Below are 141,725 nucleotides of genomic sequence, written 5' to 3' on the forward strand. Positions count from 1 at the left end.
ACTGGGACAGTGTCCTGGTGGAAGCCCAGACCATAACACTGTCGTGAAGTGATTATTTGAGGCCTTTCTCATCTGATATAATGGTTCATATCCACAGTATCCCCTATTCCACTTAACAGGATGTGTTTGACAGAGGTGTAAAGTCATTAAAAAAACAGTTGTACATGACATTACCAATATCATAAATATAGCAGAAATCAAAATATATACTGCTAACTTAACAACCTTATAGGGTCTATTTTGTGGCTGTTCAGGAGTTTTCCATCATATTAAATAATTTTCATCAGGAGATCAGAATTTGCTGTTTTTTTTGAGAAATGTAAATTTGTTTTTGGCTTTAAAAAAATGTAACTCTTAGAGACACTTTGCTAGCATTACATCATGGCATGTTTGTTCTTTGACATTTAACATTAGTTTATTTAGCTAGCAGTGCAGTCAAATGTGTGTGTGTGTGTGTGTGTGTGTCTCTAAATTTTTGCCTTGGGCCCCAACAAACACTAGAATCGCTGTTCTCCTGAAATGATGCTAAATTAAGAATCTGAAACTTTAAAGGCTTTTTATTTTTCATCCAGCAGATGTCGCCCTTGAGCACCAGCATGAAACCAAAACAACTCGCGCTGCATTGTTGTGTTAGCATGCTAATGCTAGCGATCTTTATTATGCTGGTATCTTCACACTGCATGTAAATTTACCTGAAATGAGCGTGATCTAGAAACACAGTTAAGCAGTGAGTACAGTATGTTATTCTTCTTTTCTCTAGTCCCTCAATTAAACAACTTTTATACACGAGGGGAGGAGTCAGCCGGCCGTCCCGACGATGTAAACAAACTGAAGATAGGACTCTGAAAACTCTGAAAACATCACAGACAGTGGGACTCGGGTGTTACACCCATTGTAGACAGTCATGACTCACAGAGTTATTTTCAGAGGAGATACTTGATTTATATTTAAGTGTGAAAAATCACATATAAAGACTTTAAATCAACAATATGTAACTTTCCCATCTTATAAACGTGTTTTTTCAAAGTGGATCTTATAGTACAACAACTTTCAACAGGCAGAACAGCTTCTCTCTCATGTCCATTCATCGCGCTGATAGCACTTTTAAAGTTTGACAGCGGGCCACAGGTACGAAGAGGGTACGTCTTCACAGCTGTCGCCAGTTTGCCCATATGGATACTGTTTGAATCCACTGCTGAGGCTTAGAGGAAGAGAACGGTGATGGATGAAGCTAAGAGGAACTGTTTTACGACAGTGCAGTTGCACTCATAGACCTTCGGGTGGCGCCAAAACGCACCAAATCAAATTCCTCCACATTGTTGCTTTAGAATACTGATTTATTTGAGATAAAGCTCTCAGGTTTTTTTTTTATTAACTACCCCTGACAGTAAGGTTATAGACGTTACTGTCTGAGCTTTGTTTGTGGAAACTACAGATTTGTTGTTTGCACCTTTTTGTTCACTTTCTTCTCGACCATCTTTGTGTCAGTGCCTTTAATAACCGTTAAAAAGATGAACAACAACACACCCGTCACTGGTTGATTTATTATTAAGATTTTTTTATTAGAATATTAATACATGTGTCTTTGTAAGAGCTTCAAAGTACAAAATACATTTCATCTGTGCTATTAGTTTGATTGTCTTCATTGTTGATGTTAATCTACTGCATTAGTGTCCACACCGCTGTTTGGATGCTGTGGACTCCTGAAGTGCAACTGAGTTTGACTCCATGACAGACGGTATAAAAAAGATTTGTTTTTTTAAAAAGGCTCAAATACACTAGTGGGGGGGGAGGGGGGATTTAAAGTGTGAACATTATAATACGGGTCTCAAAATGTGAATTTATAACACAGTTTTTAAAATTGTTATTCAAAACAATGAACCGAAAGAAAACTGATGAAAACATTTTTATAATGAAAACAAGTTCAAAGGTCCCTGAAAAAGTATCAAAGTAAAAAGTGAAACATGCTCCCTCGAATACATCAGAAACTGATATTATTCAGACTCTGTCCCTTTAAATGTCCGTCTCTTTGAAGATTTCAAAAACAATTCAGTCAAGCAAAATGAACAAGTGTCATCTTTTAGATCCACACGTACACCGTCAAACGCAGCAGTTCATCACGGAGGGATTTAAATCACATTCCTAAATCTTGTTTAAAAAAAAGAAGCAACTGTGCTCATGCTGGGTGTCTGTTATTGTCAACATTTTTGTACAACGTTGTCATTTTCAATCTGTTTTAATCGCACTTGGGTGAAATTGGGTGAAAAAAAGATCTGAATCTAGATCTACGAGACAAGACACAAACACACCGAGGCTATCCTGAGCTCAGAACAAGAAGCTACTTTACAAATGGAGTCCAAACAGCAAAGTAGCTCGATGGAGAGTAATCTGGACATGCCGTGAAGTCAATGAAATCCTCTACAGAAGCTGCTCCTGCAGTCAGAGGAGGCGTGCTCTGGTTCAGCTTCAAATCACTTCAACTAGACTTTCAGAAAAACATCTTTAAATCCAAACTGAAACAGGTTCAACCTGCAAGTATTCAGGGTTTTAAAATGAAACGAAGAGTAAGTCTTTAGATTTTACAAATGTTTCTTATTGTCAACAGATTGCATAAAGAGACCAGCAATGTTTTCCCCTGCTGCTTTTCAGACTGAGACGAGCCTGCCATAGATATGTTGCTACTTGTGTTTTTCAAATGAAATACAGAATACAAAAACACAATGCTTAGGATGGTTTTTAAAAATAAAGGTGTCATCATTCAGTTTGTCCAGCTCGGCCAAATTTAGTCGACTCTTTGCAAAACTATCTGCACAGAAAAACTCTGTCGCTTTAAGAGCAAATATTCATTTTATTGGACGGCTTATTGGTAATCTTGGGAAAGCTAAACCTCTAAAAACTGACATCAGTTTTGTGTCAGATTGCACATGATGGCACAGGAGTTTTCTTGAATATCTCCAAAATGCACAACCACACCTACTGCTGTTAACACCCACTGGAAACGCACATCTGTATCATCCATCTACAGCTGGAATAGATCCTAAGAAACAGACTGTGACAGACCAGAATCCTGCAGTTAGAGGAAACAATGCCTTTTGTTTTCAAATGATTCTGCTGAAGCAAAATGTGACAGCGAGGCAGAATGATTGAAGACATTTCATTAAGAACTGGGTGACAGAGAAACATGTTGATGGTTTTGGTATTGTTGACAATAGAGACATTTATAAACCTTTTTATAAAACCTATAAGCCCGATCTAATATTAAATAACGGCCTGCAATCGTAAACTGAACGAGCTGTTCCTGTTTAAAAAAACTGCATGTTTGTATCAAACTTCCTATTTTTGATTCCCATGTGACAGAACTGGCCGCGTGCCATGAGCTCCTCTAGGAGGCATTAAGTGAGCCGTCTTTGTAGCACTTCAGCAGAAAACAACAGCCTTAAACCAGTGACTGTACAGCAGCTCTAACACACTATCAACATTTATTCCTTCTGGTGTGACACTAAAAAAGATCCTTCATACTTTGCAGGAAGAACAGCATTACATTTTTTTGGAAAAGAGCTCCTTTCAGCGGATCAACAACAAGCTGTGTAATCTTGAATAATCCGTCACGCCTGCAGTGAGAGTGCAGAAAGGGGAAGCCCAGAGGTCTATTGAAATACGTTTCCTGTTTCTGTTTGCTGCCTCCATTAAGCGAGTTTAACTTCCTTTTCTGAGGCTTATGAAGCACGAGACGTTTTTTTTACACTTAAGTACAAGATTGGTTTGAGAAAAAAAATCTAATCTTATTTTGTTCTAAATCTAAAAATAAAGTTATGGCGAAAAAAATCCAAACCACAGAAGACACTTTGGCAGGTGAGCTGGCGCTGGTGTTTATGTGCGTTATTGTTTCCTTGATGCCAAGAGTGACAATGGAAGGTGATTTGGCAGGTGTGAGGGTTGCACGGTGACGAGTGGACGTTTGATCTGAGAGGCGGGTTTAAGTGTGAAACCTGTACAGTGAGTGTGTGTGAGTGTGTGAGTGTGTGTGAGTCTGAGTGTGTGTGTGAGTGTGTGTGTGTGTGTGTGTGTGTGTGAGTCTGAGTGTGTGTGTGTGTGTGTGAGTCTGTGTGAGTCTGTGTGTGAGTCTGTGTGTGTGTGTGTGTGTGAGTCTGTGTGTGTGTAAGTGAGTGTGTGAGTCTGTGTGTGTGTGTGTGTGTGAGTGTGTGTGTGTGTGAGTGTGTGTGTGAGTGTGTGAGTCTGTGTGTGAGTGTGTGAGTCTGTGTGTGTGAGTGTGTGAGTCTGTGTGTGTGAGTGTGTGAGTCTGTGTGTGTGTGTGTGAGTGTGTGTGTGTGTGAGTGTGTGTGTGAGTGTGTGAGTCTGTGTGTGTGAGTGTGTGAGTCTGTGTGTGTGAGTGTGTGAGTCTGTGTGTGTGTGTGTGTGTGTGAGTGTGTGAGTCTGTGTGTGTGAGTGTGTGAGTCTGTGTGTGTGAGTATGTGAGTCTGTGTGTGTGAGTGTGTGTGTGTGTGAGTGTGTGTGTGTGTGAGTGTGTGTGTGTGTGAGTGTGTGTGTGAGTCTGCAAGCAGCATGATCAACGAGTTAGGAGTTTGTTACTGTCTTTGAAAATTCAGCTGATAAGTGAGCTATATAAAATAAAGTATAGATTGATGATAGTAGAGCAGATGTGAAGCATTACATGAACATGATAAATGAAAGGTTTGGACCATGCTGCAGGCAGAGTGTGTGCTCGCTGTGTGCAGAGGAGTTAACGTGCGTTTTGTGCTTTTGGATTTTTGCTCTGCTCGTGCATCCTTTCTCCTCCTACTTGAGAGCTTTAGCGACAGAGGAGTAGGCCATGTGGATCTCCTCGTCGACCGGGCAGGTGGAGGAGAACTCCTCCCTGGCGTACGCTGCGTTCAGGTACCTCCACAGGTTCGACAGAAGCTCAGGGATCTGGAAGTTACGGTACTTTAAACACACCACCTGGAGTAAAGAAAAAAAAAAAGGGAGAGACACGACGAGCCTTCAGCTGCAGGGCCGATAAAAACCTGGATTTGTAATCTTTTTTTTGTAGCCGCACAGCTTGAAACAGAAGATTACCTTCATGATGTGGAGCTTAGGCAGCAAGTTGCAGTCAGCCAGAGTGAGGTCTTGGCCGTCCAGGAAGGGGCGGGACGAGGAAGTGACATCATCAGCGCTATTCTCGTCGATCTCGTCAGGAAGTGGGGAGCCGAGGTAGTCGTCGAGCTTCTTCAGAGCCTTCAGCAGGCCTTTCTCGAGATCTGAGCACGCAAAGAGAATCTCAAAAGACTGTTTGTGATCGAAGCTTATCGGAGAGTTTAATTCTCCTGAAAGAAAATGTAAATCTGAATCTGGAGTCAGACTGTTGCCGGTTTTTTTGTGTTATTTTGCCTTTTTAAGAAATAACAGTTTTCACCCAGCAACAGTGACATTACCAATCAGATCACTGTAAACTGAGCAGCAGGTGACCTGAAAATCTCAGGCCATGATGTCATTAACACAGCATCCCTGCTGGTGTTTTGTCCTTCAGAGAAACACAGAGGGGATCTCTGCTGTACTTCAGGGACAAATACTACTAAAAGTTTCAAATAAAGGGTTTTATCAGAACATTAAAGAAACAGGATTTTGAATTACTAGATCCACGTACTTTCATGGGTTTGAGGGTTTGAGTTCTTGACGTAAGCGGAGAATTTAGAGAACACGTCCATGCCTGCCGTGTTGGACTCTGGGTTACGAGCGGCCAAACGGGGATACCTGAACAAACAGACACACCAAAGGAAATAAGAACTTTAAAAGTGACAAAAAAACACATAAAAGTAAAGCAAAAACATAAAGGCTGCTGTTTACAACATGTGTCGATTAAACGTCCAATAAATTCCATGATTAATCCGTTAAAAGTCTGATCTAAAAAAAAAAGCAGAGAATAGTGAAAACTAGCTGATAAAATCTGCTTAAAGGCTTTATATGTGATTTTTGGATCCAGCAGATGTCGCCCTTGAGCACCAGCATGAAACCAAAACAACTTGCGCTGCATTGTTGTGTTAGCATGCTAATGCTAGCGATCTTTATTATGCTGGTATCTTCACACTGCATGTAAATTTACCTGAAATGAGCGTGATCTAGAAACACAGTTAAGCAGTGAGTACAGTATGTTATTCTTCTTTTCTCTAGTCCCTCAATTAAACAACTTTTATACACGAGGGGAGGAGTCAGCCGGCCGTCCTGGCGATGTAAACAAACTGAAGATAGGACTCTGAAAACTCTGAAAACATCACAGACAGTGGGACTCGAGTGTTACACCCATTGTAGACAGTCATGACTCACAGAGTTATTTTCAGAGGAGAGACTTGATTTATATATTTAAGTGTGAAAAATCACACAGAAAGACTTTAAGTCAAAGCAAAGAATGCATACCTGTACTGTCCGAAAAAAAACCCTCTCATAAAAGTTTAACTTTTCATCACATGAGGCAGAGGAAAATCTCACAACTGAGACACTTAAATCTAAAAAATGCTCTGCTCTTCAATTGGAAAAAATGAAAGGCTATATCAAATTTGCCCATGATTCCCTTTCTGTATATTTAACTATCAGTTCCAGCTCTTAACCAGTAAAAACAATGAGTTTGTAAAACAGATGTGGAGACAACCTTGGAGGGCTGAGGTTTTCCTCCAGGAACTCCTCAATCTTGTTGGTGTCTGTTTTCACCTCGCTGCCGTACAACAGGAAGGGCGGCTGGGCACCCGGAGCCAGGTCCTTCAAGATGTCCGGTTTCCTGATGGTGGGTGGAAATTAAAATACATTTAAAACAAAACGGGTCAGGCAGAAGAAGCAGACGGTTTAAACAGCAGGAGGAAGAAAAAAAAGGGGGTTGAAAAGAAAATACAACAACTAACCACAGGATATTACTCATATCTGCAGCTAGCAGCACTGCCAGAGAGGCTTTACTGAAATGTTCCTTTACTGCACAGTTCAGAGGTTTGTTCTTATTCTGCTTTTGTGCGAACAGAAACCTGCAGCACACGTGTGTCATGATCTCACCTCTTCATATCCACCGTGGTCACGTCGAAGGTCACTCCCTTCAGCCACAGCACCATGAAGAGACGCTGGGAGAACGGACAGTTGCCGATGCTCTGACCATCGCTGCCCGCCTGGGACACACACACACACACACACACACACACACACACACACACACCACACACACACACACACACACACACACACACACCACACACACCACACACACCACACACACGAGTTCATTCTTTACATGTTTGTTGCTCACATCACATGCAATGTATTTAATTAGAGACAAAGTAAATAAGGGGGAATATGTTATACACATTGCTGATATTTTGCAGCTTTCCGTTGAGTTTTTGATGATCTCTGTTTCACTGTACAGTACAAGTTAATTTTCTCGAACATTCCTGTTTAAAAAAAACTCCCTTTTGCACTATTTAAGACGAGAGGAAATATGAAGTCAGGCTCTGCAACATGTTGCATTGAAGGCAGCGAGCAGCGTTGAACTGCTAGTCTAACAACGATGATTTTAAATATGTAAAATAAATCCTTTTTTAGTAATAAATAAAATAAAAATGCTGAATGTGAGGTTATGAAATGGAACAAAATGTCTGACAGACGTTTGCACATTTGAAAGAATAGGCAAGTCAGCTTAAAAACGCACTACCGCTACACACCCAGCATCAACCTTTGACTCATAGGAACCTCTTGCAGAGCACCAGCTTGTTGACAGACAAAGACAGTAAAAGATGAATGAACTACAAGTGGTTCAACAAAAATCATTCTCAGCCAAGACGTCAAATTGAAGCTTTAGTCAACCCGACACGTCTGCAGCACATCTCCAAATAGAAATATTTAACAGATCATTTTTAAAAATAGAAATCTGAGATGATGTGATCGTCAATATTCATTAAATGAATCTGCGACTATTCAAATAATCAGTTCATAGCTGCTCAAATGCAACCATTCCATAACAACACATCTGTACCTTACAGCTGTTTCCATCATGAAGAAATCTGTCAAATAGTTTTTACCATCACAATATATAGAAAAAAATGTTTGAAATGTTAAAAATCGCAGCTTCTAATGAAACACTCAACATCTATAAAAGTCGTGGTTTGTCTTTTTAACAGTCCAAAACAAAAACTTCAACTAATGGAGCGGGCAAACTCGTCAAAACTTTTGGAAAGAATGAGACATCACTTTTTTTTTTCTTTTTTTTTTACATTTTCTTACATTTCATAAGCCAACAGTTAGAAGATTTGAAAGAGAGCTAAAAAAAACTAGCTTAGTTTCAGCTTCTGTATTTCTTTGTTAAAGGAGTATCTCTATTTCTGGGCTGTTGGTTTGGACAAACAAGGGATTTAAAGACTTAACACACATGTGCCTTAAACAGGTCTTAATCAATTAATGCAGAACATTTCCTGCAGCTAACTCTTATAGTTACCAACAATACTTAGCTGCAGCCATGGAAGCCATTTTTCATACTTGCATTCAAGTGCAGGCTAACTCAGGAAATGATCATACAGCTTTAAAATGTTCCCTGTGTGTGCAGGAAGCCATACTTCATGTTCAGTCAGCCTATAGGCTTCATCTGTGTGTGGCATGAGCAGGCCACAGTATAAACTTGACCGCTTCTTACTTTCCGTTACTAATGTGAAACTATACTTATGTGTCCTGCTAATGACTAGTTTCAAGTGTCACTGAAGAGGCTCACTAGGAACCAGGATTCAGAAAAGTCACAATTGCATCTTTCAGTCGTGAAAAAGAAGAAAAAAAAGAGTGGAGGGTGGCGCACATGTTCATACAGAGGAATCATTATGGAGACTTTAAGAGCATGAAGGAGGCACAGAAAGACATAATGGTTATATTAGAGCATGTTTGGCTCAAAGTAAATGGGATTAGTCTGCCTGGCCAACATACTAAATATAGATTAAAGACGCCTGTCCGTGCATTTAATTAGATTAGTCTTACTGTCATTTATGAGGCAGGTTAGTGACACAGACTGACAATAATACTATTAACACAAATGCTAAAAAGTCATTTTAAACAAACTTTAAGTCCCAAAATACGAGCAGTCCAAGATATGTTATTACGACACAACATTGCTAAAAGTGATACAAATGTAACACAGGTTAAACACACGTAATAAAGTAATGTCCCATCGCGTCGCCATGACAGCGTCACTTTATGGGTGTGATGGATTACTTGGCTTACCTTCACAAAAAGTTCAACTTTGGGCTGATTCGGGTCGCTCATCTTCACCTGTTGATGATGAGATCTAATCAAAGTGAACAGACAAAAGGTGTAATCAGGGTGAAGCTGAAGAAAAAGTTAAAAATCTGCATTTCTAAAGCGAGAAAACGACTTCGAAACTCGGGGAGCCAAGCCCATCTTCCGCTACACAAAAAGACAAATTAAAGATTGTAGCAGCGACCCAAGCGATGAAAACCTCAAACAGATCAAACACTATCGGCTTAAAAGCTCAAATAATTCATTTAACTGGCAGTTTTTAAAGTCAGCAGAGCTTTTACCTCGCAGTAGAGAGAGTTGTAGCTGACGCTGTGAAGCTGCCTGTTGCTCGTTTTCTCCTCCCAGGTCCGCTGCTGCATCACCCGCACGGCTCCTCCATTTCCTGGTGCTGCGTGACGAGCTGAGCTCTCAGACGTACGGCTTTGAAGTCGATGCAGGCCGGGGTGACATGAAGGGTGAGGGGGGTGGAGGAGGGAGGGTGTGGATGTGAGTTAAAAGTATAATGGTTTTCTAAAAGACAAACCTCTTTTGTACGACGGAGGATTAGGGCCACGTTAAAAAAATAAATAAATAAAATCGTAAATTTACGACTTTATTCTCGTAAATGTACGACTTTAATCTTGTAAATGTACGACTTTATTCTCTTAAATGTACGACTTTAATCTCGTAAATGTACGACTTTATTCTCGTAAATGTACGACTTTAATCTCGTAAATTTACGACTTTAATCTTGTAAATGTACAACTTTATTCTCTTAAATTTACGACTTTATTCTCTTAAATGTACGACTTTATTCTCGTAAATGTACGACTTTAATCTCGTAAATTTACGACTTTATTCTCTTAAATGTACGACTTTATTCTTGCAAATTTACGACTTTATTCTCTTAAATGTACGACTTTATTCTCTTAAATGTACGACTTTAATCTCGTAAATTTACGACTTTATTCTCTTAAATGTACGACTTTATTCTCGTAAATGTACGACTTTAATCTCGTAAATTTACGACTTTAATCTTGTACATGTACAGCTTTATTCTCTTAAATTTACGACTTTATTCTCTTAAATGTACGACTTTATTCTCGCAAATTTACGACTTTATTCTCTTAAATGTACGACTTTATTCTCTTAAATGTACGACTTTATTCTCGTAAATGTACGACTTTAATCTCGTAAATTTACAACTTTATTCTCCTAAATGTACGACTTTAACCCTTTAAATTTACGACTTTAATCTTGTAAATGTACGACTTTATTCTCGTAAATGTACGACTTTAATCTCGTAAATGTACGACTTTATTCTCTTAAATGTACGACTTTATTCTCTTAAATTTACGACTTTATTCTTGTAAATGTACCACTTTAATCTTGTAAATGTACGACTTTATTCTCATAAATTTACGACTTTAATCTCGTAAATGTACGACTTTATTCTCGTAAATTTACGACTTTAATCTCAAATTTAAAAAAAAACTTGGCCCTAATCCTCCATCGTACTTTTGCCAAGTCCATGCAGAAGTTATTATTGTATGGAAGCCCAAATCCTCCAGTAAAAGATGAACATAACGACTTAACATAAATAGGCATAAACTCTGAGGAGTCATAAATAGGCTATATGGTTCAATAAATATATAAACTCACCAGTATGTGCTAGAAGGTCGACAATGTGAGGTATAAAGTTGTTATGAACCATGACATGAAAAGTTTAAATTATTGTAAAAAAAAGTAATTTTTATGAGACACGTTGTCAAAATAGTGAGAAAACAATTCACGATTATGATAGAGAATGTTAACATTTTGCAATAAAAGCAACACATATGACGACCACATAGTGAGATACGAGGTCACTACTTTAAGAAATAAAATAAGAATGATGAAATAATGTTAAATAATGATGTCACATCTTTTTATCATTTAGGTAAAAAGTCATTAACATTTTATAGAAAGTTTAATATAAGAGATATAACATGGAAAAAAAACTGATGTTATTTTGAAATTATTGCAACAACAAAAAAATAATACATTGTTTAGGTCTAATGTCAAAGGACTAATGTTGGTTATAAGATTTAAAAAGTTAAATTACGAGATAAAAACGTAATCGGAAAATGTAAAGTTATCTCGTAGCCTATTTCTTTAATTTAATCTTATTATTTTGACAAAGATGTGGATATTTTTTATTGTGGAAGTATTTTTATAGTGAGAATTAAATTGTCTGTCCTTTAAATGATCAGATATTATATATATATATATATATATATATATATATATATATATATATATTTACATTTTGTTGGTTTAATTCAGAAATAACAGCTATGCCTATCTTGTATTTCAACCTCCAGACATTTCCTTATACTCTTATGAGAGGAATTGGGTGATGCTTCACCTCATCTTTGTTGCACTCCTGGAAAGTCATCAAAATAGATTAATATTTTTTCATGATTCCTTACAGAACAGCACAGAATGTTCTGCTGTATACTAAATTGCCAGTAGAGGGGGGTATTGAGCTGTACTTTGCAAATTCATTACTTTATAAAGTCTGGTCCTAAAATCTGGAAAGAGTAATCAGAAAGTCCTGGCAGATTGTCAGTCAGAATTAAACACTGACAGTGGACAGAGACACATTTGGAATAGAGATCGTTTATGAATTCACATGGGAAAGTTTGATCATTTATTTGTCAGTTTAACACAAGAGAGAGATGTTACACATGTAATTCCAATGAACGATTTTATGTTGGGACAATGGCAATTAAAAACATCTCACATATGGGTCTTTATTTGGAATAATATATTAAACTTACAACACAAAAACAATACAAATAGACCCAATACATTTTTTCAATTCTTTGGAGGTTTTATTTTCACACCAATACAGACAAGACAAAGAGCAGAAGACCAAGCTGCCTAAAACAAGCCAAAATGTCTTTTTTAAAATTATTTTTCATCTGTTTTCATTACAAAAAACAATCTTTCACACGTATATTTGACCTGGTTGAGTTCTTAGATTATAAATTAAAAAGATATATGAGAAGGGGGTAACATACAATACGCTCGTCTCACCCTCTCATCTTTTTTGTTTTTGTTGATATTATGAGCATTATGGCAAAAATATGCTAAATATAGAGGGACATATTTTTACACTACATTTAAAAACCAGGCTATATACACAGAGGGCAATATTACATTTTTATTTAATTGAGAACATGGTATAATTTAGTGGTTCTCATCTGGTGGGTCGGGACCCAAAAGTGGGTCACAGCGCCATATTTAGTCAGTCGCAAATGTGTGCCCATGGAAAAATAATTGTGTCAACAAATCTACAAAGTTCTTTATAAACCTGTCTCATGTTTTCTACCATCTGAGGTCCATACTGCACAATTTTTCATTTAATAAATTTAATTAGTAAAAAGAAAATTAAGATTTGGGTTCCAGTTTCTCTTGAAGGTGTTGGTGGTGGGTCCTGATGCTACACCAGTTGAGAACCACTGATATAAATCAGTGTGCTCTATTTGGCAGAGAGCCGATCCTTTTTTTCATTTTTGTATTCAGCCTGTTATTACGCGTGTGAAACACTAGAGGGCGTCCTCAGTCTCTCTCATGTCTCACAGGTGGGGTGGTGACACAGGTTCAATCTGATCATCAGGTTGTTTGTGGAGACAACAATGGAGCACTGATGACTCTGTTTGGTAAGTGTTGACAACATGTCACAGCAGAGATCCTCCTGACAAACCAAGCCCTGCTTATTAAATGCTAATAAACCTGTTTTTATTTTGTCACTCAGGAGGCTGAATGGAGTCAATGTTTCCTTAAAGACAGGGTGGATGTTTGTTTTCACACCACTTGACCCTCCATCACTCAGTTTAACACCAGGACACTTTGTTTTGTGGGATTTGATCAATATTTGTTGCGTTTTGTCAAACTTAATAAAGCTAATTATCTAAGGGTTTGTTCTTCCTTATAAAAGACAAACTAGCTCTTTCCATTTAACAAGTAAAATATTAGGGAATTAAAAAAAAATAGAAAAACTGAAAAAGGAACAAATCAGAGTGGAGACATTTTGAATTCTCTCCAGATTTATTTATTTTTACTTCATGGTCTTAAAGTGTTCACCTTTTAATGGAGTCAAGAAAGTTGAAACAAACAACAGTCTCTCAATGTTGATGAAGAATTTAGAAAATGATTTATAGAAAATGAAAAGAGATGAAAGAAAAAGTGCACAATTATTGTTTTCACTTAACAATCAAAAACTTCAATTACAGTTTCACTGTTTACTGAAGTCCAATTATTTTTTTTTTAAAGTCTATATGACTTCTAGCAACCGAGACAAGCTTGTAAAACTACAGATCCCATATGCCCCACAGAGAGGACAGCATAGCAGCACAGAGGGCCACGGTCAGAGGGAGCTGGAGAGAACCGGCTGCGTTACACAGATCTGTTGTGCAACACTGGAAACTGGTGGTGTAACCAGCTCCCAGGATGCTGCCGGTCAGCGTCTTGCCGCACAGGTCCGAGTCCAGACAGCCGCGGATTTGCAGAGTGAGTGACCCTGTAGCATTGAACTCTGGGAGGACATGGGTGAAAAAAGCATGTAAGAAACTTGCTATGCATGCATGGCACATTTCACACAAACATCATTTCAACAGAAGATCAAAAGCAAACATGCAAACATTAAACCAACCAGACAAAGATCAGTTCAAAAAACAAATATTACAACTTCAGTATCATGTGTAATAAACAACCCCGTACTAATCATGACCGCAAACACATATTACACACTTTAAGGCTTTATATGTGATTTTTCACACTTAAATGTAGAAATCAAGTAAATAACTCTGTGAGTCATGACTGTCTACAATGGGAGTAACACCCGAGTCCCACTGTCTGTGATGTTTTCAGAGTTTTCAGAGTCCTATCTTCAGTTTGTTTACATCGCTGGGACGGCCGGCTGACTCCTCCCCTCGTGTATAAAAGTTGTTTAATTGAGGGACTAGAGAAAAGAAGAATAACATACTGTACTCACTGCTTAACTGTGTTTCTAGATCACGCTCATTTCAGGTAAATGTACATGCAGTGTGAAGTTGCACAGTGTAATCCCAAATGAGCACCAGTGATTTTTGATAGTAACGTATTCAAAGTGTTGTGTTGATTTTCTTTAGTTCTTTTGATCTCTTACTCATTCTATATGTGTAAATCGATTTCTGGCCGTCGTACAGAAGGTTGAGTGTTGAGTGTTTTTCTTACGTGCTTCTCCACGGTGGCAGCTCTCAGTGGCATTATTACATGTGACGTCGCTCCCAAACAAACAAGACCCAAATATACCGAGGCGGCACTGTCGACACTGCAGACTCTGTGCTGCTCCAAAGAAAAAGAAAACAGATACTCATCTTATTGGAAGGACAGTTACAGTAACTTACTCAACAACATAGTTTGGATGTTTCTCAACAATCTCTTTGTTCCATCTTCAATAAGTCAAGAAGCAAAGATGAAGATAAATCAAAAGTTTTATTTCCATTCTTACGCAAGAGTGGTATCGATCTTCTCATCTCACTTTAAGATAGTAAATGTGTTTTCTGGTCAAATGCTTCTTTTTTTAATTTAGTTTTTGATCTTGTCATAATTACACACATTACATTAAAAACAGACAATGTATTCTAAAAAGTGAAGGTGCACAATTTAAACAAAGGAAGTGCAGGTAAGTTGTGTAAAATAACTCAAATCAAAATCCTAAGTGAAAAAAAGTAAAAAAAACAAAAAAGGGTCCCATTCATGAAAGGACAAAGAAAAGTGCTGCAATTGAATTCTTTTCATATCATTGAAATTTAGCAGGGGCAGAGAGTTAGTCCCTGTATTGTGTAATTACAGGAACATGGAGGGGGGTTTGTGGTTAGTTGTAAACTGATCAGTTTTATATTATTGTTGGTAACTCTGATTTATCACAGGCTGGCTGGATTTTCTTTAAACAGTCAAATACAGATTTTATTTTAATTTATATGAGGAAGCATCTTTATTGTTATTATTTTTTGTAAATTGTTGTTTGGTAAAGAAACCAAACTCACTACCTCTAAAATTATATAGAATGAATCAAACTGAAGTACATTTATTTAACCTAATGTCACACTGAATTCTCTGGCAGCTTTAGACTTTCTCTTCATTTGTCTGAGCATCATTCGACAGCACATGTTAGAACATTAAATGGAAAAATGCTCCAATTTCAGCTTTAGACGGTTTTTTGTTGTTGTTGCATTTTGCAACCTTATTTTCTGGAAGTCTTATTAGCCCGGTGCAGCCTTGGTCTGAAGGCTGTTTGGTCATGAGCCTGAAGATTTCTGCCTTTTAATAAGACAGTTTTTTTCTTACCACTGTAACTTTTGCTGCTTTGCTAAAGTGCTCATGATGGATAGGCCGGATCTTTGTAATATAGCAATAAGTAAGGTCTTTTACCTGCTCTTTGTAATATTAATAAACAAAGAGTAAGTTTTTTTACCTGCTTTTTTATAAAGTGTCTCGAGATAACACTTGTTATGAGTTGACGCTATACAAATAAAGATAGATAGATAGATTGATTGATTGATTATTATTCCAACATGTTTTTCTGTTTACTTGTAGTTTCACTGCTACGCACTTTGTGACTCAAAAAGTCGACCTCTAAATGATCTTCTATTTGTTTTTAAACCAAGAGGCAATGTGAGTTTTTCAAACTGGCTTGATTTGTGTGCCTGAAGAAAAAAGATCTGAGAAAAGTTGACTTCTCCTCTTATCATGTGTCTGATCATTAATCATTAATTAAATGTTTTGGTTTGTACTAGTTGACGTTGTTTCCTCCTCTCTAGATCCTTGCTTGTGTTGTTCTTGCTCTCTGTCTTGTCACTTTGGATAAAAGTGTCTGCTGAGTGAATTGTAGAATTATATTTCCTGTTTGTGTTTACATGGTTTACGCTTTGTTTTATTGTTTTATTGTCGGCAAGTTAACGTCTATAATATACATGTTTAAAGTCATTTTAAATAGGTAACAAGCTACACTCTGAATACTTTATTTTAGTCTTTTATTGTGTCATAGTCTGGACATATTGTTCATTTCAGTTCACTTTCTATGTGCAACAATTATAGTAGTGGATCATATACCTGTACTAGACTCAATGTCATTAAGCTGCAGTGAAGTTAAACCACCTGAGACTTCATCAAAAACAACAATTAATATCTCCACCAGCAATCTTATTCTTTGTTTGTCAGGCGACTCAGTCCTGAACATTTTGTTTGCCTCGAGTAATAAGCTTGTTGTATCAGGAAGAAAGTTAGCAGACATTTTCTTGTGATTTCACAACTCCTCCAATTACAGTGTTCGATGACAGACAGACATGCAAATCAGACCTACCAGGGTCACAATTAAGGACATTTTAAATCAACAATAACAAGAATTATAGAGAATAGAAATAAAGAAACAGTTTCTTGTTTTCAGTGTTTGACGTCTAATTCTCTTATTTCCTCCTTGAAATTTGTCGAAGTAATTTTCTAATTACCTGCAGGGACGAGCGCACACAGGACAATCACTGCCTTCCAAAAGTTAGTCATCCTTCTTGACGTTTTTTTTTTAACGGATTCTTCTTGTAAAAGAAATGCCCTTTAAGGTTTAAAATACCTGCCTCAGACGAGCGAACCTTCTAAGTAAGCAGAGACAAAGAGACAAGATTTCAGGCTTGACCCTAATCAAGAAGCAATGTGAAAGAATGAGGTTCATCAGGTTTTGTGTGCTTCTAGTTTGAAGAGGAAGAAGAAGTTACTGCAAATCCACTTCACCCAAACATTCACAGCCTGGAGGAAAATAACAGCTTTTACGTTTTAGCATGTTCATTTTTTATTCTTTGATCATTTCACTGAGTTTTTATACATTTTATATCGTCTATAACAAATACATTTAAAGGCAGAGAAGCTACAACATTCTGAGTTTAATTATATAGGAAGACACAGTTCATCATGTTCTTTAATAGTTGCATTCCAACACAACACCCAGTGATTAATCTTTTGTTGTCTTTTTAAAGACTTTGGGCGCCCCAGATGGCCACGAGGGCCGCGCCCACAGCAGCAGTGACAGGCAGCTGCACAGATGTGGCTCCGTTACAGCAGTCAGTCATGCAGCAGGTCCTGGTCACCGTGTAGCCGGCGGTCAGGAGAGTCCCCGTTTCAGTTTGGTTGCAGAGAGTTGAGTTCAGACAGCCTTGAGTCTCCCAGCTCAGCAGACTACTGATGTTAAAGGCTGGAGGAGGGGGGGCGAGGGGATAAAGAGCTTTGGTTAGCCGTTTTATTATAGGGTTAGGGTTAGGGAAAACAAAAAGCAGAGATAACTTTGTCTGTGACCCGGTGAGTCATTAGTGGAGGATGTATTCAGATCCTGTACCAAGCTAAAAGTAGAAACACCTAACAGTCCTACATTCAAAATATCACTCAAAAAGAAAATCCTTTAAGTATCAAATTGACCAAGTTTGTTCAAATTCTGACATTATTGTCAGTGTTGAAATATTCAGCTCATACTAAACAACAACTGTCAGCAAAAAGCTTTTTAAATATCATTAAATGTGTATGTGTGTGTGTTTTAAGACGCCACAATATAAAAAAATGTTTGAAATGTTTGATCTGAAATGTATTATTAGATAGATAGATACGTTATTGATCCAGAGGGAAATTCAAAGCATCCAGTAGCAGGTTACAAAGACATGACATGAAACATTTGTTACAAATTAAACCACAAAACCGACGCCCCCCCTCCTATACATATATATTAACCTGAAGAAAAGATTTAAAGAATACCCCGAGATGAATCAAACTTAAAGTGTGCAATTAAAAATAGACTTATACAAGAAATGTACATAACCTGTGCAGGGATAAAAATATATGTGACATTTAAACAAGAACCTAAAAACAGTTGAGGAAAGAAATCTGTAATTAGACCTGAATATAAAACATAAGAATATAAAAAGTGTTGACCTCCTGAAGTTGAGTTGTTTATATATGTACAGCAATGTTTAAAAAGCAGATTTATCAAAAACAGACATTAAATAACAGGCAGTGCAAACATTAAATTAAAGGTGTGATGTAAGTAATGGAGGTGATCATTAAAGTGTCCAACTAGAGGCTGACTCTTGGGACAGCTGTGCATTTAGTCCATTTTATATCAGTTCTTTATGTGTTTTATGTAAAATATTAAAGTAACTTTATATGTAAATAGTCAAATGTAGAAACTTCAGAATGACCTACTTTTCATCGTTAACACCAAGTGTACTGTTTGTTTTATGTCCTGGCTGACTCAGTGTTTGCTTTGGGCATGGCATGTATTGTGTTCACAACACAAACAAGTCAATGGCAGAAGGGACAGAGTGTTTAAGCACATCGTCCTGACTAACTGACAAACACAAACACTTTAATGACTGAACGTGGTCTTTCATGTTATAACACTAAAATTCATTGTTAGCTCTCATCATGACAACAACCCATAAACCCAGGACATTCCTGTGAAGACAACTTGACCCCGAGCGTGAACAGTTCAAGGCTCAGGAGTTGTTAAAGAGACTGTCTGACCTTTTACACTGAAGGTTAGGTCGTTTTCTTTTTCTTCTGTTTGACACTTAAGTATTTGGTACTACTTTTATGTCTGTATGGTAACCATGACGCCCAGAGGCCACTACTAATCAACAGTCTATGTTATCGACAGGCAAGGCATGCAATTGGTTCACGCTCCAGCTCCATGCTGCAGGGGGCCCCAAAGAGCTGAAAAACTTTAATCCGCTGCAGAGAATCAAAATGTGAAACGTTTGCAATGACAGAAAAGTCCCGCCTTACAGAACTCACTCCTGATGCACTGCTAATCAAAACTTGCATTATTCCTGTAATAACCTTTGTTTGTTAATGAAACTAAATTAAGGAAAATGAAGAGGACTAATCTGTCTGGGAGTAAAAAAGAAAAAAAGGGGGATAAGAGGCGGAGGAAAAAGACAGCATTAACATCTACATAACAACAAGTCAACTTGTATGAATACAAATCTGAAAATTTAAGACATTTTTAAAAAAACGTCAATGACTCAATCGTAGATTAATCTTTACATAGTTTTTTTTTTTGGGGGGGGGAATTTATATTTAGGCTACTTATTGGTTTATGTAGGCCAGGGATGGGCAACTTTGGTCACGGCAAGGGCCACATTCAATTAATTCTCCCTGCCAAAGGGCCAAATTGTAACAATAAATTTGGCCCTTAAAAACAATAAATTATGAATCAATTATAAAAAAAATCAATTATGTCTCAAATTTAACTCAACATATACCAGTGATCAAATATTATTATGGACATATTTCTGGTTTTCATGATTTGATGGCAGATTTTGTCACATTTTCTTCATGTTTCCAATTCATTGATATGTAAAAATTGACCTGAGGGCCACATTGAGGGTTGATGGGGGCCGCATGTGGCCCACCCCTGATGTAGGCTATTTATTCATTTATTGGATCTTGATAAGGAAGGTATTTTATAAAGCCCGCACATTAATCTGCACTGTCAGGTTATTCAGCTTCAGCAGCATCAAATAGTCTGTTGTATTAAATCTGTTCCTCTGGTTAACATTGTTACAACATCCACACACAAACATCTAGCCTCACTCCTCACATTCATTTTCTGAAGAACTGAGAATGACCTGTAAAGGAGATGATCTGTCAAGTGTTACTCACCCAGTCTTCCGGAGTAGCAGCTGGTCTGAGACTCACTGCAGGTCTTAGTGGATGGAAACAGACATTTACCCACAATGTTCATTCTGCAGGTGTTACAGATCAGAGACTCACCTGGGAGGAAACAGTGACACTTTATACATCAGTGATATTTTAAGTGTACTCTAATTTGAATATTTCACCCCTTCACCTTGCTGTCACAATGCCTTCTTTGCATTAAACATGTTTATAAAGTCAACAAGAAAAAAACATTAAATAGCCACAACAAAATTCACTTTAAACATTTAGTGTTAAACTGTTTGTCAGATTGTTTTAACCTCTAAAAGAACATTTAAGGTGCGCCAGTAGCCTTGTGGTTAGTGCGTGCACCCTACAGACAGAGGAGTACTCCAAGCGGACGGCCTATAGGTTCAAATCCGACCTGCGGCTCCTTTCCTGCATGTCATCCCCCACTCTCTCTCTTTCCCTATTTCTGACTCTTTCCACTGTCCTATCTCTACAATAAAGACACAAAAAGCCCAAAAAGAAATCTCTAAAACAAAAGACAATTGAGGATACAAGTTTTAAGGAATTTAACCAAATGTTCCTGTTCATAAATATATATATATATATATCTGCTAAAGAATTTGCTGTTTGTTGCTCTTACCTGTAACAAACATTGCCGTCAATGTTGCACAGATCCAGATGAACTTTTTCATCTTGTTTCTTTGCAGATTCAGAAATTTTCAGCAAAGTTAAGAGGATGGGAATGAAAAAACAGCTGGTGGAAGAGACTGTCAGTAATCCAACATTACACAAGCATCTGCAGTGAAATCAGCTCCTGCTTTTATAGGCTACATGGTTTGGCGTCAGGGCATTGAATCATTCATGGAAAACACAGAGAATAGAACAATGTTGATATTGATATTTGATTAACCCTTTATGCTGAACCCTATTTCAAAGAGCAAACCAAACAGCGGTTTGTTTGACATCAGTAAAGTCTAAAGCCCTACAAAAACATTTAAATGATGCTTGAAAACATGACTCATTCCTGTGTGTGTTTACATTTGTGTTTGAACCTTTGTGATGTATTGTTAACACACATAATTATCAAAAGACTTCAGCCCAAAGTCACATGACAAAAAAAAAAGAAAATATTAGAGCAATGAGCAGACACTCCTTTTACTTTCAAGCAGTGGATAGAATAACATATAATCATGTAGGATTTATTTTGCATCTTAGGAAGTAAAACTAAATGATATAAACTACAAATATTTGTGCACAAGATAAGAAAGAAGAAGAATGAGAAGTAAGCTAAAGGACTCGACTGTGAATGAATAGTTCAGAGTGTTTTATAGGTATAACAGGAGAGGGCTCAACTGTGGGGGGAAACATTTTAAATATCTGACTCCATTAAGTTCCACCTTTATCAAGGTTTGTTTCATAACGTCTCAACGTGTAATCCAATGTGTTTAAATACAGAAAGTATTTCTTTGAGGCAAGCTAAAGGCCACATAACCGCACACCATTTTTTTTTCTCTGAAGATAGTTTTGGTTGTTCTTGCTCAAGTCTTCATGGATCTGGTGTTTTTCCTTTTTCCTTTAATTATTGTGAAAAAAAGGTGAAACCGTTACAAGTGACATAGAGAGGCTAAAGATATATGTGCAGGGATCAAACAAATTGAGAAAAACATAATAAAACAAAAAGACTTGGGTTGGTACCCTGAAGGGTCGTCGGTTCGAGTCCTGCTGCGGAACAAATATCAAAGTCGTTCTGGTAGCTGGAGAGGTGCCAGGTCAATTCCCAAGTACTGCTGATGTGCCCTTTAGCAACCCACAACAGCTGGTGTGCTCCATGTGTAGCAGCCCCACTCTGACATCTCTCCACCTATGCCCACAGGTCCTGATTGTACACTGATTGTACATGTGTGTATTTCATGTGTGTGAGAAGCATGGCTCTCAATAACAGAGTGTACACCAGAATGTGCCTGAGGGATTCATGAAATAAAAGAAGAATGAGAGGGTGGTGTAGTGATGGATATTTATGGATAGGTGTGTGTGCATGTAGTTCAGTGGAAGGTGTGCGTCTTTGTTAGTGTGTTGTCTGTGCAGACATGAGGTAGAATCATGGGGAATGTTTATTGTGGTTGGTGCGCAGGCAGAGAGAAAAGAAGGCTGTCATTGATTTGAGAAGTTTTTCTTACATTACTAACCCCAGCAATATTTGGTTTATGGTTCTCAAAGCATCGAAAAATAAGATTTAAGAAGATACACCCTCAAATATGACTGTATGATTTTTAAAATCGTATCAGCTTGTTTGTATCCTGACTAAATACCAGAGAAGAATGTATATTTGTTTTTGCTGATCATTTAGTGAGCTGACCTTAAAACCAAAAAAATGTGATTTTCTGCCTTTCATCAGGCTGGTTTCTTGAGTCCTTGAGTCTGAACTTTGGAGTTTTTACCAAACAACAAGCCACATTTTATGTCCTTCTTTGCAAATATTACAGTAAAAAATTTGATTTTAAACTGACAATGTACTTTATATACCTAGTGGATATTGTCACGACATCTTTTTGTTTCATGTCATTATAGATTGTGTCGGTCAAGGTTTTTGTTGTTACTTTATGCTCAATATTTTGACCCTTTTTTTCCCTCTTTTTGCAGAAATCTAACAAATTAGCAAGTTTTATTTGATGAAAACAACATAATTGTTCTTACATGCAGATGTTGAATGAATATCATTTTAAAGTTTGTGTTTAGCCTTTGTCACATACTTTGCTCAAAGTAAGTGACAAAGAAGGGTATCACACATGAAAAATCATAAAAAAATCACAATTATGTAAATCTGTCAAATTAGTGAAGAAAGCAATGTATGGATGAGTTTAGTGTTGGGAAGTGCAAACAAAAAAGGAGAGACACAAGTTAGAGTGGAAGCCACTTAAATAAGGTGAGTCCTGATGGACTCAGGTGTAATGGCCTTCCTGACTCCGCCTACTGTCTGCCCAGCCAGGAAGCCAAAGAAACCTGCAGACAGAAGGCAGGGCGTCACACCTTTTGTCTTGCATTGTAACCACAGTATCTGTTGCTCTCCTGAGTCCTGTGTCCTGTAAACTGCACTGACAGGCTTTGACAGTGATGTGGTTTCAGGAGTGACAAGTTTGGCAACCATTCACCTGTTGAGCTTTACTAACAGGTACAAGTTAAACTGTTATACTGTTATGTCAGAGCAACACATTCATTTAAGGGGAAAAACAGGATTTATTATGATCTAAGGTGAACTAACGAATATAATAAGTCAAAGTTTGCACATTTATACTAATCGATTTCTCTTTGTTGCTGCAGCTGAGTAACTTTAGTCTGTGTGTAATCTTCCTCATATGTGAATATTGTTGGTTAGATATGACGATGGGCTGACAGCAGACTCTGTGATGATTATTATGGTTATATGAATCTAACTCCACCCCTTTTATGTGAATGTGTTCTTGGAACCTATTGGTTTACTTATCAGGTCGATAACCAGCTTCATGTGTCCGTTAAGCATGATCTCTTATGTCAGAGTTAGTGAAGATAAACCCAAAGATAGCCTGGGTATGTTGCATGATGTTTAATTAAAAGAGACAAGCACGAGCAACTGATATTCTTCAAAAAAACCTTTATTTTCACATCATTGTATTGTCTCGTGATTCACATAGTAAAGTAAAAGGATAAATAAATTGTGATAACAAAAAACAAAGCAAAACAACGACTGGAAGATTTATGAACTCAATGTTTCCCTGAAACATGTCATTGATCTACTCCCAGGATCTGCACACCTTAATTTTGGGTTTGATATAATTTGTCATAGTTACACTGAGTGATCTGACTTGTGAAAAATAAAGAGTGTCATAGCACATGAGGATACAACTTAACCCATATGATCTAAAAGGGTTTCCTTTGGATTGTGCTTCTGATCTCATTTAAACCTCGTTTGGTGGTTTTTGGTACGAATCGGTTTCTGGAGCGACTGGCAGTATTGAGGTATTTTACAGCATGCTTCCCATCACGGAGGCCAACATAGCTGCACCAATGGCGGCGGTGAAGGTCATCTTGGTGGATGGAGCGCCGCTGACCTGGGTTGGGTTGCAGTTGTCTGTTGAGCAGCAGTCAAGTTTAACCTCGTAGGTCACAGGCAGGAAGGATAAGGTGTTGTTGGTTGTTGTGTTGCAGCCAGCAGGCTCCCTGCAGCCCTGAGTGTTGAAGCCCACAGTGCTTGAAACTGATGGGAACGCTGAGGAGATAAAAAAAAAAATGTGTTAGAAGGGGGAGGTAACTTTGTATATTTCATATTATAAATGTAAAGCAGCATACAGGTAAACTACATCGTGCTGGACTGGATCGTGGTCTGTTCTTGTTGTTCTGTGTGTGATTTTGTCTCTGTGTCACAGGAAGTGATTTGAATCCAATCATGCCTGTGCTGTGGTGTAATGTTTGGATGGAAGAGGTGTGAGGAGATGACTTACATGCTTTCCCAGTGAAGCAGACGCTGGTATTGGTGGAACAGGTTTCCTGTGATAAGCCAACGCAGAAGCCAAGCAGACCATAGCTGCATTGGTTGCAGCTCAGGGAATCCACTGAAACAAACACAAAGGAAACACAAACATTAAAATGAATGATTAAGAAAATAAATGTTTTTTCTGTCTCCATTCTCTTGCCGAGTTCTGAGTTCTAAATGTTCATATCATTGCAGAGTTAATGTTTTTGAACTATCTTTGTTGATGAGGTTTTTTTTTCTTGTACATTGTGACTAATGAACATCAAATCAATAAATAAAATAAGAAAAACCTTTACGTCGAGTATATTGAACTTTCATAGTATTTGACAAATGTTTGGCAGGCTCCATTACTCCAGTTATTTAAAGCTCTCTAATATGACTTTTGATGAAAACACTTCTGAACTCTTTATATTGGCATTGATGTATCTGTAAAAGTCTTTTGTTGACCTTTCATCATGACCTATTGTCAGCTCTTTAAATTCTCAGCGAACATTCTTCTAGGGGAGTCTTAGTGCCACCACACCTTGAGCCAAACAAAAGTCGTAAGGCCCCACCCAAGATTGCTACACAATCAAACTCTGAGTAACATTTCAAGAAGCCATCCTGTTACTTTTAACGTTTTGAAATCTCAAATCGAGAGCAAACCATCCGGTATTAGAGGAGGCATATCAGTAGAGATATAAACAAGCTGTCTTAAGTTGCTCAAAGTTAAAGTTTCACCTGTCAGAGCTTGAGATATCTGCGTCTTAGACTTTTTACCATCACCCCTAAGTTAAGGAGTGTCTGTTGTGGGGCTCAGAGTGTTGATGAAATTGAGAGAAATCTATCTTTCTGCTGTCAGATATAACACAACTACTTTGTTCCAATCAAGTATTCCCCCTGAGAATTGCAAATAACAGTTTCCGGTGAGCAGCAATGATATTGAGGTTATTTTTAGGGGGCACAATCAAAATCTGTACATTTTAGTATCAAATGTCTCTGAATTTTGGCATACACATCTGAAACCATCAGGTTTGCTGGATATCATCAAAGATGCTCATTATTCAATAAATCAAGGCAATGGCATCATTTTGATTTGTCAGCACAAAAAAAGAAATTCACCTGAGATATGTAGCTTTATATCAAATTTCAATTTCAATTTCAATCAATTTAAGCATTTCCCACCTTAAAAACAAATCAAGATTCATCTTCAAAAGAGGAAACTTTATAGAGTGTACTTTTCATATTAAATACATTTTAACAATTCTTTAATAAAAAGCCAATCGTTTGCCCGTTTTTGTGCTCAATTTTTTGCCTTTTAAAAGTTATACATCTTAAATCCCTGATTAATCATCCAGTTTGTTGTTTCTCTTACCCAGCATAAAAGATGCAACTGCGACAAGGACTCCAATTAGGATCTTTCCCATTTTGATGTGTCGGTTTGGTTCCTGGCTTTTCGGCTTAGAGAAAAAGATCCTGTGATGGGATACTGTGTGAAGTGAGACTGAGGAGCCTGCTTGGTGGGGCCTGAGATTTATACCTGGAGACAGGTGATGGGAGGGTGTGAAAAAGGCGGGGGGTTCAAGTCTTCTGTCTTCAACTTCACCTTGGGGGAAGTGTCACTGAGAGCAGAAAATGGGGTAGGGCTTAATTGAAAACCAAGTGTTGTACAAACTGACCCCACCTGTCGGGCAAGTCACAGAATGAGTCATTCATGTGTGACCGAATCACAAGGTTTAAACATTTGCACAATAAAGAAGAGCTCAGTCACATAAAAACACTTCAGTTAGTTTAAAAATACACATTAAAATAATTTCTAAGACCAAAACTTGATAATTTCTAGTCTTTTTCATTTATTACAGCAATAAAAAACAAGAATAATTTAGTAAGTTATTATGTATAAAATGGAAGGGCACCAAATGTTCCTATTTCCCTGAGCTTTACAATAAGGGAGTCTACATACGCCATTAACATCTTCTTGTATGTTTGTATCTGTCATCAGGATTCAAATTATTATTATTCCTAATACATTTTGTCTCACATTTTCTATCTTACATATGATTTATATGATGACAATCAGAGTCAACCCGTTGTTTTTAACAATATTGTCACCTATGACATTGTTTCTGTTTCATTCTAAAAAATTAAAGCATTGTCTTGACATCAGTTGTAAAATATTAATGAACTAAAAAAACAGTACTGATATATATAACCTTGAGTTCTTAGAAATTAAATATACTTCATATAGTCTATTTGTATATCGGCTATACAGCCTGTTGTAGTTTTTTATGTTTTATGTGTTTCAGTCATATAAAGATGGTGTGTAGTCACCATATCTCCTGCTTTTAAGAAGAACCCTAGATACTCCAGAGGATACACTGGATGAAGGGATAGTTTTTATAATACCCTAAGACACTTTTATCCAAAGCAACGTACATCAGAGAGTAAGTAAAACAAAAGCAAGGATCTAGAGAGGAGGAAAACGATGTCAGTATGTGCAAATGAACAGTTTTAAGTCTGATCGGACACTAATGCTGACAGGCAGTGCACAGAGGCAAAGCACAACATTGACAGCTGTTCTTGGGAGCTCAATCAATATAGAAACCATCTTAAAATCATGGTTATCAAACAAAAACCATCGTCATTACCATCATCATCAATAATAATTAGGTTGTGTTGTCTTTGGTTGTGGTGTCTTGATTTGGTTTTGTTGTCTTTGGTTGTATTGTCTTGATTTGGTTGTCTTGATTTGGTTGTGTTGTCTTAATTTGGTTGTGGTGTCTTTGGTTGTGTTGTCTTGATTTGGTTATGTTGTCTTTGGTTGTGTTGTCTTGATTTGGTTGTCTTGATTTGGTTGTGTTGTCTTGATTTGGTTGTCTTGATTTGGTTGTGTTGTCTTTGGTTGTGATGTCTTGATTTGGTTGTGTTGTCGTTGGTTGTGATGTCTTGATTTGGTTGTCTTGATTTGGTTGTGTTGTCTTTGGTTGTGTTGTCTTGATTTGGTTGTGTTGTCTTTGGTTGTGTTGTCTTGATTTGGTTGTGTTGTCTTTGGTTGTGTTGTCTTAATTTGGTTGTGGTGTCTTTGGTTGTGTTGTCTTGATTTGGTTACGTTGTCTTTGGTTGTGTTGTCTTGATTTGGTTGTCTTGATTTGGTGGTGTTGTCTTTGGTTGTGATGTCTTGATTTGGTTGTGTTGTCGTTGGTTGTGATGTCTTTATTTGGTTGTCTTGATTTGGTTGTGTTGTCGTTGGTTGTGTTGTCTTGATTTGGTTGTGATGTCTTGATTTGGTTGTCTTGATTTGGTTGTGTTGTCTTTGGTTGTGATGTCTTGATTTGGTTGTGTTGTCTTTGGTTGTGATGTCTTGATTTGGTTGTGATGTCTTAATTTGGTTGTCTTGATTTGGTTGTGTTGTCTTTGGTTGTGTTGTCTTGATTTGGTTGTGTTGTCTTTGGTTGTGGTGTCTTGATTTGGTTGTGATGTCTTGATTTGGTTGTCTTGATTTGGTTGTGTTGTCTTTGGTTGTGTTGTCTTGATTTGGTTGTGTTGTCTTTGGTTGTGGTGTCTTGATTTGGTTGTCTTGATTTGGTTGTGTTGTCTTTGGTTGTGGTGTTTTTGATTTAGTTGTGTTGTCTTTGGTTGTGGTGTCTTGATTTGGTTGTGTTGTCTTTGGTTATGGTGTCTTGATTTGGTTGTGGTGTCTTTGGTTGTGTTGTCTTGATTTAGTTGTCTTGATTTGGTTGTGGTGTCTTGATTTGGTTGTGGTGTCTTTGGTTGTGTTGTCTTGATTCGGTTGTCTTGATTTGGTTATGGTGTCTTGATTTGGTCATGTTGTCTTTGGTTGTGGTGTCTTGATTTGGTTGTGGTGTCTTTGGTTGTGTTGTCTTGATTTAGTTGTCTTGATTTGGTTATGGTGTCTTGATTTGGTTGTGGTGTCTTTGGTTGTGGTGTCTTGATTCGGTTGTCTTGATTTGGTTATGGTGTCTTGATTTGGTCATGTTGTCTTTGGTTGTGGTGTCTTGATTTGGTTGTCTTGATTTGGTTGTGGTGTCTTTGGTTGTGTTGTCTTGATTTGGTTGTCTTGATTTGGTTGTGTTGTCTTGATTTGGTTGTGTTGTCTTTGGTTGTGGTGTCTTGATTTGGTTGTCTTGATTTGGTTGTGTTGTCTTTGGTTGTGGTGTTTTTGATTTAGTTGTGTTGTCTTTGGTTGTGGTGTCTTGATTTGGTTGTGTTGTCTTTGGTTATGGTGTCTTGATTTGGTTGTGGTGTCTTTGGTTGTGTTGTCTTGATTTAGTTGTCTTGATTTGGTTGTGGTGTCTTGATTTGTTGTGGTGTCTTTGGTTGTGTTGTCTTGATTCGGTTGTCTTGATTTGGTTATGGTGTCTTGATTTGGTCATGTTGTCTTTGGTTGTGGTGTCTTGATTTGGTTGTGGTGTCTTTGGTTGTGTTGTCTTGATTTAGTTGTCTTGATTTGGTTATGGTGTCTTGATTTGGTTGTGGTGTCTTTGGTTGTGGTGTCTTGATTCGGTTGTCTTGATTTGGTTATGGTGTCTTGATTTGGTCATGTTGTCTTTGGTTGTGGTGTCTTGATTTGGTTGTCTTGATTTGGTTGTGGTGTCTTTGGTTGTGTTGTCTTGATTTGGTTGTCTTGATTTGGTTGTGTTGTCTTGATTTGGTTGTGTTGTCGTTGGTTGTGATGTCTTGATTTGGTTGTCTTGATTTGGTTGTGTTGTCTTTGGTTGTGATGTCTTGATTTGGTTGTGATGTCTTAATTTGGTTGTGATGTCTTAATTTGGTTGTCTTGATTTGGTTGTGTTGTCTTTGGTTGTGTTGTCTTAATTTGGTTGTGTTGTCTTTGGTTGTGTTGTCTTGATTTGGTTGTGTTGTCTTTGGTTGTGTTGTCTTAATTTGGTTGTGGTGTCTTTGGTTGTGTTGTCTTGATTTGGTTGTGTTGTCTTTGGTTGTGTTGTCTTGATTTGGTTGTGTTGTCTTTGGTTGTGATGTCTTAATTTGGTTGTGTTGTCTTTGGTTGTGATGTCTTGATTTGGTTGTGTTGTCTTTGGTTATGGTGTCTTGATTTGGTTGTGGTGTCTTTGGTTGTGTTGTCTTGATTTAGTTGTCTTGATTTGGTTATGGTGTCTTGATTTGGTTGTGTTGTCTTGATTTGGTTGTGTTGTCTTTGGTTGTGTTGTCTTTGGTTGTGTTGTCTTTGGTTATGGTGTCTTGATTTGGTTATGGTGTCTTGATTTGGTTGTGTTGTCTTGATTTGGTTGGGTTGTCTTTGGTTGTGTTGTCTTTGGTTGTGGTGTCTTTGGTTGTGGTGACTTTGGTTGTGTTGTCTTGATTTGGTTGTCTTGATTTGGTTGGGTTGTCTTTGGTTGTGGTGTCTTTGGTTGTGTTGTCTTGATTTGGTTGTCTTGATTTGGTTGTGGTGTCTTTGGTTGTGTTGTCTTGATTTAGTTGTCTTGATTTGGTTATGGTGTCTTGATTTGGTTGTGGTGTCTTTGGTTGTGTTGTCTTGATTCGGTTGTCTTGATTTGGTTATGGTGTCTTGATTTGGTCATGTTGTCTTTGGTTGTGGTGTCTTGATTTGGTTGTCTTGATTTGGTTGTGGTGTCTTTGGTTGTGTTGTCTTGATTTGGTTGTCTTGATTTGGTTGTGGTGTCTTTGGTTGTGTTGTCTTGATTTGGTTGTCTTGATTTGGTTGTGGTGTCTTTGGTTGTGTTGTCTTGATTTGGTTGTCTTGATTTGGTTGTGTTGTCTTGATTTGGTTGTGTTGTCTTGATTTGGTTGTCTTGATTTGGTTATGGTGTCTTCATTTGGTTGTGTTGTCTTTGGTTGTGGTGTCCTGATTTGGTTGTGGAGTCTTGGTTTAATTATGGTGTCTTGATTTGGTTGTGTTGTCTTTGGTAATGGTGTCTTGATTCTGTTGTGGTCTGTTGATTTGGATGTGTTGTCTTTGGTTATGGTGTCTTGATTTAGTTGTGGAGTCTTGATCTGGTTATGTTGTCTTGATGTGGTTGTGTTGTCTTTGGTTGTGGTGTCTTGATTTGGTTATGTTGTCTTGATTTAGTTATGGTGTCTTGATTTGGTTGTGTTGTCTTTGGTTATGCTGTCTTGATTTGGTTATGTTGTCTTGATTTGGTTGTGTTGTCTTTGGTTGTGTTGTCTTTGGTTGTGGTGTCTTGATTTGGTTATGTTGTCTTGATTTGGTTGTGGTGTCTTGATTTAGTTATGGTGTCTTGATTTGGTTATGTTGTCTTGATTCGGTTGTGTTGTCTTTGGTTGTGTTGTCTTCGGTTGTGGTGTCTTGATATGGTTATGGTGACTTGATTTGGTTGTGGTGTCTTGATTTGGTTATGTTGTCTTGATTTGGTTGTGGTGTCTTGATTTAGTTATGGTGTCTTGATTTGGTTATGTTGTCTTTGGTTGTGTTGTCTTTGGTTGTGGTGTCTTGATTTGGTTATGTTTGGTTGGTTGACTTTGTTGATGGTTATTTTCTGCAGCAGTTGTTTTCTTAACGCTCCTGGGAGGATTGTTTTGGTTGGTTATGGAGCTCACTTAAACTTATACTAATATCGTTAAATGGTTTACAAAAGCAAACAAGACCTTAAGATAGAAGATATTTTCTTCTGTGAAGCTATTCTTATCGTTACTTTTTTTTTTATTCGGTTGGTGTCATTTTCTACAGCCAAGATTCAGAGTTAGGGATACATTTGACGGTTCAAACTTGGCAGAAGGAGATTTTTCATCAGTAAACATGACTTACACAAGCACAGGACAAGATCAGTGAAGAGATAAGAGGTCAAACTTTGCCCCCTTGAGGTGACAAACATTCAGAATGAGGGAACACCAGTAACACCACACGCTGTTATTCCCACCAGTTTGGATTTTTATTGCATTATTCAAATTGTCTACATTCCCAGTTTCACAAAAAAACAATCCAGAAACACATTTCTGTTCAGGAAACGCAAAGTTTTGATTTTAGAAACCGTATGATAAAGGTCAGACATTTTCCAAATTGCTGCCATGTTGATATCGTTTCAATATCTGCAAACAAAATAGTCCATTTAAATCCCCTTCCCTGCAGTTTTATATACATTCATAGCTAGCAAGATAAACTATAGCTTTTACCCGACAGTTAATGTGCAGTGTGGATTTGACACAATAATCAAAAATCAAACAAAAAGGTTGATGGATATTTGTGTCAGAAAACAAGAACAAAATACAAAATAACAGACAAAAGCCAAGGGACAATTTTACAGGTTAGCTTAACATTTACAAAGTGAACAGGAAGCAAAACACAATAAATGAAATGATTAGGAATAGAAATATTCATAAGAGCTCTGATATAGACATCTCATTCAGGTTTCTTAAAAATGGTGTTACAGTGGGTCAAAGTTAATGAATTCTGGGACTAGTTCAGAAGTATGAAAAGTGCGCTCATTCCGCTCTTTGTTGCATGGAGTTAGATACAATCCATACTACTTTTTTGTGTGCATCTTAAACATTATAAATACAAGAAAAACAGCGATCCAATATGCGGTCTGCCACATTCAGAGCCAGTTCATTAGCTAGGAGAATAATGTTTTCATCGGTCAGAGCCAGGCTAGCGCTTTCCAGTAGATATGCTAATTTAAGCTAACTGTAATGGAGTGTCATATTTAACAAATCTTCAAACAAATATACTGTAAGCCCATTTTTAAAGTGACTGCTCAAGCTGTAATGAAACTAAAGTACAAAAACTGTTAAGTCCCACACATGAATCAGCTGGTCACACTTTTAATCATCATAACTTTGAATTTTTTCCCATTCAGAATGTTGCATGATGTTTAATTAAAAAAGATAAGCACGAGCATATTTTTCTTCAAAAAAACCTTTATTTTCACATCATTGTATTGTCTCGTGATTCACATAGTAAAGTAAAAGGATAAATAAATTGTGATAACAAAAAACAAAGCAAAACAACGACTGGAAGATTTATGAACTCAATGTTTCCCTGAAACATGCCATTGATCTACTCCCAGGATCTGCACACCTTAATTTTGGGTTTGATATAATTTGTCATAGTTACACTGAGTGATCTGACTTGTGAAAAATAAAGAGTGTCACAGCACATGAGGATACAACTTAACCCATATGATCTAAAAGGGTTTCCTTTGGATTGTGCTTCTGATCTCATTTAAACCTCGTTTGGTGGTTTTTGGTACGAATCAGTTTCTGGAGCGACTGGCAGTATTGAGGTATTTTACAGCATGCTTCCCATCACGGAGGCCAACATAGCTGCACCAATGGCGGCGGTGAAGGTCATCTTGGTGGATGGAGCGCCGCTGACCTGGGTTGGGTTGCAGTTGTCTGTTGAGCAGCAGTCAAGTTTAACCTCGTAGGTCACAGGCAGGAGGGATAAGGTGTTGTTGGTTGTTGTGTTGCAGCCAGCAGGCTCCCTGCAGCCCTGAGTGTTGAAGCCCACAGTGCTTGAAACTGATGGGAAAGCTGAGGAGATAAAAAAAAAATGTGTTAGAAGGGGGAGGTAACTTTGTATATTTCATATTATAAATGTAAAGCAGCATACAGGTAAACTACATCGTGCTGGACTGGATCGTGGTCTGTTCTTGTTGTTCTGTGTGTGAGTTTGTCTCTGTGTCACAGGAAGTGATTTGAATCCAATCATGCCTGTGCTGTGGTGTAATGTTTGGATGGAAGAGGTGTGAGGAGATGACTTACATGCTTTCCCAGTGAAGCAGACGCTGGTATTGGTGGAACAGGTTTCCTGTGATAAGCCAACGCAGAAGCCAAGCAGACCATAGCTGCATTGGTTGCAGCTCAGGGAATCCACTGAAACAAACACAAAGGAAACACAAACATTAAAATGAATGATTAAGAAAATAAATGTTTTTTCTGTCTCCATTCTCTTGCCGAGTTCTGAGTTCTAAATGTTCATATCATTGCAGAGTTAATGTTTTTGAACTATCTTTGTTGATGATCCACCCCTAAAGGGATGTACATTGTAAAATTAACTCAGTTTACAAGCTTCCTATTCGTCCCGTGACTAATGAACATCAAATCAATAAATAAAATAAGAAAAACCTTTACGTCGAGTATATTGAACTTTCATAGTATTTGACAAATGTTTGGCAGGCTCCATTACTCCAGTTATTCAAAAAGCTCTCTAATATGACTTTTGATGAAAACACTTCTGAACTCTTTATATTGGCATTGATGTATCTGTAAAAGTCTTTTGTTGACCTTTCATCATGACCTATTGTCAGCTCTTTAAATTCTCAGCGAACATTCTTCTAGGGGAGTCTTAGTGCGACCACACCTTGAGCCAAACAAAAGTCGTAAGGCCCCACCCAAGATTGCTACACAATCAAACTCTGAGTAACATTTCAAGAAGCCATCCTGTTACTTTTAACGTTTTGAAATCTCAAATCGAGAGCAAACCATCCGGTGTCAGAGGAGGCATATCAGTAGAGATACAGAATGCTGTTAGGTGTTTAAGTTTCACCTGTCCAGATATCTGCCTCTTAGACTTTTACCATCACCCCTAAGTTAAGGAGTGTCTGTTGTGGGGCTCAGAGCGTTGATGAAATTGAGAGAAATCTATCTTTCTGCTGTCAGATATAACACAACTACTTTGTTCCAATCAAGTATTCCCCCTGAGAATTGCAAATAACAGTTTTTGGTAAGCAACAATGATTTTTAGGGGGCACAATCAAAATCTGTACATTTTAGTATCAAATGTCTCTGAATTTTGGCATACACATCTGAATCCATCAGGTTTGCTGGATATCATCAAGGATGCTCATTATTAAAAAAAAACAAGGCAATGGCATCATTTTGATTTGTCAGCACATAAAAATAAATTCACCTGAGATATGTAGCTTTATATCAAATTTCTACACTAAAGATTTTATCAATTTAAGCATTTCCCACCTTTAAAAATAATCAAGATTCATCTTCAAAAGAGGAAACTTTATAGAGTGTATTTTTGTCAATATAGCGCTTTCATATTAAATACTTTTTAACAATTATTTTTTTAAAAAAGCCAATCGTTTGCCTGGTTTTTGTTCTTGATTTTTTGCCTTTTAAAAGTTATACATCTTAAATCCCTGATTAATCATCCAGTTTGTTGTTTCTCTTACCCAGCATAAAAGATGCAACTGCGACAAGGACTCCAATTAGGATCTTTCCCATTTTGATGTGTCGGTTTGGTTCCTGGCTTTTCGGCTTAAAGAAAAAGATCCTGTGATGGGATACTGTGTGAAGTGAGACTGAGGAGCCTGCTTGGTGGGGCCTGAGATTTATACCTGGAGACAGGTGATGGGAGGGGTGAAAAAGGCGGGGGGTTCAAGTCTTCTGTCTTCAACTTCACCTCGGGGGAAGTGTCACTGAGAGTAGAAAATGGGGTAGGGCTTAATTGAAAACCAAGTGTTGTACAAACTGACCCCACCTGTCGGGCAAGTCACAGAATGAGTCATTCATGTGTGACTGAATCACAAGGTTTAAACATTTACACCATAAAGAAGAGCTCAGTCACATAAAAAACACTTCAGTTAGTTTAAAAATACACATTAAAATAATTTCTAAGACCAAAACTTGATCATTTCTAGTCTTTTTCATTTATTACAGCAATAAAAAACAAGAATAATTTAGTAAGTTATTATGTATAAAATGGAAGGGCACCAAATGTTCCTACTTAGGACGCTGAAATCAGAGAATATTTAGCATTTTAATTTGAAACTAAATGTGTTTATCAGACTGTTCCCTGAGCTTTACAATAAGGGAGTCTACATACGCCATTAACATCTTCTTGTATGTTTGTATCTGTCATCAGGATTCAAATTACTGGTTAGACTTTGATCAAACTTGATGAACGGATATAGAGAGAGGGCCGAAGAACAAGACATTCAACCCAAACTAGATGAGGATCAAACTCATAAGAAGAAATAACTTGACACCAGACTGTTGTCATGAACAAGCAAACACGTGTCCAAATCACAAACACACAATAACAAACTAGTGGTTGATCAAAACAATGTGATATCTATGATGTAACTTCAAATCAGACATCACTTTCATGCCAAAACCAGTAATGTCTCCCCACCATGGAGCACTGAAACCTGAGGAACCAGTCAGTCTTGCAGGACTGCATTGAGGTGACAAACATTCAGAATGAGGGAACCAAATCACACCAGTAACACCACGCGCCGTTATTCCCACCAGTTTGGATTTTTATTGCATTATTCAAATTGTCTACATTCTCAGTTTCACAAAAAACAATCCAGAAACACATTTCTGTTCAGGAAACGCAAAGTTTTGATTTTAGAAACCGTTTGATAAAGGTCAGACATTTTCTAAATTGCTGCCATGTTGATATCATTTCAATATCTGCAAACAAAATAGTCAATTTAAATCCCCTTCCCTGCAGTTTTATATACATTCATAGCTAGCAAGATAAACTATAGCTTTTACCCGACAGTTAAGTATTAATGTGCAGTGTGGATTTGACACAATAATCAAAAATCAAACAAAAAGGTTGATGGATATTTGTGTCAGAAAACAAGAACAAAATACAAAATAACAGACAAAAGCCAAGGGACAGTTTTACAGGTTAGCTTAACATTTACAAAGTGAACAGGAAGCAAAACACAATAAATGAAATGATTAGGAATAGAAATATTCATAAGAGCTCTGATATAGACATCTCATTCAGGTTTCTTAAAAATGGTGTTACAGTGGGTCAAAGTTAATGAATTCTGGGACTAGTTCAGAAGTATGAAAAGTGCGCTCATTCCGCTCTTTGTTGCATGGAGTTAGATACAATCCATACTATTTTTTTGTGTGCATCTTAAACATTATAAATATAAGAAAAACAGCGATCCAATATGCGGTCTGCCACATTCAGAGCCAGTTCATTAGCTAGGAGAATAATGTTTTCATCGGTCAGAGCCAGGCTAGCGCTTTCCAGTAGATATGCTAATTTAAGCTAACTGTAATGGAGTGTCATATTTAACAAATCTTCAAACAAATATACTGTAAGCCCATTTTTAAAGTGACTGCTCAAGCTGTAATGAAACTAATTCAGGTTCACGCACATGATCTAGCTAGTGACACTTTTAATCATCATAACTTTTAATTTTTTCCCATTTAGAATTGGGATGGTTCACTGATTAATCTTAAAATATGTTTTAAAAGAAAGGAAAAGTTTGAACTGATGTACACGTGTGTTAAATAAAAAGAGAACGATGCACCTCAAAGACAGTAAAGTCAAGACCCATGTGTGTGTGTGTGTGTGTGTGTGTGTGTGTGTGTGTGTGTGTGTGTGTGTGTGTGTGTGTGTGTGTGTGTGTGTGTGTGTGTGTTTATGTGTGTTTCCACTCCGTCATCCTGCGCTGCGTTTTTTGTCAAACCAGGATGTTGGCCACATACAGAGCAGTGATGGTGGTGAGGGTCAGGCTCAGCCCGGTGGACCCGGGCAGACCTGGGGCGGCGTTGCACAGATCCGAGTCGCAGCACGTCTTCGTCAGGCTGTAGACGGTGGAGTTGGAGTCAGAGTTCGGGAAGTTCACCTCTTTGGTCTTGTTGCACTCAGCCACTTTTAGACAGCCCTTCGTGGTGATATCCAGAAAGCCGGCTGTGAAAAGACAGCAAAAACAAGCATTGTCAGTGTTGATTGCTGTTTGTGGTTGACTGAAATATTTTGGCTTCAGTTACTCGTAAAGTGCTTTGTTGTTGGCTGTTGGCTGAAGACCTTGTAACTCCAGTTTGTCCAACTTTCAAGCTACAATAGAAAAGGCTTGAAACATTTTGATCTCCATGTTATGCCTGATGTTGCACCTCAGCTTTTCTAAGGTCACAGTATACCACGCTCTATTGGCGCTTAGCCTATTGCTTCACTCAACCAATCAAAGGAAACTGTTCCCGACTTCACCTTATACAGGCCTTTCAAATTGTATTTAAAGGCTTAATATGTGATTTTTCACACTTAAATATAATAGAAATCAAGTATATCCTCTGAAAATAACTCTGAGTCATGACTGTCTACAATGGGTGTAACACCCGAGTCCCACTGTCTGTGATGTTTTCAGAGTCCTATCTTCAGTTTGTTTACATCGCCCAGATGGCCGGCTGACTCCTCCCCTCGTGTATAAAAGTTGTTTAATTGAGGGACTAGAGAAAAGAAGAATAACATACTGTACTCACTGCTTAACTGTGTTTCTAGATCACGCTCATTTCAGGTAAATTTACATGCAGTGTGAAGATACCAGCATAATAAAGATCGCTAGCATTAGCATGCTAACACAACAATGCAGCGCGAGTTGTTTTTGTTTTCATGCTGGTGCTCAAGGGCGACATCTGCTGGATCAAAAAAAAAAACCAATCACATAAAGCCTTTAATAATAAGATTAAAGCCAAATCTTTGCTAGTTTTAATAGAGTGGAGATATACAAGTGCTCTAACATATTTCAGGTTGTTTGCAAAGATTGCTTTCACATTACAGGTAACCATACATTTACTTTAAATAGTAATATTAAAATCTATTCTTTTAAAAGACCGCTCAGTAACCTTCTAACTATTTCAACGAGGGATCGATCCAGCTTGTTCAGCTCAGCTTTGTGGACATCTGCGATCATAATCGGCTTTTCAAAAATAAAGATAAATAGTTACTTTCAGCCAACCTAAATTGCGTTCAGCTTTTACAACTGCTTATTTGTTAGCTTATTACCATTTAGTTGGTTTATTACCTTCTCCTTTTTAGCTGCGCTTTGATAACATTTAGCAACAGCTGTTTTTAAGCTAACTGTTCCTTTTTTTCCCATAGCCTACTTTAACAGCCCTTTCATTACATTTAGGTCAACTTTTAAGCTAACTTTTAATCTTGTAGTGTCGCTTTTATCAGCCAAACTACTGTAGGCTACTTATCTTTAGCTAATCACTAATTTCATCACTATTAGCTAACAATCTTATCTTCAGCTTTAATCAAAAATATATATATATAAAAAACACGAACTAACTGATTAGCTAACTGTTTGACCAGGTTATATTCCAGCCAACTATCATAACTTCTGATGTTTGAGCAAACTATTATCATAGATTCAGGGGGACTACAATCATATATGAACATTTTCGGTAGAATTGATCGTCTTTTGTTTTCTTTGGGGGGGGGGGGGGGGGGGATTAGCGCATTATGCCTTACTAAATACAGTAAGGTTCCTTTAATATGTCCTTGACTTGGGTTAATAGGCAGCTTACTATTTCACTTCAGTAGTTAATAAGTTGAACTCTCAACAATCGTTCTCAACACCTCGCAATCTGCAGGAATTTCCCCTGAGGTGAACGTGCTCCTGGATGGGAAATCAATACCTCAAATAACTAGTTAATTTATTTTATTGGCACTGTTGTTGTGACAGAATTTAAAAAATCCTTTTGACAACTGCCAAATGTCCCGGTTTGTTTCCGTTACACTATGTATTTAGAGAATGTAACTGGTGTCGTTTTATGACAGCGATGACAACGTTAGCTCAGGAGAATGTGGTCCAGTTAGATTTTTAACTTCTGAGCTCCTTACCTGCCGTCCCTTTACCACTGAAGCAGTGGTCTCCGCTGTCACACGTCTTCTTAGTGGTGATGCACAGGTTGAAGATGCCAAGTTTGCAATTGTAGCACTGCAGGGCTTGACCTGGAAACATTAAGAGAGAAGAGGAGAAAAACAACAGGATTAGTGTTTAGAGCTTTTAAACAACCCTTTAATTAGGAAGTTCAAATGTAGGCAGATACATAGATAGATAGAAAAGGTCTTTGTTGACAACTGAGACCGTTTCTGTGGCAAAAAAAAAAAAAAGGGTCCGATGGTTGTGAGACACGAGTGACCAACAATGACCTCTGCATGGGGGAAGTGTTTTAGTCAAGGTCACAGCAGCTGGATGTTTGTGATTCAATCGTTACTGAAACAGTTTAACCTGAGAGTCAGTGTTCACTTATTCAGTATTATACATGGAGTTAATATGCTATTAATCTCAGAGATAATATTACTGTTTGACTTTTTTTAAACATTTATTTATTTTAAATAGTGCACATTAATGAACACCTTCATGTAAATATGCGAGATTGTAGCAAAAGGCTAATTTCCATCTGTAGTCCCTTGGCAGGTTGTTGGTACACACAAATACAAATGTACATAAAAACCAAACAACTAGTAATGACCAAACAACATAAACTGTACATTAGTTGACAGAGACACAAATAAAGAAGCATAAAAAGTGGCTGTACGATGTCCTGAGAGGTTCAAGTGCCCGCTACAGGAGGTAAAGTGCCGTAGTATTAAAGTGCCGCAGTACTGCACATGATTATGAGGTACTGATGAAAATTGCATGGCCCAAACGACATGACACACATTTAAGTCCTGGTAGAAGAATCCCTGATCTCCTTATACGTGTTCCCATTTTTACACCCATTACTTTTTATTATTATTATTCACCAATTCTTGCAGATACAATTCTCTTATTCCAGATCCTTGTGATGTCACAGTTTGTTTGTTTTTTGTTATTTGTCCTGTGCCAGATTGCTTTCCTTGCATAAAAATGGATGAATGAATGAGGGATTTTGAACTGTGTAAACACGGCATGAACCATTTTTAACTTTACAGCTGTGATTAGTTTCCAGACAGAGACAAACGAGCGCAGACTTCAGATTATATTACCCTGTTTAGAAGCAGTAAACTTAAACCATTAGTTTAAACGATGGGAACACCGAGGTCGCTATATAGACGAGGGTATGTTGACATAAGCTGGTCTTACAGATAACAGGTTAACAAAGGATGCTTTTCAGGACTTTCCAAACCAGTTTGGAGAGTGAGGTCACATGAGGTTTTTTTTTTTTTTTTTTTACAACTGCACAGCAAGCAAACGAGGAAAACCCCCCCGAGCAGCATGTAGTGATGAATCTGAGGCAACCAAATGGATTTTTAAAATTATACAGCGACAATATCAAATAGAGAAATATGTTTCAGGATGTCTTGGCCTCTGCTGCTTCTATCACAAAGAAGATCTGGGCTTCATGTGTCCCTCATGATTTGCAACATGAGCACATTTCAACATTAGCTGTGTTATTATGCAGATATCAACATTCTTATTGATTCAAAATATCATATACATGTAAGGAAAATGTAATGAAGTTAACCAAGGGGCTGCTTAGGCAATGTTCTATCCTGGAAATACAAAGTTCAATGTTTTGAGAGACTGACATTTATGAGATCACGCTGAAGTTAAATCCTCCGCCTAACGTCAGCTGAGATGACAAAGATCGTGTTCTTTTAAGAAACTGATGTGCAAAGTTCATTTAGTAACGTTGCTCAGATAAAGAACATTGAACTTAAACGATACCTGCAAGTTAATTAGAGGCCCTGTTTTATGATAAAGTGGGTTGGACCTTGGACACACTCCAAGCTAAATAAATCAGTCAGTCAGAGCAGTAAAGGCACCTGCCAGTCAGGAGCTGCAAGTTACATAAAAGCTACTTCAGGACATTTTAAATTCTCATGGGATACCCAGGAGTGCTGACACAATCTGCTTTAGTTTAAAATTTATAAATAAAAGACGACATATTCAATGCTGTGTGTTGACTCTGTGACGTAGAGATACTATAGTTTCACTCTGGAGAAACCTGTCGCTCCAGTTATGACATGGCTTAGCCCTCCTGGAGCCGTTCTCTAAAGACATACATACAAGACTTAGATATCCCCCTTTCTTCTTGTGTCATGCATTTAGTTTGTTCAGTGTTAACCAGTTAAAGAGGCTTGTGAAGCGCCTCTAAATGTCTGTGTGTTTACGTGCTTTAATCTGTTTTCTCTACAAGACTGCATTTTTTAGTTTCAAGGGGGCTAAAATCAAATCAACATTAGGTTCGTTCTGTTGCATCGTACTGCTCAGTTATGTGATTTTTTTTCTTTTACTGGGGACTGCTTACGGGGTCAGCTCTAGGTTCCCAAATTTCTAAGAATTTTCTCAAAATTAGGCCCTATGTTCCCACAGGGTAGGGTAAGGGTAAGTTACGCTAACTGATACAAATATATGAAAAAGGAAATGTGGGAAGATAGGCACGCTCCCCTGCTTACAGCAGCATAACAAACAGACTTTAAAGTCAACTCAATCCACATCAACAACGATAACAAATGGCAGTAGTAAGATAACAATGTGAGCGTTGGTATTGGAGGAATGACATCATGCATCACCTTTATTATTTAAAGTCTTGCACAAAGAAAAAAAACAATAGAGACAGGCGTTAAAACAAATGTGCAGCCATATAAAGCTGTATACAGGCATGGAATAAGTTATACTGCACTACAGCACAGACTGATGATAAACAGTTTATAATATGGTGTAAATGGTCCATGACAATCTTGATTCTGAGATAATAAAGTGCAAAGAAAAACATTGGATGAATGATTTCACTATATCTGATTAACTGAAGAATTAAAAAAAAAAGCTCCTTAGATCTATGTCAGATCTGTAGAGATATAGATTTAGATATACACATATTTATTGTGTCGATTGCTCAAATGCAGGAATCAAAAACTTGTGGAAAAGATGGTAACTGCGCATATATGTGCATCAACACTGTGGAGGGTAAACTCTTCTGGTTACAGCCAGAAAGAGAACTGCTATAGTGTAATATATAGTGTATATAACGGCGCTATAGTGTCAATAATACTCAAATGAAATGCTATTTTATTGGTAAATAAATCCAGATATCCGAGTGTATATCTGCGATGAAATGAGCAGATACAGATAGTCAATGGTTGATGCTAATATCGGCTGATCGATTAATCGGTCAGGCTTTGATTTGAGCACTAAATGCGTACTGGCCCTTTAACTGAGACATGCCTTTATTGGACAAAACATGCAACAACATCAGGCTAGTAACAAGAACCGGGATGAGCTTTTATTAAAGTGTTTAAGTTTTTCACCGCACTGTTATCCCGCTGTGAACTTTTCCTATTTAACTTCTGATCATTTTAGCCTCGTTCATTCAGAAACTTATCTGACGTAAACGGATTACACAAGTCTGGACATTTACAAAAATCTTGCTCCACCCCATGCGTATAACACTGTATCTGTCTTTTGATAATATTCAGAATTACAGATACAAACTTGCAAGCAGACTTTTTTTATTTTTAAGAAGAAAAATGGAGGGAAATCAAATAATCTGACATCAGCACAAATTTAAGAGTCTCACATGGAGTTACATAACGAGTCATTTCTCCAGTCAATGGAAGGCTGACGTAAATGTTTCCCTCAAGTTTCTTTCAGCCAGTAGGAATGTTTTTTTCGACTGATCTAAAAGCCTGACTCATACATGGACGTACACTGACTGAAGCACTTTGGTGTACAAAAGCATTGTAACAATCTAATCCTCATAACGTCATATAATTGGAGAAATGATCACATGCACGGGTCATTTTGGCTGTACTGAAAGCCTCAACATCCTGTGGGACAGCCCCATTTCAATCACAATATGTTTGGGGGGGAGACACACCCACACTTTTGAACGCAAACAGCCACACACCCTGTCACGCTGGTTTCGGTTACACCCGAGAGCTCGAGAGGAGCCGCCACTTTTGAGGAACTTCATGGTTCCGCCTTCTAATCCTTAAACTTCACAAAATCATAATCATAAATCAAAAATAAACTTTGTTGTCCAAGTTTGAAACTTTCCAACACAACAGCTTTTTAAAACAATACAATCTTTGGTATTTTAAGGAGTTCTAGTATTGTAAAGTAAGCCAAATCATTTCCAATGTATTTGTGTAGTTCAGATAGTGTGAGCAGTGCCAGTAAAAGTAATGGCATTGAAACAGCTATCAAAATCATTTGAATTTATTAGTATTATAACAAAGTTTAAATTTCTGGCAGCATGACGACCCTGCTTCAAACATATATTTCCATTATGGAAACACAAACTGGCCATTTATCTGACGACAATACCCCCAAAACAGCAGAACAACAGCTTTAAATAGCTCCCTTGCTTACTTTTGTTTATTTATTCATTTGCCAAAGTATATCCTTGAATAATTAAGAAGTCATGTGAGGGCTCAGTGTAGCCACGCCTTAAATCACCACCTCATCACTCTGCAATGCTGACTGACGTGTTGCACACCATCACCTCTTCCTCCTCCTCCTCTCTGCCGTCTCGTCTGAGGATCAGGTCGGACTGGATTTCAGATGATGCCCAGTGTGTCATTTTATCCATCACACACACACACACCATGCAAACCTGTGTTGCCTAAGACTTTTGCCAGCAGAATGAACCACTGTTGTGGCGGGGGACGGTCTGAGGAGGGACCTCAGAGGTGAAGTCACATTTACTTGCAGCAGCCTAAATCCTCATAATTGGTGATCTCCACCTCCCATAATTGCAACAGATTAACTACACGAGCAACACATGTTCCTATAATTATAAAACAGGCTCCGGATAAAAGATGTTGCGGGGTGTACACAAACAGGTGCAGTTAATCACTTTGACAATGGCAGAGGGGATCGGCATGCGCTACATATTTGTTGGATTAATCAATGACGCAGGTGGCTGAGTGACTACCAGGTGACAGTGCACGATGTAACCCTTCAGATTTGCTGGAGTTCAGTTCTTGGTTGTGCCACAGTTAAGAAAAAAAAAGCCCTCTAGCTGTTCATGTGGCATGCTTACACGTCACTCAACACACATTGTGCATTAGAGAGGACACACACACACACACACACACACACACACACACACACACACGGCCAAAAGCAGCAAAACACTCGTTCAACGTAAGTGCTGAAAAATGCCTTAAAACAACAACAAAGTATGTGAGGGGTGGAAGAAGTGATCTTAAGTACAAGGACCAACAACAGAGTGGAAATACTTTCTAACAGGTTGAATTCCTGCATTCATGTTTAAGAGGTGCAGGAGTGGAAGTCAAAGGATAAATTGTGCTGCCAATGTAGAGTCGCCTCTTGTTTGTAAGAGACATAAACAAACATGAGAGGTCAAAAGGTCTCGTCATGTGGAGCACTGCTTCTCTCTCTCGCTGCAACTTTGGGTTAAAGGCTTTATATGTGATGTTTTGATCCAGCAGGTGTCGCCCTTGAGCACCAGCATGAAGCCAAAACAACTGGCGCTGCATTGTTGTGTTAGCATGCTAATGCTAGCGATCTTTATTATGCTGGTATCTTCACACTGCATGTAAATTTACCTGAAATGAGCGTGATCTAGAAACACAGTTAAGCAGTGAGTACAGTATGTTATTCTTCTTTTCTCTAGTCCCTCAATTAAACAACTTTTATACACGAGGGGAGGAGTCAGCCGGCTGTCCTGGCGATGTAAACAAACTGAAGATAGGACTCTGAAAACTCTGAAAATATCACAGACAGTGGGACTCGGGTGTTACACCCATTGTAGACAGTCATGACTCAGAGTTATTTTCAGAGGATATACTTGATTTATATTATATTTAAGAGTGAAAAATCACAGATAAAGACTTTAAACTACGTTTCGTAAAGCTTTGGTACTTTATGTTACAATAGAACGAAGACAGTAACGTTATAAAACACAAGGGAGAAAAATGTTGACAACCTATATTGATAACTTTAAAGAGAAACATAATAATTTAGTTTGAACAGTTTTAAAAATTTTAATTTTGTTAAAGTGTAAATATAATGTGGGGCGCCAGTGGCCTAGTGGGTGATTCATACCCCCCCCCATGTACAGAGGCTATTTTCCTGAATATCATTTCACACTCTCTCCTCGATTTCTGACTCTATCCACTGTCCTGTCTCTTCAATAAAAGGTAGAAAAATAAATCTATTTAATAGTCTTTTAGTGTTTCAAACTAGGCGTAATGAAAAAACGATTTAGGACATGATATCTTTTCTAAAACTCAAGACGAGTTGTAGATTGTGTAGTTGGAGCTTTCAATAAGCCTTTATTTATCTCTACATCAATCAATCAATGTCAGTCTGTGTCTCTGTTCTCATCTGTAGTTTATGAAGCCGTAGTTTATTAATCTGGCAAAATAACATTTCAACAATGTTCAAAATTGGATCTGAGGCTCCGGTAGCCAGGTTGCTATGTCACGTGCTTTAGGCTATAGTCCTCGTCTCGGTGCCCGAGGGTTCAAATCCAACCTTGGCTCTTTGCTGCACGTCATCCCCAACTCTCTTAAGAAATAAACTACATATCCCATAATTCACTCTACCTTTGAGAATTACTTTTGATGATATCCTCACAGTAGATTCTCCAAACTTGTTTTGTTATTTGTGATTAATGATGGATGTGTTTCCATTTCCCTGCTAAAAAATACAATCTGTGTCTTACTCTCGACAGTAAGCTAAGTCTTAAAAAGGTTGACACACTCTCATTTGCAAAAAACACAGAAAGGGGATGTCAAATGTAGTGATTTGCAGTTATTATTTCTTTAACATTGAGCTTAAGGTGCTGCAATTCAACTGGGAAAAAAGGGTATGACTGACTCTGCCTTTGCATTGTTCAGCAGTCTAGTAATGAACAATGTTGATTTGAGGTGTGGTCATGTTACTGAATCAAAGTGCAGACTCAGCCCTGCACTGCCCTCTACAGCTCTATCACTAAAACTACAGATCATGGAGTTTCAGCCCATCAGGTTCATCAAGGAACACAGAATAGAGTCAAACACACAAACAAACAGCAGAATAACTAAATATGTTTCAAAAGGATTTGTTTGGAGGACTAAACATTCAGTTTGAATTAGTATCAAGGAAAATACAATTAATGGAGAGTCTTTCTTTGTGGTGTCCTTACAGCACTCATGACTGTGCTGAGGTTCAGTACCATAGACTTCCACCAGAGGGCATCCCTGTTGCAAAATATGTTCAAATCGTTTGTTTTTAGTGTTTTTTTCCCCTAATGTCAACATGATGTCATTATCTCAACAAGAGCTTTATACCTGTGACTACAGAAACAGCTGAGTTGTCAAAACAAGCTCCAAATATTAATTTTTTTTAAATCCATTTCACCTCTTTCTTTTTAGAAAGAGACCGTCTCCCACTCACTTGGTGGATTAACTTTGAAGGAAACATATGTAAACCTCACAACTTCAATTAGACACACAACTTTGAGTCATGTGCTGTCACATCATCCAACATGTATACAGTATTTGAAATATGACATGTGAACAAGTTCATGAGAAATGTTATGAGGGCATATATGCAAAGCCGCCTCTGGATTCAGATAAATGTCATCCAAACACTAAAACATCTCTGAAGGTGAAGCTAAACACACCTGGGTGGTTCTGGTGTGTTGTGTAAATATCTCGGGTTTGCATTTGGATGCAAGGTGGTTAAAGCTCACAAACAATGTCGACATCTTTGAAGGATGGGAGTATCCAGACTGAGAGGAGCAGCATCAAATTACCTCCTCTGTGTTGCGGACTTTACTTATTTTTTTAACGTTAATAAAACAAAACTTGACAATATTCTTAATTCTGAAAATAATTAAAGTCTGAGAAAGCATAATAATAAGTTAACGATGTAGCCTATACGTTGCATGTAACCTCTTTCCCTTAAAGCCCCCAATTGTTTACTTAGTCTATTAAAAACGTCCGGTACTTTAACTTAATGGTTAGCCTACAGTAATGGATAAAGTTTCTTATAGTCATCGTTTGTTTAATACTTACTTTTGAGTAACTTTGGCCTCGTTTGTCCTCTACTTAGCAAACGGTTTTAACTGATGGTTCATAACCGTTCGGCTTCTTTTTTCCACGTTTTCTAACTAACAGGTAGATACATTTTTCCTCTGTATATGTCCACTACATTGAGCAAACTTTTTCTTCCGTTTGTCCATTACTTTGACTTTCTTGTTCACCTGGTTTTCCACCACTTTAAGCTAACTTATTCTTCCACGAGTCCATTACGTAACGCTAACTCTTACAACTGTCTGTTTTCATCAGTACACTTCTGACCTACAGTTTAGTGTTTTAGCAGCTCAGGTCTAAGGTTTATTGATTAGCGTATGCTTACTACTTTCTATGTGTTTGTTAAAATGTAGCTAAGTGTTAACAAAGTTAAATCAACTGTTTCTTCTAGATTTTCTACTTACGACTTCAAAAAATGTTCCGACATCTGGATTCAAAAGTAACCAGAGACGAAGACGATCACATTTTTTGTCTATTTTTCTTGAAGCTGAAGCTTTGGGAAACCTCTCAGTGGTCTGTAACATGTTGACTTGGAAAACCAAAACACACCGCCATCTGAATCATCGAACTTTCCCCTCAGGGCGGGCACACACACACACACACACACACGCACACACGCACACACACACACACACCCACACACCCACACACCCACACCCACCCTTCCTGCTGGTCACTTAAACGAAGGATATGAAGTCTCAGTATGTTGTTATCTACAAATATGAATCACTTTTTCTGTCACTAACTCCATTTTATCAAAAGAATTTCAGGCTATGAAAAAGGTCGAAGATGTTGCCTGAAAGTGTAAAAACAAATTAGAGATTGGAAAATAGTTCCCGCTACAAAGGGTGTGGTGTGAAACGGGACTCCATGACAGCTGAGCTGAGGGGATCCCGAGAACAAAAATGCTCAACAATAGCCCCAAAACACAAAAGTAGAACAACAAACAGCCCGTATATAGTAAACGCACTCTGCAGACTAGAAGTGGAATTTGAGACTTGTGCAAAGCCTCAAACACAGGGTGAGGAATTTCTCATGAAATGGCTGGCAGGTCGGGACATGATTCAGTCTTTTAATAACGTCTGTGGTACAGAGATGTTCTTTTTCTTTTTCCTTTTTCAAACTAGACTGCCTCACCCCAACCTGTAATAACGACATTAGAGTAAATCATGGGATGTGCACATAGAGCAAAAACACTGCAGCTACTTTGAGTCATCTGTGGGAATCTGGATTTGACATGTTTTGATAAACTTGTTAACAATCTTTATTTTTCTTTTCAATCTATGGGCCTACTTAGAAAATGTGGCAAAAAAAATGCATATCAGTAATCGATTCAAAGTCCTATTTATTCAGATTTCACATTAGTCCAAAGATATTCAGAAGATGAAATCCAATAAGTAAGTTTGGCATTTTAAAATCTAGCCAACAGACTCTTATTTTCAGCTCTGAGTGTTGATTGTTGTTAAACTCACAACATTTAGCTTACCATTTCAACCTGTGTCAATAAACAAATTACACCATTTATTCATCCTCTTTAGCTAATCACTTCTGGTTGTCAAGTTCCCTGAGCGAACCTTTTCACACTTTTAGCTAACCACTTTAGCCCTTTGTTTATGACTTTAAGATAGCTTTTTCAAACTGTGTATGTATACAGTAGCTGACTATTTACCTGCCTCCAGCTAATTATTTGACCTGCTAATTAATTTGTTCAGCGAACAACTTAAACTTTTTATACCGACCAACTTTAATTAACTCAACACATAAACACTTTGTTTGCATGTCAACCAAAAACAGGATAGGCTTATTACCAGGCGGAATTTTTGATGGTCTCTATAAACAACATCCTACATGAAGTAGGGTGTTGTTCGAGACGATGAGGATCATATTCCACAGAGTCAGGAAAACATGTTAAATCATGATAACACAGCATTAACATATCTCCATTCCATATTTTTGCATGTGCATGAAATCATCCTGGAGGGAGGTGTGCATGTCTTGGTCCACTTGTCATTAAGATGTATTTGTGACCACATCAAAAGCAGAGGGAACACACCCAGTCCAAAGAAATCACTCAAACTGCTCTGCACCTTCCAACACTGAGCTCTGCCAGTGAGAACAAATGTTAGGCTGCACATGTCCCAAATCCTCTGAGAGAAAAGTCAAATATTTAAAAGTTTAACTTCAACAAAACGTGTTTGACAGGATTCTGTCCGGAGAGGATGAAAAACTCAGGGAGAGTTCCCCTTGTATTTAAAATAAAATTAGATCATGAATGTAAAACTGAGCCTGGTAGCTTTTTGTAGCCTAAAATCACCAAATTAAGAAACTGAATCCTCAAACTTGTGTCGAATAAAAGTCCCCTTTAAACACAGAAACCTTAAGGACATGAAGTGATAGTTTAAGGTAAACAAACCTGTGTTAAACAAACACCAAACTTCAGGCAGAAAAACACATTTAGATATTTTGTCGGTTAACCTTTCTGTGGTTAAGTTATCTCTGCAATTCCTGTTTTAATAAAAAATAAAAAATAAAATAAAATAAACAGCCTAAATGCGCGTTCAAGTGCTTCGTGATTAAAAAACCTAAAATGAAAACATGCATTTAAAAAATAAACTAAAAACAAGAGTAGGGATATTTTCTTACCGAGAGCAAAGCAGAATCCGACTGCGAAAAGCTGGAGGATAATTCTGTTCATCTTTGCAAACTTTCAACTGGACTTAGCCTTACTGGGAGAACTGGTCTGGCTCCTGTGTGGACCGTTATATTACTGATCAAAAAACTAACTTTTATCCGCCATCTCTGCATTTATAATCTTCTCCTCCCATCCTAAACGTCACCGTTATCCAATCAGAGGAGGTCTTCTGGGAAGTCCACCCAGTTTTTTTTTTTTTTTTTTTTCTTATTTCCGGCTCCCCCACCTGAAGGAGTCACAGGTAGGCTACATGGGAGGAGATGAGCCAGTTAGCAGGGAGGTGACGTTTGGGAAATGAAACAGGTATTACCTTACAGTCCTATTATTGTTTAAAAGGTGGTCAAGGGGAATCTTTATTCAGTGGTGGAAAGATCAAGATTCAAGAATCCATTTATTTGTAATTTTTCTCATGTTTCTGCATAAAAAAAGAAAAAAGAAATGCTGTAGGTTACTCTCAGCCCCGAGCAGAGTGACAGAAGGAAAAACATGAAACAATTCAAATCTTTACATTATTGTGTTGTCTTTTTTTATCCTACGACAATTTTAAATATTCTTCTCCTACGTATTAATTTTAATATCTTGTTGCTTTTGTGTCGTATTTTATTTTTTCATTTTTATACATATTTTTTAATTCTTATTGGTGTGCATTAGTCTCTCATTGATTTTATAAACTATTTTTTTGTCAATAACTTTTCTGAACTCTTGTAAAGCACTTTGAACTGCAATTTAATTTGTCTGAAAGGTGCTATATAAATAAAGTTTGATTGATTGATTGAACATCAATCTACATCAGGGCTAAAATCAGTTCTAAAAGTAAAACAAATACAATAAGAATACCACAGATAATATAAAGTTTTACATTTATTAAAAGTCTGTACTAAAACACAAGTTTATGTAGGCTACATTTTCTTTTGAACCACATCCTTTGAGATCCTTTTTAAGTCTTAAAGCTGTACCTAAAAAAATACAGAAAATGTGTCATCACAGCCTCTCACGGGATGTTTAACACATGACACACACACACGCAGTAGATATTACGTTTGAGTCTAATATCTCCTGTTAAACAGATGACTGCTACAGAACATGCTGTCACTGATCTAAAGTTATAGAAATGATACTTTCAGAGTAAGATTTAACTACACATGTGAGTTCTCTGGAAGCAAAGATAAGGAAAAACTTGACTCTTTCGCTGACTCAGACTTCCTTCAAATCATTTGCAGGTTTTTCCTCAAGGCAAGAAACACGTTTGGATGACAGACACAAGACATTGAAAAAATAACAGATATGAGGAGTCGCTTACTGCCCTGAACTAAAACACAGACTGATCAGATTTTGAGGTTGGGAAATGCTTAAAAATCTGCATTTTCTGAACAGGATAAAAGCAGAACATTTAAAACTCTGTGAAGAACTTACATCTTCTGACATGCACACATTAAAGTGATTTGTTCTGATTTTGGTTGTAGAATAAGCAGTGGCGGTTCTAGACCATTTTTACTGAGGGGGCCAAACTGGGGCGAGTAGTTTTGTCAGAGGGGAACATTAAACCCAGGAGAAAAATAGACAAAGATGATCACTTTAAAGGCTTTATATGCCCGGATTAATACAAACATTGTTAAGCTTGCTACTATAACAAACATGGCATTATTATATTGTACAGGTTGAACATAGCATTGAGACACAAACCACAGAATAAAACACTTTCATACAGACATTACAAGAGGAACAGATCAGATAATAACACCAGTTTCACAGACACAGAGAATTTAACTTCTTCAAAAAAATGTCCCTCAAAACTTCCTCTTTAATTTAAAGGCTTAATATGCAATTTTTCACTCTTAAATATAATATAAATCAAGTATATCCTCTGAAAATAAATGATGGGTGACTCACAGACCACAACCCTACAATGGATGTAACACCTGAGTCCCACTGTCTGTGATGTTTTCAGAGTTTTCAGAGTCCTATCTTCACTTTGTTTACATCGCCAAGACGGCCGGCTGACTCCTCCCCTCGTGTATAAAAGCTGTTTAATTGAGGGACTAGAGAAAAGAAGAATAACATACTGTACTCACTGCTTAACTGTGTTTCTAGATCACGCTCATTTCAGGTAAATTTACATGCAGTGTGAAGATACCAGCATAATAAAGATCACTAGCATTAGCATGCTAACACAACAATGCAGCGTGAGTTGTTTTGGTTTCATGCTGGTGCTCAAGGGCGACATCTGCTGGATCAAAGAAATCACATATAAAGCCTTTAAGAAATATATATTATGCCAAATGATAGACCACATTTGTTTCAGTAACAGAATTTGATACTAGATTGTGACTCAAATACTGTGTATGTGTTATTAGGGGGGGCTCTTCCTTTTGGAGGGGGGGGGGTGGCCACAGGGGGACCGAGCTCAGAGTTACAGGGGCACTGGCCCCTGTTGGCCCCTCCCTAGAACCGCTTCTCAGCTTTTCTTAAGTAGGGAATGCTCCAAGGAAAAAAAAGGTTGGAAACCACTGCACTGAACAACTACAATAAGAAATATATTGGATTAAAAAAAAAACGAGCTGGTGGCGTGGTGGTTGGTGCTGCGTGCCCCGTGTGTGGGGGCTGTGGTCCTCCAAGCAAGCGGGCGGCCCAGGTTCGGGTCCGGCCTGTGGCTCCTTTTCCACATGTCATTCCCTACTCTCTCTCTCTCTCTCTCTCTCTCTCTCTCTCTCTCTCTCTCTCTCTCTCTCTCTCTCTCTCTCTCTCTCTCTCTCTCTCTCTCTGTCCTATCTCTTAATTAGAGGCACAAAAAAAGCACAAAAATAAATCTTTAAAAAAACAAAACAATCAGTGAAATAAGCAGCATGCAGCTGGTCATGTGTGTCGCTGCAGCACGGGTCCATTTGATCAGGATCAGAAAGTGAGATTTTGTTGAGCTACGTTTTCTTTTCTGTTCTGATTTTGTCTTCTTGATGTTTTTTGTCTCACGTCAAACAAACACAATCATGCAATATGTTTTTTTCAGAAGATTTCCACTTTGTGTTTTTGTTGCATTGTTGGAAACAGGTCAACAGTAACTTAACGGTAACTTAACGGTAACTTAACGGTAACATGTATAGAATCTGTAGAACTAACACAGACCCTCCTGAAACCACTGCATGTGTTGTGGATAACAATCTATCTAAATGTTATTGTTTGTTGTCAGTTGACTCGATCCTCCACGCTGTCGCAGACCCCCTTGATTGTTTTAAAACATTTTTTTAAAAACAGAGGAAGGGAGGTGTCTGCAGGCCTTTCCTCTCATTCTGAGTTTCATAAAAAAGACGTGGTGATAAAATCTATTTTCCTTGATGGATCGGATCCAAGTTTCATTTTCTGACAGTAAACAAGTCCCCTCTCGCCCGGAGTTTGTCCCCGAGCATTTCTCTGTGTTTGTTAAAGTAACTTATTAAGAGATGACAAAAGAATGTAGTGAACGAGTGACAAGTGGAGTCATGCTCTGAGTGATTACGGAGATTTTCAGTTTGTTTGTCCACTTTGGTCACAGAATGACAGACCGCCTTTTTTTTTGGGTGGATGGAATGTTTGCCGTCCGTCTGTGTGTGTGTGCGTGTGCGTGTGCGCGTGTGTGTGTGTGTGTGTGTGCTGTTTAATGATTATCTCTGCATGGCACTTTAAAAAGGGGCTTCGTTTGGTTTCCTGCTGGAGGGGTGGTGAGGGGTTATGAAATGGCATCTCCAGAGTCATCGTTTTGAAATACTTTGCAGAGAGGGAGTTTGTTTGGAGCCGGTGAAATGCCTCTATTGTCTTGCCCACAGATCCTCAGAGTTTCTCAACCCTTGTCGCCTGGAGATGAGGGCGTGTCGGGGAAACAAGCCAAACTAATCCCTATTCCTCAAGTAGCAGCTATAGCAGCAAAGCCAATAAGAAAATCCAAATAATGGGGAAAGAAGACAAGGAAGCACAAAGAAGGAGAATTTAAGGTGGATCTTTTCGGACTGATGAACAGAAGAAAGATAAAAGGAGTTCAAGTGAAAACATACATTAACTTTCTCTAAATTAAAGTATGAAACAAAGACAAGATGTCACACCTGTTCAGCCTTTTGACTTCTTATTGCATGTATAATAATTTAAATTGAGTTTACCTGTGTAGAAACAGACACACAGAAACAACTAAAGGGAATTAAAAAGATAAGGTCAACGGTTGGACGATTCAGAATCTACAAATGTGGTTTGTTGAATACATCTGAATGCAGTAAGAATGTAGAGAAAACGTAAAGTGTCCATGTTAATATTTAAAATCTCATGTGAGTTCAGCCAAGGCCGATGAGAGAGTCTACATTCAGGTGAAGGCCGTTTGGACAGGTAACTCCACACCATGAGTCATTGTGCTCAAAAGATTGTTCTCTGCAGGACGCCCTGAAAGGCTTCAGAGGGTTAACGACTAATACAGGAAGTGACTCAAACTTTACGAGTCAGAATCTGAATCTGAATCCAAATGAGAGTTTGTTGCAACCTGACGGCCTGGACAGAGAAATTCTCAAGAGTCCAGATGTGCAAAATTGATTGCGACCTGTTGTGATAGAATCAAGAAGATAAACGTTTTTAGTCCTCAAGTGGACATTACATTTTTCCACTCTGTTGTTGACAAATGATACACACACATGCACCAAAATACACACATGCACTAACAGGATATAGACCTGATAGAGAGATGGCGGGGGGGGGGGGCTGCACATGGAAGAGTGTCCAACCAGTTTGGGGTTGAGTGACTTATTGAAAGGTTTCTATCTGGGCATTTCTCAGTGAAGTGAACCAGCAACTCTACAGCTACCAGACCAATTTCCAGACATAGTCTGAACTGGTGAACCTCCAGTTCCCAATCCAGCTGCCAAAGGTTAATCTACAGCTGCTTTCACACATGCACAACAATCTTGTTTTGCAGTATCGTTGTTTACGCCTCATGAGATCCCTCCACCAATCCCTCCCATCCAACAGGGACGCTCTGCACTGTGGGGGGGGGATGTATGTGAATGAGCAACTTGGGAAGATTCCAGGGGCAGGCTGTACGGAAATTTCCTAGAAATTTTCAGGAGCACATGTGTGAAAACAGCTAACTGTGAAAACAGGAATTTTCAATGCTTAGCTGTGAAGAGAGAAAGAAAATCCAAGAGAAGTCAATATTTTCTGTAGTTACTTAAGAGGCTGAATCAGTCAGCTTTAACTTGTCTTGTTAAGTCAGTCATGTGTAAAGTAGAGCCTCATTTTCAAACCAAGAAATATTTGGAGTATATCTCTGGGTGTGTTTCCTTTATAGTTGAATCATCTGTAGAGAGGAATCCCAAATCAAATCCCAGAGTGGAAAATGGTGCAACATGTCGTCTGGGTGTGGCAGAGGCAGAACATTTCACATGACTGCAGTGTGAGCTCCGACATGATTATAACTCTGCAGTGTCACATGTGCTCAGTGCAACATCTGGGGGTTTCCTTTAAAGCCTTAACACCTGTGATGTTTCCAGGACAAACATTTAGAGACAAAAACAATAAAATATTCCACTTCTTAGAGTTAACATGAGTTTCTGAAATAATCTGGGAGGAGGTGCAGGAGCAGGGCAGGTCCTTAGCTGTGGTTTGAGGTTATCCTGACTCATGAAGGAACCTCCTCCTCCTCGTCAGCTCCCTCTGGAAAAACTGACAGGGTACGGCCACATGAAGACAAGTCAGCCCTGCCAGTCATTTTGCCAAAGACAGCTGCCATGCAGAGAAGAAAAACAAGCTTCTCATGAGTCATACATAAAGAAGGCATATGGGGCTGTTTGTGTACAAAATGTGTTTTGCTATCTTCATTTGCTTAAATGAAGAGGCAGCATGTTTTCATATTAAACATTTTTGCTAATTGGGATTTTCCATTCAGTCTTTTTCTTCATGTAATCAAAGCAGAGGAAAAAAAAAAAAGTTGTAGAAATAATTTGAAGAGGCTGATCGAGGTCTTGAGATCACGTTGATCTGTTAACACTGTGTTAGTATGTTGTGTGTTTGTGGTTGTTTTTCTATTACCACTGCTGTTACTCAGAGTCATGTGAAAAGTCCCTACCACCACACCCAGCAGAAAGACAACCATCTTAGCCAGAGGACAATCCAACACAGCTAAAAAAAAACACACAAAGAAAGAATATAACATGCCAGTACAGTGTTTAAAAAATATATATTTCAGTGTTGTTACCGTTTCTTAGCTGAGATTAAATGAAATAAATAAAAACTAAGTGTTTCAGAGAGGTTCCATCATGTAACAGAGCTCTCTACTGACACCGTGTGGCAGGATGGTGGCACTGCGGTCTGAAAGAAACCCACAGACGAACAAGTATGAAAAGAAAATAGAAGTTTATTGAGAATTCTGAATCCTGCTCACCCTTCCACAGTAGCAGAAAGACGACGACGACGACACAGACAAACATTAGTTAAAATCTGGACACATAAATACCTTTTCTCTTGTATCATGAAATCCAAAAAAAACAAAAAAACAACAACCTGTTCCAGTCACGCTAAAGTAAAAAGGGAGAGAAAGGAGGTGGGACAACTGTGTGTGTGTGTGTGTGTGTGTGTGTCTGCCCCTCTGAGAGAAAAAACAAAACTAAGAAGCAGCTGGTGGTCTGTCTGTCTGTCTGTGTCTAAATGTGAAACATAAATAATACGACTGTGCTGTGGAGAGACACCAGCAGGATCAGTGCAGCGGTGGAGTGAGGATTCAGATTGTCTTTTTCCGAGTCTCCTCCTCGATCTTTACTTTGACATTTGGGGCAGAAGGATAGATAAAAAAAAACATCAATTACCTCTTACATCTATTTTTACTAAATTTACCACTAGCAGTAGGTTAGCTTAGCTTAACAAAAAGACATGATACAGGGGGAACAGCTAGCCTACCATGCTGTCCCAATCTTATTAAGATGTTGTATCTTATTTGTTTACCAAGTACCAAAAAAAAAAGCTTTCTTTCATGATTTTAAACTCAACTATTCGTCAGCTGGTAGGGCTGACTTCCTGGGGTCACTACAGGTCGTATAGCAGACACACCCTACAAAAAAGCGTATTGTTGTTACACTTCCTCATGGTTTGTAAACAAGCTATCCTGTGGCTACCAGCATCAACTCTAACCTGACAACATAAGCATATCAAGTATACTTTAATAATGTTATTTAAAAAAAACAGAGAAAAGCAGCATCATGTGGTGTTAATGAAAGTTGCCTACTCACAGCTGCATGTATTCCTCCCCTGTTCAGTGACTTGTCTGTTAGTTGTACTCACTAAAACAACAAGATAAATTAGGTTGCATGTACGAGGATGTTGCTACTTTAAGACAGAAAGAGGCTAGCTGTTCACCGTTATCTGACCTACATGCTAAGAGAAGCTAACTGACTGCTCGTGCTAGCTCACGATGATCTTCCTGAGGTCATCTTTTATCCGTACTGCTTTTGAAATATAAATGTATTTCCAATCACGCCAAACCATTATTTGAAGGGAGATAAAGCTACAGGGGGGGTGGCACTATAAACAGAGGAGGGGGGGCTCTGAAAATGTAGCACAGGTTACATCTTCATTTCGGTTTCATTACAGACAGTCGTTTGACACATTCACAACAGACAGGTTGAAAAATGACACGGGCAGATTACAATTATCTGAAATGTTAGAATGATCTATAATCGATGTCCTCTTGACAGCAGGAAGTGGAAAGAAAGAAATGCTTGTTTGTGCCTCTGGAAAAAACCCAAACAATCTGTGTTTTCTCTGAATCTTAAGGCAAATTCAACAGAATGTTCGGAAAAATTTCAGACAAAACGAGGAACCAAAACTTACAACCGTACTGAAAAAACATCCGCTGCCAACGTCCAAACTGTCTCTGTGAGTGCCAGCCAGAGTGTGCATGCATTGAAGGGAGAAAGGGGGAAGGGGGAGGGTTGTATTGAGGAGAACGGATCTACCACCGCCTTTTACCAAACTGTGCCAAACACAGAGCCAGAAGCAAAAAGTGACTCCAGAATTTCACTGATTATAGAATTTGTCATCAGTGTGCTCGTAATGTGAGTGAAGCAGCGTCAATCCTCTTGTTCTGTTTCAGCTTTTCTTTTATCTCCCCTCCTGTTTTTGGCACTGAGAAGTTTGGTAAGGTACGTGCATGGTATCCCAGATGTGTGGCAGAATTTGTGTGTTTATGTACTGTGTGTGTGTGTGTGTGTGTGTGTTTGTGTTCAAGATAATGGCTGTGCGTCTTTTTTTTATCTCTCTCTCTCTCACACTCAAAAAGCATTACACTTTTTCATTTGTCCTAATCTAAACCAAAATAATACAGTCTTCAGGCCGGGGAGGGGGCATCTGGAGAGCTTAGTAAAGTGCAGGTGACCCCTCCCCTTCTGTTGATAATTCTTTCCTCTCTATGAATTTTCCTCTTCTTCTTCCTCCTCCTCCTCCTCTGGCCGCGGCGCTCTAGCGGATGGCCTTGACGGGGCTCTTGAAGCTGGACGCGGCTTGCAGCTGCAGCTGGTACGCCATGGGGTGGATCTTGAACCCGTACAGCCTGAGGTGAAGGGAAAGAACATCTGTGAGTCTTTTTCCTCTCACAAGTTCAAAGTAACAAAGGCTACAAATATGAAAATCAAATAAAAAAAGGGCAGGATGCAACACAAACATGCACACTCAAAATGAATGAGGGCGTTCACGTTGTCATCATGGGTGTGTTTGCTTTCAGGGAGAGAGCTATGATGCATGATTTTAGGTTCTTAATGTTTCCCATCACACCACCCGGACTGTGACACGATCTGTAAACTCAGGGCTGTGAACACAAAGATGAGAGGAAAGCTGGAGGAGGATGCAGATTAAATGTGTTCTGGAAGTCCTAAAGCGATCACGTTGGTCTGATGTGTTGACTGAGCTGTAACACGGAGCGCTTAATTACATCACAGCGTTTGATCGAATGAATGTGGAGACATGACACGTGAAGATTTGGAGTCACTGGGTTTTTCAAAGACACTTTTTATTTCTGTGCTTTGATTCTGAATATCTTTAAAGATAAAAAAAGGCTGCACACCTTTTTTCACTGACTCATATTTAGTGAGAGGTAATGCTGAATATTAATCTCCTGATGTCACACATTTTAAAGTTACAGGATCATTTCTAATCGCTTCCTCTTTAAAAAAGGGGCTTGTTCGTTTTTTCAGTTTGTTGTCACAGACTTAACTGCCATTCTGCACTTTTATGCTGCATTGAAATAAATATAAAAATGACAGGAGCACAGTCAGTGTGTTTAGTGTATGTCGATATATGTCGATGTGTATGGTGAGAGGTGGTCCAACCCTATTTTTTATATTTTCAAGTTTGGGTTACTGGGTTAAACATTGGACTCATTTGGGATGATATAGTTTGTTCATCCCATCTGCAGTCAGACTGTTTCATCAGACTCTTTAACAGCATCTCCATCATGAAATCTTGCAAAGTGCAGCGGTCTGCATGGAATAGAAACTCAATATCTCGTCACACTGCTGGGATGCTGTGATCCTTTATCAAAGGATTTTAAAAATACTGAGCCTCGGAAAAAAATAATACCTTGGATGGACACACACACCTCAATTTAAATATCCAAAAAAAGTGAATTTATATTCATTTATATTTAGTTTACACCCATTGTGCGGATCTACAGGAGGTCGCAGGTCAACCTGTCTTACTAACCTTGGGACAAACTGGTTGGCGGGCCTCTTGGGCCTGTATTCAGGGTGAACCATGAAGAGCATGTGGGGGAAGCCGGTGCCAAAGTAGGCTCCATCTGTGTGGTGGTGCCTGGAGGACTTGGGTGTGTAAACGTCCATACACTTAGGACAGTACAGCTTCACCATGGCCTCTCCGGGGATGTCTGACAGACCTGTGGATTAAGACATTGGCTTAGTTATCAACTGAATATATAAACACCATACCTGTGACGGGCACAGTACTGACTTTAAGTATAGCTCAGTACCTGATGTGACACACCAGGACTAAAATAAATAATAGACAGGAGAATATCCTTCAAGAGGTTTTCATTTAAAATGATACTACAGATACTAAAAGGGATCATGATGTTCTTGTGTTTCTTTAAATGACAGCAGTCACTATAGCAACTGAATAATTATTTGAACTTGTAATGGTCTGTCCAGCTTAGTTTTTGTTCTTGCACCCCCTAATATAATGGTAGGGGAAACACTGAGATTATGTTCAGAACCAAGGAGTACTTTCTTATCTAAAACTTTCCCTCATCTTGGAAAGATAACTGTTTACATTAAGCAAATGTTTGTATGTATTAAGTGAAGAAGCGAAAATAGTCAGTTTGAATTAAATCTTTAAAAGGGACCACACTGTGAGTGAAACGAGACCCTCTCAAAACAAAACAGCATGTATATTTAGCGTATGTAAAGCCATGAACAGATTATTTATAAAGAACAGTTTTTATTCATTAACATGTAAAAACAATCCTTAAAAAGATCCTTAATGATGAGATGAACATAATACATCCTAATATTCATCAACCACACTGTGCTTCTTTCCCCTTAGCTCTGAGAAACATGAGTTAATACTTGTTTACATTTAAGAACACAGCTATCGAATTCATCTTTTTACTCACCGATAGGAAGCATAGGCTGATTCTCACAATACACCCGGGGACAGTAGCCAAAATCTCCCTGTTGATATTTCTCCAACTGCAAGTTAGACATCAGGTAAAAAAAACAATGAATAAATATGAAGGGAATATTCTCATCAGCTCGTTTAACTCAGGGACAAAATCTCTCCATCAGGGGAAATGTAAACATGTGTCACATTACATAAAAGATCACAAGGGGTCAATACCATATTGGGCATTAATAGCATCTGAATACATAGGTTTGTAATCCCCCCCAAAAGTTGAATATCTATCTCCTGAAGTTAGGCACAGTGATTAGGAAAATTTGAAATAAAAAAATAGCATTTTATAAAACTTTTGGGTCAAAGAATGTCAACAAAGTAACTGTACTGTCACTAAAGCATGATACATCTTGACCAGACCAGCTATAAATCCATCCAGGGCTCTCAATGCTGAAAATCTTCTTGCATTGAGAGTAAAATCAGATCTGACTGTGATAGTATGATACTATATGATGACACATAGCTCTAAAGTCTAGCATTGTCATCCCCATGTGATAATTGACATGATGTACCGGTAAGTAATGTTCTAGCCCATAAAGACAGCAGTAATGTAAAACGAGCTTCAGTAATGCAGAGTGATGGATTTCTGCTGATGTAGCTGGTGCCTACCATCTGTGCGATGCCTCTGTTAGTGAGAATGTAGCGCGCATGGATGAGACCGTACAGCATCTCAGCTGCCTGCTCGATCAGGTCACTCTGGTTGGGGTTGTCCTCGAGCTCCTCGTCTGAACACAGAAAGGAAACACAGAACATGATTGGTTCCTACATTTCAAGTGCTGAGAGACACTTTTCAAAAAGTACAGGGAGAGAGAGTTACCGCTACTCTGAAATTGAATAAAACAAAGACAACAGAGGATTCACAGTCTGAGCAGGCTAACCAGACTTTAAAAAAAGGAAGCTTACAGTTCCCCTGATCAGTGTTACACATACAGTCTCAGCTGATATACATGACGATGAAGGTCAGCATCTAGTGTTAGTTTCTGTGCTGTGATTACTTCTGCTAATTTTCTGGATGGTACCAACAGATTCACAGTTTCCAACCGATGACTAAGTGTCAGACATTCAGTAGAATGAATATAACATACAGACCTGGTTCAAGATCCAGGATCATGTCTAAGGCCTGGCGGTAGTGGGGGACCTGCTCATTGAGCCCCGTCAGGTTGAACTTGTCCTGGATGTAATCTTCATCCACCTTAAGAAGGAGAAATATAATTTAAAAAGAAAAAGTATTATTCTGTAGAACTGAGTGCATATCTGAAAGGTTAGGTTCACTTTTATCAAAACTATCAGTCAGTGTGTTTCTTGTAATATTTTCATCTTGTTCATACAGAAAGAGAACGGATAACTCCAACGCCAATATAACAGACGGGATTCATGATCGACAATCACAAATTGGATATGGCGGGGGTCTCTCAAAGGCCACTATTGTTGCAGGAATCAAAATGTCTGAATTTCTTTTTTAGGCATGCAAGTATAGTTTCAAGCTAATCTACAAGTCAAAAAGCCCATCTCTTAACAAACACACACATCTCTTACTGAGTGCATGATGAAAACACAAATTCACTTCATATAAGAAACAAGCCCAGAATGTAAAGAGGAGAAGAAGAAGAAGAAGAAGAAGAAGAAGAAGAAGAAGAAGAAGAAGAAGAAGAAGACGACATTAGTTTACACTTTCTTCATGCTGTCTTTTCTACAACTAAGTAAGCATTGTTTGTTTTATTCACAGCCCTCCTTCAGGTTTGACAAACATATCTGGATTGAAATGTCAGAACTCAGAAGATTTTCATGCAGGACCTGAACTATGCTTTCTACTCTTAGCTCAGGGAGAGAGATAACTATGTCCCTGTGTGGAGTGACAGTAATATGAAGAGACATATCGACATGGAGGGTAAAACACTCTACTTGACTCATCATTGTGGATGTTCTGCTTAAACATTACAAATCCAACTTTTATGCCAACTTCATTTAAATGTCACCACATGAAGGTCCACAGTTCACACGCACAGATTAAATCAGGCTCAGATTTAGGACGGCTCACCTCACAGAAGAATTCATTCCCCCTCAGTCCGCAGAACCAGGAGATCCATGACACTTCTTCTGAACTGCTCATCTCTGAAGACCTGCATGAGATTAACAGTTCGGTTAGAATCCAAAATCAATTATCTGTAAATACGACTCAGGTTGCCAACCATCACATATTAGCCGGGACTATAACTAAACTGATTTGTACAGAGCGTGACGCCATTGTCCTGCGTGGTTGACGTTACAGATCAGACCATCAGACATTATCCTATAATGTACCGGTCCTGTCCGTCAAGTGACACCTGTAATCAAATCGCCGCCCCTCTCCCGTCCATCAGATAATCATACGGCATCGAAACGCTGAAATGACTTCAGTTCATGGATGCTGTTGTTCAGTTGTTCAGGATAAAAATGTGGACAAAGGTTAAGTACTTAGGGGTCGGAGGAGAGACTGACAGCATGCTGCTACAGAGATGCACAAGAAGACCACGCTGGCAAAAGCTGCAATATATATCTGTGACAAAAGACGAGGGCTGTAACAAATAGTCATTAAAAATGTAACTCAGTGAGTCATGACTCTCTTTCGCATTTTAAAACATGTGATTAATCTTGTTGTTTATTTTTAAAGTCTATAACAGCAGTTCTAAATTTAGAGTGTAACTTTCTATCTGGTAATAAAACTGTGACACATGTTGTCATGGTTTCCTTCACTTCCTGTGATTCAAATATAAATGATTCTCAGATTGTTTATAAAAATGGTGTTTAACAAAATCTAAAAGGTCGGTTTGATTATTTAATGTGACTTCTGTTTGTTTTGGAAGAAATTCTTGGAAGAAATTTTGCTCTGATATGTTTTTTTTTTTGTTTTTTTTGTAACCAAACTAGTAAGTGACTTAAATAATAAGATGTGTAATAATAAGATGTGTAATGATGGGAGGTGTAATAATAAGATGTGTAATAATAAGATGTGTAATGATGGGAGGTGTAATAAGATAAAGATTCAGTTTAAACCTTTTAGTCAAAATGTTTTTGTGACCGAAAATAAAAATGAAAACAAGCAGATGAAGGTCTGTGGTAGAATATGACAGTTTAGGGTCCTTTTAGGGGAAAAAAGGTTTATTAATATACACTTGTTTTAGTTATACTATTTATAGCACAAGTTTCTTGCTGACCTTTGACCTCAACACTCTGACTGTAAAACTTCCAGAGATAAATTAATAATACTGTTTATATTTATTACATTACTCTGACGTCATTAGAATAACACAAAAACAATTCTGTGACAGTTTCTAAACGTGAAATAAAAAACAGTAATTAATTAAACTGAGAAAGATTAAAAATCACTAATTATAACTCAAACCTTATTAATGCTAAGCTAACTAGCTCCATAGCTTCTGTGAGTTCCCACCGATTTAAGTTTGAAAAACGTGCAGTTATAAAACCACTGCGATCTTAAAAGCTATCAAACAAATGCATTATCTCTTGTATATTAAAACAATGTTCATATTGTGTCGACTTCGGCAACTTTTAACGATTATTACGACAACCGTTAGCATGCTAAGCTAAGCTGTGCTAGCGGCTATAAACAGATATTTCAACATGGCGCATCGTTTTGAAAAAAGGCCTCATGAGAAACATCCGCTGCTTTTTATAGAGCTTTCTCTGCGTGTGCGACCACAAACTAAACTCCGTTACGTGGGATATACGACCAACTTACCCAGCTTTCAATTTTTAATAACGTGAAAATTCCGACAGGCCAGAAGTTGATGAATCTGTGCCGGTGTAAATAAGATGGACACCTCCTCCCTGTTCACCCTCTGCGTTACGTCATGCGTTACGTCCTTCCTCTTCCGCCTGAGGGCAGCGGCGTACAGCCTGATGGTGCGGTGCTGCCACCTGTCGTGTGTTTTCAGTATTACACATTCTTACTAAATTAATTTTACTTTTAATGTTTACAAAAACTGTATATCCCACTTTACCCAAATTAAACAAACACATCTTATTTTAATAGTCATCAGATACATCTCTCTTTATTGTAATATATACAAATATACATATATATATATACATATATATTATATATATGGCACTTGACTGCTTTTTTATCATAATTCTTTATTTATCTATCATACTATGCACTTGCAGAGCGACTATTTTGTTCTGTTATCTATGAGTAACAGTTACTTATGCACATGGACCATCCATACCACTTTTTTATCCTGGCTATGTGGACTCATGTTTTGTTTTGTATGGGTGGGATATGTATGTACAGTATATATGTGTTGTGTGTTTGTATATATGTGTTGTGTTGTGTGTGTGTATATATGTGTTGTGTTGTGTGTTTGTATATATGTGTTGTGTTGTGTGTGTATATATGTGTTGTGTTGTGTGTGTGTATATATGTGTTGTGTTGTGTGTGTATATATGTGTTGTGTTGTGTGTGTGTATATATGTGTTGTGTTGTGTGTGTGTATATATGTGTTGTGTTGTGTGTTTGTATACATGTGTTGTGTTGTGTGTGTATATATGTGTTGTGTTGTGTGTTTGTATATATGTGTTGTGTTGTGTGTGTATATATGTGTTGTGTTGTGTGTGTGTATATATGTGTTGTGTTGTGTGTGTATATATGTGTTGTGTTGTGTGTGTGTATATATGTGTTGTGTTGTGTGTGTGTATATATGTGTTGTGTTGTGTGTTTGTATATGTGTTGTGTTGTGTGTTTGTATATGTGTTGTGTTGTGTGTTTGTATACATGTGTTGTGTTGTGTGTTTGTATACATGTGTTGTGTTGTGTGTGTGTATATGTGTTGTGTTGTGTGTGTGTATATATGTGTTGTGTTGTGTGTTTGTATATGTGTTGTGTTGTGTGTTTGTATATATGTGTTGTGTTGTGTGTTTGTATATGTGTTGTGTTGTGTGTTTGTATATATGTGTTGTGTTGTGTGTGTGTATATATGTGTTGTGTTGTGTGTTTGTATATATGTGTTGTGTTGTGTGTTTGTATATATGTGTTGTGTTGTGTGTGTGTATATATGTGTTGTGTTGTGTGTGTGTATATATGTGTTGTGTTGTGTGTGTGTATATATGTGTTGTGTTGTGTGTTTGTATATATGTGTTGTGTTGTGTGTTTGTATATATGTGTTGTGTTGTGTGTGTGTATATATGTGTTGTGTTGTGTGTTTGTATATATGTGTTGTGTTGTGTGTGTGTATATATGTGTTGTGTTGTGTGTGTGTATATATGTGTTGTGTTGTGTGTGTGTATATATGTGTTGTGTTGTGTGTTTATATATATGTGTTGTGTTGTGTGTTTGTATATATGTGTTGTGTTGTGTGTGTGTATATATGTGTTGTGTTGTGTGTTTGTATATATGTGTTGTGTTGTGTGTGTGTATATATGTGTTGTGTTGTGTGTTTGTATATATGTGTTGTGTTGTGTGTTTGTATATATGTGTTGTGTTGTGTGTGTGTATATATGTGTTGTGTTGTGTGTTTGTATATATGTGTTGTGTTGTGTGTTTGTATATATGTGTTGTGTTGTGTGTTTGTATATGTGTTGTGTTGTGTGTTTGTATATATGTGTTGTGTTGTGTGTTTGTATATATGTGTTGTGTTGTGTGTGTGTATATATGTGTTGTGTTGTGTGTTTGTATATATGTGTTGTGTTGTGTGTGTGTATATATGTGTTGTGTTGTGTGTTTGTATATATGTGTTGTGTTGTGTGTGTGTATATATGTGTTGTGTTGTGTGTGTGTATATATGTGTTGTGTTGTGTGTTTGTATATATGTGTTGTGTTGTGTGTGTGTATATATGTGTTGTGTTGTGTGTTTGTATATATGTGTTGTGTTGTGTGTTTGTATATATGTGTTGTGTTGTGTGTTTGTATATGTGTTGTGTTGTGTGTTTGTATATATGTGTTGTGTTGTGTGTTTGTATATATGTGTTGTGTTGTGTGTGTGTATATATGTGTTGTGTTGTGTGTTTGTATATATGTGTTGTGTTGTGTGTTTGTATATATGTGTTGTGTTGTGTGTTTGTATATATGTGTTGTGTTGTGTGTGTGTATATATGTGTTGTGTTGTGTGTTTGTATATATGTGTTGTGTTGTGTGTTTGTATATATGTGTTGTGTTGTGTGTGTGTATATGTGTGTTGTGTTGTGTGTTTGTATATATGTGTTGTGTTGTGTGTTTGTATATATGTGTTGTGTTGTGTGTTTGTATATATGTGTTGTGTTGTGTGTTTGTATACATGTGTTGTGTTGTGTGTTTGTATACATGTGTTGTGTTGTGTGTGTATATATGTGTTGTGTTGTGTGTGTGTATATATGTGTTGTGTTGTGTGTTTGTATACATGTGTTGTGTTGTGTGTGTGTATATATGTGTTGTGTTGTGTGTTTGTATATATGTGTTGTGTTGTGTGTGTGTATATATGTGTTGTGTTGTGTGTTTGTATATATGTGTTGTGTTGTGTGTGTGTATATATGTGTTGTGTTGTGTGTTTGTATATATGTGTTGTGTTGTGTTGTGTGTATATATGTGTTGTGTTGTGTGTGTATATATGTGTTGTGTTGTGTGTGTGTATATATGTGTTGTGTTGTGTGTTTGTATATATGTGTTGTGTTGTGTGTTTGTATATATGTGTTGTGTTGTGTGTGTGTATATATGTGTTGTGTTGTGTGTGTGTATATATGTGTTGTGTTGTGTGTTTGTATATATGTGTTGTGTTGTGTGTGTGTATATATGTGTTGTGTTGTGTGTTTGTATATATGTGTTGTGTTGTGTGTGTGTATATATGTGTTGTGTTGTGTGTTTGTATATATGTGTTGTGTTGTGTGTGTGTATATATGTGTTGTGTTGTGTGTTTGTATATATGTGTTGTGTTGTGTGTGTGTATATATGTGTTGTGTTGTGTGTTTGTACATATGTGTTGTGTTGTGTGTGTGTATATATGTGTTGTGTTGTGTGTGTGTATATATGTGTTGTGTTGTGTGTTTGTATACATGTGTTGTGTTGTGTGTTTGTATATATGTGTTGTGTTGTGTTGTGTGTATATATGTGTTGTGTTGTGTGTGTATATATGTGTTGTGTTGTGTGTGTATATATGTGTTGTGTTGTGTGTGTGTATATATGTGTTGTGTTGTGTGTTTGTATATATGTGTTGTGTTGTGTGTTTGTATATATGTGTTGTGTTGTGTGTGTGTATATATGTGTTGTGTTGTGTGTGTGTATATATGTGTTGTGTTGTGTGTTTGTATATATGTGTTGTGTTGTGTGTGTGTATATATGTGTTGTGTTGTGTGTTTGTATATATGTGTTGTGTTGTGTGTGTGTATATATGTGTTGTGTTGTGTGTTTGTATATATGTGTTGTGTTGTGTGTGTGTATATATGTGTTGTGTTGTGTGTTTGTATATATGTGTTGTGTTGTGTGTGTGTATATATGTGTTGTGTTGTGTGTTTGTATATATGTGTTGTGTTGTGTGTGTGTATATATGTGTTGTGTTGTGTGTGTGTATATATGTGTTGTGTTGTGTGTTTGTATACATGTGTTGTGTTGTGTGTTTGTATACATGTGTTGTGTTGTGTGTTTGTATATATGTGTTGTGTTGTGTTGTGTGTATATATGTGTTGTGTTGTGTGTGTATATATGTGTTGTGTTGTGTGTGTGTATATATGTGTTGTGTTGTGTGTTTGTATATATGTGTTGTGTTGTGTGTTTGTATATATGTGTTGTGTTGTGTGTTTGTATATATGTGTTGTGTTGTGTGTGTGTATATATGTGTTGTGTTGTGTGTTTGTATATATGTGTTGTGTTGTGTGTGTGTATATATGTGTTGTGTTGTGTGTTTGTATATATGTGTTGTGTTGTGTGTGTGTATATATGTGTTGTGTTGTGTGTTTGTATATATGTGTTGTGTTGTGTGTGTGTATATATGTGTTGTGTTGTGTGTTTGTATATATGTGTTGTGTTGTGTGTGTGTATATATGTGTTGTGTTGTGTGTTTGTATATATGTGTTGTGTTGTGTGTGTGTATATATGTGTTGTGTTGTGTGTGTGTATATGTGTTGTGTTGTGTGTTTGTATATATGTGTTGTGTTGTGTGTTTGTATATATGTGTTGTGTTGTGTGTGTGTATATATGTGTTGTGTTGTGTGTTTGTATATATGTGTTGTGTTGTGTGTGTGTATATATGTGTTGTGTTGTGTGTTTGTATATATGTGTTGTGTTGTGTGTGTGTATATATGTGTTGTGTTGTGTGTGTGTATATATGTGTTGTGTTGTGTGTTTGTATATATGTGTTGTGTTGTGTGTGTGTATATATGTGTTGTGTTGTGTGTTTGTATATATGTGTTATATAAGTTGGACAAAAACACTGGCAATGTTCTGGTACCAAATGTTGCCGATGTATCTGTGCAATTTAGACTGTGCATGAGTTGACCTGCTATATGGACTAATTCCTCTCACACACACCTGTCCAATAAAATAGATATGCAAATGAGTTTGACTACGTTTTAATTATCAACATTTACTCAGCACTAAGAGATATAATGATAACTTTTGCATCTTTTTGAGACTCCAAAAGTAAAAATATGTCTGAAGATCTGTAGTTTTTTTTTTTTAAGCTTGGGTAATTTTGTACATTAAAAACAGAGATCAAAACACAGATATCACAAAGTATCGGAAATATATTTGACAACCTCACATATCTTGCTTTTCCTGTGTTTTTCATTTTTAATTCAAATTATTTTTTACCAATTAAATGAGTGCTGTTAACAACCTCCACAGTATGTAGTGCGATTACATTGACTTGAGAATCCCGTTTATGATCCTTGTCCCGGTTTTTGTATATTCCTGATGGGGCGTTTACAAGCACACAGAGAAACATTAGTCATTTTCAAAGTTGGTCCTCAAACTAAGGCAAACTGCCTGTGGTTTCACAGAGCACTTTTACACACACTGCATAACTTGAAAACCCTGATCTCTCTGGTAGAACAAAAGTCTCACACACTGAAGAGTGAAACAGCACTTTAGATTGGTGAGAAAAAAAAAGTCACAGTATCTGCACTTTGTCTTTGTAGGGCAGTTCATGGACTTGAAAACAATGAGACACAGTAAAAACATTTTCCATTAAATCAAAAGTAGTTTATTTAACTTTGCCTTCTCTGTATAACTTTATTATAATAAGACACTTCTCTGCTTGTACATTGCTCCCTTGAACTAAAAATGGCAACATTTGTTTGTGGGAATGTAAGTTGGGGTAGACAAAACTTAGATACATACCAATATACATACATGTGTGTATATCACGGTTCCATTAATAAAACCATAAATGCTAAAAACAGTTTGAACCACTCCAGGTACCTCGGTAATGCTGGAAACAGTACAATCTTTTGAGTAATTTTTCTGGAATACACTACTTTTTGTTTTCTTAGTTTTAAACATGGATACATGAAATAATGCGCACATCAACAATAAGAGTTAAGGAGGGATGAAGGACTCTTTGAGCCAGTGTTAAGTGTACAGCTATCAATGTATGAACCAGTAACAGGCAAGGCAAGCTGCACCCATGGGTGTGTGTGTGTTCATGCTCAGAGTGAAAAATAATATATGTCCAACTTCACTTGCCTGCAGAAGAATGTATTCTTAAAATTACACACACACGCACACACACACACAAAAGAACTGGTGAAGTTTTTCACTACATGTTCTTCATCTGGATGATGGACATATACACACAGCTGAATGTATATACGTGGATGTATTTAAGAAACAGTAGAATTGTCTTTATGATACTGGTTAAATCAAGTGTGGGCAAAGGCAGAAAAAGTGCTTGCCATTCACGTTAACCCGTCTGGTCCCCACCCCTTCCCCAAGTTATTACACTTAGACCAGAAAACACACACACACACGCACACACAAGCACGCACACCCATACACATATCGTAAAATGCCCTACACACAACATCCCAGAGAAGATCTTCAAACTGTGTCAGTAAACAAACAAACCCCAACTTACAGCAGTGACAGAATTGATGCAGATGTTTAAATCGATTTAGTTCACACTGGATGTCATCTTCGGTCTTTTTTTTTTTTTTTTTTAAGCTGTGCGCCATTTTAGTTTTTTTTTATGATACAAACTATGTTTACAAGTGTAATCCTACATCAATCCAACATTTCTGCAACACTCCAGGTCAGCATTATTTGTTGCGAGCAGAAACCGTGTGATTAGCCGAGCAGATTGACTCGTTTCGTCAAACATTTCAGCATTGTCCTGAATTCAATTTGTGTGGGCTTCTTGGTCGCCACCATGTTCTGTAATTCTCCATCCATCCTAAGAACACACACTTTCAAAATACTTCCTCCAACACGGAGCTCTTGGAAGCAGTCCTTGAAGGTGTGAGGGGTCTCCCCAAGAGAACAGTAAGAGAGAACACGGGGGGGTGTCATAGTACAATACTTAACCTAGCTCTGTACTCTGGGCCCAGACAGAGTACCTGTCCTGTTTCATCACATCGCCCAACAACACAAAGAAAAGAAAAAACCAACATGGATTTTTATACTACAAGGAGTGCTTATTAAAACATATTAAATCACCTATTGAAGCAAACATTTTCCTTTATTCCACCCTGACCTACTTTCATTTAACTCACTTTACCCCAGGTAAGATTAATAGGTTGTTCACCTTGGAGGAGTAAAAAAGTGTTTCCGGAGTTGTTGAAATCAATGGAAGTGTAGGTAAGTGAGCGCTGAGCAGTAGTACTTCATCACAGTAATCAAAGACGTACTTTGCAGGAGACCAAAAAGTCAACAGAATGGGGGAATTTAGTAAAAAGGTGTTTTAATGACCTGCCTTAAGAAGAAAAAAATACACACCCCTAACATTTCCCAGAGGCTGAAACTAAACGGACACGGGGGCCAAAAACAGACAAAGAAAAACAAAACATCTTATGTTACATTGTTCTTGTTAAAAGATGAAGCTGCACTCTTTTCCCTTTGCGAGGGAAGTAATGCAGATCTGCACTACTGTATACCACCCAAGGCCAAAGTGTGGTAGAAATATACACAGGTACATAAATATAAAAATTAGCCCAATCCAAACATTTCTGCCAATGTAATCCCACATTTTCAATTTGCACCCACATGACTGCATGTGTTTAAAGAGATGTCATATTTGTGCTTGTAAATGTGAGTGTGTGTGGAGCTCTGTGTGAATGTCTTCTGTCAAAACCACGTGCATCTCTATTGCAGAACCACATGCTTAACAATTCCAACTGGGTCGAGATTTTGAAGGGAGAAGGTAAAGGGGGGAAGGGGGGGGGGCACAACTGAACGGAGAGCAAGACGGAACAAATGGAGATAAATTTACATTAACGGACGGTAGAGAGTAGATGGGTGCTGGAGGAGGAAGGAGACACGGGTGGGGTGCTGAAGTGAACGTGAATACCATCTCCATATACTGTACAATACACTAACATGTTTAGGGATGCCGATACATAAGCTGTGAAATAATTATCAAAAGGGATTAAGATGGAATAGGGTGGTCTAAATGTAGATGGGGGGTGGGGGGGCATCTGAAAATGTTCTGAAATGTTCCATCACTTCCTATTTTTTGGGGAGGGCCAGTTTCCACGCTTGTCTCCACGGTTGCCACCACCTCCATTGCCGGGCCCGTTGGAGCCCCCACCGGGTTGACCTCGTGGACCTCTTCCTCCCCCTCCTCCGGATCCTCCAGTATTGACCCGCCGGTTCTGTCGCTCCATACCAGGGCGCTGGCTCGAGAAGCTTCTTTTATTAGCCAAGGGCTCTTTGCCCGTCATATCTCGCTCGACCGCACTTCCACCTCCGCCTCCTCCGCCTCCTCCGCCGCCGCCCCCTCCTCCTCCTCCTCCTCCTCCTCCTCTTCCCATGTGGTGGGGATGGTGAGAAGAGTAAGACTTGCCTCCTCCGCCTTCCCTGTCTCTGAACTCTGTGAAGTCGCTGCTCTCCGAGGCGGTCTCCCACTCCTCATTGGCCTGATCTGAGTTCTGGTTGGTGAAGTCGGGAGACTTTGCTCCATGGCTGTGGTGATGCTGGGTGTGGGGCTGCCCAGTACCGCCCTGGTTGTAGTGGTGATGGTGGTGGCTGTTTGCGTTGCTGAGATGCCCAACACTACTGTTATTGTTGTTAGTTACTGCGGTGCTGTGGTTCGAATTCTGGACGTTGCCCGTCACGGGAGCAGAGGTCGGGGCTCCGTTACTGTCCTGAACTGAATTCAAGGAGGGAGAAGAGGGCCGTCCTCCCCCTATGACCCCCACACCTCCGTTTATCCTCGCGGCATTCTCTCGCTCCTTCAGTCGCCGGAAGCGCGGTGGCTTGTCCTGCTGATGCTGAGAACGCCCATGGCGACGACGTCTAGGTGGTCGCTCGAACCCACCCGGAGGGAATCCACGGTTAGCAGGCAACGGGAGGGGATTTGGCCCTCCGGAGTTTGATGTAGGGTTGGTTGAAGGTTGCTGGGTCGCAACTACTCCATTTTCAGTGGAACCTACAGCGGTGGGAGTTGCGGCTGGCAATGGTGGCTGAGGGGGATTGGACCCCTGACTTTGAGTTTGACTTGCATCAGGGGTCTTATCTTTCTTCTCGCCTCCATTTCCTCCCCTGCCCAAGTCTTTTGGCCCCGACGTTTGTGGCGGGCCATGCTGCTTTCGGGCTGAGGTCGATGCCTTTAAAGGCCCGCCATGAGAGGAAGAGTTGGATCCAACTCTATGTCCTCCAGTCGGTCCTCCAACATTGCCGCTGCTTCTGTAGATGTTTCCTCCTCCACTACCACCACCACCACCCCTCCCCCTCCTAGAAGGCACGCCCCTGGGGGTAAAAACCCGGGCTTGGGAACCTCTGGGTGGTGCAGACGACATGGAGCTGTTGCCAGTGGTGTTTGAACCATTCTTGGCGTTGGGTTTCTGGCTGTCATCTTTGTCTGAGTGACCGAGGTCACTGGCACCACTCTCACTGCCAGTCTCTGAACCCCTCTCCCTCCTTCTCTTGGGGATCTCTTCATACTCGGATCCTTCGCTGCGGGTTTCACTTCGGTTCCTGGCCCTGGCAGGGTTATGCTGTGAACGCTCCTGACCATGTCTGCCACCACCCCCCTCCCCCTTGGACTCATGGTGGTGACCACCGGCAACAGATGAGCGGTAATCTCTGCCACTTCTGCCTCCCATTCTTCCTCTACCACCACCGGTTGGCCCAGCTGTGGCCGTGTAGGTGCCACGATAGCCACGGCCGCGCCCGTAGAACTCCCCTCCTCGTCCACGACTGGCTCTGCTGCCTTTGGCTGGGACTCCATGATGGTGGGGCGGGCCACCTCCTCTCTCAAACGAGCGGTCCCTGTCCCTCCTTGAGGCGGAACCTGTAAATCCTGATGAGGTTGAGTCTAGATCTTTTGATCCTCTACCCGACGCTCCTCCACCGCCTCCTGTTGATCGTTCTTTGCCTCCGTTCCTGGGTTTGGCTGTCTGAGCGGTCTCATCTTTAGATGGAACTGATGTATTCTGGGAGACAACGGAGGCTTCCTGCTTCATTGAGGTGGTTTGGGCCCCATCTTGCTCTTTATCTTTCCCAAAACCTACACCTGTTTTTTCTCCTCCATCAACATCCACTCCATCTTTCTTCATTTCTTTTAGCACTGGCTTCTTGATGGGGCCAGCTCTCTTGTTGGCGTTGCCGCCTCCTGCTTGGTTGGAGGGTTTGTGGTCCGTTTGAGGGTTGGAAGAGTCATCACCTCCACGGGAGTTGTTCCCACCTCCTGCATTGTTGGCCCTCCTGCCATGAGAGGACCCTCCACCCATGTGGCTACTGCCGGGCCTTGGGCCCCACTGGGTCTCTGTCTTGTGGTCTCGCCCCCCTCTTTGGTTTGGTTTATGATGGTGATGCTGCTGCTGAGGATGAGTATGACTGCCATGTTGAGAGGAAGATGGGGTAGCAGTGACAGAGGAATGTGGAGCATATGCCTGGCCTGTTTTCTCCTGTTTCACGTGGCTGCTGCCTCCAACACTGCCGCCTCTTTCACCAACAGTGTGAGCAACCACAGCTTCACTCTCTCTCTGTGACGGGTGATGATGCGGGGCAACTTTGACATTTCCATCTTCTCTAGCAGAGGAGGAGGAGGAAGAAGAGCAGGAAGATGAAAGAGAAGGTTGGTGGATTGGAGGAGAAGAGTCTGTCTTCTTGGCAGCGGCCTCAACAACCCTTTCACGGCTGTTTTCTGGCTTATTGGGGTGGAGATGGAAGTGAGGCTGCTGAGGGTGGTGGCCATGATGATGGTGGTGATGAGAATTGCTTTCAATAGGGGGGAGATCTGCACGGCCATTGCGATCATAGTGAGGGTGTGGGGGCCCCCATATCTGGCCTTGTTGAGCTCCTCGGGGAGGACCTTCATCTTGGTGGGTGAAGCTGTGTGGCTGGTTTCCCCGCTCACCCGCTCTCTGCTGCTGTTGGTGTGGAATCATCCTTCCACCCTGGTCGGGGAAATTGCTGTAGTTGCCCCTTCCGCTAATGTAGTGATGAGGGTGATGACCACCTCCTTGGCTCCCAACTTGGGTGCCAACTGGAGGTGGAGTCTGATTGGAAGTCCCAGAGTTGGAGCTGGGTTGCTGGATTGGTCCCAGTCCACCCTCTCGAATTCGGTGTGGAGGAGTGTCACTCCTAAAATAAAATGAGGCATTGATCCATTAAATTTGAGGTTAACGCAGAAAAAAGACGAGGAATCAAATCATCCTCTTTTTAACAAAGAATAATCTCCCCCAAAGTGACAAACATATCCATACCTGGGTCCTTTAGACCCATCGTCTTCCTCCAAAGCTTGCTTCTGCCTGAGGGGGGATGTTAGCCCTCGGCCCTCCCCTCCACCAGGAAATACCTCCGGTCCCCATGCAAGCTTGGGATCCATAGGGGGAGTCCCACGGTGAGGGTGCCCAGGATGCTGCTGCTGCTGCTGCTGCTGCTGCTGCTGCTGCTGCTGCCTGTCAAAGGGGTCTGAACCCGATCCTCCTGAGTCAGAACGCTCACGCGCAATAAGTCCTGTAATAGAGAAGAAGGTTTTACAGGAAAATATCTTTTGTAATAAAGCTGTTTTTAGATCATTTATCTTTATGTGTTTAATCAGATCTTGCAGATAGATCACTTTTATATCCACTTACCTGATGGGTGCATGCCAGCTGAATAGTAGTCCATAGGTGGAGGCCGGCCCTGCATCATGCGAGGGTCCATGTAGGGCATCATCATCCAGCGGGGGTCGAAATTCATTGGCAGTGGTGGAGGTCGAACCATATTGCTTGGTTGATACAGGGGCCCAGGCTGCTTGGGTCCAGGCCCCTGCGGCTGTGGTGTTGGACCCGGTGAAGGACCCTGTGGAGCTTGAGGCTGGGGGGACAGCTGGCTTTGTGATGCCTGGCTGTGCTGCTGCTGTTGTTGTTGTTGTTGTTGTTGTTGTTGCTGCTGCTGCTGCTGCCATTGCTGCTGCTGCTTCAGGAGCTGCTCCTACAGAGAAATACATGTATGAAGCTTTTATTTGAAAAGAGCTATGGTAAAGTTGAATGGAATTACCATTTACAAGTCAGTACTTACTTGCTGCTGCCTCTGGAAACGAGGTGGAAGAGACTTCTGGTACTTGGAATAACCCTGTCCAGGAGGACCACCGGCTTGACGACCTGCTCCCCCTCCAATATTTTCAATTTTTACAGGGTCAGCTCCTCTTTCACCTCCACTTGCTGCACGAATGGGAGGACCACCCATGGTCTCATCCTTAGTTTCTCCAACTAGAGGCACTTCCAGCGTCGGCTGCGGTGGCTGTGAGATGGTTGGCTGGGGACACGGCTGGATGTCTGAGCGCGAAAGAAGGTTTAAGAATTAAATCATTGAATGTAATCAAGAAGCTTTATTTCATCTTCCTTATCAAAAAAAAAAAAGAGCAAAATATCAGACCATCATCATGTTAAAAATAAGTCACCTGCACTGGAGTCATAGCTGCTGTTGCTGCTGGCTCGCTGTCGGTCACTGACTACAGGACTGGACCCAGTCTGGACAGCCAGCATTGGAGGCTCCTCAGGGTCGACACATGGGGATGAGGGCTGGCTGATGTTGGGGGAGGAGGCTGAAATAGAAGGACTCGGGCTGCCTGCTGTGGCAGCTGTAGAGTTTCCATCAAGGCTGGGAGTTGCACTGCCACCCTCTCCTGTGTTACTGCCCTGCTGCTGTTGCTGCTTCTCGTCCAACCTCTTCAGCTTCTCAGCGCAGGCCGCTCTTCTCTCCTCCTCCATCCTACGCTCTTCCTCCTCACGACGTCGACGGGCTCGCTCCACAGCAGCTGAGATCTCTGTTGATGACTGCTTCCTACGCTGACGCCAAGTCTCGTCCTCGTCTTCTCCCGGGGCTCCAGGGCCCAGCAGGCCCGGCTGAGGAGGAGGTGTATGCCCCCCAGCTGGTGGCTGATTCTGGGCTGGAACAGGTTTTCCCACGCCTACAGAGGCACCCTGGTTGTGGGGCCGTTCCTGAACAATTAGAAAATATTTGATGTTCTATAATGCAAGTCAAAGTCCTCATATGACATCACTATGAAGAAGTTAAGAAGATGTTTTATAAAATGACATCAACTGTAATTCAACTCAAATGTAAAACGCGAAATCAAATTTAATGATGACTTTTCCCATTCGACCGGTGGATGAGATAATGATAGAAATGAATTGTCTATGAGGCCCTGTCCAGATGTCTACCTGTCGGTAAAAGGAGTAAGGCCCTTGTCCAAGGAGCGGCCCTGGTGGGGGGGAGGGCTGCTCCCGGAAACCACCCAATCCAGGCCTGCGCCCCTGTATACAGGCAGACACAGTTAGCCATGCTCCACCACAATTATCTACGCTGACAAAAACATAAGACCATTGACAACTAAGCCCCAAAATAAGTTTCCTAAAATGTTATACCTTGTCTTGTTCTTTTGGTCTTTACAACACACAGCTGTAGTTCGACCTGCCTTGGCTAAACCTTGATGCTAAAATGTATTTTGCTGCTACCTGGTAATTGGGAGGTGCTCCTTGAGCACCCCAGCCACTGCCTCCCTCCTCGGCCCATCCTGGCTTACTGGAGGGGGGTTGGGGGCCATTATCCGCATTAGTGGGAGGGGTGCGGCGGGTTTCTCCACCACTGTCTGATGCACGAGATCGTGAGCTTGCAGGGGGGGCATCCTGGGGCCTCTGCTGCTCACTGAGGACAAAATATGCACATTTAAAAATGATGCTGTTTGTTAAGACGGGTAACATGTTTGGCCGACAACTATAATGTTATACCAAAGTTATCACATATCAGATATACTTGCTCGCATACCAGGTGTCATGGTTGCCCTCGGTTCTCTGTTCTTCCCCTTCCTCATCTCCTTCATCGTCACTGAACTTCAACTTGGCGGAGTAATCAATCTCCTCATGAGCACCTTTAAAGAGAAAAAAAACCCCACACATTTGGTAAACGACTTTCACTTTGATAAGCCTCCCCATCCTTCTCATCTGAGCTGCCTTTTGGGACAGCAACATTTCTGCTTTGGTCAGCCAGAAACAACATTTGCAGTAATATCTGCTAAGCTATAAAGCAAGCATCAACCTCATTAAAGCCGGGCATACACTGTGCAGTCTAACCCCTGATTGAGACCAGATTTTCAAGTCGTACAACTTATTTTTAAGTTGGGCCAAATTTCAGCCTGTTCGTGCATCATCAGTCGTGCAGTATACACTAAGGCATGACAGCTGATCAAAGCCTGATCAGCTTCTCCCAACCAGTCAGAACATTTTCTTGCATGTCTGATATTTTGGTCGTAAGCACACACTCACACAGTGAGAGCACAGCCACAAGCCGATACCCCGACTTAACTGACTGGGTGTGCTCAAACGGTAACAGAAAGCATCTGAAATCACCATGGCAACAGCAGGACTGCCTGTTTAATCTGTCTTTTTCTTATTTCTGATATGCTCTGAATCAGTGGTTCTTAACTGGTCTAGCCTCATGACGAAGCAGCAACCTCCGGTCTTGAAAAATGAAGCCAATGTGGAAGTGCAACATTTTGCAGTTCATCGAGGGTCCGCTTAAGGCTGGCTTTAGGTTTTGATTTTATGAATCATTCCATTATCCATAGTTAGGCGCGTAGCTGGCATGACTGACAGGTGGGCCCGATGTATCGGTTCATCAAGAGGCTTAAAACCCGCCTCAGCTCCAGCTCTCAGCCTGTCGTTAGGTTAACTCAAAGATAGGCTGCGACAGGATTTCCAACATGGCGTCTGCTGCAGATGAGCCTCCAGAGCCCTCTGCCGTAACAGACGGTTGACGTAACTCAAGCTTTGTCCATTTATATCTACAGTCTATGCTCATGATCAACCACTACCTCCTAAATAAGGAACCCAATTTTCAACCATGAAAATGTATTTAATAAAAAATGGTGCAGTGTGGACGTAAGACAGAACATAACATGTTACAGAAAAAAAGACTGAAGACAAATGCATCATAGACTTTTTTTAAACTTTCTTTTCTCCAGGCACACATTCACATGCTTGGCGCCCACTTTTAGGTCCTGACTCACTACATGAGAACACCTGCTCTAAATGAAACATATGATGTATTGCATGTACAAGACCAAGAGCTTTAAACAATAAGTGTGTTAAGACATTTCTGAATGTCCCAGATCAAGACTCCGATGTTCTCATAATTGGTTTTCTACAATATGGCATGAAGCACTCATCTTCCAGCCAAATACGGATCTCCTTTTTTAGCCAATCCTGTGCAACTTCAATTAAATGTGTTTCTTTTATCAGAGATATAAAGTTGTATTTACCTGCCCAGCCCTCATCTCCATCGTGGTCCAGCTCGTCCAGCTCCTTCAGGTCATCCTGCTTTAGGATAGAGGGACGCTTCACCACCTCTCCACCTGCGTCACGTGGGCCCCCCTGAGGCCTGCCGTCAGGACCGCCCTGGCTACGAGAGAACCTGAGAGTGGGAATGAGATTGTTTGTAAGATGGATGTTGAAAATAATTGTGAACATTCAAAAGTTAGTTTAATATCAACCAAAAAAAAAAAAATCAAATGAATAATCTACCACTAAAATATATATATAGAATACATGCTTTAGAACTGACGGAGCATACCTTGGAGGGGGTCCCTCTCCAGGTGCCGGGTACCTGTATGGTCCCTGAGGGCCATAAGGGCCCGGGAAGGGCAGGTAGGGAGGATACATCTAAAAAGAAAAAAGGAGATGAGGTTCAGAACAAACAGAACTAAAAGAGCTTAGCCATCGTGAAACGACAGAAAAAATCCTGAATTCAAACCTCATGAAAAAGGGAAAACTTACGAAGGGAGGCATGATCCCTCGGTATTGGGGGAACCCAGGCCCCACGGGGGGCTGGGGAAGGGGCAATGCGGGGCTGCCTGCGGGAGGGTTTCTAGGTGGCCCGAGGGACTGAGAGTTCGGAGGGGGGACCCCAGCTGCCCCATCCATCACCAGAACCCCACCAGTGCCACCCTCCGCTGCCCCCTCCCCAGACATGGTGGGTGCCAGGGCTCGGCCCCCACCGTCCCGCCAACTTGTAACGTCTGAGGAAAGAAAAACACGAGAGGACAAAGCAGTCAGTATGATTTATGGGCACTAAAAGATCAGAGATACCAAGCCACATATTTAGAAAGATAACATCATAATCAGATTTTGTTAAGTTAGTGAACCTGCAACTTTAATTTAACAGATTCAACTAAATGACTGATCATTATTACTCACTCTGGGGGCGGAGGCTTGGTCCGGGCCCATACCACTGATCTGCAGTGGCCTGTTCTTTGCCAGCTTTGTCCTGGTCGCCAGCCGCCTGCAGGGTGGGAAATTCCTCGCGAGAGAATGGCGACGGTAGGTTTGATCCCTTTCCACCTGCAGATAGAGATGTTAAGGGGAGATTGTTTGATTTGTTCTCCAAACAGGTAGCACATGTCTATCAAGAGGTGTAGAAAACAGTACTCACCATCCCCTTGTGTTCCATGTGTAACACTGGCCTGTGCCCAAGACCTTGCCCCTACGGCCTGGGTTGAAGCGGGGGCCGGAGCCTGGGGAGACAGGAGGCACACAAAGAGAGAAACTGTATATTATAGTTGCCAACTGCGGCTATAAATACCCATGCACATTACTATATAAGTTTGCATTCATGTATCTGAACTTGTGTGTACCTCTGAAACTGGCGGGGTTTTCGGGCGTGTCGGTGCAGGTGTCGTTGAAGCCACAGGCTGCTGCGATTCCGGCTGCGGTGCTGACAATGCATCGGTACTGAGAGAAGAAAAAAGGTCACAAACAGGAGAAAGAGATGAGTGAAAACTTTCTCCTACCTATTGTTGAAACTTAAAACAAATTAAAGTCTCTGATATAAAAAGGTTGCTAAACGCTGCTAGAGGGCCTACCTCTTTGGGTCTGCTTGTTCCTGTTTGCTTGCCCATCCTGAGCCGTCTTTGGGAACGAGCGAGACGTTGGGATCGTTGCCTTTGTTCTCTGCCTTCAGACTGGGCAGGTTGGCAGGGGGTGGCATACGCCGTGCGGAGGCAACTTTACCAAGAGACTGCAGGCCATGGCGGGGGGGAACTGATATTGAGAGTGGAAAGGAGGTCATTAGCACAGATGGACCACTGTAACCTGATACCAATTAAATCAACTGGGGGCAAGGAGGAGTCAATGACAGGGATGGCTTCTGCTGCTTGCTTTGCCAGATACGTAATTAGGATGCTGAACATCCAACAAGGATGGAGGCTGGGTAGTTTCAGTCTGATGATTCAGATGAATATGAATTAGAAAAAAAGCTTTAAGATGTTATTAAAAAACCTTTAGCAACCCACTTCAATTACAGTTCAGGGAGAAGTATCAGGATACTGATGCTCACTGAAGCATGGAAAAGCCTTCCGCTTCTGAAAAGGAAACCTATGCTGAATATCAATCCCCTTATTTGTTGCCTTGAGGCCGAGAGAAACCACAGCAGTCCATGGCTTCACTATGTAGGAAAGGGAGGTCTGTAGTTTGCAAAACGAGGACAGCTGCTCAGATCTAGTGGGGAGCTTCTGAATAAAACATTTGACAGAAGTCAAACAGGGTCCACAAGCAAGCCTCTGTCTTGGGTCAGGCTTAGTGGCTCCGAGGCTCAGCTGACATGCAAGAGTTCGAGAGCTACTAACCCCCAGGAAAGGCATCATTTTCTTCTAAATATTTCCACAGTTGGAACGCATTATGAGTAACAACATTTTCTTCTCTCTAAGGCAGGCGTAAAGAACTGTATATAAGGATATATAAAATATCTCTGAATAATAAAAACAGTATCAGCAAATTCCAGTTGGCATGCTTTTGAGATAATGCAGTATATCATTGACTTGCTGTACTGATAATAAGCACCAAAGCTTTTAGGGAGACAGCAGACTGGTGCATCAAAGTTGCAGTACTTGGCGTCAGGAGACAAAAACCCAGCCAGGCACTTTCAATCACAACAACAGCAGCAACACAAGGGTAAATCCAAATATGACGTTGCAGATCTGTTCGATTTTAAAACAAGCAGCACATCTTAAATGGCTTAAAAAAAAAAAATCTGGCAGAATTAAACAGGAAAGACAAACAACTCCCTGGGTATAAAGAAAAGAACGCCTCCATCAAAACATTATACTAGATGTACAGTACGCTGTGACAATGACAGAACTGAAGTACTCACCAACAGGCTTTTGTGCTTCAAGGCTCTTTCCTTTGTATGTATCAAACAGGTTGAGAGACGCATACTTGGTTTTGCCTTCCTTCCCCTTTGCAGTTTGCCCAGAGCGCTCTGACATTGCGCTGTCCGCTCATTGAGTATGGTGAGCCCTGAGACTGAAAGAGAGAGAGACAGATAGAGAAAAAGAGAGATTTGACACCAGGTATTCATAGAAAGTGAGAATTCAACTGCTGATTATACAAGTGTGTGCTTAAAACTCATCGCAAACCATTAACTGTCTCAAAAAGTACCATCAAACACGGTCTCGCATGACAGATTCAAAGAAGTGAAAGTGGTTACTCAGCTGGGGGTGTATGGTTTATCCTCAGTACTCAAAGAAAACCTCACAGTAGAACAGTGAGAAGAATGTGTTACCCGTTTCCATGAAACCTGATATACTGCATGACATGAACCGTGTGTATGTGGGGATAAATATACACTTAAGTATTTGGTCCATAAAGATTTACTCATTTTTGACACCCTCAATTTATCTTAAGTCGCTTTGCAAAACAAAGACTAACAAGTGTCTTCCACCAAAATGTGTTACTGTATAGAACTGAAACAAGTATATGCAAATAATAATAATATGTTAATCTCAGTAGGTGATAACTACAATTGCATTTTGGTATTAAGGGGATTATCCACTGTTAGATAAAACACTTATTTACACATTTATTTGTCACACTGTATAGTCCTGATGGCACAAGTTTTACTGTGTGTATTGTTGCAGATGCACCGATATTTCTGCAGCTTTTGAAAGAACAATTGTGGTTCTGCCTGAGCTTTCAGGTGGCTGACAGGTGAAGCAATGGAATAACTTAAGGATCCTTTTAATATGTATGTATCGGAGAATCAGAAAAATTCCATCACATAAACAGTTTAATGTGATCTAGCTTGATACAGTAAAACACCCAATCACAGGAAACACTGTTCAAAAGACAGGGAGAAAAGCTGAAACCACGGTTTCTATGACAACACATTATAAATGATATTCCCCTATGCATTGCCTTGAGACTGGGTTGGCTCCATGGCAACAGCTGGGCTTTTAGCTTGAACTCATTGTTTACTGCACATCAATAAAACACACTTGGGCTGACATCTGTCCAGTCCAGAAAGATTTGTCTGTCTCCTGCAGATTCAACTGCTGCTCCCTAACTCCACCCGACTCCCATTAAGAACAATCAGTGAGAAGTAACAGATCTCCTAAGATCATTACGCCACAAAAAATAACATTAGTTATTCTATTCACATGCACTGTATGAAGGGGAGAAATGATGCGAGGCTATCCACACAGTCATTGCTCAGTCTTTAAGTGCATAACGCTATAGGTGTATATAGGCCTGGGCAATATCGAGTTTTTAAGATATATCGATATATTTTCAAATAAGATATAGGGTAAGACAATATCGATATAGTTTACGTTGCATTAAAATAACATTACAGAGGTGCCAGGTCACCTTTTCCTCATCTCACTGATGATGACTGTCTGTCCCTCTTCACCCTGCTCCTCCTCTCTCTCTCTTTTATTGTATTTAAGGAACATTTTTATTTTATAATATTACTTTTTAAATTCACAAACAGGTAGTTTATTTGTGTGTTTTCACTGTTAATAAAATACATATCCATATATATCAAGTATCGCCATTCAGCTAAACAATATTAAGATATGAGTTTTGGTCCACAACGCCCAGCCCTAGGTGTATAATTAAAAAAAACTGAAAGGTGGAGTTACTTGAAACTCAAGTCATGACAGCTTTACGAGTCTAGTAGACCTGAATAACAAGTCAACTTAAATGCAACAAGGCAGGTGCCATCAGTATGATCAGGGGTGGGCATTTGGCGGCCCGGGGGGCCACATGCGGTCCCCACCAACCCTCAACGTGGCCCTCAGGTCAATTTTTTGATATCAATTAATTGGAAACATGAAGAAAGCAGACAAAATCTGCCATGAATTCATGAAAAACAGAAATATGTCCATAATAATATTTAATCACTGGTATATGTTGAGTTAAATTCGAGACATAATCGACTGTAATCGTTTTTGTATCCTACAATTAGGCCCCCTGGCAGTGAGAATTAAATGAATGTGGCCCCTTGCTGTGACCATCCCTGAGCATGATGATGAACAACACAATGTTTTGATAAATGCCTTAACAGTTTCAAAACAGGAGTGAAAGTGACACCTTAATCAAAACAATGCAACAAACGACCTTCTTACTTCCACGCACACAGATCAAGCTTCTGATCATCTACACAACACATGACTGTGAAGAAAGTAAATAAATACAAGACCCTGAACCTGCAGCAAACATGTACACGGATTGAATCCCGAGCTGCAGTGCTGCACCGTGTCTCTGCAGCCAGATGAGATTAGAAAATTAGGTCGTGGGATGGCTGGTCAACTGCATGTTGTGTGTGGGGATTAAGAGGGGCCAGCCAAACTCAAACTGCAGCAAGGTACACCACAAAGAGGCCTTGTGGAGCTAAAGCTAACGATAACTAGTGTGTAGTTAAGTGGCTGTCTAATGGTGATATCATTAGGCAGCTATGGCAGTGCAAACAACAACTCCAATCTGATGCTTTAACTACAAAATTCCGACACATAAATATCTTTAATGCAGAGCTAACTGGTGCTAACAGGCTAACACAGGGCCCAGTGTTCGCGATGGGAGGGGGACTGCGTTCATGTTTCATAATGCATTTTCAACACCTTTGCAGTAACATTATCTTACTGCTCTTTTACTCTGCAGGGTGCTTCGTTTTAAACACACACTTGTGGAGGGGGGTTTCCATCACACGATGCTGCACATAAATCCAAAGTCTGCACAGAGCAACGCACATATTTAAAAAAATAAAAAAAGGTTTTTTATTAGGAGAACAAAACAAAATGGCGGTGGATGCAGGCCCCATGCATGTAAACGTTAACATAGACCGGGTAGGGTATCAAACTGTTAAGAAACCAATCACCCTGCAAACGTGTAAACAAACAGAAAATGTGATAAATCAGTTTTAAAGTAATGTATGGAATAACCCTACATACCCGGATGTAGTGTAAAACTAATGGACTCGTTCGGTTTACTGCAGGCGAACATCCTGTGCTAACGTTTATCCTCTGTCACCGTCTAGTACATCATTCACAACCAAACTGTTATAAATGCTTAAAAAACAAGCGTGCGTGTTGTCCAAAAATCTAGAGGAAATTAATTTAATTGCAGTTATTCAGACAACACTTTATCATTTAAGACGGTGACTAACCCGCTAGCGAACACAAGCTACCGAGCTAGCTGGCTAGCAACAACAACCAAGTCGCTTCGCTTTAACACGCACAAAAAACACAATAAACATCCATAAAACATCCTCCTTAGGGAAGCATTTTCTCTATCCGATTGTTATAGTAATTTTCCGTTCAACACTGGAGGTTTAAAGTCGGCGTGTGAATGAAACACGAAACATTTCGCGGCCACTGACCTGGTCTTGTCCCGACTTGTCTCGAGGTGGTATCGCAGAATGAGGTTAGCTTGATGCTAACGCGTTAGCTTTCTTAGCAAAGTGACCCAGCCAGCTAAAAAACCAACGTTATCCCTCCAAACACACACACACACGCACAACAAAAGGTCTTTGCGAGTAAGTTGAGCAACGAGTGTTACATATAATGATGAGATTCTGCTTACTTGCACTCGTTTTCTTTCTTTTTTTTTCCCGTAAAAAAAAAAAAACAAATGAAAAAGGGAGAAAGAGAAAAGAGTCGCTCGGGATTCGATCCGTCACCTGAAGAGCCGTCAGCGGCTTCTGGCTGAGTCCGTGAGATGGAAGCCGTTTGGGACCTTAACGGCAACAACATGCGACTCTGGTTTTTATTTAAATAACGCTGGTCAAATGCAGTTTTTAATAACCGTTAATAATAATAACAACTTTATTTATAAAGCACCTTTTAAAAACACAGGTTTACAAAGTGCAAACTAAACCAAACACAGAAGAACAAACAAATGCAAAATACTAAAAAAAACAGAAAAGAACTGTTCAACAGAAAATGAACACGTTCAGAGATTTATTTATTGATGTAAGTTAGTAGAGTTGATTAATCGACCTTAAAATGACTGAGTTTAGGATAAGCATTTTAAAGATGAGATACCACAATTTATATTTCTGCAAGTGAAAAGAAACTCAAAGGATGCAGAGAAATGCACCGATAAAAGGAGAAGCATTGAGAGCATTTCAGGTCACACACCTGGTTTAAAGGTGCAGGATAAGTCGATTAATCAATTAACTATTTATCCATCATTACACTACGGTCACTTTATTTATCTCATTTTTACCTTTACAGTTATATTGTATATATTAGTCCTGTTGTTCCATTATTCACCATGCATCTTAATAACTTATCATTTAGTATTTGCCTACCTGCACATGTATATACACTCTGTATATATGTATATTTATTTCTCGTTTACTGCACATAGTTCTGTTTACATCTGTTTACATCTGTTAGTCAGTTCACTGTCCTCTTATATCTACTCCTTTATATTTTATATTTTTAAGTTGTATTTAAATTGACACTTTATATTTAGGTTAAAATGTTTTGTCTACTTGCACTGTTGTTAATTTACTGCTCTGTGTGCCTCTGAATTACCACCCAGGGATAAATAAAGTTTTTTTGGATTTGAATTTGAATTAACTGTCACGATTGAATTGTTCCAGAGTTATTTTAAGTCCATTTTAGCCTTTAAAAAAAACCATACAATTGCATGATGTGATGTGATGTTTTTTTTTTAAACTCCTATGATAGTAAGTTGAGTAAATGGGCTGGCAGAAGACATTTGATTGCATCACTTCAGGCTTCAAGAACAAGATGCACACTTTGCACTACTTTATGAATTTATGTATAGGCCTACAATAACCAATCGAAAATAGTTTACAAAAGTAATCAATCATTTCAAAATCTTTAGCTCCATCCCCAATGTGGTACAATCCCCTTTATCTGCTGATGATCAAGGCAATTATTTACTTCACTGAGGAGCAAAGCCCCTTTGGAAAAAGCTAAAGCTTAACTTTAAAAAAATAAATCTTTCCTTTAAAAAAAAGTCTTAAATATTCTAACATCTGTTTCTTCTAGATCGATGAGCATATCATGTTTTACAGGTACGGAGGCGCATACAGTCTCTCACCTGGAAAAACCTCCAGCATGCATTTATAAAGTTATATTAGAGATATAACTTTCAAATGAGAAAATGTCCTTCCACATCAGATTAAAAACACCTTCATATGCTGCATTCATGTCATTCTCCAAAAGGAAAATATTTTTTTTTTGCTCTCCCCCTTTATTCAAGAAATGACACTGCAAAACAGATCAGCTGTGCTCAGAACAAATAAAAGGAAACATATTAATGTTAGAAATCATTTATTATTCTTCAGGTTGCACAGATCAAATAGGTTCCTTCATCAAAGCATTGTTTACTCATGTACAATGCTGGGCTGAGTTCAGATTACAAAACATCAAAAGAAAGGAAACCTTGGTCACATAATATCCTCACCCTATCCCCTCTTGCATTTAATCACACGCGCACGCACACACACACACACACATACATTTCTTAAATTTCTAAAAGATCTTAAATTATAACTCGTTCTGCATTTACAGAGGCGGAGCTGACCTTACAATCAGCATGTATTCTTGGCACATTCAGATCTTAATGAAGGCAACAAAAAAGTCCTTGTTAAAATTCCAAGCACAGATCATATTTGAGAGTTTAATTTTCAGAAAAGAGCTTTTCAATTAAACCAATTAGATCCATGTTCCCACCAACGCCAAGAATACAGTGAATCCACCTATATGTGAGGTGAATTAGTGTCAGATGGGGGGGGGCAGACGGACGCAGACACGAACACTTGAAGGAATCTTGGTGTTCATGTGTTACTTTTAATGACAGCTGTCCTGTTCTATTGGAAAGGTATCCTTAAATGACTTCTCTCCCTGATTTCAGACTCTATCCATCTATCCTCTCTCTACAATAAAGGGACAGACAGCCCAAAAATGAATCTGAAAATTTAAAATTTAAATTAAAACATTTTAAAAAATAAAATGAAAAGCAAAAAATTAAAAAAAATTAAATAATTTGTATTAACTTGACCTTCAAGGTGGGCCGGGCCGGGCCACCCCCCTAATATAATGGTAGGGGAAACACTGCAGACCTCCAGAAAACCACTGAAAGACATTGGGCTGTGATTTTGAGACGATGCAGTATTCTCATTATTCTGTACAAAATATATGTTGATTTACACTTTAAAGATGTTTACACTTCAGATATTTACACAAAGGAATGATTTACATTTTTTTTTTTTTGCTTACCAACAGGGAGTGTGACAAACACATCTTATTAACCAATTAGGGCAAAAAGACAGACATGATATTTGCAATTCAATCACCTGTAGGAAGACAGTGATTTAATTAAGGAGAACTTTTGAGTTTTTCAGATCACAAACATTGACATTTGACATTCCTGGTTCAATGTGATAAAGTGATTAAAAGTCTTTTATCTTCCTGAGAAAGTTGTGGGAGTAGTGAGCATCTTTCCATTTCCCTTTTCCGTCCACTCAGCTGAATCTGGGAGACAAACCTAAGATGAAATTAAAACACAAAGTTTCATTGTCAGGTAGTTCTTGTACTGAGTCTGTTTAGACAAATCAGCCTGGCATGCTTCGACGTCTGCTCACCTCCCATGATCCACCAGCTCTACTGCCCTCCAAACAGGTGGATCTTTGCGAACGACACAGTCTCAACATAGTCCTTGTGTCCCTTCTCGTAGATAACATAGATGAACTTCCGGTCCTCTGCAGAACCGCTGTCCAGTGATGTGATGCAAGAGTAACCGCTTGGCCCCGCCCATATCTGCACAGCTTTATCATCCCATGTTTTACCATCCGTCACAGACCAGCGGAGAGTCAGGTTGACTCCTGAGGGCAGACATGACATGAAGTTCAAATCCTTTTTTACTGACCTTTACTCATCCAGTGGTGGACAGATATACAGACTGCAGATATGGTGGCTGAAATGAAAATACACCTGAATGGATTATGAAACTATTTTGAACCAATGATAATAAGCAAATCTTTTCAGAAAGATGATTTGCTGAAACATAACTGTATTTGGAATGTGTTCTTTTTTTTGTGTGTGTGTGCGCTGACCCTCTTTAGATCAGCTGTGATGCTCTGCAACATGCACTTTGCACTGCTAACAGAGGCAAGAGGATTGTAAACTCTTGGGGTCAGAGACTATGGAGTATCTGCTAGACACACAACATGACATCAACAATTTACATTCACCCAAACCCTCTTTTTTTCTGCATTATCTGTCCCAAAAAAACCAGTCAAGACCTCTATTGACAGGTTATTTTCCCACATCATTACTGTGATTAGAAGGAAAACGCCCCTTTCTAAAAGAACAAATTACTTCAATGAATACATAATTACATTTTTATCCCCAAAGCAAGCAGCTGACAGTATCAGCTATCCTCTACAGCGTTCAGGTACCTGTTACTGTAACAGTAATATATAATGAAAAGATAAACCTCTATTGATCCCTGGAAGTCTAAACTTGTTGTTGTAGCAGCAAAATGATAAACCAAACACAGGATGTTTTAAACAAATCAATAAAAAGATTTAAAAAAGGAGTTGTTGACCACTAAACTAAAACAAAAAAACAACGATATTTTGTTTATTGTTTTTGTTTACATTGTTATTTTCATTAACCCAAAAAGTAAGACGGTAACGCAGGCTGTTGTTGTAGGTCCAGGCTTTACTTATTTACCATGTGCAGTTAATAGCTTTATTTTTGTGCGTGTCTCTTACTCTTCCTATGTAGTTGTGACTGTTAACTACGTTTGGTGTTTATTTATAACATCCTCTAAAATCAGTGACTGATTAGCACTGCGCTTCATATACGCTTTTTATTGTATTTTATTAAAAAGATTTTGACTAAAAATGAATAAATAAAAAAACAGAAAATGTCAAATTGCATGTGAAGGGACTTTGATGTGATTCAACAAGCAGCAGAGCCATCAAGACTGGAGGAGGTCAAAGAGCTGGACCAGACAAATATTTCAAACATGAAGAAATATTCCAGTGAGACTAAAGTGAAGTACATGAAGCTGGATATAACAAAGAACAAGGCTAAGAATTGTTGGCTTGAAATTATTAGTTCAATTCTCTTCTCTTCTATCATCAGGTTAATTGTTTTCTTATCTGGAGGAAACAAGCTTTGTAATCTCCAGACAATCAACCCGGTATCACATAAAACTAAATACCGTTTTTAACTTGGTACTTTTAGATTTCATCATAGATAAGTAGTGCCATGGCAACACTGAGCACAGTAGACACCGTCTGTCTTTTGTTTTCTTGAGATAACGAAATACATGATCATTATGAAAACCAACATAGTTATCCAGGTCCAACAAAGTAATAATCTTAAGATCCTGAGACCGATGCATTTCGATTACTGTGAGTGTGAAACAAAGATTAACACACTTCTCAAACTAACTTTTACTTCCAGTACTCAGCATCCATGAGAGAAATGTGCAGTGAAGGAGATACATATCGACTCTTAATGTTTTGCTGGTCTTACTGTGTTGCTTGTTGGCGGGGTTGGTGAAGTAGAGCACGCCGTCTTTCTGCAGAGCTCCGGCCGCTACAGCGGGATCCACCAGCGTGTAGTCGAAGTAGAGCTCTTCTACAGGAAGAGACAATCCTCCATCGAGGCTGCGGACCACCAGACGACACTGACAGTGATAGTTGTTCTGGTTCCGCACATTGATGACGATGCTGCCGTCTGTCATCTCGACCGGCTGCAGGGGGGCACAGAGGGGGGGGGAGGGGGGGGTGTACTTTACTAATGCTCAGCAATTGACAATGTTTTTAATATTATGACACATTGCTATTATTGCAGCAAAAGCATGACAACAGTTCAGGTAAATTCAGTGTTTAAAAATACACATTTATATTGATTTTTTCCACTAGGGGGCAGTGACCTCCATAAAAAGCAGACAGACCACACTATAGTGATTACCCATTCACACATTCTGAGGATACAATACAACACTAGCATGCATTAGGAGATGCTCTTCCTGTAAACTAAAAGAACACATTTGATGTTTTTGACGCTCAAACATTTCACTCACTGTGAATCTTTGCTGTGCTGGATCTCACTTTGACACCTACACTGTGGTTACTAGCGTTAAAATGACTCAACTGTATTTTCACTGTTGGTCTTTTTTGTCATATAGGAGGCATCATTATTCATTTCAGTTTCATTACCAGCTAAAAAACTCTTCATAGGAGCAGACTTTTGTCTTCTTCTATTAAAGTCTATATGTGATTTTTCACTCTTAAATATAATATAAATCAAGTTTATCCTCTGAAAATAACTCTGTGAGTCATGACTGTCTACAATGGGTGTAACACCCGAGTCCCACTGTCTGTGATGTTTTCAGAGTCCTATCTTCAGTTTGTTTACATCGCCCGGACGGCCGGCTGACTCCTCCCCTCGTGTATAAAAGTTGTTTAATTGAGGGACTAGAGAAAAGAAGAATAACATACTGTACTCACTGCTTAACTGTGTTTCTAGATCACGCTCATTTCAGGTAAATGTACATGCAGTGTGAAGATACCAGCATAATAAAGATCGCTAGCAAATCACATATAAAGCCTTTAATTTGTAGAAACAAAACCTGCTGACTCTACAGGTCAATAGAGATCTAACACTGAACATAGAGGCTTCAAGGGTTAATAGAGCTGCAGAGCTGGGTGATAATTCTCAGTCAGAAATGTGAGTCTTTGAGGAAACACGTTTCAGAGGGTGATGAATTTGCTGTTAAAATATCTCCAATTTGAAAAAAAGGAAATGACACATCTATAGTGTAAGGACATCAAAAAGAAGGAAGAGAGATCATTTAGCTTCTCAGTCACTGATGTCTCACATGTCTACAACCATCAGGTTGTAGACATGTGAGCACAACACTGGATCACTGAGAGAGACAAGTCAGTACTTTAATATTGAGAATTTAGACTGTCGCTTTTGTAAGAAGTTCTAACCATTTTCTTTAAAAATATTTCATTGTATCACCGTCTGGTATTCAAGCTACAGTCATATGTGTGATTTTCACAAACAAGCAGATGTTCTTGTACCTGGCACTCGTCAGGGTTGAAGTCCTGCGCTTTCTTCTTCTGGTTGTAAGGAATGCTTTTCAGCGCGGCACCGTTGTACCATTTCTTCCCGTGGTCATCGCTCAGGATGCAGAACACTCCGTCTCCCTCCAGCGTCCCGTGACCACACACCACTAACCTCCCCTTAGCTGGCTGGAAGTGCTTCTGTTAAACGAAGATGTAGACACACACACACACACACACACACACACACACACACACACACACAATGAGGAAATGATGCAAACAGAGACTAGTTTATGCAAATGTGAGCAAAAATAAATAAAAAAGGAGGTTGCTGCAATCGATGAGAAACAAAGAGATGTATGACACAGGAAGGTTATTCATCCCACTAATATATCATAATATGAACCATATTTATTATCCAGAGTGACTGATCTGCTGCAGGACAACAGAAGGTTTAGTGTCATAAAAAGTGGCATGGGCAAAAACAATAACTGGACAGATGCTCGGCTCAGACTGAGCATGAGGAATCACAAGCCACTCATTTACACAATTACACAAGTCTCCTCAAATGACATAATGAATCTGTTGACTCTTTTACAAAGCTATCAAATCCCACACAGTCAGCTTTTAATGCAGCTAACATGCAGGCTTACAAAAAGCCCAAATCTGGGAAATCTAATCTTAACCAGCGCTCTCATTTTGGAGAATAAATGGGATTAATACAAACATTGTTGAGCTTGCTACTATAGAAACATGGCATTATTATATTGTACAGGTTGAACATAGCATTGAGTCACAACCCAAAGAATAAACCACTTTTATACAGACATTACAAGAGGAACAGATCAGATAATATCCCCAGTTTCACAGACACAGAGAATTTCACTTCTTTAAAGAAAATGTCCCTCAAAACTTCCTCTTTCATTTAAATACAGAAAAATTCATCTGCATTATAATTAAAGCTCAGCCAGTTTGAACACTGAATAATGTATAATTCTAACTGGAGTATAAATAATTGACTTTTCTCTGTTGTAAAAGTTTATAAAATAAAATCTAAGTTTACACTAGCGGAGGTTTTTCCTGACGTGATTTTACTTCAAGTATAAAGTCTCAATTTAACACCTCAAATCAGAACAGGTGTTTACTTACCTGCAGCTATCTTATTCAAACTGGTAGATTTGTAGTGTTGTCGTACTGGAAATCGGTCTTGGTCTGGAGACCACTTTTTGAACGCCTCGTCTCGGAATCGAAAGCATTTTTACTCGGTCTTGGGGGACTCCGGATTTTAAATCAAGACTGGTCAAGACCTCTATTGATAGTTTTATTTTTCCACATCATTACTTTGATTAGAAGGAAAACACCTCTTTCTTTTTTTTCTTTCTTTATATTTTATTTTATTTTATTTTAGGGCTTTTTGTGCGTCTATTTGAGAGATAGGACAGTGGATAGAGTTGGAAATGAGGGAGAGAGAGAGTGGGGAATGACCTGCAGGAAAGGAGCCTCAGGTGGGATTTGAACCTGGGCCGACTGCTTGGAAGACTACAGCCTCCATACATGGGGCGCGTACACAAACCACTGCGCCACCAGCGCCCCGAAAACACCTCTTTGTTAAAGGACAAATTACTTCAATTCATAAATACTTTGATTTTTTCCCCCCCTGGTTACATCCAGAAACTTCCGAGTGTTACGGTCTAAGTTAGTGACCCGCCTGCAGCACAAGATGAAGATTTTTCTTTGATATTTATGGTCCTGGTCTTGTCTCAGTCTCGCCCTGCTTTAGTCTTGACTCGGTCTCGATCCCTAAATGTCTCGGTCTTGGTCTCGGAGTGTTCTGGTCTCGGGCATGTCTTGGTCTCGGTTAGTGTGGTCTTGACTACAACACTCCCAATTTGACTTCCACAAGGCATTAAAAGTCATTCAGCCCAAATGAAATCTCCCTCTCCAACCACAGAACAGCTCAAGACTTCCCATGATTCAGTTTGTTTTTTCCTCGTCCTCTCACCTGGATTCCAAAGCCCGGCCCGGGAGCGAAGTTCTTGACGCCGAGCTGGACGGAGAGGTTTCTGGGCGGGCCCCAGCTGAGGCCGTCGTCCCTGCTCTCCACCATCATGGTGCTGGCCGGGTGGCAGTGGTACAGGTGGAAGCAGATGGAGTAGACCAGGATCACCGAGCCCACCTCCTCGTCCACCACCACCGAGCCCAGGTTCAGGCCGTCCGGCGTCATGCCGTCGTCCACGATGAAGGTGGTGGGGGACCAGGTGGAACCTGCAGGGACGGAGGAGACGATAAAAACACCTGTGCACCATGCGTGCAGACCACCACATCTCACATCAGGGCTTCTCTAAACTCGGCCTTCTGATGCATATTGAGCATCCTCCTGTTAGGTCAATCAATTTCTTTCATGTTAATAATGCCCGCATATGTCTCATAGTAGAGTTTCTGTCATCACACAGTATATCTGATGATGTAAACATTTGTGTCAGACAATGCAGACGTCCACTCTTGTAATAACCGTACAGTGATGACACTGAAATGTGAATGTTTTTGCACATTAGTACAGGATTTGATACGCTGGTGCAGAAGAAAGTTTTGTTTTTTTTCCATTGAATTTTGTTGTCTTGACATATCAAAGTCAAAGAACAAATAAAAGGTTGATCATAACTCTTTCCCATGTTTAGTACATGTAAGAAATGACTATAATAACTCCTCGTTGTTTCCTTAAATCCATTTTATTCTCAGATGACAGTTATTTTAAATTTCTCTCTGCAGCCTGACGGTAACAAACAGATCGATGTGGAGCCAGTAAAACATCCAGAACCCGCTCCGGAGCAGGTCAGGTGTTCAGCGTGAGGTACCGTGGTTAAGTTCACCCCGGTAAGAAGTGATCCACTTTTGTAGCAGGCCGACTGAGAACCCAGAGTTAACCCTTTAGTTACCTCCAGAACCGCCAGTCCTGCTTTTTAGTGGCCCACACAGACGACATTATTTCTTACTTCTCTAAAAATAACTAACCTGCTCACTGACATTTTCATTTCCTTATTATGAGATGAACTGAGGATTTAAAGCAAGTTATGGGCTTTTTTTTTTACGAGTGTTGTTGTGAGTATTTGCCCTCACTGTTTAGCAAATTAAAAGGATGATTGAGAAATGAAAAAAACTGAAATAAGGAGATTTTCAAGTCAGTGTAGTTCCTCTGTAGTCTTACATAAATGTTTCCTGTCTCTCAGCTCAGAGCCCGTTTCAGCGGTTCAGTCTTGACTTTGTTAAGAGCACGATGTTGAAGACATTTTTCACAACATCCTCTTCCTCTGTGAGTAAACTCCAACCCCTCATGAGGGCCTGAAGATGAAGCTGAGAGCTCCAGAAAATAAGTAACTTTATAAAAATATAAAAAACAATTATGATCAGCAAACTGTGGTTAGGTGATGTGATTGTGGAGTACTGAATTTGTTTACAGCCGGTGTGTCATCATGTGTGTATCTGACTGGGTGGTCGTGTTCCGGTGGTCCTACCTTTGTCTGTGGACCGCCGCATCGCGATGAACTTCGCTCCATAATCGCTGGACGAGGACTTCCTGCCCTCTGTGAAGGCCAGCAGGCTTCCGTTAGGGGTGAAGCTGAGCAGTGGGATCCTGAAGGCGCTGACCTCCCCCTGAGCCCCGCTCACCCACAGCAGCTGCTCCTCATACAGCAGCGGATCAATCTGCGCACACACACACACACACACAGAGACAAGCAGATGTAGACAGGGTCATAAACCAGTTCTGGCAGGTTTACCTGAATCAGCTGACAGGTAAGACGAGCATGTGATCACCACATTGGGAATCAATTCTTTTAATCAGAGTTTTATTTTATTATAAGAAAATCTCAAAACAAGTCTACACACTTATTATCTCTTATAAATAATTATGATGTGGTTTGCACAGAATAAATAAAAACACATTTTTAAAAAGCTGTGTTGAGCTAAAACGAAAATAAAAATAAAAAGTTCAGTTTAAATGAAGCTCTGTTAACACTTTTACCACCTCTCTACTGAAACACTTTTTAAACTTAAGCCTGATGTGCACTCAAAGCAGCGCTGCTGTATGTTGTCGTGAGGCTTCTGTTGGATAGTTTTAGTTACTGTACCTCTTTGGGGTTTATCAAAAGGACACAGGAGGAAAACACTGCGGAGAGAAGCAGCGACAGAGCAGCGAGCCGGCTTCTTGTCTCCATGTCAGAGCAGCTGATCAAAAGGTTTGACGAGAAGTCGTCTTATAAAAATGAATCTTCAAATGAAACAAAAGAGAGAAACCCGGAAGCGTTGTCCTCAGCTCATCTACACGGAGATGTGCAAACTGCTCAGCGACTCACTGTGTGGGTCATATGACCTGAGAGGGCGGTCACATGACTACTGTACCCACCAAAATAAAAGTTACATATCGATTAGTCTATGAGCTGAATAAAGATTAAAATATGTCTTGTAATAAAACAACAATATTTTTATAATAATGTCCTAGCTTTTATACGACGGAGGATTAGGGCCACGTTAAAAAAATAAAAAATAAAAAATTCGAGAATAAAGTCGTAAATTAACAAGAATAAAGTCGTAAATTTACGAGAATAAAGTCGTAAATTAACGAGAATAAAGTCGTAAATTTACGTGAATAAAGTCGTAAATTTACGAGAATAAAGTCGTAAATTTAGAGAATAAAGTCGTAAATTAACAAGATTAAAGTCGTAAATTTAGAGAATAAAGTCGTAAATTAACGAGATTAAAGTCGTAAATTTAGAGAATAAAGTCGTAAATTAACGAGATTAAAGTCGTAAATTTACGTGAATAAAGTCGTAAATTAACGAGAATAAAGTCGTAAATTTACGAGAATAAAGTCGTAAATTAACATGAATAAAGTCGTAAATTTACGAGAATAAAGTCGTAAAAAAAAATTAACATGGCCCTAATCCACCGTCGTAGCCTACTTTTCTCTCACGGTGTTATTATTATTTTAAATTATATCGTCAGAATAGTTAGCTATTTACTATTAGTTTATTTTTTACAACAAGTGGATGAAATGGAAACCAAGCAATCTGATTGGACAATAGACATGGGACTTCACAGAACTACCTTCTGAATTTAATTCACACTTACAGGTGACAGCGTCTTCTTTAAATAACTGAGCTCACACAGCTTCCCAGTGATGTAAACTTTTTGGTTGATGCATTTTTATAAAAAAAAAAAAAAAAAAATGTTTTTATGGATATAGCCTACATATTCATCAAGTATCCTACCATATCCTGAGTAGATTTGTTGTTTTCATAAGAATTGTTGCACATATTTCTACTATGAGGTGGTAGATCTTGATGTCATTTTTCACAATATTGTTAAATAAATGTGTAGTCATAGATAAATGCTGCAAGCAGACAGATGGTAATAAGACTGCATGTTATCAATTTCCCTTCATGAATATACTTTTCCAGTAAATTTCTTTATTTATCTCTGCAGCTCAATATCATTTATTCATTCCACTAAGTTATTGTATCCACTAGGGGGCAGGCTTTTCTTAAAAAAAAAAAAACAGAACATACTGCCACCGTTAAAGTGTGTAATTGTGAAATCCTGTAGGCCATAGTTAAATCATAAAACAAGATTGCAAAATACAGAGTTTTGAATAGCACTTTCAGCTATATGGTTTATACTTTGATTTTCATTCAGTTATTGGAGTTTTTATAATAATGAGTATTATTCAATTAATTTATCATTAAAAACTTTTCAGTTTATCTGTTGACAAAGCAGTAAAAAAGAAATGGCATTTACCTCCTGAAGTTAAAACATACTCTGAAATGTTAGTGCAAATCAGCAGTTTTTTCATTTCAAGTGTGCAAACTCAGTTTTTGTTGTTTAAGCTTTTGTTTTAGGGTTATGGCATGAACCCTAAACACAACACACAGGGGTTTAAAAATAGATAAGATGCAGCTTTAAGATAACAGAATGCATGCTCGTGCTCATGATAATAATCATGCTGTTTCCTCTTTCCAACACTGATAAAAGAGTACAATTTCTGCCTGTGCTGTGTGAACAATATTATAATTTGGTCTCCTCTTGTGTAAAGCTGCAAAGTTAGCAGTAAATGATAACTCTGCTCAGAGTTAGTTTCTTAACATTCAAGGGAGTGAGAATGAGACAGTAGATGAAAGCAAAGAGGAGCATGTTCTGACAGGTGAAGTCTGATCTTCCTGATGTTGTTTAGGGCAAATCGACCTTCTTATTTTTAATGTACTATTAGTTTAACCTTTCTCTTTATAATGTGTTTAAACAGCTGTATGCCTAAAATTCCCCACTATTATTCCCTATGTTATCACCGTGTGAATTAGCTGCATTGAATTAAATCCTGCATTGCCCCACAAATATCCTCAGACTTCATGAGTTAATGAAAAGTTCTGTGAAAAGTTTGACATAATGCCACTGAAAACAAACAGAAATGCTGAGGACTTTAGCATATATTTTCATTAATCATGAAACATTTTCCTCAAGAGAAGCCAGACTTAAACTCACAAAAATCCAACTGAGATCAAAGGTGTCACTTTTAATAAAGGCTTGAGGCTTTCTTAATTGGCCTCTGCATACACACAGTATTAAAAAAAAATTGGCTGAACTAATCATAGTGTTGTGTGAGCTGAGAACCAACAACCACATTCCTGCAGTCATGAGGCCGGCTGATCTGAGTCACACGCTTAGAGAAAGAACAAGAGAGAGAGAGAGAGAAGGAAGGAGAGAAACCAAGAGAAGGAGAAGTAGGAGGGAAACTGCTGAGTCTCATCTGAGCGTGAAAGTAACATACGCCACAGTCTGAGGGTGCAGTAGCAGCTCTGCATTAAATCAATCTATCACCATACATGTGGACATCTGGAAACAAATACTAGACGACAGAGGATTATAATGATCACACTTTTGTTGACATGATGGACTTTCATCTAAAATACAGGTAAGACGTGCTCGATGATGTTTTGTTTTGTTTTCAAGGAGTGACAGCAAACATTTAAAGGTATATGTGCAGATTCTTGGACAACTGTTACCATTAACTTTTATCTCATTTTATTTGGGTGATCTGCCTGACAAAATAAAAGGAGGTGATAGATACCTTCTGAAAATATTTTCAGTAGCAGCAAAAAAAGCGATCACCCGTAAATGGTTACAGACTGATCCGCCCACAGTAGATAACTGGTTCGAAATTATGAAAGGGATTCATGAGATGGAAAGACTGACTTTCTTATTGAGAGTAAGAAAGGACTTGGTCAAAATGGAGACAATATTTGACAGATCAATAGATAAGGTGCTAGGTGGTTTGCCCCACTCATTCTGACAACTTTATGTCGTTTGCCTCCCTTTCACTGATTTATTTTTTATTTTATTCTTCATTTTATTTGATCATGTCAATTATGAGAAGCTATTTAAAGACCCCTTGTGAACTGCACTACTTAGGTTATGACCTAAAATTGAACATGTCTAAATGTTGGCAGTCATTCTGATGTTATGTTGTTGATGTTTTTTCTGTTGAAAAAACAATAAAAAAAATGTAGTAGCAAAAAAAGAAAAAGTGCAGAATTAAAAAGAAGAAACATGACAATGATGCAACGTTGAACTTTCCAACTTTTTGAGAAAAATCATCCCAGAACACTTAAAATTGACTTAAAATGATGAATATGAATCGCTCTTCGACCTGACACAACCCGCTGAATATATAAAAGTAACTTTCAACACACATGGGTTTAAAAATAGATAAGATGAAGCTTTAAGATAACAGAATGTATGTTCAGTTTTTCACCACGCTCATGATAATAATCATGCTGTTTCCTCTTTCCAACACTGAACAAAAAGTACCATTTCTGCCTGTGCTGTGTGAACAATATTATGATTTGGTCTCCTCTTGTGTAAAGCTGCAAAGTTAGCAGTAAATGATAACTCTGCCCAGAGTTAGTTTGACTTTCTTAACATTCAAGGGAGTGAGAATGAGACAGTAGATGAAAGCAGAGAGGAGTAACGCCAAAAGAGCGAGGCTGAGAAAGAGGTAAAGAGTTGACTTTACAGCTGCAGCAGTGTTTTCACACTTCAGTGGTGAAATGTGGCAGCGTCACAGACGGGCAGGCGAGAGAGTGGGGGTAGAAGGACATCTACAGAGAGCTGGTTGTGCCTCTAATCGGCATTTATTTTTATTTCATTTTTATCACCTTCCTTTCATTATGTCACAGACACAAGAGCCGTTAAAAACATCACAGGATGTGGTCTGTGAAGGGTCCCTGTTCTGGTGCAGTGCATCGGTTTAAGCTGCCTCTTATCTTCCATGAACAGAGCATGCATACGCCGCTGTGATAACAAATAGCATTCTGGACATTTTAAGTATAAGCAGCTATAAAGACAAAAAAAAATACATTTGGTCCTCTAACTATGGGGGTCATAATCTTTGACAGCAGATGAGATCAGCTCTTTTTCATTACAGTAAAAGGCAACAGCCCTGAAATCCAGTGCATGAGGATAAGTCTATTACATACATTCATACATAATGCAGTACTCTACTGTTCCATTAAGCAGTACAGTGTATATGTAAACTCACATTTGAAAGGACATATCCAATGATACAATCAATACAAAATGTTTTACAACAACGAGAATCTGAAAGGAAGATTCCCTTCATGATTAATAACTCTATTATTGTTGTTGTTTTACTGTGAAAGGAATCAGCTTATGGAACAATCTCAACAGAGAAACTAAAGAATCTAAATCAAACATGATATTTAAAAGAAACATTAGGAAATATGTCAGTGAGATGTACTGTTCTGTTTCGTGATGCTGTATTGTGATATGCTTTGTACGGTGTAAAATGAATTGGTCAGGAGGATCTACGATGGGGATGCCAGTGGCTGTGTTTGCCTGCAGCCAATTTATTTTTATTTTTATTGTTTTTGAATTAAGTGTTTTGTTTTGTTTTAATTGATTTTTTGTGAAAGAGGGGCAGATATTATAAGATTAGTCTTCTTTCTGCTCCTTTTCATTAAAAATTTGAGATTTTATGTTTGTTTTCTTAACTTTATTGTTTGTTTGAATGAAATAAAATTTACAAATAAAAAAATATATATATTATTGTTTTTTATGAAGTGTGTTTTGCTGCTCACACTTTTTCACCTTTGGTTACTTAATAACTTGATGCATATACCTTTTACATGTCATGGAGGGTGCTATTCTTTTCTTCAGCATCTGAGCAGGAAGGCTCTGGTTTGGTCGAGCCTTATCGTCTTTCTATAGTCACTTAAAAATAATCAGGGATTGTAATCAGTGATAAAAAAAAAAAAAAGCTGTGGCTTATCTAGAGGATGTGCAGAAATAGATTCCAGTCGTCTAGTTAAAGCCTGACATGTTTAACTGTTGTATCAGATCAGGAATGTGGCTGCAAACCCTTACATGACCGGGACAACAGTGAAAGGCCTTCTCTTCATTGGTGCCATTCATCATGGATGGATTATAACAGTGGATGTTACACAACACGCCATGTAGAAGTGAAGTGAGTATGTTTATGTACAACTGATTCATCAGGGTTAAGACTGCTGTAGTCACACTTGTTATATATTGGAGCTGTACTTATATCTACCCTTTCATTGTATAAGTTTTTACTATTTAAACCACAACGACATTTTTTAAACTCTGACTAACTTTTTAAACTTTTTACCTACTGCATTTAATAAACATCCTCTTGTCTTTACCTTTTTTCAAACAAATTCTACACTAGCTAGCCATTAGGCAACTTTTAGCATAGTATTTTAGTGTTTATTCACAACTTAGGCTTTATATGTGATTGTTCACACTTAAATGTAATATAAATTAAGTATCTCCTCTGAAAATAACTCTGTGAGTCATGACTGTCTACAATGGGTGTAACACCCGAATCCCACTGTCTGTGATACTTTCAGAGTTTTCAGAGTCCTATCTTCACTTTGTTTACATCGCCCGGACGGCCGGCTGACTCCTCCCCTCGTGTATAAAAGTTGTTTAATTGAGGGACTAGAGAAAAGAAGAATAACATATTGTACTCACTGCTTAACTGTGTTTCTAGATCACGCTCATTTCAGGTAAATTTACATGCAGTGTGAAGATACCAGCATAATAAAGATCGCTAGCATTAGCATGCTAACACAACAATGCAGCGCCAGTTGTTTTGGTTTCATGCTGGTGCTCAAGGGCGACATCTGCTGGATCAAAAAATCGCATATAAAGCCTTTAAAGTTTACTATTTAAACCACAAAGACATTTTTAACTTTGACTAACTTTTTAAACTTTTTATCTACTGCGTTTAATAAACATCCTCTTTTCTTCACCTTTTTTCAAACAAATTCTATGCTAGCTAGCTAGCCATTAGCCAACTTTTAGCATTAGTATTTTAGTGTTTATTCACGACTTTAAGCTTAAATAAAATATTTATCTATTACAACAAGCTAAGCTATCTCACTGTAAAGCCATCTATTCTCTTGTAGACAGTTTTTCCCATAATTTAAAAGCTAACAGTACATAATAAGTGTTTACCCAATCCCTGTAGCTAACTTACTTTTAATACGAAGTAAGCCGTTTCACAGTTAAGTCATTCGCCAGGTTTTAGCCAGCCATCAACTCTTTATCCTTTTGTTTATGTTATAACTACTAGGATATATCAACTGTTATAATTAGCTAATTTTCTGTAGATTATCCATAAGCCTACTTTAAGCATAGTATGAATACTTTTGGCTAACTGTTTATCCATTAGCTTACATCTATTAACAGCCAATAGCGAACTTTTTCCAATGCACTAACTAACTTTTAATCCATTACTTTGTTTCTAACATTGAGCGGTTTATCCATTAGTTTATAAGCTTTTTCAAATCTTCTCTATTAAGTACCGTCTGGCATACTGAGATTTGACACTTCTAGATCAATAAACATGATGATTGTATATTCTGCCTTTTTTTAAACTAAAATAATTCCTTCTCTTATAATTAATTTGTCGGTTTCCTTCATCAATCATCTTCTCAAACTGCTGACTTTTGGTCATGTTTTTATGATTCAGTGGTTTGTAATATAATGCTGAGTGATGCATAATTTCAGTCACATGGATCCGCTTTCATGCTGACTTTGTTTCCTCGTTCTGAGGATGATGACAGATATCAGCAGGAGGAACTTATACAATTCCATTTTTTGTTGATTCATACCAAGAAATGTCTGTAGCCGACTTTAACATTAGCTATCTAAGTGTTCTCTGTTATTCTCGGACATAAAAGATGATTGATTTCTCTGTAGGACGTGGTGACTTCTGAGATGATGGAGGAGAAGAACGGAGATGATCATGCGATGGAGGAGGATGAGGAGGATGTGCAAAACAATCCAAAATGGTCCAATGGTAACGGCTACTTCTATATTCTTATTTATTTGGTCACAAAAATGCAAACAAAAAATCAGGATGGGAAAGGATCTTCTGAGATGCAAATAAATTAACTCCTTAATTTAAGTTATTCCCTCTTCAGCTTTGAGATTGGAGCATTGGTTAAAAAAGGAAGATGTTTCCAGGAAGTGAAATGTCTCCAACAAAGACTCAGAGAATACTTGCACACATCCTATCAAGTACTTTGAGTACATTTGGTTTTATTTTATAGACATTCCTCCCAATAGAGCTTACAACAAATCTCTGTAATATAAAAATCAGGATTAAATGTGTATTTCAAGATGTTGCTTGTCTGCGCAGCTCGACTTTGTACAGTCTGGCTGACCTCAGGTCAGAGTGATATGTGAAGTTATTTATATTTGACCAGTCTGCTTTTGTGTTGACTTTACTTCCTTTTTCATTGTCACAGTTTCACATGTCAACAAACGTTCAACAGTTTTTTGCTCTTTTTTTTCCTCGATTTCTGTAGTTCTTTTTGAAAATCACAGAAACTATTTTAAAAGATGTAGAAGTGGTTACAGCTTTTTCTCTCTCTCTCTCTCTCTCTCTCTCTCTCTCTCTCTCTCACACACACACACACACACACACACACACACACACACACACACATTCATACTCTCTCTCCCTCTCTTTCTCTCTCTCTCTCTCACACAAACACATTCATACTCTCTCTCTCTCTCTTTCTCTCTCTCTTTCTCTCTTTCTCTTTCTCTCCCTCTAATTCTCTCTCCCTCTCTCTTTCTCTCTCGCTCTCTCTCTCTCTCTCTCTTTCTCTCTCTCTCTCTCACACACTCACACACACACATACACACACACACACACACACAAACACACATTCATACTCTCTCCCTCTCTCTCTCTCTCTCTCTCCCTCTCCCCCCCCCCCCCCCCCCTCTCTCTCTCTCTCTCAGGTCAGTGTGTTCTTGCAGTGCCGACCTCTTCAACCCTAAACCCCAGTTTTGATCTTCACTGTGTCGGGCCAAACTGGAGGATGATGGCTTCGAGGTCAGCGAACACATCCACGAATGTGGCACTGAATATTGATTTATATCTTTATCATAAGTTTTTATATAACTTAAGGCTTTATGTCCTGTGATCTTAGATTCCGGTCAGAGACATGGAGATTCCTCTGAACACAGCTCTGAACGCTTCTCCTGTCAGGAGATATTTGATTTTTCACTCTGCGCTTTTCCACTTTATATTTGCACCGGTACGTTATTATTTAACACTCCCCATGTCCTTCTATCTCTGTGTCTCTGCTTTCTTTTCACTCTCTTACCACTTTTCCATCAGTGTCATACTCTCTCTGCTCGCTTTCACCAGATCCTGTATTTGGTGATTTGGTGCGCCGTGTTCTCCACCCTCCGACATCTTCATCACTGTGAGTGATTACTGGGTCCTCTGCCTCTCTGTCAGCCTGGTCGCCATCTTCATCACCACAGCCGTCATCTTCATCCTCCACCTCAGCAACAAGGACGTAAGAAGAACTATCAGGCTTCTATATACATCCATATTACAGGAATACATATTTAAAAATGTATGTGTGTGTGTCTGTGTGTGTTTCAGATCAACATGAACTTGGACGTTCGGTTGATTCAGGTGAATGAGAGGATGGTGAAACACAAGCTGCTGGTTGCCGTGGCCGACTGGGTGCAGAACTGCAAAGGAAACATGAAGGTATGTGGTTTGGTGGTTTGCTCTGGATCACGAAACATCCTGACAGAACAACAAAATGAATTTAGAACATGCAGATACTGATGCTCCCTGTTTGTCTGCAGCTGTACTTTGTGTATTGGGACTTGTCCTGCTGTCTAAGGGAACTGACTGAAACTTTAGAGGAGCACAACTTTGTGACAAATGACACCCAGGTGAGTGAGACGAGTACATCTGTCGCTGTGTTTGTTCTCCTGCTGCTACATCGATTTGTCTTCTGCTTCCATGTTTGTCCTCCCCGGAGATCAATAGAAACATAATTCCAGATGCTATTTTAAGGACATTTATTTCTGGACTTCACTCAACTGTTTAGTGTGAAGGGAGGTAAAGTGGTCCGATTTTATGTCACACTTTCACCAGAAAAAACTGAAGAAGAGAATGTCTCATCTCGTCCTGGTGACGGAGGTCAACGATGAGGTCAGTGGGTCAGATATCGAGCAGGATTTAGATGAACAGAGGCCTCTGCTAGGAGACGAGGCGATGAGCTGCAGTACCTCATCCAGCCAGCGGGAGGACACCAAAGTTACCACCAGCTACAGCCTGCTCCCTGATGTCTCTCTGCCTGCTCAGGTAAACACACATGAAGACTTCTTAGTTTCTATACAAATTAAAATAGTTTGTATTTACTCATTTTTTAAATTAAATGATTTAAACCATTTTTACCAACTTTAAAAAAAAAACATTTTAAATATATTTCTATAATTTAAACCTTAATACTGTTATTTTTAATTCAATAAAAGTGTGTTGTGAGATCTTGATTTACAGTATAGGTATGTTTTCAGCCAGTGTTTGGCTCACATTTGAAAGTCCATATGAATGAATTCACATGAATATGAACAGACTAAAGTCACTTTAAGTTTTTTTTCTTCTAAGTAGCATAAGGCACTTACTGTATGTCGTTCATATTCTCACTAATGCTGGACATAAAACGCTTCTGAGAAGTTAAGCTTTTGCGCTGAAAGTTTTGCATGAGCTAGTTCATAAATCTGTTTGATGCAGTCTCTGTTCTGATTGGATATTGAAAAGACAGACAGATTGTTATTTAAGGAATGCTGATACCAAAATTAATCCAATTATCAACTCCACTCTCTACACTCTCAGAGCCTGTAAATGAACTCTTTTGCTCCGGTTACTTACACTTACACAATATCAGCTTCAGAGCCGATCTTGCTCTCTTTGGTCTTTGGGTTGAAGTAGGTTTCTTTAACTTGTTTGTTTTTATGTTATTGTTGCAGGCTAAGGCCTACCAGCTTCTCATGACCTACAGTGCAGCGTATGTGAAGCTGCTGGTGTCTGAGAGGCTGTCAGGACCGTCACATCACCGCCTGCGTCCCCGGAGAAATCACTGCAGCACCGCCCCGCTCTGCCTCTGTCAGTACATCAAGAAGAAGATCCTTCAGTGACAGAGACAACCGGGGTCAAACCAGGAAGCCGCTGCACTGAGCTGATGGACTTTTAATCTGCAGCCTTTGCTCATTATCACATAAACTGACGGAGCTGTTTTTCCTCTGGAGGAGACACTTGGTTTATGTTACATCTTTGGGGACATTTTGACCAAACAAAGGACCTGTTTGGAGCTTCACACTCTTCATTTCAGTGTTTCACTGTTCCTACAGCAGCCAGGCCGCTGCACTTCTGTTCTCATGCCAGCTCTGTGTTTGCACCACCTGGACCCTCGTCCATTTGGTCCCAACAAACTCTGTCACCCTGCCAAACTGGAAACATGCTGAGGTCTATTCCAGCTGCTGTAAAACAATATTTGTACATTTTGCACACATGACAATCACAGCCTTAATTACTGCTCTTTAAATTATTCTCACAAATATTTATTATTCATTGTAATGACTTTTATTTTTCAGTCGATTCTTCTGTGTTTATCTTTGTACCAAACAAGTTCTGTGCTTTTCTTGATTATGTCCTTTATGTTTACTCCACATAATACGACCCCTCCACTTCATTTGAGAGGAAAATGTGAAAACCTTTTTTTACTCCAGTACAGCTGTGTGACAGCTGCTGTTACTTTTCAGATAAATATTTTCCATTAAAAACATGATTGTATAATTTAATTTACTATCTTTATGTTGTTAAAGATGAAACAGTGATATCAAAATATGTTTTAGTTACGACCTTGTTTGATTTGCACTTGTTCCCAGAAGCACTTCAATACATGTCTGCACCCGAGATCAACATTTAACAGAAAATGAATTTTACAAATATATATATGCGTGTGCATGTGTGTGTGTTTGTGTGGGTATAGTGTGTGTGTGTGTGTGTGTGTGTGTGTGTGTGTGTGTGCGTGTGCGTGTATGTATGCATGCGTGTGTGTGTGTGTGCGTGTGTGCGTGTATGTATGCATATGTGTGTGTGTATGTATGCGTGTTTGTGTGTGGGTATAGTGTGTGTGTGTGTGTGTGTGTGTGTGTGTGTGTGTGTGGGTATAGTGTGTGTGTGTGTGTGTGTGTGTGCATGTGTGTGTGTGTGGGTATAGTATGTGTGTGTGTGTGTGTGTGTGGGTATAGTGTGTGTGTGTTTGTGTGTGGGTATAGTGTGTGTGTGTGTGTGTGTGTGTGTGTGTGTGTGTGTGTGTGTGTGTGTGTGGGTATAGTGTGTGTGTGTGTGTGTGTGTGTGGGTATAGTGTGTGTGTGTGTGTGTGTGTGTGTGGGTATAGTGTGTGTGTGTTTGTGTGTGGGTATAGTGTGTGTGTGTGTGTGTGTGGGTATAGTGTGTGTGTGTGTGTGTGTGTGTGGGTATAGTGTGTGTGTGTTTGTGTGTGGGTATAGTGTGTGTGTGTGTGTGTGTGTGGGTATAGTGTGTGTGTGTTTGTGTGTGGGTATAGTGTGTGTGTGTGTGTGTGTGTGTGTGTGTGTGTGTGCATGTGTGTGTGTGTGGGTATAGTGTGTGTGTGTGTGTGTGTGTGTGTGTGTGTGTGTGTGTGTGTGTGTGGGTATAGTGTGTGTGTGTGTGTGTGTGTGTGTGTGTGTGTGTGTGTGGGTATAGTGTGTGTGTGTGGGTATAGTGTGTGTGTGTGTGTGTGTATAGTGTGTAAAATGTATTCATTACATTTTAAACCTTAAAGGTAAAAGTATTTATTTTTCAGATACATCATGGTATGAGAGTTTTATATCAGGTGAAGCAGTGTTCATGTAAATCCTAATTTTCCAGTTGCTGGAGGTACTTCATATACATTTCTGAAATGATTGATCAATAAACTGATATTGTTTTATTTTTTAAAGTCTACATTTAAAAGGAAAAACTAATTAAACATGTCTGACAGATGTGGAGTAAAGATTACATTTCTAGCTGTTAATTAATTATAAATGATAGAAATCCAGAGTACAACAACATGTTCACTTTAATACTGTATTTAAGTGAATATACTTTCCATCACTTAAATTAGAACTTAAGATATAAAAGTTTTTTGTCATGTATATTTTTTTCGTTCTTGTACTTGTATTTTTCATTTTTTTAAGTAAAGGATGTAAATTCTTCGTCCACCATTGTTTGGGGTTCGTGTAGACAAAGACAGCCGAAGCATGAAGCGAAAAGAAGAGCTTCCCCTCGATGCAGGCGTGTAATGATGCTGAAAGGAGGGCTGACACCATTCACTGGCTTTAGGTTTTCCTGCTATTTAATCTCAAATGTCAGCGGCAGAGCAGAGCCATGTGTGTTTGTTCTCACACCTCTGGTTTTATGTTTGCAGGACTCTGAGTTTTATTTCCCTCATGATACAGCCATCAGTGATCAGTCCAGACGCTGCGGCCGAGATGACAGTCCAGCGAGGAAGCTGCATGATGACACAAACACATGCAGAGACACAGCCAGCGTGGGCGACCCGGGGCGACTCTGGGACCGTGTGATGGAGGAGAGAGGCGTGCAGTGTGAGGCCAAGTCAAATGATCTCAGAGATGCTGCTTCTCCTCAGGAGGCTAAATGACCATCTGTGATCCTGCACACACACAGGCTGGCTGAGCTCCAACCACGCTTCTCCCTCAACCTCTTTTTCTATGGGCCTGATTTAAAATGTATTGTATATAGAGGCTAACATGATCTTTTTTAATATCCTACTTTTAATAATAATTTCATTTAATTTATCAAATGACAGAGTGGAAACGACGTGGCTGTGAAAGAGGTTAGTTATTACAAGTAAACCTGCAGCTATTCTACATTAATGACAGCTCTATCATACAGACAAAGCTTAATGCAGTGCTGTCACAACTTTACTGTATGGTTACCTCCAACCGATAAAAACATCACTTTTATACAAAGGCATTTTCAACCAGAGCTGCCACTGCAAACAGACACTGTTAGCAGTTAGCATTTAGCAGCTGAAGACCCCTAAGAAGTATGTAGGGACCAAACACAGAGTTATAAGACAGTTAAGATTTTACTATAATTTTCCAAGTAGATTGAAACCAGGTTAAAGTATACTCTGCTCAGATAGGGAACAATTATATTCAACCTTCATGGGACAAAAAAAACTAACAATGAAGCAAGTAAATAACTTCCTGTTGTGTCAAACAAAGAAATCAAATCTGTTCTGTGAGGCTAAACTCAAGTTTAAAAGTCTTTATATGTGATTTTTCGCACTTAAATGTAATATAAATCCCACTGTCTGTGATGCTTTCAGAGTTTTCAGAGTCCTATCTTCACTTTGTTTACATCGCCGGGACGGCCGGCTGACTCCTCCCCTCGAGTATAAAAGTTGTTTAATTGAGGGACTAGAGAAAAGAAGAATAACATACTGTACTCACTGCTTAACTGTGTTTCTAGATCACGCTCATTTCAGGTAAATTTACATGCAGTGTGAAGATACCAGCATAATAAAGATCGCTAGCATTAGCATGCTAACACAACAATGCAGCGCAAGTTGTTTTGGTTCCATGCTGGTGCTGAAGGGCGACATCTGCTGGATCAAAAAATCGCATATAAAGCATTTAAGCTGTTCTTTGACCTCATAGATAACGTCATCAGGCTAACATGCTCATGTTAGCTTCAATGTGGTTAACCCTTTGATGTATCTAACAATTTGTTTAATGACTTGGATTGCATGAAAGAAGGCAAACATTTTCCAAAAGCATTTAATTAGCATTCTAACGTTAAAGAATGAGTCATTATTATTTGATATACTCCCTTTAAATGTGGTTGTATATATCATGTTTATGTGAATAGTCATTTAAATGCTCTTATCTTTTTGTATTTAAACCTCAGCCTAGGAATTCTTTTTTAAGCCCCAAGCTTATTTATTGGGATATTGGTTTGCGGACATTTTCAAAAATGGCAGAGTCCATAGAAGTTTGCCGAAGCTTGCATCTTATTCCACAAGCTTATAACATTTTATTAAATTGTAATTCTACAAATATATTTTCTTACAATTAAGGTAACTGAGTAGAGCACAACTTTGAGCTAAATGTAAGCAGACTCACATAACCCCATTGACGATGTTTGCAGGATGTTGACTTTAAGGTAAGATTCATGTAAAGCAAGCCTTCAAAATACATCCACCAGTTAACTGTTCACAATCTTAATTTAACGTTCATGAATTAGCACAAAACATGTAGCTGAGATCTCTTTATGCTGATGACTTTTGAGATTCCTTTCAATACCACATAGTGGCGCAGAGGGGAAGGTCAGGGGAACCTAAAAGACATAATGGCATATCCTTTGGGTAAACGTTGTAGTATGTCTACATTAGGGTGGATAAGAAGGCATCATCTTTGTCTTTGTTTCTGTGCTCTAAACACTTGCCGTCATCGTGTAGACAAAATCGGCTGTGAAACCAAAAATGTCACATGATAAAAAACACATGATAGTGAGAGATAGTGTAGATCTGACAGAGAGAGGAAAAAGAGAGACAGAGTGAGAAAAAAACCGGGGCAACTATAAATAGCACCTTAGTGATGGGGGGAGAGCGGAAAGGCCACAGAGAGACTGAGAGGATGTGGGAGAGACTGAGAGGCTGCCTTCACTAATGCATCAACAAAAAATTATTCTTTTATTCGTCGCTCAAACAACTGAAGTCAGAAACAACCAATGCATGTGCAACACAGCCATGAAAATCAGCCTATTATAAAGATAAACCCCAAAGAGAACCACATGTACACAGGTTTTTTTTTTTTTTTTTGGCTCTTTGAACAAGCATCCAATCATCGCATGTACAGGCTCATAAATAAAAAACAAAACGTAAAAAAAAAAAGAAATAAAAAGGGAAATGATGAATAAATCTGTCAGCTGTTCAGGTAAACAGCTGCGGTTCATGTCACAGAGAGGTCCCAATAGAAAGCACACAGGGAGCCTATAGCGTCATATTAACTAGATATTAACTACAATAATAATACTAAACAGCACTGTGCTTCATTAACTCTTTAAACACTGAAATATCAACGTGTCATCAGAAGGACACGGCCTGTATTTATCAAACTGATAAAAGTACATTTTTTGGGTTAAGTGTTGGATAGAAGTAAAACATCTTTGACTTTTCATCCTCATCTTAAATAAATGATTCAGCCTGCTTATTTATTTGTACTTGCAAAGACACAGATGAGAAGATTAAGACTACTCTCATATGTGTACGCTAGGCTAATCTAGCTACAGTCTGAAGCTAGTTAGTTTAGCTCTGCAATTTTTGAAAAAAAAGGGATAGCCTACTTTGTCCAAAAGTAACAACAACCACCTGTCACACCCTGATGAGATTTCTTTTAAGCCCAAAGAGGAAACACAAGAATTGAATGGTGCTAGGTGGGCTATAGATTTGATTAGGGGTTAGTCTTTGTCTTAGCTAAAAGGAGACAATATCTTTTTAAATTTAAAAAAGTTGCTTGTAGATTCAAATCTATTTATTGAAACTCTATTTTAGTGTTTAGATGGAGTAGTAAAATCTAATCGTAGCATTTTCGGGACATTATGAAGAGATTTTACCAAATATTATCATCTGATATGAATTATAAATTCAGAATAATAACTCAGGGTAAAGTGCTTTTAGACATAGACATTAGATTTATATATATTTTTGAGCCTCTTATATGAGCTGTTATCTCTGATGGTAGGAGACGCTCCTCCGTTCTCCAGCTTGTTCTTTGTGTCCAGCTTTAACATCATACATCTTTTTTTTTGTCTATATTTATATTTTCATACTCTTTAAATATCTCAAATATTGTTTAATTTAAGTTAATTTACATATTTCAGACCATAATATTTTCTTTAAATGAAAATCATCAACAATTTGTACAGAAAAAAACTCATCGCCCAGCATAACGACTAACTGTAAATGTATAATAAGTAAATGACAATTGATAAATACAGGCCAGGATGTGTCCACTGTACCTTATATTATACGTAAGTGATCATCAATAGCAATAAATAATAATAATGACTTTGATAATAACATAAACTACAGAATAAACTGTATTTATACTGTCTCTTTTTGTGTTCATTGTCCACAAACAATATATTTTTTCAATATCTCTCTATTATTCTTAAAAAAAAACAACAGAGCAAAAGAGAAAGGGGAAGAGGGAGGTATTAATAGGTCCAATAACTCATGTGGGGAGACAAAAAGAGAGAGAATGGGAACCAGGGGACAGATTTCAGATAGCAGAAAGTGCTACAATACTGTATAGGCATTATTATTTTCTCTCTCTCTCTCTTTCTCTCTTCTATTGGAAACATTCATTTTCTGTTCTCCCGTAACCCCAGAAACACCAAATAATATTCACGCTGTATTGTCACGGCTCATACAAACAGTAGCACACCTACTGCTCAGAGCTAAACGCTACATCATGGAAACTCACATGGAGTGAACCCCGTCTGACGCTTTGTGTACACAACAGTGAAAAAGGCTCTGAGCCGTCACGCAGCCTTGATATTTAAGACAAATGGAAACAAAGTGAGGGATCACATGCAGGGTTATGATACCTCATTAGTCTAACGTTGCACAAAAGTTTCATATACAGTGTCTGATTGAATAAATAGCTAAGAGATGTGCAACACAAAAAATAGGCCAATACACTACTTTGAAAATACTTGCAAAAAACAAATATTCGCAAATATTAAATTCAAATACTTATCATCTAAATTGTCTCCTTGATATTCTTGTTATTACAGCAGCCGTTTTTAAACGTTTTGAAAAATACTATTTCACACAACATTTTTTTTTTTTTAGACATTTTTAAGGAAATATTCCCACCAGCAGCTGGGAGAAAAGCTTTTTTTTTTTTTTTTTTTTTTGCACCAGACGCCCAATAGCTTAAATTCATATTTAGCATGCACTATAAGAACTATGAATGTAAGCAGCTGCATCATCTCATGTGGTCACTACAAAGTGCAAAATCAACATCTTCAGATATCAAATTTAAGCCAATTGCAAAGTGTCAGATAGCTGCAAGAAAAATGATTGATATACTGTAAATTATAGCAGACAACGTCAGTGCATGGGTAGATATTGAATAAATTAATAAATAAGAGTTTTAAATAAATGAAAAAAAAACCCAAATAATTCACAAACATCCAATCTCAAATAAATAATCTTGTTTGGTTACATTAGACGCTTCGTCCATCCAGTCTCGATTTGGTGTGTAAGAATGTGTATTGAGCAGCGCCTCTAACCCGGGCAATCAGCACTAACACCTGATCAACACTTGTCACTAAGCATGGCACTTTTTAAAAATGTTTTTAAAGAAGATGTATAATTTTAAGACTAAATGTGCATTTAACTACTCAAAAAAAATACATCTGTGTGGGCGCATTTAGCAGATGTTGTTGTAACACACAGCCACCTATCCTCTGATCTGGTGAAATAATCAAAACTTATTATAATCAGCATCAAATTAATTGTTAATGTGTGGAGCATTGTTTCCCTCTTGCAGCTCATATTTGAGTGCAAAGGGAAATTCTGGACCTCATTAAACAGCTCTTGTATTTGGTGTTTCATCATATACGCTGTGTTTGGTTGTTGGTGTGTGTTGTGTGACAGCAGGTTAACTCAGAGCTGTGTGTGTGTGTGTGTGTGTAGTTGGTCACAGAGGGCAGGAAACGCCTTAGCAGTTTGTGTTGCATTTGTCAGTGCTCCTACGGTATATCCTCAAAAACGATCGAGAGTAGTTGGCTATGTGCCGTGATTTCCCCCGTCTGCGTTGGAGTTACGGCTCCCATTCGTCGTCGTGGTGCTGCGAGGCGATGATGACAACCACGGTGAGTATGGTGCACAGCACGATGGAGGCGATGCCGACAGCCAGGCTGATGAAGGAGAAGTTGCGCGCCTCACGGGAGGCTATCTCCGCCGTCACCATGTCCCCTCTGGCTATCGCTGTGCGCACCTGAGTGATGCAGGAGTGAGGGGGATTGGTGTGAGAGAGGGAGAGAGAGAGAGAGAGAGAGAGAGAGAGAGAGAGAGAGGAGAAAATTAGATGTTATGTAACAAGAAGATGCACGAGTGGGAGCAGTGGGGAGAGTCTAAAACACAATGAATGGATCGATTTCTCTGCAGCACAGGCCCGATGTGCAGAAAGAGGCCACTCCGCACAGCATTAACACACACAACACACACACAACACACACACACAACACACACACACACACAGCTCAGACCGGTGGGTCCATGCCTTGTCAGCTCAACTCAGCTCAAAGCCAGCTGAGCGAGCCCCAGAGGAAAAAAATCCATTCCATCCCCGTTGCAGCGACAATGGTGCAGTTACGTAATGTGGTATGTTGCGAGCATGTTGGTCAGCGCAGTCTGATGTCACAGCGGCAAACAGGCATGAGAGCCTCGAGACTGAGCCTTTAACATGTCTGGCATCACGCTCGACTTCACCTGTGTGTTAAAGAAATTGCATTTTTAAAAGGGCTTGTAAAAGAGCAGCTTGTGTAGGTGAAATGTCAGCGCAGCTTAACAATGAGTGCACGCTCAATTATCTCCAAATGTGAAGGAAAAACCTGACTTCTGCTGTGCCAGTTTTCTGATGTAATTGAAATTTTTCCTGATCAAGAAAAATATTAAAGTCGTGAAGATAGAGTGAAAAATACATTTAAAAAAATCCTTGCTTTGTTCAACCAGAGAATTCATTCTGAATAGGAAAAGGAAGCAAACTTTCAAAGCACTGCATGAAAAGTGCACAAAGCAAACATTTGCTACATAGAAATCCTGAAATGAGTTAGCTTCTTAAATTAAAAGACATTGACAGTGTGTTTCACAGGGTAATGAAAACCTGAGCTGAGTTTGTGTGAGCGATCCCAGAAGCCACTCTGAGTGGATGTTTGTGCACTTTACTCGACGTAACCTGAGCAGAAAGCAGCATGAGAACAACAAGCTAGAGGAAATGATTCAGAAATGTGGGTACCTAAGTGTTGGGCCACAGAACAATATAACTGCTGCCTCTTTGGAGTAAGAACGAGCTGTAAAGTAAAATCTCTTTAGTTATTTCATTTTGATATGAATGTTTTAACCACCTTTTTTTTTCTGTAGCACTTTAAGATTTTTTTGCTAAAAAAGTAAAGTGCAAATTAAATGTATTATTATTATATAATAATACATTTAATTTGGGGGCTATTTTTACCTTTTTTTTACAAAACTGTTGGGGTCATGGCAGCACTAGAGAAAAGGTAAAGGGTTAAACAAGTAATTTTCCTCTCCAGGGATCCATAAATGTCTGTGCAAAATATCCTTGCAATCCATCCATAAGTTGTTGAAATATTATAAAGAATTAACGCCCACTGGATTTTAAAAATGTATCTTCCTTACGTGCACTCTGTGAGAAGTTACACACACTAAGATTTTTTTTTCTCATAGTCCACTGCACAGCTCCTACATTACACCTTTTGTACATTTTGTGTTTTTTATTTTTATATTTTATATTCTACATTTTTAAATTGTATTTTATATATTGTAATATCTTCTTATACTGTATTATTTAAGTTGTTGCTAGTTCTGCTTTATTTCCTTGTTAAGTGTTTAGCACCAATACACCAAGTCAAATTCCTTGTATGTGTAAATGTAGTTGCCAATAAACCCAGATTCTGATTCTGATTCTGATTCTGAGTCTGATTCTGAGTCTGAACAAATCCATACATTAATGACCACTCCATCAGGATTTCAGACCAGAGGTATATAAACTAACTGCAGGCTGGAATTTCCTTCTGAAAGGGAAGATCATTTCTAAAGATGAAATGAGGGGTAAAGTCACCTTTGGGTTCATTTACACCACAAAGTCACAAAGTGAAGGCGACATTATGTAAATGGAGCTCAAAAGATGAAAAGATGTCTTGAAGAGTGATTAACCTGCACGGCTTTGATGATGGCGATGATGCCTGTGGGCCAGAAGCAGCAGACGGTGGTGAGCACGGCGATGGGCAGGTAGTCGTGAGGCGGCCGGCGGTCCATCAGGGTGATGGTGGGGGGCATCTGCATGGGATGAATCTGACCCGCTGGGATCCCTGGGTGGCCTCCCGCGGCGGGCATGTAGGGCTGACCCTGAGCGAAGAGAGAGAGAGAGAGAAGAGGACAGGAAGTGAGAACAACAGCTTCCAAAGGACTACCCTCTCACAGAATACTCAAGAACAAGGGAACACGATAGAAAAAGGAGGATTATAAGTGGCAGGAAAAGAGAAAGATTTATTTGCGAGATTGGCGCTGGCAAGGTGAGCATGCTGCTGTGAAGATTTGTTCTTGGTTAACATTTATTTATAATTCAGCTGTTAAAGACGGCAGCAGAAAAAAAGAGACACTTCAAGTTTTTCAGTGACTCACAGTCACATTTTGGGGCCAAATGTCACAACTTCTGGTTAACTTCTGTGTTATGGATAGATAGATAGATAGATAGATAGATAGATAGATAGATAGATAGATAGATAGATAGATAGATAGATAGATAGATAGACAGATAGATAGATAGATAGATAGATAGATAGATAGATACTTTATTGATCCTGAGGGAAATTCAAAGCATCCAGCAGCAGGTTACCAAGACATGACATGAAACATTTGTTAAAAATTAACCACAAAACTGACCCCCCCCCCCATACATATATATTAACCTGAGAAAAAGATTTAAAGAATACCCTGAGATGAGTCAAAAAATTTTAGCGAAGTCAGTGTAAACATTAAAGGTGCGATTTAAATAATTGAGGTTATCATGAAAGTGTCCGACAAGAGGCTGACAGCTGTGCAGATGAAACATGGATGAACAGTTTCATCCTCTCATGTGTAAGCGTACACAGCTTAACTTAAAAAAAACAACAACTTTGTATAAGAAAAGTCATAAATAAATAGGATGAACAAATTGGTAATACACAATGATGTTTGTGAAACTGTGACCTGTGTTAAAACATTAGTTTTTTAAAATGTCTATGCATTTAAAATTGACAGGCAAAAATAAAGATGTGACAAGAAATGAGAGGAACAGGAATGTCCAGCTCCATATTCAACCCGTTGATATTTTTTGAGAGTCTTGGAGAGGTCAAACTTTCATGAAAGAAAAAAGAAAATGTGACCCTGTGTTGCACTATTGTTTTTACTCTTTCCTTCACAACCCCGTCAGATTTTAAAACACCAATAAGGACTCGGTTTGAAACCTCTGATTGACTGCAAAAGGAAAAAATACAAAAACATATCTTTGTCAATTCAGGAGCACAACTCAAAGATTCAATAAGCAAATGTAAACCACTTTGCATTACACTCTTTGTAAAAAATCTGTTGTACAAATACCTTTTCCTGCTACATGACAGAAAACTATGAAGCAATGCATCTGTGGACCAAAAGCTTGATGCACTGACATACAATATTTTAAATGAAAATGTATGGAAGCCTGTCTTAAAACAACAAATGCAATTTAGCAATTGAGTAAAATGTGAAACTTGATTTGTTTGACATTTCATATGATTTGATATTGGATATTTTTTGCTTAAATCTGTCTATAAAAATGCTCCAAACAAGTAAATAACACGACATCAACCTGTGAAAGGCATCAAGTAATGTCAGATTAACATGCAGAAGCTCTTCTTTAAAGGAAGTAACAACTATGTCTATATCCTTCTTTTAGTTCGGATCAAATAACGTACTTCTTTCCAAGAAACATCCTCAAAAAGTGAAAGGAAACATCATTGAATTAAACGTATTAAATCCCTCAAATCTGTAATTGTGAAAAGATAAAACTAAAGCACTCTCATCTGTACAATAAATTAAAATAGAGTCTGGTGTAATCCTGCCGCAGACTGATGTCAGCCCTGTGAAATCTTTGTTTGTCTCTGACTCACCGATGCCATGGGGTAGACGGGTACGTAGGCTGTGCAGGGCTGCAGCTGCAGTGGGTAACCAGGATGGAGGTATCCTACAGGCGGGTGAGGCATGGTGCCTCCGGGTCCCTGCGTCTGGACCGTGTAGCCCTGCGGAGCTCCCTGAGGTCCCATCGGGCCGCAGTGGAACTGGGTCTCTTGGAGGTATCCCTCCGATCCTGGAGGCGGTGGAGGAGGAGGGTAGTTGGGTTGGGTGCCCGGCGCTGGCTGCATGTTGGGGTGTTGTTGAGGGTGTTGGGGGTGTTGTTGGGGGTGTTGTTGGGGGTGTTGTTGGGGATGTTGGGGGACGTTGGGGTCTTGTGGGCCGGGGAGGTACGGAGGAGGCTGCATGGTCTGACGGCCGGACTCATCAAGACCTGAGAGAAAAGAAAAAGGAAGAGAAAGAAGAGGAAGGACAGATTTAAAAAAAAAAGAAAAAAAAAAGAAGAATGTAGGAAGAAATCACAAATAGAAAAAGCAGAGGAAGAACAGAGGGCACGTTATCTAACTCAACACTGGTCGACTACATCCTGTCCGCATGTTGAATGTGCTTATTTCACCGATGGAAAAGACGAAAAACAATTAAGACAAACCACATCTTCTCACCAAGACTTCAAAGAGAGAGAAAACCCTGCGCTGCCTGAGTGCTAATGAAGACTGAGATTGACATTTTCACCAGAAGAACCGAGACCTTTCTCTCCCTGTCTGCTTTCAAAAAGATGTAATTAGCGGTTCAGAAATGTGACATTTCAGAGACGGAGAACTTCATGTGATGGACTGTCAGAAGCACACAGTGGCTGGAAGGCTGTTTTACTCATGTACAGTATGTATGACCTCTGGAAATGTAAATATGCATGTGTGATATCATGGTTTAGAGTCTAATGAAGCATCCACAAAATCTGAGTGACAAAACATTTTCATCACACAAAAAAAACCTGGATAAAAATCTAATTTTGCTGTTTGAAGCATTTTTTAAGACTGGAGGAATGCCAAACTCCTTTTCAGAGTCACATGTGACACTTGGGTTAGTGTGGCTTCAAAAGTTTGAGTCGTCAAACTAATAATCAGATTAGGAAACAGACCCCTTGTTATCATAAAATATTGTTTTCAAACTGGTGTGTGAGTAACTAAAATACTTTGCTATGTCATAGTCAGCTAGCATTAACTTGTTCCTGTGTATTTTGCTGTTGTATGTTCATCCTCTATAAGATTTGGTTTCAACATTTTTTGTATGTTTTAAATTTGTCAATAAAGACGAAAAAAAATGATTAGCTTGCATACATCGTCGACGTTAGCTGAAATATGCTACGCTAGATGGTTACTCTATCGTGTTAGATAGTTATATGTTTTACGAACTTGATGCTATCTGCCTATGTTCAACATCCACTGGTTTAAAACCATCATTAACCGCACACATTAAACCCAGCTCACAGCAGACTCTTCGCCCGCTGAAAACACAAACGCTTGATGTAGCTGCTTCTTCCTTTTTCTTTCCATGAAAGCTAACATTTGCAATAATTATCAAACTTAACCATTCCCAATGTAACCCCCTTATCAGTAATGTTTAGACTAACTCAAAGCAAATATGAAATATTGTCCATTCAAACTAGTTTCTCATATTTTTTAGATGCAAATAATTACAAACTGAACGACAAAAATTGAAGGCTATTGGGGATTCGGCTTCCAGTAGTTTGGTGTGATAATGGAGATTTCCTTTTTGCTGACTTTGGCGGCACTTGAGGTGATGAGGGGTAAAAATGTATGTTTCCACGCTGACAGTCTCTCTGCCTAAACACACACTTGTTTCTGTTTCTTTTAAATACACCGTTGATGAAGAAGTGGGAGAAACTTGGGGTTAAGGGTCATGTGCAGGAGCTGGAGACGGAGCTGCTGAACTTTCCGGTTGAGAGACCACCGACTCTACCACTGAGCCACAGCCGCCTCTAATGAGTGGCTTACTCTAGCCTAATGGCTACGAGTAATCCAATGGGGGCAATTACAGGATAAGTAAGTCAATTTATGATGCTTAGTTGTTCATCTGAAGTGCTCAGATTGTTTTTCTTAGTGTCTAACAACACTTTGGAAATCATCCCAGAGTGTTGGAGATTCTAGTTTGAAGATTAGACCTGGAAACCAAGAATTTGGTGCAAGAGTGATAAAGTCCAGATGACACATCAGTCTGATTTGGACATCTTAATATTTCATGCTCTCACTTCTGCTCCCCTGGTGTTTAGTTAACAAAAGAATGGAGTGATGGGGTGTCATGTTTTCACAGCAGGTAGGAGGTCAAGGTTTGTTGATGTATTTTGACAGGGACATGATGAGGGAGGGGAGAAGGAGGAGAAGGAGGAGGAGGAGAGAGGGAGGGAAGGAGGGAGGAGGAAGCGGAGTGAGTGATGAGGGATGACGACTTGTGCTCGGGGACCATGGCTTTACGTAACAGACCCCAAACTCTGTCACAGGCAGGAAGTGGACCAGAAACAGACGGAGGAGAGAAAGAGGAGCGAGCGAGAGAGAGAGGGACTGGTACTGGTAAAAAAAAGAAAAAAGAAAAAGGTCATGATGTGACAAACATTAGAGACGCAAGACGTGTGGGTTTCTTAATTTTAATGTGTGAGAAATCCAAAGTCTGGAGAAAGAAGCTCAGGATTTTTGTGTTTTTTAACTCAAAATATCTTAACATAAAATGTCTGAAACATGGCTGTTAACAACGTTTTTAAAACACCCAGAAAAGAAAACCACATTGACACAAGCAATAAAAGGCTATAGTGCTGTGGTACCTTATTTACTGCAAAGTTTGGATGGTTCAGGAAGTCTCTGAGTCTCATTAATAAGTAAATCACTTAGAAATCTTTATTTATTTTTAAGGATATCACACTGCACCTTTCTGGAAATATGCTAATGTTAGTATGCTAGTGGTTTTTCTAATTTAGTGCAGTTGTTTTGAACCCAAAATGTGCTTTTCAGTCTTATCCTACACAAGTGAATCTAAGAGCGATGCTCGACTTTACCTTCTATAATCAACATTATGAGTCCTCCACATTTCATCATTATAGTTGCTGATGTTTATTTTAGAATTATCAGTTGTTCCTGCTAATAAAACATGCACTGTAACCATTATAGTTTAGTTTTTTATTTTATTATTGTGTCATGCATGGCACCATAAATTAAAAACCTTCCCTGATCAGAGTGCACTAGGTAAACTATATTCATTCTCAAGAAACAAAAAGAGAAAGCAAGAAGTCAAACTAATCAAACAGAATATCCTGTCCTCTTACAAGATTTTGAAACAAAATGAGCAAAGTTTAAACACATCAAACTTAAAGTTTCTGCACATCTGTCCGCTCCAATATTTCTGATTTTACTTCATGAAACAATAATTCTCAGATCATCAGATTTTGTACAATGCAAAAGAAAATGGGACTCCGTTCCAACTTCGTCCAACTCACACATCTCACAAAGTCTGTTTTCTACTGGAATGTTTTTGAATCGAGCAACTTCAACGGCCAGAGGGAGAATATCAGATCTTAACTGTGCGACCGAGGATCTTTGGCCTCTAGATAAACAACACGTTACAGATAACTCAGGCATAAAATGATTTTTGATCTGTATATACTGTATGTCCTTAGTTTTGACTTGGACAGAACGTTTTCAAACCAGTTTTCTTCATACTTAATCAAGAGCTTCAAAATGGCATAACTGGCATTGTGAATCTGTATCAATTGTTGTTGTTGTTGTTTCTGCAGATAGCTGTTCAACATGAGTCTGGTTCTGCTCGAGGTTTTCAGCCTCTTAAAGGCAGCTGTAACTTAAATGTTGCTCATAGTGCTGTGCTCGTGGTGGATTAATATTCAGTCTTCATAAATAATACAACTAAGAGTAAGTATAGACCTGCTCCGTGTCTTCAGAGAACATTTGTTATGAATTGGCGCAACACAAATACAAATTGATTGATTGATTGACATTGGGAATGGATCTAAGGGATGTTGTGTCCATTTCGTTTGTCAAACTGATTGAGAGCTTTTCTGTGACTGTCCTGTAATTGCTAAAATTATTTTATTTTATCAGTAAGTAGGCCTTCATGCCTAAGGACAATTACATTTAGCAAATTTCAGCATAATACATGGAGGAGTGTTGCTGATAGGTTGATAAAGTGTTAAATAAAAAACATCATTCTTGTCTATTATAGCTGACTCTAATTAGACCTTTTTCAAAATCATGTCACAGAGCTTTGCTGTATTTACACAGACCAATCCCCATTTAGTGCTTTATACTTATAGCCATTACAATGAAAGCAATGTTTTATACTTTATAAGATTGGTAGTGTTTAATCATTCTCATAGCCACATCACAGTTTTATCTCAAACTGCATTGTGTGGCTCACTGTGTCCTTTACAGTTTCTTTAACAACTTAATGTGTCTCATTATGACCTTAAAGCTGCGTCATCAACATTTCTCCCTCTACCATCGTGAAGGAATTAAAGAGTAAACCCAAAACACTGTGGTAGTGAAATGTAAGAGCAGCAGCAGCAGCAGCAGCAGACGCGCAGAGGACACCCACACTCCTGTCTACAGTGAGGAGAGATGTAGGCCTACGTAGGCCAGTGCGTAATGATAATAATGACACATAGACAGAAAAGGAAAATGAGCATTAGGCCATCATAAAGTTGACCTTAGACAGGTTATACGTCATTGTGCTGGTGTAGTTTAAAGGCATTTCATTCAGAAATAAAGACAAACAGGCGACTTTAGATCCAAATATAACAACACAAAGTCTCATATTACCACTTAAAACCGTCTGATATAATATGGGGCCCTAAATGGGGGCTTTTCACCCCCCTCCCCTCAACACCCTCCTTCAGCTGCACCCACACAGCGGTGCATCATCCTACAGAAACAGCGGTGTGTGCACATCACCAGCGGATGGAGATGCTGCTGATGACGCGGACAAGAAGATATCCAAATCCTGATGTGTTACCGTGGATCAAAGACATTTGGAAGAAATGATCACATCTCAATCAGAAGTGGCAGAACTAAGCTTCACAATGATGCACGTTTAAGAAAAAGCCCCCTTACCGTGTTTTTCCGACGACATGCCTCCCGATCTTCTGTCCTCCTCCTCTGATCGGATGTGTTGTGATTAAAAATAAAAACGCTCCGATCTTGTGCACGTTGATGCAGAGTTTTTTTTTATTCCTCCAAAACCAATCCTCAAGATGTCTTCATCTTGAGAAAAAAAAAACCGCCCCCGATTCAATGGCAACTTTAAAATAAACCTAATTATCCTTCCAGCGCGCAGGGCTGCTTGTGCTTCTCCTCTCTCTCCTCTCTCTCTCTCTCTCTCTCTGTGTGGCTGCGAGTCTAATAAGGTTTCTCCACTAACGCGTCGCCGTACATTGAATTAATCAGACACAAAGCTATCGTTGTCTTAAAGCGACAGCCCGGACTGATAGAAAATGCACAGTGCACTGTGCTGGAACATCCCATTATTGTCTACAGCTCAACAAAAGAAGAAAAAAAATGTGGATTTCTGTCCACCCATGCATGACATTACAACATTTTTGTTCCTCTCTTGTATGTTGTCCTCAAATGATTTCTCCGTCAGAGGAGTTTCTACTCAGAATGTCAGAGAAGAAGCAGGAAACCAGTAATCTTACATTTCTTCATGTATCAGAGGAAAAAAAACAAAATGTATGTTTTTGTTTAATACAGATTTTATTACTGTACAATAAATTACAATGCAGATTTCATGTTGTCTGTACTTTGGTCTGTGGACTAAAATCATTCCCTTCTTCATTTCCAGTGATCTTCATGTAAACATCAACATGTTTTATAGGCACATACAGCACTTATGTGTTCATTTACACCATCTCGTTACCTCCCCCATTTTTTCTCACGTCTTTCTCACTAAGACAAACACTTTCTCTCCTGGTGTCTCTCAGTGGGTGTAGAGGGAGGCTGTGAAGACGATGTCCCTGCGGATGGCCAGGGACGCCTTCTCCATTTTGCTCCCCAGGACAGAGTCCCCTACGATGCGGGCGGCCTGACGCACCTCCTTCAGCACCTCATCCAGGCGCTGGATGCAGCGGACCACCGTGCCCTCCTGGACGTCTGTCAGCATGGCGATCTCTGCGAATGGCTGGAGTTGAAACGAGACATAAGAGGGAGGTGATGCAACCAAAGAAAGTCAAATAGCTTCACTGTGTCTTGAAATGAAGGAAAATCTGATATTTAGTATTACTTAGAAAGCATTATAATAATAACCGATGCAAACATAACTAGCCTACAATCAAGCTTTCAGATGTCAGACAGTTTCACAAGTAAGGATACTGTGTGAGTCAGGTTTCTAAGGGGGGACAAGATAAACCTGATGGATTCAAGATGATTTAAAGGAAATAGAAAATGACAAATCATGCTTCTGCAACCCAAAAGAACCAAAAAACCCAAAGAACAGAGCCTAAAGCAAGAACGGTATACAAAAACAGATCTGTTCCTGCTTGTGGCGTTCCTCAGGGATCTGTCTTGGGTCCTTTATTACTTTTTATTTGTCTCTCTTAGGTCGTGTAATCAGCTAATTAAAATATCATATATTGCTGTTATGATATTAAGATACACATATTTTATTATTTAAGTATTAATAAGTATTTTTTGGTGTTACTTTTATAATCTCTTATTTTTTTTAATCTAGTTTTTTTTTTTTTTTTAAATAATCATGCTTCTGCAACCCAAAAGAACAGAGCCTAAAGCAAGAACAGTATACAAAAACAGATCTGTTCTTGATTGGGAAATAGGAGATATTTTTATTACCTCTTATGTTAAAATGGAAGTTGTTCAAATATCTAAGAGTGCTGGTCTTTCTTGTGGCGTTCCTCAGGGATCTGTTCTGGGTCCTTTATTAATTACTATTTATTTGTCTCGCTTAGGTCGTGTAATCAGAAAATCAAAATATCATATTGCTGTTATGACATTAAGTTACACATATTTTATTATTTAAGTATTAATAATTGTTTTTGGTGTTACTTTTATAATCCATTATTTTTTTATATATATATATATATATATTTTTTATAACAGTTTGAACTTTGTGGTCTTGCTCTGTGAAACCTGCTATACCAAATACATTTTCCTTACTTTCTTGCATTACATTTGCAATGTTTTGCACACATATACGCCTGCATTAAAAACAAAACCTCTAACCAGACTGGACTCTCATGAATTGTAAAAAAACAACTAAAAAGTTAAATTGATGAAGCAGAGCTGGAGATGTCACAATGCTCCAGAAATTATGGATTTGTTGTTTTCTTTTTACAGGTCAGGTTTATTTGCAATGTTTTTTCTATATGTATTTATGTTTCTACAGTTTGTAACTCTGAATGTAATGTTCAAATGTCATGCCTATTTGTGTTTCTTCCTTTGAAGAGCAACAACACTATTTGTAATACTCTCTATTTATAAGAAATATAAATGTCTTTCAACATCCTGTTTTGAAATCTCTAAAGTGAAGTGGAGATTTATTTAAGCTCTTTTTCCCCTTTTTTTCCCACTGCTTCTATCCACCTAAACTTGAATAGTTGCATTTTGTTTGTAATTAGTACATTAGAGCTGACTTTTTTATCCCCTTGGTTCCAAGCTAGTTGAGATATGTCAAATTTATCAGCTGTACCTTTGTAATGCATTTCTTTTCATCACGGTAAAGATTGCATGTTTATACATGGTGTGAAAGTGGTGAAAATCGAGTGGGACAGCAGAGAGTTAAACCTCACCATGCCTCTGGCCCAGCAGTACACAACCTCTGTCAGGCCAAACTTAAACTGGCCGACAAACTCCTCGGCCGTCTGAGGTATCTCACATTCCCTCTGCAGCTCTCCGATACGCTTGGCCACAGACAGCACCCGATCGATGCCCTGAAAGAAAAACAGGAAAAAGGGAAGACAAGAGATGAAGAGAGACAGATGTGGGAAGATTGAGAAGAGTAAGTAAAGCTTGAAAGATTTTAAGTTTACACGCCGCCCTTAAATGCATCGCTCACTTCCCTCTTAGTGTTAACAGAATGACCTCGCCATTTACGTTCAAGGAAATGTGTTTAACAAACCGTCTGCAGCGCTCTCGCAGGTCTGCAGCGCTCAGGTCATCACTAATTTAGAGACTCGTAAAGCACTTTCATGTAGTTCAAGACACACACACACACACACACACACACACACACACACACACACACACACAGAAACAGAGAGACACACACACACACACACACACACACACACACACACACACACACACACACACACACACACACACACACACACACACACACACACACACACACACACACACACACACAGAAACAGAGAGACACACACACACACACACACACACACACACACACACACACACACACACACACACACACACACACACACACACACACACACACACACACACACACACACACACACACACACACACACACACACACACACACACACACACACAGAGGACAGAGTTGAAGACATGAGTGATTTATTAAGTGAGTGAGGGGACAGGGCTGACTCAGGTGACGTGCCCCTGCTGTCCTTTCTTCAGGGCTGAAGTGTTATGCATAAAATCTGCACAAGTAAAATGAATTATAATGTGTTCGTGTGTGTGTGTGTGTGTGTGTGTGTGTGTGTGTGTGTGTGTGTGTGTGTCTGAGTCATCCATGGGGGAGTCAGAGTCTGTACAGTATGTCAGCACACACACACGTCACAGTGACTGTCACTTTAAATAACACCGTCTCCTCACCTCTTGTAGTGTGTTGGTGATGTGCGGCTCCACCTGCGTGTTCTGTGTGAACACCAGGCAGGACAGCAGGGCGGCGCTCTCCTCCGGAGCGAGAGGGCTCAGGACGTTCTCGAACAGCAGCTCGGTCAGCAGCAGCTCGTGGCTGCTGATCTGACAAGCGACGCGGCCTTTCAGCTGCACCGCGCCGCCGCTGTCCACATACTGGAGGGACTGCAGCACCTGAGGAGGACCAGCAGGGAGGAAGACTCCGGGTTAGTTACATCTACATCAAGCTGAACTCAATTAAAGTTCTATTCTTATTCTCTTAAAAATGACATGTTCATGGAAATAACACAATTAAACTGTCAGTTTAAATTCACACACATTCATTAAAAAAAAAAAAAATTCTATAACTAAAATAAAGTTAAGTCTCAAAAGTTTTATTTTATGGAGGCACTTTGATCGTAATACTGATGACAGCTCTTATGAAGGACTTTCAGTTTCTGGTGGTTTTTGCACCCCCTAGTGGTGGGTCTTATTGACCTTTAGGGTGTTGTACTGTTCAGGTGTCAGTCGTTTCACTAGCTGTGAACTTGGATGAAGTAAAAAAAATTAAAAAAAAGGCCTTTACTGCAACCTGTAAATCCATTTGTCTGACACCTACCCTGCAGCAGCAGCAGTCTCAGACATTAGAAATGACTCTATGGAAAGACGGTTATCTTCTTGATGTTTTGGTTTGCTGTTGTAAGTCACAAGGAGACTTCAGTATTAATTTCAGTCTCTTTCATCGCTATTTAAAAAGAAGCTTTAAACAACAATCTCTTTTTTTTTGCTGGTTGGCTCAGGGGCTTTAAACCATTGGGTTGACCACTTCTTAAAGGACTTTGAACAGACAAAATTGTCTCTAAAGGCACTGCCTGGGGCTCATGGGGACTGGTATGAAATAAATTCAGACTTAATCTGGAATAAAAATGATAAATAATGAAAGAAATAGTTACTTAAAGCCTCATCTGGGATCTGTTATGTTTTTGGGAATTATTTCAGCTGTCGGTTAGGGGACTATCTTATCGTAAAATTAGAAGGCATACGATAAATTAAATACACTTATGCATCGCTTTTAAAATCTTCAAAGCGATTTTAGAGTACAAATCACTCACCAATTCACACACAGACATTCATACACCGATGGAAGAGGATTCTATGTTAAATGCACATCATTAACCAAATAACTAATCCCATCCATACGCATTCACACGCCATTGGCTAAGATGTCAGGAATAGTCTTGTCCAATGGCGTGTAGACCTGGGACCTGGGACCAATTGAGAGAGGTCCCACTCTAGCCACAGCTGCCCCTAAAGCTACAGAGGGTAAAGCTAAAGGCTGTGGTCTCAAATACTGGACTCAAACTGACAACAAACTGACAACAGCCAAAATAAAAACACTTCAGATCAGAAAATCAGAAGAGTGACTCAAACGTCTGATCCAGACCTTGATCCTCTGGTGGTATTCAGGCAGCAGGGACAGAGACTGATCGGACACCAGGAAGAGCAGCCTGTCCAGCTCCTCCTGCACACCCATCCTGTCCTGAACCCGAGCAAACTGAAACACACACACACACACACACACACACACACACAACAGGGTTACTTAACTTACATATAGAACATCAGTAGAGCTGCACTTGACCTGATTTCAGTGCTTTAAAAAAAAATGGAACACTGATAGTACAGAGGAGTCTCTTGTAACATGTAAAGTGAACATGTAACATAAAACCAGCGAGGCCAATTACTGTGTAGCGCATCACTACGCTAACACTCATTTTAGAATACCCACAATGCAGCATTAAGAGAAATGAAGTGTAATGAAGTGATGACTGGAGACAGTGATACTGCTACCAAGAGTTTGTTATCCGGTAATGTAATCAGAGTGTGTGTGAGTGTGAACGTGTGTGTGTGTGTGAGACGCTGCGCCTGTGAGACAGTGATGAGCTGGAGCCTATATGTGTGTAATTATAGAAACAGCCGGCTCCAGATTCTCGCATCTTATCTCCTCTCGACGAGGCTGCCAGTGAGAGACGGGATGTGCAGCACGCACGCAAAAAATCTTGTAGCGTTAAGACTTTGATGTTATTACAGTGAAACTAGAGGGAGGAATGATGGAGGGGTTGAGAGGAAACTGATGCTGGAACAAACGGGCCAAACGAGGAGAGGCATCAGAAGTGTGTTATGTACGGGCATGATGTTAATTAGCCGCATAAATATGCAATCACTGCACAAAAGAATTTATTAGCAAACAGTGTAATAAAGCCTGGCCTCTTCTCAGACTATAAATAACTGCATCAGGGATTTAAAAACACACACACACACACACACACACACACACACACACACACACACACACACACACACACACACACACACACACACACACACACACACACACACACACACACACACACACACACACACACACACACACACACACACACACACACACACACACACACACACACACACACACACACACACACACACACACACACACACACACACACACACACACACACACACACACACACACACACACACACACACACACACACACACACACCTGCTCTGCAAAAGTGGGCGAGTGGATGCAGCTGAACTCTTTGAGGCTCCCCTCCAGCACTCGGCGCCTCATGGAGCCCTCCACCACGTCCACGCTCTTCAGCTGGAGGTCGTTCACAGGGTCCAGGCTCGCTATGCCGCTGGGGTTGGCCTCGGCCAATCGCAGGAGCTCCTGGGTTGCCGTGGAGATGGCCTGGCCGGGAGGGTCGAGTCTGAGGAGGAGGAGGAGGAGGAGTAGGGCACATTGATGACGATAGATAAGATGTTTTTTTTAATTTAACGGGCTTGGTGGTCTGATTGAAAAGTTTAAGTGAGACAACTAATGCAAACATCCTCGCTCTCTTTATGTGGAACAGTGAAAAAGTAATTCACACACCAGTTCTATTTTGAGAAAAGACAATGCACTGCAAACAAAACATTCTCATATTAACATTGTGCCTGGTGCGAGGATCTTATGTGCTTTAAAATGAGAAGCTACAAACAAACTCCAAACCTTGACTAAGCCCCAAAACACTTACAATGCAAATGTTTAAAGGCTTTATATGTGAGTTTTTTGATCCAGCAGATGTCGCCCTTGAGCACCAGCATGAAACCAAAACAACTCGCGCTGCATTGTTGTGTTAGCATGCTAATGCTAGCGATCTTTATTATGCTGGTATCTTCACACTGCATGTAAATTTACCTGAAATGAGCGTGATCTAGAAACACAGTTAAGCAGTGAGTACAGTATGTTATTCTTCTTTTCTCTAGTCCCTCAATTAAACAACTTTTATACACGAGGGGAGGAGTCAGCCGGCCGTCCCGGCGATGTAAACAAACTGAAGATAGGACTCTGAAAACTCTGAAAACATCACAGACAGTGGGACTCGGGTGTTACACCCATTGTAGACAGTCATGACTCACAGAGTTATTTTCAGAGGATATACTTGATTTCTACATTTAAGTGTGAAAAATCACATATAAAAACTTTAAACATACACAGCTAATAATAATAATAATAATAATAATAATAACTTTATGTATATAGCACCTCTAAAAACATGGGTTTACAAAGTGCTTTGACAAAGAGCAAAGGCATAAAAAAGAAAAAAGAAAAAGAACTCAAACACAGAAGAAGATAAAAAACAGAAAGGATATAACCAGAACAACAAGAGACAATCCAACAGCAAAATACACAACAAACATATTTAACCCAACTATCACAAGACCCATCAAAGGAACCATCATAAGTACCGAGGCAGCGCAAGAACCCAACAACACAGATATCTGTAAATCCTCATTTTCAACTCCTGTACTTCCCATAGGGCAACTGTTGTAGAAATAACTTTTTTTTTTATGGATGTTTTTCTTCCTGCATGTTTAAAATGAAGTACCCTCTTTGTTTACTGGCTGGCAGTGTGTTCCTCTCTGAGTTTGTTGGCTCGTGCGTGGTTTCTTGGCACTTTACTGCCATCAACTGTTAGTCAGCGATATAGAAATCTTCATAAAATGTTTTTTATGCACATGGATGATACAAAAAAAAAGAAAAAACAGGAGATCCACTTGTAAAAATCTGCTTCAAGGCACTACGAGTAGTCACAAGTTCAGGTTTTGAAGGTGATTGTGAGGTCAGAACATAAATATTAAGTTACTTATTAATACGTTAGATGATTTTAAACACACACCTGAATCGTGGCTGCTGCCTCTTGTTGTAGTTATCTATGATCCTGTCTGGAATCACTTTGAGGGTTTTCACTGTGATGGCTGAGATGTCCTGAAGCTTCAGTTTCTGCACCGTGTGGCTGCAAGGACCTGACCAAAAACAAAGAAAGAAACAGAAACATCTCACACACCGTTACTTCTCTCACACCTGGGTGAAAGCCTCAGGGGGGCTCGAGGGCTCATGGAGGATTTAGGAAAAATGAAAAAGAGTGCGCATCGACCAACCTTCAGGAATAAAGAGAGCTGTGTTGACCAGGTGAGGAAAGGAATTGTTGCATTTCCCCTCGCCCTCCTCGTTGCCTTTCTCACAGATGATGAGCGCTGTGAAGGTGCGATTCACCGCGTCGTTTGAAACCTGAGAGGAACACATACACAAGCTTTTACATATTTGTCTCTGTGTTTTGTGCAGTTATCAAACACTTATGCGAATGATAATATCGGTCGATATTATCGGCTGGACGATTAATCGGTCGGGCTCTGCAAAAAACGACATTGTTAGAAGAGATATCTCATCACCACTAATCTGCTGCATTCAATCAAATATTCCTTCTTACTTTCATTTTCCACTTTTTGCTCAAGAATAAGAAAGTGTAATTAGAAAGTCTTTTATCTGATGCAACCATGAAGTACACACACACACACAGTCACACACACCAACCTGCAGCAGAACTCCCAGAGCGTTGAGATGCTGTTTGTTGTTCACCACGACCACTCGACCGACAGACAGAGCTTTGAGCCCGTTCAGAGACTCCAGAATCGCACGCTGAAACCAGAGACAGCAGCGAGGTAAATGTGACATCATGACACCTGAAGGATCACCATTTGTCTTTATCAATGAGTCAATGAGGGGATGTGCAAAAATGTTCTCCAGCTAAACAAAGACAAAAGCTGTTTTTGGAGCAAAGGAGTCAGCAATCAGCTTCAGTCAGTAAGACTTAAAACCTCTGGGCGTATTGATGGACTCAGACCTCAATTTTAAAAGCCACATTAAGACAATTACAAAGTCAGCCTACTATCACCTGAAGAACATATCAAGAATTAGAGGACTTATGTCCCAGCAGGACCTGGAAAACTTCTATCTTCAGTCGTCTTGATTACTGTAACAGTGTCTTTACAGGTCTGCCTAAAACATCAGTCAGACAACTGCAGCTGATCTAGAACGCTGCTGCTAGAGTCCTCACCAAAACCAAGAAAATGGATCACATCAGTCCAGTTCTGAGGTCTTTACACTGGCTCCCAGTCTGTCAGAGAATAGACTTTAAAATCCTGCAGCTGGTTTATAAAGCGCTTAAAGGTTTAAGGCCAAAATACATTAGTGACCTCCTGATTAACTACGAACCATCCAGACCGCTCAGGTGGTCTGGGACAGGTCTGCTCTCTGTCCCCAGAGTCAGAACCAAACATGGAGAAGCAGCGTTCAGCTTCTATGCTCTTTATATCTGGAACAAACTCCCAGAAAACTGCAGGTCTGCTGAATCTCTCAGCTCTTTTAAATCCAGGTTGAAGACACACCTGTTTACAGCTGCCTTTCATTAAACAGCTTTAATAAGATTTTAAACTTTAACTCTGCACTGTAACGTTTAACTCTTTTTATATTTTTACTTTATTTATTTCAATTAATTTCATTTTAATTATTTTTATTTGAACATATTTCCAGATTTAATAATTTCAGTGATTCTTTTAAATGTTCTATTTTAACACACAATGTTTAATGTGTGTGTGTGTGTGTGTGTGTGTGTGTGTGTGTGTGTGTGTGTGTGTGTGTGTGTGTGTGTGTGTGTGTGTGTGAACCTGCAGGGCTTCAGTGGTGGTTCGTAGCTCCGTCACAGTGTGGTAATAAGGCAGCAGGTCGGTCAGCTGGCCGTCTGTGTCCAGAGGAGGCAGAGACGACAACGACTGCTTCAGCTGGCTGATCGTCTTCTCGTGGGCCTGAAGAAGAAGAAGAAGAAGAAGAAGAAGACAGGAAATGACTTTTCATTTCACTGCATTTCATAAATAAATAAAAATAAACAACATCACATTCTTAATGTTTCCTGGACAGAGAACAGGGAAGAGGAGGAGTTCAGTGAGGGAGATTAGAGGAGTTCTTTCTGTATATTCTGTTATGTGTTGTTTAAGTCATCAAACGTGTCATGTTGTGCAGGTGTAGGTTACCTGAGTGTCCCTGTGGCTCTCTGAGAAGCTCCTCCTCATCATGTCGGTCACACGCAGGGCTTCCACTCGCAGCAGGTTCAGGATCATCGTGTAGGTGAGTCTGAACTGAGACTGGAGGATCGTGGGTTTCCCCTGAAACAGACGAGAGGACGCTGATAAAGGAATCTGTTGACCTCTGACTGCACCGCTTACATTTCTATTTAGAGAGGTTTCTTATACTTCATTTTGTCTGAATTTATTCTGCTTCAATTGATTGATGTATTTAGTTGCAGGACTTAAAACACACACACACACACACACACACAAGCATACACACAGAAAGAAAACCCAAACAGAATCATCCAACGTAATGGTACTTTTTTCTTTGGATGTGTGAAACATAATGAGTATTTTTTGTTCTGAGGGATTTTCTCACCAGCATCATGACGTGCACATCTGCCATCTCATGGACTCCGGCCTTACAGAGAATGATGACGGTGCCCGTGGCGTCCAGGCCTCTCCTGCCCGCTCTGCCCGCCATCTGAATGTACTCACCTGAAAAAAAAAAAAACATGAAAGAGAGATTAAAAAATTGTTGTTTCCCCTTAATTCAACACGAGGAGATGAAAGATCATGATCCATGGAGGTTCTGATGACAGAGATAAAAACAAACAAACCTGGCAGCAGATTCCTGAAGCCCGTCCCGTCGTGTTTCCTGATGCTGTCGAACACCACCGTACGAGCAGGCATGTTCACGCCCATCGCAAACGTCTCAGTCGCAAAGAGCACCTTGAGGATGAAGGGGAAGAAGCAGATTGTTTTACTGTGAGTCTACATGTGTTTGTAGATTATACTTGAAGCAGCAGGGGGGAAAAAAATGTTTTTCTAGAAGTATATCCTGGTTAAATTTCATCCTCTGAAGGTGGAAAAGAAAACTTATTCCCACTTCACTTTGTCGCTGAATTACTAATTAGTGTACAGACAAGCTTAATATTTACATGTATATGAAATATTCTTAAAACAAACATTCTTCTACACAGACCTTGATATAACTCGAGTTAGAGTTAGTTAAAAAGCCCTCCACCAATTTTAAAAATAAAATAAATATCACAATACTGATGATTCACCATGAGTCAGCCCTTTAAGTGATTTGTAAGACGTGTCATGACTATACATGGACATAATGTTTGGTAAACTTTTGTGTCTATCTTGCCATTATATCATGTTGTCCTGTCCAATAATTTAACCCTAACTGAAAGTTATAGATGTAGTCATAAAAACATTTTGATAACGGGCCCCGGAGTAATTTTGTATTTCAAAGTGGGCCGCTGCAGTCTTAAGTTTGGGAAAGGCTGCTGTATAGGAACCCCGAGGTGAACTACTCATGACCTGTATTTGTGATGGAGACTATCACACTCTCTGATTCTATGTTTGAATTATTATTATTATTGTTAAGTATCTTTGTCTGACTCACCTTCACGAGACCCCGTGAGAAGAGCATCTCGATGACCTCCTTCAGTATGGGCAGGATCCCGCTGTGATGGACCGCTATCCCCCTCTTCAGCAGATCCCTCATGACCAAGATCTGAACGAGGAGGTGTTCAGAAGTGTGAGTGTCAAATATAGAACGGTTAGAATCATGTAAATATATCAGACTACTTTTTTTTCTGTGATTATTTTGCATAGCATGTTCCAAAACGAGAACGGGAATTATAACGACCTGACATTATTGTTGGATGTTTCAGAATTGTAAACCTTGGAGGTCATCGATCCCCATCAGGCTGATACAGATTTATAACTTACATATCTGTATATTTTCTGATATGTGCCGGTACATGGCTCCTATTTTTTCAAACCTCTCAGCACAGTCTCCTACACATGAAGCAGTTGAGGTTTTAACTAGCTTGGTTCACAATGTTTAATCATGTTAAATATTCTTTAACTGAGTTTATTTGTTGAAGAAACCAGCTGTCAAGGTAACGTTTCATAGTAATATTGATGCAGAAATAGGTGCTGCACCATCTACATGGAAAAGGTCTTTTTACATTCAAGCCGAGAGTTCTCTTTGTTGGCAGCCAAATGTGGAATCAGTGAATAGTTTTCCTTCAAATATCATATCAGTCTGAAAGATCTCACATCAGGGAGACTCGTTTTTATACTTTTCAAAAACTTGCTAAGAGAGAAATCACATTTCCAGTCTGAATTGCCCCAAGATGAATCTTAATAAAGGAAAAAGATTCCGAGCTGAGAGGAACAAACAGTTTGAAAATGAACCCAGTCTGAACATGGTTTTAAGTAGGGCTGCAGGTTAAAAATATCGATTTGTCATTGAATTGCAATCATTTTTTTTCCAATTCAATATGGCTTCAGGGAAATCCTGAGATCAATTATTTCTGATGCGATGACGCCCCACTCCACTGGGGGCACTGTGTGTGCTGTCGTACTTCTGCATACTGTACTATAATGTTGTATTATTTGTTTGTTAAAGAATAATGTAACGATAAAATACATTTTTGAGTCAGTTTGTTCTAAACCAAAATAACAAATAATGCACACATCATTATTTAACAAATATCAGAAGGTATTGTGATGAGTTATCTGGGTATTTCTATCATCTATGCGTTTTATTAAATTGATATTGAAGCATATTGATCAATATCAAATCGAATCGATATCGAACTGTGAACCAAAGAACTGAAATCGAATTGAATTGTAAGGTTGTGGACAATACCCAGCTCTAGTTTTATTTATTTTATTTTATTTTATTTTATTTTACTTATTTTATTTATTTATTTTACTTTATTTATTTTATTTATTTTATTTATTTTATTTATTTTATTTATTTTATTTATTTTATTTTATTTTACAGGGACATTGCATATTAATAAACATTTCAGTAAATATGCCAGAGTTAGCCAAAAGGCAAATTTTCATCTGTTGTCCCTGGCCAGATTTGATAAAAGGCACCCTATAAAAAAACAAATTCAAACATCACTAAAAGCTGCAAAAATATAAATATCAAGACAGTAATTAAGCAGACACAGGAGAAAATACATAAAGCATTAAGGATACACATCCATTTTGAGTCAAGGAGTGAATCATTGGTGGAGAAATATTCATCATTGGTTTAGATTCACATAACTGTACCGCATCACACCAAGCCTTTTACCTGAGGCAGCTGTCTGTCTCCTCCCCTGAGGCGACTCATGCTCTTCTGGAAGAAGGAGTGGATCTCAGCCTTCTCCACAGAGGTGGTCATGTCCATGGAGTCGAGTGAGCGGGCGTTGTCGTCGCAGCGTGTCCGAGAGAAGGTGAAGGCGACGACGGGCGTCTGCTGCCTCTGGGACAGGAAGTGCAGGAGAGTGAGCCACACCGATCGGTCCTGGAGGGAAAAAAAAAAGAATAATGCAGATAGGAATGAGAATTTAAAGCAGAAGGACGCGGTTTGAGCAATACAGAAAAACACAGCGAGGGCATGGACAGAAAGAAGAGTCTTCACCTGACTCGCTGTGGTGTTGTGAGATGTGTTTTTTGTTCCAAATGATTGGGCATGTTTGCTGGTGCGGTCCTTCTTTGCATCGACAGCTGCATAGTACCTGAAAAGGAAACCCCAAAAAAATGTTTTAAGATCATTCTGGTGAGGTTTTAGTCGCAGCGTAACTTAAGCTACAGATGAGAGGAAGCTGCACCCTTTAGTGAGGAAGTTGCCCACAGCGTCCACCAGCAGGAACATCTCTTTCTGAGTCTTGGTGCTGTTCCCAGTGTACAGATAATGCTCCAAAGGCACGGGTCTCTTCATCGTGCTGATCACGTAAATGTGCTTCTTCTTTATCCGACTAAGGAAACAGAAAGATGGGGAGTCAATAAATCAATTAAGAGTAAATCCTCAAACAAGAACAAATAAATATCCACATCATGTCAAAGCTGGGGCTGCGTGGTGGTCACGGCCAGAAGCTTCCTGTTGAACAGGAGCCTCTCTGTGGAGATTCATGTTCTTCCTGTGCATGCGTGGGTTCGCTCTGGGTTCCTCCCACAGTCCAGATCCGTTTCTGGGACGTCAGCGCAGCGTTGCTCAACCATGACACATCACAGGAGAACGACAAGATCCCGCGGGAATAAAGAGAAAAACATGCAAACAACACGTTGCTTTGTCTTTCTGAGGATGCTTTGTTGTTCACTCGGTGCCTGTTTTGACGTCATGTTGATAAAGTGATGAAAAATACGATCGCGAATCCGTATATTGTGTTTTATTTTGAAATTGACCGGATGCTCTGTGCGTTTCCTTGTCTGACTTCCTGCCCGGGCTGTCATATTCTGTCCAGCTTGACGCGTGCCTGCAGCGCACTCCGGCGAAAATGCCCATGACAGCTGGGATCGGCTTCGGCTCATATTGCGATAATGATGAATTAGGATTTAATCATGCAGCCCTAATTTTAGTTTGAAAACAATACAGGAAGTGTTATCTTTGTATAACAACATGCAGCTAACTTAAAAGGAGATGATTATCCAATAAGGAGTTGAAAATATGAACGGTTAAAGGATCAAACAGAGAGAAACTCAGGACCCGCCTCTCACACACGTCACCGTCGCTGACAGAAATACTGTAAAAGCAATGAATTAAATCAAACCATGGTTTTTAAATCCTCTTCAAGGTTCTCTTACCCGATCCATTCACTGAACTCCAGAGCGTTTGGCACTGTGGCGCTCAGGAGGATGATACTGACGTGATCGGGAAGCATAATCAAAACCTCCTCCCACACGACGCCTCTCTGAGGAAAGAAAACAAAAAGACGGTAAAGGAGGAGAAGAGAACTGTCACTCTGTCCTTTTTTTATTAAGTTATGATCGAGATACGGAGAGCGGTCTCTGACCTCAGCATCGTTGATGTAATGAACCTCGTCAAAGATCACCCACTCCAAGTCTCTGATGACCTCTGAACCGTTGTAAAGCATAGACCTGAGAGAGAGCAGGAAGACGTTCACTCTTTGGAGTTACAAAAAAAACCAAAAAGATGGATGACATTTATAACCTAACAGCTGAGGTACCTGAGGATCTCAGTGGTCATGATGAGACATGAAGATTCAGGGCTGAGCTGGACATCTCCTGTTAAGAGTCCCACATCGCTGAAGGTGTTTTTAAAGTCTCTGAACTTCTGATTGGACAGGGCTTTAATGGGAGAGGTGTAGATGGTCCTATCAAAACAAAAACAACAAAAACAGAATCAGAAAAAGTTACAGAGGGACAAATGTTGCAGTCCTTCATATCCCTTTAGGTGGTATTTGTTCTGGGTATCACTGATCTTGTCTGTGTGTAGCTTTTATGTTTTGAATATTTTTGTAAATGTGAAATTGCTTATGCTACATTTTTGACCAGAACTTCCTAGAAGAAGAAGAATACCATTAGTCTTTTTCTTGTAATGTAACTTAGCTGTGTTTTATCCAATACTGACTTTATTTTGAATTTATTCATTAGAAACTCCAAAGACAATCTTCTCTCTTGATTATGAAACTGTGTTAAAGCTTGTTGTATCTCTGTATGTATTTGTATTTGAATTTTCCTCTGGATCAATAAAGTACATATCTATCTATCGTTAAAACTTGTAACCCATGTTTGTGCAGAAGAAGAATCAATTAGTACCAAACGCTCACCTCGTCATGTGTTTCTGGGAGAGCGCGATGGCGTACTCGGCCACCACTGTTTTGCCAGCTGATGTGTGCGCGGCCACAAACACAGAGTCGTGGTTCTCCAGCCTGAGCACAGCCTGCTTCTGGAACGTGTCCAACTCAAACGGCCACTAGAGGGAGGAGCGGAAAGACACAGGTCAGGCACTGCAGGAAGTGATTATTAAGTGATGATTAATGACAGAGAGAGAGAGAGAGAGAGAGAGAGAGAGAGAGAGAGAGAGAGAGAGAGAGAGAGAGAGAGAGAGAGAGAGAGAGAGAGAGAGAGAGAGAGAGAGAGAGAGAGAGAGAGAGAGAGAGAGTAGCATTCAACACACTGCTCCAGTCTACCTGGATGATGTTAGAATACAAACCTTGAAAGCTGGGTTGGGGATGCGTTTATAGAAATCATCACAGGGGGAAGAAATGTTGACAGGGATCGCCCACTTTTTATTTTCCTCCGAGTTTTCTTTTGGCTTTGATTTCTCCTCTTTTCCTTTCTCTGAGGGAGACGAGGATGACACGGCGTCCTGAAGACGGAACAGAAGGAGAACCAGATTTCAGCTCCGAGAAAACAGCACAGCTTGTATGTATTTTATTTGTATACTATTTGATCAAATTCAAACAAGTTTATTAAGTTTATTAACGGTCTGGTCAACTGTTTTATTTCAGTAAACCAGACTCTCTGAATCTCATTAAAACAATCCAATGATAAACTACACACATTCTGATTCATCTGAAACATTTAGGACAGAAAAAGATCAACTATCTTATTTTAGCATGATGATGCCTATGTGGACTGTGTTTCTTTTTCTTTATTGGACCTTTGTGATCACCACACAGACAGTCCTGGACGTCATGCACTCTGTTTTCAAACCTTTTCTTTCAGAGAGAGGAGAACATTATGAAGCAGGTTTTTTCTTCCTGCAGTACCTTGATGCCCAGCTCTTCGAGGCTGTTTGTTCTTGGTAGTTTGGGTGCGTCTTCCCTCCCTTTGGCTTCCTCTTCCTCTTTCTCCTCAGGCTGTAGATCAGTGATGTAATCAAATGTAGACAGGAGGGACATGAGATTGACCTCTGCTTTTGCTAGCTTGGCATCTTCCAGACACAAATAAAACATAAAGTTAAAAACGTATCTTATACACACTGTAGGATTTCTTTTAGTACAAGAAGTTATGACAGCTTACTTTTGTCAGTGAAGTCCATCCCAGCTTTAAACCCAGGAGGGACTTGAAGTAAATCTATGAGAGGAATAAAGTCAAATTCAACTATTAGGAGCTGAAATACACAGAAGCCTCATCATTTCACAACACTAAGATCAAAATTATAAGATCACCTTTCTCAAAGTCGATGTCTTCCTCCAGCTCGGATTTCTTCTTGATTTGGTCCAGACTAAGCTCCTCCATTCCTCCTGTGAGCACACATTGAAACATGATTAGAAAAGGATGAATACCACGCTGTAAAACATCTCCATTAAAAGACAGGTCATGTATCTTATCGTCTGTCTCACCGGGGAGGAAAGGGTAGTTAGTGTTGCTTCCTCTGAGGCTCTCTGACGGAGGTCCAGGTTGTCGTTGAAATGAAAGCGAATTCTTTGCTGACATGCCGGTGTTCTCCAGTAACACCTGAAGGTGAATAAAGAAATGTTAGTCTGAGGATTGAACCACCCATCTTCCAGTCGCATGCATATCTAGTGTAGTTATTAAAACAGCACAGACTGTAACCTGTTTTTTTTTTTGTTTGTTTGCTGATTTATTTCTCGATAAATATAAATATAAATACATTTTATCATGAAATATCAGAAGAGTCAAAATATCCTAAACTTTTTTCCAAAGTTGAAGTCTACATTTTAATTCCCCTTTTTGATCTGACAGACAGTGCAAAGGCACCAACATGGGAAATAAAGAAAAGCAGGAAATATATTCACATTTTAGAAGCTGGTACGAGCACGTTT

The 141,725-nt window shown here is 39.3% G+C and overlaps 10 protein-coding genes across 13 annotated transcripts in view; 2 read left to right on the plus strand and 8 right to left on the minus strand.

Annotated features, from left to right (window-relative positions):
- LOC110001589 (prostate stem cell antigen-like) overlaps window positions 1-289 on the plus strand; it is a 4,229-nt gene extending 3,940 nt beyond the window's left edge. For both annotated transcript variants that reach the window (XM_020657073.2, XM_065948064.1), the window contains exon 3: window positions 1-289. This exon is cut by the window's left edge and continues 324 nt beyond it. The gene's annotated coding sequence lies outside the window, so the exon portion shown is untranslated.
- Window positions 290-1,537: 1,248 nt separating this feature from the next.
- Window positions 1,538-9,697, minus strand: clic1 (chloride intracellular channel 1). The gene is made up of 7 exons (XM_020657077.3): window positions 9,552-9,697; window positions 9,235-9,298; window positions 7,036-7,145; window positions 6,644-6,769; window positions 5,645-5,751; window positions 5,077-5,258; window positions 1,538-4,959 (listed from the first exon to the last, which is right to left on the minus strand). Exons 2-7 carry the CDS (start codon window positions 9,274-9,276, stop codon window positions 4,798-4,800), a joined length of 729 nt encoding a protein of 242 aa, XP_020512733.1. The 5' UTR covers window positions 9,277-9,298; window positions 9,552-9,697; the 3' UTR covers window positions 1,538-4,797.
- A 3,610-nt stretch (window positions 9,698-13,307) lies between these two features.
- On the minus strand, window positions 13,308-16,987 carry LOC110001588 (ly-6/neurotoxin-like protein 1). Its single transcript, XM_020657072.3, has 3 exons — window positions 16,788-16,987; window positions 14,512-14,622; window positions 13,308-13,831 (listed from the first exon to the last, which is right to left on the minus strand). Exons 1-3 carry the CDS (start codon window positions 16,837-16,839, stop codon window positions 13,608-13,610), a joined length of 387 nt encoding a protein of 128 aa, XP_020512728.1. The 5' UTR covers window positions 16,840-16,987; the 3' UTR covers window positions 13,308-13,607.
- An 18,692-nt stretch (window positions 16,988-35,679) lies between these two features.
- Window positions 35,680-49,975, minus strand: spaca4l (sperm acrosome associated 4 like). The gene is made up of 3 exons (XM_020660135.3): window positions 49,818-49,975; window positions 39,039-39,149; window positions 35,680-37,103 (listed from the first exon to the last, which is right to left on the minus strand). Exons 1-3 carry the CDS (start codon window positions 49,867-49,869, stop codon window positions 36,874-36,876), a joined length of 393 nt encoding a protein of 130 aa, XP_020515791.1. The 5' UTR covers window positions 49,870-49,975; the 3' UTR covers window positions 35,680-36,873.
- A 6,232-nt stretch (window positions 49,976-56,207) lies between these two features.
- On the minus strand, window positions 56,208-64,429 carry csnk2b (casein kinase 2, beta polypeptide). Its single transcript, XM_020657080.3, has 7 exons — window positions 64,286-64,429; window positions 62,585-62,666; window positions 61,636-61,738; window positions 61,156-61,271; window positions 60,488-60,563; window positions 59,563-59,752; window positions 56,208-58,414 (listed from the first exon to the last, which is right to left on the minus strand). The coding sequence occupies exons 2-7, from the start codon at window positions 62,654-62,656 to the stop codon at window positions 58,324-58,326; spliced, it is 648 nt and encodes a 215-aa protein (XP_020512736.1). The 5' UTR covers window positions 62,657-62,666; window positions 64,286-64,429; the 3' UTR covers window positions 56,208-58,323.
- A 5,261-nt stretch (window positions 64,430-69,690) lies between these two features.
- On the minus strand, window positions 69,691-86,130 carry prrc2a (proline-rich coiled-coil 2A). Of its 3 annotated transcripts, none has more exons than XM_065947805.1 (17): window positions 86,008-86,130; window positions 82,301-82,452; window positions 81,015-81,192; window positions 80,787-80,883; window positions 80,585-80,666; window positions 80,350-80,493; window positions 79,930-80,171; window positions 79,727-79,815; window positions 79,416-79,567; window positions 77,924-78,026; window positions 77,614-77,803; window positions 77,320-77,412; window positions 76,557-77,097; window positions 76,175-76,431; window positions 75,748-76,087; window positions 75,376-75,628; window positions 69,691-75,253 (listed from the first exon to the last, which is right to left on the minus strand). In XM_065947805.1, exons 2-17 carry the CDS (start codon window positions 82,413-82,415, stop codon window positions 72,166-72,168), a joined length of 5,964 nt encoding a protein of 1,987 aa, XP_065803877.1. In that variant the 5' UTR covers window positions 82,416-82,452; window positions 86,008-86,130; the 3' UTR covers window positions 69,691-72,165. The 3 variants fall into 3 exon arrangements, with proteins under 3 accessions (XP_065803877.1, XP_065803876.1, XP_020514457.2); XM_065947804.1 differs by lacking the exon at window positions 86,008-86,130 and adding an exon at window positions 85,805-85,942; XM_020658801.3 differs by lacking the exons at window positions 77,320-77,412; window positions 86,008-86,130 and adding an exon at window positions 85,805-85,942.
- Window positions 86,131-87,717: 1,587 nt separating this feature from the next.
- neu1 (neuraminidase 1) lies at window positions 87,718-96,845 on the minus strand. Its single transcript, XM_020658796.3, has 7 exons — window positions 96,625-96,845; window positions 96,010-96,199; window positions 94,500-94,762; window positions 92,513-92,695; window positions 90,954-91,173; window positions 89,048-89,287; window positions 87,718-88,950 (listed from the first exon to the last, which is right to left on the minus strand). Exons 1-6 carry the CDS (start codon window positions 96,709-96,711, stop codon window positions 89,067-89,069), a joined length of 1,164 nt encoding a protein of 387 aa, XP_020514452.1. The 5' UTR covers window positions 96,712-96,845; the 3' UTR covers window positions 87,718-88,950; window positions 89,048-89,066.
- A 2,302-nt stretch (window positions 96,846-99,147) lies between these two features.
- On the plus strand, window positions 99,148-111,841 carry tmem268 (transmembrane protein 268). Its single transcript, XM_020658797.3, is given in 12 exon segments — window positions 99,148-99,458; window positions 101,903-102,029; window positions 103,793-103,892; window positions 104,846-104,896; window positions 104,899-104,939; window positions 105,037-105,144; window positions 105,258-105,302; window positions 105,304-105,411; window positions 105,501-105,611; window positions 105,713-105,802; window positions 106,008-106,217; window positions 106,883-111,841. Coding segments are annotated over 11 exon segments (1,062 nt in total). The 5' UTR covers window positions 99,148-99,458; window positions 101,903-101,999; the 3' UTR covers window positions 107,051-111,841.
- prrt1 (proline-rich transmembrane protein 1) lies at window positions 111,618-124,372 on the minus strand. The gene is made up of 4 exons (XM_020658798.3): window positions 123,985-124,372; window positions 118,891-119,285; window positions 116,918-117,109; window positions 111,618-114,959 (listed from the first exon to the last, which is right to left on the minus strand). Exons 1-4 carry the CDS (start codon window positions 124,001-124,003, stop codon window positions 114,783-114,785), a joined length of 783 nt encoding a protein of 260 aa, XP_020514454.2. The 5' UTR covers window positions 124,004-124,372; the 3' UTR covers window positions 111,618-114,782.
- A 226-nt stretch (window positions 124,373-124,598) lies between these two features.
- skic2 (SKI2 subunit of superkiller complex) overlaps window positions 124,599-141,725 on the minus strand; it is a 20,962-nt gene continuing 3,835 nt past the window's right edge. Inside the window, exons 5-29 of the mRNA XM_065948310.1 lie at window positions 141,282-141,396; window positions 141,108-141,182; window positions 140,959-141,012; window positions 140,706-140,869; window positions 140,147-140,302; window positions 139,761-139,906; window positions 139,158-139,304; window positions 138,984-139,068; window positions 138,775-138,881; window positions 137,802-137,948; window positions 137,612-137,708; window positions 137,282-137,494; window positions 135,587-135,697; window positions 134,790-134,901; window positions 134,549-134,667; window positions 134,134-134,265; window positions 133,771-133,908; window positions 132,638-132,742; window positions 132,205-132,334; window positions 131,943-132,069; window positions 130,280-130,490; window positions 129,158-129,268; window positions 127,690-127,908; window positions 126,672-126,812; window positions 124,599-125,047 (exon numbers count right to left, since the gene is read on the minus strand). Coding sequence (XP_065804382.1) covers window positions 124,847-125,047; window positions 126,672-126,812; window positions 127,690-127,908; window positions 129,158-129,268; window positions 130,280-130,490; window positions 131,943-132,069; window positions 132,205-132,334; window positions 132,638-132,742; window positions 133,771-133,908; window positions 134,134-134,265; window positions 134,549-134,667; window positions 134,790-134,901; window positions 135,587-135,697; window positions 137,282-137,494; window positions 137,612-137,708; window positions 137,802-137,948; window positions 138,775-138,881; window positions 138,984-139,068; window positions 139,158-139,304; window positions 139,761-139,906; window positions 140,147-140,302; window positions 140,706-140,869; window positions 140,959-141,012; window positions 141,108-141,182; window positions 141,282-141,396 — 3,363 coding nt within the window. The 3' untranslated portion in view covers window positions 124,599-124,846. The remainder of the gene's footprint in view (window positions 125,048-126,671; window positions 126,813-127,689; window positions 127,909-129,157; window positions 129,269-130,279; window positions 130,491-131,942; window positions 132,070-132,204; window positions 132,335-132,637; window positions 132,743-133,770; window positions 133,909-134,133; window positions 134,266-134,548; window positions 134,668-134,789; window positions 134,902-135,586; window positions 135,698-137,281; window positions 137,495-137,611; window positions 137,709-137,801; window positions 137,949-138,774; window positions 138,882-138,983; window positions 139,069-139,157; window positions 139,305-139,760; window positions 139,907-140,146; window positions 140,303-140,705; window positions 140,870-140,958; window positions 141,013-141,107; window positions 141,183-141,281; window positions 141,397-141,725) is intronic.

This window comes from Labrus bergylta, chromosome 19 (assembly GCF_963930695.1).
Source record: "Labrus bergylta chromosome 19, fLabBer1.1, whole genome shotgun sequence".
In the NCBI taxonomy this organism is placed as follows: domain Eukaryota; kingdom Metazoa; phylum Chordata; class Actinopteri; order Labriformes; family Labridae; genus Labrus; species Labrus bergylta.

Excerpts from the sequence above, each read along its gene's own strand:
- prrt1 (XM_020658798.3), bottom strand. Across the intron at positions 117,110-118,890 it reads CCGTCTACCCCATGGCATCG|GGTCAGCCCTACATGCCCGC; the intron begins GTGAGTCAGAGA and ends CTCTTCGCTCAG. Across the intron at positions 114,960-116,917 it reads CCATCATCAAAGCCGTGCAG|GTGCGCACAGCGATAGCCAG; the intron begins GTTAATCACTCT and ends TGCATCACTCAG.
- neu1 (XM_020658796.3), bottom strand. The coding sequence starts at position 96,711 with ATGGAGACAAGAAGCCGGCTCGCTGCTCTGTCGCTGCTTCTCTCCGCA. Across the intron at positions 96,200-96,624 it reads TTTTGATAAACCCCAAAGAG|ATTGATCCGCTGCTGTATGA; the intron begins GTACAGTAACTA and ends GTGTGTGCGCAG. Across the intron at positions 94,763-96,009 it reads GCGGCGGTCCACAGACAAAG|GTTCCACCTGGTCCCCCACC; the intron begins GTAGGACCACCG and ends CCGTCCCTGCAG.
- prrc2a (XM_065947805.1), bottom strand. The coding sequence starts at position 82,415 with ATGTCAGAGCGCTCTGGGCAAACTGCAAAGGGGAAGGAAGGCAAAACC. Across the intron at positions 80,884-81,014 it reads GAACAAGCAGACCCAAAGAG|TACCGATGCATTGTCAGCAC; the intron begins GTAGGCCCTCTA and ends TTCTTCTCTCAG. Across the intron at positions 79,568-79,726 it reads GGAGAGGGACCCCCTCCAAG|GTTCTCTCGTAGCCAGGGCG; the intron begins GTATGCTCCGTC and ends TCCCACTCTCAG.
- LOC110001588 (XM_020657072.3), bottom strand. The coding sequence starts at position 16,839 with ATGACTAACTTTTGGAAGGCAGTGATTGTCCTGTGTGCGCTCGTCCCT. Across the intron at positions 14,623-16,787 it reads GTGTGCGCTCGTCCCTGCAG|CACAGAGTCTGCAGTGTCGA; the intron begins GTAATTAGAAAA and ends TCTTTGGAGCAG. Across the intron at positions 13,832-14,511 it reads CTGCCACCGTGGAGAAGCAC|AGTTCAATGCTACAGGGTCA; the intron begins GTAAGAAAAACA and ends ATGTCCTCCCAG.
- clic1 (XM_020657077.3), bottom strand. The coding sequence starts at position 9,276 with ATGAGCGACCCGAATCAGCCCAAAGTTGAACTTTTTGTGAAG. Across the intron at positions 5,752-6,643 it reads GAAAACCTCAGCCCTCCAAG|GTATCCCCGTTTGGCCGCTC; the intron begins GTTGTCTCCACA and ends CTGTTTGTTCAG. Across the intron at positions 5,259-5,644 it reads AAACCCTCAAACCCATGAAA|ATCTCGAGAAAGGCCTGCTG; the intron begins GTACGTGGATCT and ends TTGCGTGCTCAG.
- spaca4l (XM_020660135.3), bottom strand. The coding sequence starts at position 49,869 with ATGAACAGAATTATCCTCCAGCTTTTCGCAGTCGGATTCTGCTTTGCT. Across the intron at positions 39,150-49,817 it reads CGGATTCTGCTTTGCTCTCG|GTCAAGCCCTGCAGTGCTAC; the intron begins GTAAGAAAATAT and ends TAATGTTTCCAG. Across the intron at positions 37,104-39,038 it reads CAGTGGTAAAGGGACGGCAG|CCGGCTTTCTGGATATCACC; the intron begins GTAAGGAGCTCA and ends GTCTTTTCACAG.
- csnk2b (XM_020657080.3), bottom strand. The coding sequence starts at position 62,656 with ATGAGCAGTTCAGAAGAAGTGTCATGGATCTCCTGGTTCTGCGGACTG. Across the intron at positions 61,272-61,635 it reads GATCCTGGATCTTGAACCAG|ACGAGGAGCTCGAGGACAAC; the intron begins GTCTGTATGTTA and ends TTCTGTGTTCAG. Across the intron at positions 59,753-60,487 it reads TCAGCCTATGCTTCCTATCG|GTCTGTCAGACATCCCCGGA; the intron begins GTGAGTAAAAAG and ends CTTAATCCACAG.